We start from the raw sequence: 106,685 nt of genomic DNA on the forward strand, positions 1-106,685 counted from the left end.
GGTGTTGGTGTGTTGTGTTGTATTCTGGGTGTGTTGCAGTGTGTTGTGTTGTGTAGTTCAGGGTGTTGGTGTGTTGTGTTGTGTTGTTATGGGTGTTGGTGTGTTGTGTTGTGTTGTGTTGTTCAGGGTGTTGGTGTGTTGTTTGTATTCTGGGTGTGTTGTGATGTGTTGTTCAGGGTGTTGGTGTTTTGTTTGTATTCTGGGTGTGTTGTGTTGTGTTGTTCAGGGTGTTGGTGTGTTGTGTTGTATTCTGGGTGTGTTGTGTTGTTCAGGGTGTTGGTGTGTTGAGTTGTATTCTGGGTGTGTTGCAGTGTGTTGTGTTGTGTTGTTCAGGGTGTTGGTGTGTTGTGTTGTATTCTGGGTGTGTTGCAGTGTGTTGTGTTATGTAGTTCAGGGTGTTGGTGTGTTGTGTTGTATTCTGGGTGTGTTGCAGTGTGTTGTGTTATGTAGTTCAGGGTGTTGGTGTGTTGTGTTGTATTCTGGGTGTGTTGCAGTGTGTTATGTAGTTCAGGGTGTTGGTGTGTTGCGTTGTATTATGAGTGTGTTGCAGTGTGTTGTGTTGTGTAGTTCAGGGTGTTGGTGTGTTGAGTTGTATTCTGGGTGTGTTGCAGTGTGTTGTGTTGTGTTGTTCAGGGTGTTGGTGTGTTGTATTCTGGGTGTGTTGCAGTGTGTTGTGTTGTGTAGTTTAGGGTGTTGGTGTTGCGTTGTATTCTGGGTGTGTAGCAGTGTGTTGTGTTGTGTAGTTTAGGGTGATGGTGTGTTGTGTTGTATTCTGGGTGTGTTGCAGTGTGTTGTGTTGTGTAGTTTAGGGTGTTGGTGTGTTGTGTTGTATTCTGGGTGTGTTGCAGTGTGTTGTGTTGTGTTGTTCAGGGTGTTGGTGCGTTGTGTTGTATTCTGGGAGTGTTGCATTGTGTTGTGTTGTGTAGTTCAGGGTGTTGGTGTGTTGTGCTGTATTCCGGGTGTGTTGTGTTGTTATGGGTGTGTTGTGTTGTGTTGTGTTGTGTTGTTATGGGTGTTGCTGTGTTGTGTTGTATTGTTATAGTAGGATATCAATGTATTATTATTATTATTTAATATCCTACTATAACAATAGTGACGAGTTACAGTATTCTGGGTGTGTTGTGTTGTGTTGTGTTGTATTCTGGGAGTGTTGCAGTGTGTTGTGTTGTGTAGTTCAGGGTGTTGGTGTGTTGTGTTGTATTCTGGGTGTGTTGTGTTGTGTTGTTATGGGTGTGGTGTGTTGTGTTGTGTAGTTCAGGGTGTTGGTGTTGTGTTGTATTCTGGGTATGTTGCAGTGTGTTATATTGTGTTGTTCTGAGTGTTGGGAGGCAGTGGTGTCGGTGTTGCAGGCTCGTGATAAAAGAGTCATACATGTGTGAGGCAATTCTTTACACGTCAGACAGAGGCAACACTGAAAACAAAATAAACCAAATAACGAAAACGCAATATAATAACGCATTGGGAAATCAAGTTTGGACGGTGTCGGGGGTCTAAACGCCACAAAAAAAAAATATATATAGCACACACACACACACACACACACACGCACGAAATTCTTCCTTTTTCATTGGAATACTAAAACAGGCAATCGACGTGAGGGAAATTTAAATTGCTCTCTCTCTCTCTCTCTCTCTCTCTCTCTCTCTCTCTCTCTCTCTCTCTCTCCGTATGTGTGTTTGAGAGAGAGAGAGAGAGAGAGAGAGAGAGAGAGAGAGAGAGAGAGAGAGAGAGAGCGGTGCAACTATAAAAGGAAGTTTCCATCAGGATCTAACTTTGTGCCTCTCTTGGGACAACCCCCCTCTACTCCCCCCCTTCCCCTTTGATCCCCCCTCTCACCTGTGTCTCCCTTAACCTAATCAATCCACTCTCTCTCTCAGGTGATCACAAGGCGTACTAACTTGACTCATTCTCGATGGAGGTCTCTCTCTCTCTCTCTCTCTCTCTCTCTCTCTCTCTCTCTCTCTCTCTCTCTCTCTCTCTCTCTCTCCCACACCAAGTTTACCTTTCTTTTTTTTTCTTTCTGACGTTTTTTTCCCTCACCTGACTTGTTTTTTTTTCTCAGTTTCTTCCTTCCTTATCTTCTTCCTCGTTCATTCAGACATTTCCTTTCCTTTCTTTTCATTTTCTTATTCTGGTACTTTCGTTCCCACCTATTCATCTTTTTTTCATCCTTTCACACCTGCTTCTTTTTTTTCCCCCTCTTTTTTTCCTTCTCTCGCTCTCCTCCTCTTCTTCCTCCTCTTGATGTCCTTCTTCTTGCTTCCCATTTCTTCCTAGCATTTCTCTTCCTCATACATATTTCTGCTCTTCTTTCGCACTCCTCCTCCTCCTCCTCCTTCCTCTATGCAGTATCCGACTACATATTCCTCCTTTCTCTCTTATTTTTTTTTCCTCTCCTCTCTCCCGCCACTCGTGCTTTTAATTATTTTCCTCTGTCTGTCTAATATACCACAACCTCCTTTTCCTTCTCTATCTTACCTCTTATTCCTGTTCCTCTTTCGTTCCTTTTCCTCTCTTCCACAATCTGTTCATGCCCATCTTTCGTTTCCCTTTCCTGTACCTTCCTGTCCCTTTCCGTTTCTCTTCCCACTGTTTACTCATCATTATTTTTCCCTTCGTTCCTTTCAGTGCATTTCTTTTTCTCTCCTTTATTTATCGTGTTCCTCCTCCTCCCCCTCCTCCTCCTCGTTCTCGTCCTCGGCCTCAGCCACGTTCTTCTCCTCCTCCACTTTTTATGTTTTACCTTAATCAACCAACTTCGTCGATTTTTAGGAAGAGAAGCTTCATAATCTTGATGCTTCACTTTTACTAAGCGCGCGCGAACACACGCGTATACAGACCGACTACATACCTTTAAGTATAACCACACACACACACACACACACATCGCAAACTTACCAACTCATTTTTTCAATTCATATCATCTCTCTCTCTCTCTCTCTCTCTCTCTCTCTCTCTCTCTCTCTCTCTCTGAGTTATTGGTGTTCTCCCATTAACGTCAAGATCTTAATTTAGCTTTTGCGTACCCAGTGTTCCCTCCGCCTCCGAGTTGTTTGCTCCTGGTTGCTGCAGTAGTAGTAGTAGTAGTAGTAGTAGTAGTAGTAGTAGCAGCAGCAGCAGTAGTAGTAGTAGTAGTGGTAGTAGTGGTAGTAGTAGTAGTAGTAGTAGTAGTAGAAGTAGTAGTAGTTATCGTAGCATCATCCTACAATCACCATTAAGGCCACATTCATTCCACAACATCAGGTCAGACAAGCACATCAGTAGAGCACATAACGCTGGCACACTGACCCGGAGTAATGAAAACTTCCAATCTCCATTAACGTTTATTCGCTACAAACGTTTAGACTACAGGTACACATTCAGCGGGGAGGAGGTGGTGGGGGTGGGGGTTAGGGGGTGGGGATGGGATGTTGAGGGGGATGTAAGGGGTAAGGGAGATGAAGAAATGATGATAATGACTGGGGATGGAAGAGATGGGAAGGATAAGGATGAGTATGGAATGGAATGGATGGAATGGATGGAAGAGATTAAGAGAATGAAAAAGAAAGAAAGGCAAGGGATGGAGGGGACTGATGGGAAGGGAAAAAAAGGAAGAAAGAAAGAAAGGAAAGGGAGGAGAGGGAAGGGAAGGGAAAGGATTGAAGTAATGGAATGAAAAGAAAGGAAAGATAGGAAAGGAAGGGGAGGGAAGGGATAAATGGATAGAAGGAAGGGGATGGAAGGGACTGAAGGAAAGAAATGAAAGGAAAGGAAAGGAAGGGATGAGAAGGGGTGAAAGGAACGAAAGGAAAGGGATGGAGGAGACTGAAGGGAAGGAAAGAATGGAAAGGAAAGAAAGAAAACATATGGAATGTACTAATGGAATGGAAGGGTAGAAAGGAAAGGAAAGGAAGGGGATGAAAGGAAAAAAGAAAGGAAAGAAAGGAAAGGGTTGGAAGAAAATGGATGTGAAGGAAAAAAAAAGGAAAATAATGTAATGGATGTGAAGGAAATAAGGAAGGAGGAAGGAAAATGGAGAGGTTTGTAATTTGGAGGAGAAGGAAGGAAAGGGAGAGGAGGAGTTGGAGGAGGGAGTGAGGGTGACGGTGGAGTGAGGGGAGAGGAAGGGAGAGGGGGAGAGGGAGGAAAAGGGAGGGAGGGGAGGGAAAGGGAGGTCGGTATAAGAAAAGGGCATACAAATTTCTCCGTTCCACAAATAACATCATAAGAAATGGTCCGTGAATGGAAAGGTACACGACGAAAAGAAAAATAATAAAAAAACGGCCATTTGACTTGAAAACACACACATGTACGCATACAAAGAGGAACACCCAACTTAGGAACGCCGTGTGTGTGTGTGTGTGTGTGTGTGTGTGTGTGTGTGTGTGTGTGTGTGTGTGTGTGTGTGTGTGTAGGAGGTCCGCCGTGGTGTAATATATGTACATAAATATGCATGGAGTGTGTGTCTATATACTAAATTATCTGATAGAGAAAAAATATAGTTATACGATCTCTCTTTTTCTTGCTATTTTCGTTTTAGTGTTTGTGTTAGGTTATGCTTCGATGGGATGAGGGTGAGGGGCGAGGGGTGAGGGGCGAGGGGTGAGGGGTGAGGGTGAAGGTGACAGGGGTGAGGGGTGAGGGTGAAGGTGACAGGGTGAGGGTGGCAGGGGTAAGGGGTGAGGGGAAGAGCCAAAGCTGGAATTTTAATCAGAATGTTATGTTTCTGTCTGTAGGATCGCTTGTGTTTGGAATGATTTACTGAGAGCAACCGTCACCGCTGCTGCTGCCGCTACTCCTGCTGCTATAGTTTTTGCTGCTCATAAACTTGACACTACATAAAAAAAAAGAAAAAAAAAAGTAATATGAAAATGTGAAAATAATAACAATAAATATAGTAATATTAATAATAATGATCGTGATAATATAAAATAAAGATAATATCAAGTAGGCTGCAGCGGGTGACTGGAGAGCAATTACTGGCAGCGCCTCCGCCAGGCTGTCCGCGTGGCCCCGCCCCGCCCCGCCCCGGCCACCCAGCCTTTGTCCGGGCGGCTTGGTGGCGCGGGTTTGCCGGCACCAAAGGGAGTCACTCCACATCTTTCTTGCAGTGGCCTTAGGAGGCGGGAGACACGCGCTGGAGCACCACACGATAACAGGGCAGGGGCGTGCACCACTGTGTGTGTGTGTGTGTGTGTGTGTGTGTGTGTGTCAGCGACAGCCACCGGCGCGGGGGTTCTTGCTGCGGGGCGAGGGGCGGCGCGTGCCGCCAGAGGTCCTGCGAGGCTCAGGCGGCTCGGGAGGGAGCGGCGGCGGCGGTCACAGGGCGCCGCGAGGGTAGTGTGTGTGCGGCGCGGCTGATGAGGCCTCGGCGTGCGGGGCGCCGCGGCCCAGGGGGAGTGCGGAGCGTGCGGGGGTGCGTCAGACGAACACCCCCGCGGGCTGCCGCGCCCGACAGCAGCTGAGGCGCTTCAGTGTGCGGTGGAAGGCCTCGCGGAAGTCAGCACGGAAGTAAGCGTATATGAAGGGGTTGAGGGTGGAGTTGAAGTAGCCGATCCAGAAGAGGGCCGTGACGACGGCGTGCGGGCAGCGGCAGGAGGGGCCACACACGTTGATGCTGACGTACCAGGTGAAGAAGGGCAGCCAGCACAGCACGAAGGCGCCCATGATGAGACCCAGCGTGCGCGCCGCCTTGTGCTCCCGCCGCCCTGCCGCCAGAGGGCTGCTGCGCGTGCCCACCAGCGGCGTGCTGTGCAGTCGCCGCTCGCACGGCGGGTGGCGCCGCACCGAGCCGTGCCACGAGGCCGCACTGCCGTGCCGGTTGATGCGCCATCCGCCGCCGCTCCTGCCCCCGCCACCGCCCCCGTCTGTGCCTCCAGGACTGGCGGAACCCGCGCCGTTTCCCTTGCTCAGGCCGCCGCCGCTGCCGCCGCCGCCGTGGACACCCGAGGAGTTGGCGGCACCAAGAGAGGCGGACTCCGGCGTGAGGGAGTTCATGACAATCTCTTGATGGCAGGTGACGGGCGTGAAGGGCGTCCCCTGCAGTGCCACCAGCAGCTGCTGCCGTGTCACAACCTCCGTCGTGAAATCCTGCTGCTGCTGCTGCTGTTGTTGAAGCTGTAGTTGCTGTTGCTGCTGCTGCTCATGCAGTGCCGCGTTCAGTCTGAGGGAGGCGGAGTAGGCTGCAGAGTTAGCGGAGCAGGCGCGGCTGAGCAGGGCACGCTCCTGCTTCCTTGCCTCCTGGAAGATGCGGAAGTACATGACCACCATGACCGTGCACGGCACCCAGAAGGACACCGCCGAGGACACCAGCGCGAACACGGCGTTGACAACGAAGGCGCAGACGTGCGGGTGGGCGTCGCGGCTCTGCAGGTGGTCGGCGGTGGTGTACCAGCCAAGCAAGATGGGCAGGAAGGAGATGAGGACGGGCGCCAGCCAGCAGTGGGTGAGCATGAGGCCCAGCACGCGGCGGGTGATGGTCAGCGGGTACTCGAGCGGCCGCACGATGGCGTAGTAGCGGTCCACGCTGATGCAGCACAGGTGCAGGATGGACACCGTCGAGAAGTACACGTCGAAGCTGTTCCAGAGGTCACACATGAGGCGGCCGAACAGCCAGCGGCCGCCCGTCAGCTCGACGGAGGCGTTGAAGGTCATGGCGCAGAGGGCCACCAGCATGTCGGCAGTGGCGAGGGACACCAAAAGGTAGTTGGCCGGCGAGTGGAGGCGGCGGTGCAGCGCCACGCTCACGATGACCAGCACGTTGCCGAGCACCGACACCACGATGATGGAGGCCATGACGGCAGCCTTCAACACCACCACGCCCACCGCCGCCCCCGCCCACTCCTCACCCTCCTCCGCCCCGGGGAATTCCCGGGGCTCCTTGGGGTGGGGCGGGGCAGGGGCGGGGGCGCCCTCCCCGGAGTTGAGTGCGAGGCAGGAGGACACGAGCAGCAGCAAACACAGGGGCGGCGGAGGGGCGGGCATCACCCCCTGCCCTCCTCCTGCAGGAGAGACAAGAGTCAGCTGGCATACACCCCCTCCCCCTCAGGTACACGGTGTCCGCCACCACAAACACCTGCACCAGACAGGCATTAAGCGCCCATCACTCTCCCCGCCCCCTCCCGACCACACAGCTGAGTCTCGCCGCGGCAGGGAACCAAACGCGACACAAAAATACACAAAAACACCCGGCAAGGAAAAAATGTTCCCGTCCCTCAGGCAGCGCCGTCCGCTGCCCGCCGCCTGCAATACGGCGTTCTTTCCTCCCTCCTTCCCTCCAGCCTTGCCTTGCCTCGCCCTGCATCCCTCCCGCACCCACTCTGCCGGCTCCGTCCACTTGTCTTCTTGATTTTCCAACTAAGCGTGTCACTCTCCTGCCGCTCCAGCCGATGCCTGCCTCATCCTTCACCCCCCCCCCAACCTCAGCAACAGTCCCCCACTCCTCCCCTCCTACCCCCAACATACCCTTCCGACTCACCCTCGCCAACCAGCCCCCAGCTCACTTATCTTCCTCCCCTGCCCCTCCTCCAGACACCACTCGCCCCCTACCTGCCGCCCCCTAACCAAATCTTATCCCGTCCTCAGCACCAGATCCAGTCCCCTTCACCATCCCGTCCATCTTACACCCTTCACTTACTCCTAGCCCTTCATGCACTTCCTAATCCTTTCCGCCTCTCTATATCCTAATCCTACTCCCCTTCTTCCTCATCTTATTTCCTTTCTTCCCCTTCAAACTCTCTTCCTTTAGTATTATATTCCTTTTCTTCCTCCACTTCCTTCCCTTCCCTCCTTCCTTTCTCTCCCTTCCTACATATCTTTCTCCAACACACTACCTTCCTTTCAATCCAGACATATCTCCTTCCCTTTCTTTCCCTACCCCCTTCCTATCTCTCCCTTCCTAAACCTCTACTTCCCCATCATATTTCCCTTCCTTTCCATCCACACACCTCTTCTTCCCCTTCCTTTCCCCCTATTCCTCTTCTACATACTTTCTCCCTCATCCTTCTCCCATTCATCCCCATCCTGCCCCCTCCCTATCATCTCCCCCTCTCTCAGCCGCCTTTTCTCTTGTTGTCGTCATCCTCACCTTCATCACAAGCAGGAAAGAGGAAGACGGGTGGGGGTGGGGTGGGGTGACAAGGAGGGGATTGATGGGGTGGGTGGGTGGGGGGGGGATCAGGGCTGCTGGTGGAAGGAAAATCAGGTCACGTCGGAAGGTGCCTCCAAGACCTGACTCCTTCCCAGAGAGAGAGAGAGAGAGAGAGAGAGAGAGAGAGAGAGAGAGAGAGAGAGAGAGAGAGAGAGAGAGAGAGAGAGAGAGAGAGAGAGAGAGAGAGAGAGAGAGAGAGAGAGAGAGAGAGAGAGAGAGAGAGAGAGAGAGAGAGAGAAATATGTGTGACTGCTGAAAATTATTACTACAACTATATACCCTCATTACCACCACCACCACCACCACCTCAACCACCACCACCTCCACCACCACCACCACCCATCATGCAGTGAATTAATATGCAAAATAATGTGCCAAGCATGACGGACAGAGTGGAGAAGAAGGAGGACGAGGACGAGGAAGAGGAGGAGAAGGAGGAGGTGGAGAGCATGTTAAATTCAAAAGCACTTAGCGATGCGAGGGAGAGAGAAAGGAGGAAGGAGGAAGAAGGAAGGTGAAGGAGGGAAGAAAAAGGGGAGGGAATAAATGGAGAAATGAAGGTGAGGAAGGAGAGAAGGTGTGATGCAAGAGGGGAGGAAGAAGGAATGGAGGAAATGATGGAGGATGGAGAGAAAATGAAGGAGAAAAAGAGGAAGGGAGACTATAATAGAGTGGAGGGGAGGGGAGGGGGGAGAGGAGGAAAGGGGAAGTTACGTAATGAGTGAAGGGAAGGGTGGGGAGAGAAGGGGTGGGAGAGGAAGGGGGAAGAAATGTGGAGGAAGACTAAACGGGGAGGAGATGGTAATGAGAGTAGAAGAAGGAAAGAGAAAGGGAGAGAAGGGGAAGTAGCGGAAGGGAGGATGAGGGGAAAAGGGAGTCATGTTAAGTATAAAGGTGAGGGCCGAATGAGTGTAGAGAAGGGAGGGGAGAATAGGAAAGGGAGAGGAAGGGAGAGAAGGGGAAGGGAGGGAAGGAGAGGAAGGGAGGATGAGGGGTAATGAAGGGAGTCAATGTTTAGTATAAGGGGAGGGGAGAAATGAGTGTAGAGAAGGGAGGGGAGGAGGATAGGAAGGGGCAAGGAAGGGAGAGAAGAGGAAGGAAGGGAAGGAGAGGAAGGGAGGAGGAGGAGTAATGAAGGGAGTCAATGTTTAGTATAATGGGAGAGGAGAAATATGTGTAGAGAAGGGAGGAGAGGAAAGGAAGGGGAGACGAAGGGAGACAAGAAGGAGGGGGAAGGAGAGAAAGGGAGTAGGAGATGAAGAGAAGCGAGTAAAGATTTAGTATAAGACCAGGAGCGAAATGAGTGTAGGGACGGGAGGGGAGAGAAGGGGAAGGGAGAGGAAGAGAGGAGAAGGGTAAACCGTAACGAGGGGAGAGAAGTGAGGGGAGAATGTGCCTCTACTGGCTTTTCCTTTCCCCTCGATTGCTACTGTTGTTGTTGTTGTATTTTGGTACTTTGGGAGGTAACAATAGAACCTGTGGCACTAGAAATTATTGTAGTAGTAGTGGTAGTAATAGAAGTTGTAGTAAATTATTATTATTAGTGGTGGTAATGGTAGTAGAATTAGTAGTAAAATTAATAGTAGTAGTGGAAGTAGAAGAAAAAGTAGTAGTAGTAGTAGTAGTAGAAGAGAGAGAGAGAGAGAGAGAGAGAGAGAGAGAGAGAGAGAGAAAGGAAATTCGAAAATCCCACCAGACAGCCATCGCACGGACCCTATATATAATACAAACATTATTATCAACCATTATGTCTAAAGTTAGCGCAATCAGACACGGACCTGGAAATTATACCAAGGATATTCGGGAGGAGGAGGAGGAGGAGGAGGAGGAGGAGAAACATGGACGAGCAGGCAGCTGAAACCGAGATGGCTGATAACGAGGCTGCCTGGTTTAATGATGTAAACTATTCGTCGGCCGTTTCAGTGACCTGCGGATTTGATTAAACCCTTTCTGTACGTGCGTGAGGGACCGTTCAGCTCATTCCTAACTCAGCACAGTAAAGGTTGATGCGATTGTTAAAGGTGGTTTGTCTTTCTCGCACTGACTGCTTCTGCAAGGGTTGTACCAGTGTCAGGTGACTTGGTTTGAGCCAAAAAAAAATAAATAAATAAATAAATAAATAAATAAATAAATAAATAAATAAAAAATAAATAAATAAATAAATAAATAAATAAATATATATATATATATATATATATATATATATATATATATATATATATATATATATATATATATATATATATATATATATATATATATATAAAATCTACTACAGATGTTTAAACTGCATCGCCTCGCTTGAATGGATTGATCGGTATTTCTTCTCGGGTTAGTCACGAACTATAAAAACAAACAACATGCGATCATCGATGATACTCAATTTGTTCAGGTACTTAAAAACCTGTATTAAATCCCTCAGCAGTCGCCTCTTTTTGACGTAGACTGTTGATTTGTTTCAGTCGTTCTTCAAATGGCTGTGCCCTCAACTATATATGGTAGCATCGCCGTAGCGCGTCGCAATTCAATGTCCATGTTCTCAAGGGAACTGCACTGCGTATCCCAGGCGAGGCCTAACAAACGAATCTTACAAAGATAACGTTATTTTCGGCGTCTGTCTTACACGAACAGGAACAAAGTTTTAGCTATATTAACAAGCAGACTTAGTTAAGCGCTCTGTACGTTAACTCTTTACAGACCACTGAATAATCCGGCCAAGGTCCTTTTTAGAACATTTTGCAATCGGCTGCTGTAAGGGCCTTTCCATCCACTATGACTTTATCAGCAAATTTCAAATTTCTAAGTCGTTCGTGTATATATTATAGGCAATGGTTCCCGGCACTAACCCTTGCGGTACTGCACTGGTGATTACAAGCCACTCCGAAACTAATCCATTTCAGGTAGATCGTCATTTTCTCACGATAAGCTAATATTTTACCCACGCAGTTATTTTTTTCTATTCTCACTAACTGAAGTTTCTTAAGGAATCGTTCGCGAGTTGACTTATCAAACACTTTCTAGTGATATGATTAGCCCACCTTGAATATATATATATATATATATATATATATATATATATATATATATATATATATATATATATATATATATATATATATATATATATATATATATATATATATATATATATTTAGCGAAAGAAGACCAGTAAATTGGTTCAGTAGGAAAACCTGTTCCTGAAATATAAGGTGCGTTACGGAAATTAAAGTTGTTAAAAATTTTTATAAAAACTTGGTAATAATTTTCTAGACGATTTTCTGTGCCGTCGATGTCAAACCCAAAGTGAGCCAACTTGCAGGGGCGTGAACCCGCTCGGCGGAATAGGCCCCTCGGGGACGGGGTCAGTGTTCTCGACTTTGAACACAGATATGAATTTCCGGACGTAATTCTGGCCGTGTCAGGGGTTTGAACGACGACCTCTTCTGTCCGGGGACCAAAGTTTTTTTTTTTTTATGAGAAAAAATGTTTTGAGTTAGTCTTGTCGTCGCGTGCTATTCGTTATCCATAGTCACATTTACTATTTAGGATGAAAGCTGGACAACTTCTAAGGCTGTTCTGGAACCGTTCGCGACCTTCGGCCGTCTCGTCTTCCTCCCCTCAACTATAATTCATCCTCTTAAGGTCCAGTGTTCTTAAGTCCTCTGTGGCCATCCACGGCTGATCCACGGCGCCATTTGCTCCCGTAAGTTTCATGGGAACTGTTGGTTGGTTTATCCCGAGAGGTGTTCCACGCGTTGTCGATTGTCGTGACATTTAGTTGGTCCCAAGCTGGCACGGCTAGCGGTTCACGTGCTAAGTTAAAATAAGCTTTCCTATAGTCTGGTATCACGGACATGTTAAATTATCAATAAGTCTGCTGCACTCAATACCGATACTGAAATTAAAGAAGTGGCGATCGGAATCATGGTCATGGTCAGCCGCCAGCACTACCTCCAGGATAGTGTTTTCTCGCGTCGGTTGGATAATACTTAAGACTGAAAAATAAATACTCCGTCACGTCAATGGGTTTGCTGCAATCTTGGCCCCCATTCATCAAACCGAGTCATTGTTAGGAGAGCTGAAGAAATTATTCTTGAAATTTTGTTTTCTACTTCGAACTCATTCTTTTGGAGCAGTGAGAAGAGAGGGGGAGGAGGGGGGGGGGGGACGAGGAGGAGGAGGAGGAAACACGGAGGAGCAGGCAGCAGAAAACCTGTTGACTCATAACAAGGCTGCCTGCTTTCAGTAATTTAATCAATCCGTCAGCCACAGGAATAGCTTGCGGGAAGGATTAAAACACTTGTGTACCTACTCTTGGATACATTCAGTTCACTCCCGATGCAGCAAAGTGTCGATCAATGCGTTTCTTGAAGGAGTTGATTGTCTCTGCGCCAACTACTTCTGCAGGAATGATGTTCCAGTGGCGAGGAGGAGGAGGAGGAAACATGGAAACATGGACTAGCAGGCAGCAGAAAGCCTGTTGGCTCATTACTAGGCTGCCTGCTTTCAGTGATTTAATCAATCCGTTTGCCATAGGAGTGGCTTGCAGGGAAGGATTAAAGCACTTGTGTACCTACTCTTGGATACGTTCAGTTCACTCCCGATGCAGCAAAGTGGCGATCAATGCGATTCTTGAATGAGTTGATGCTCTCTGCGCTAACCACTTCTGAAAGGAGGCTGTTCCAGTGGCGAACCACTCTATTCGAGAAATAACTCCTGCCAATGTCGGTATTGCATCGCTTTGCTTGAATTGTTTTTCCGTTGTTTCTTGTTCTAAGGTTAGTTTGTAGCGTGAAGAGCTTGGAGTGATCAACGTTGCTGAGCTTGTTCAGGTACTTAAAGACTTGTATCATGTCTCCCCGCAGTCGTCTCTTTGCCAACGTGAAGAGGTTGAGTCGCTCGAGTCGCTCTTCATAGGGCTTCGTCCTCAGTGATGGTATCATCTTCGTGGCGCGGCGCTGTACTCTCTCAAGTAATTCAATGTCTTTCCTGTAATTTGGAGACCAGAATTGCACGGCGTATTCCAGGTGGGGCCTTACCAGCGAATTATACAAGGATAACATAACTCCCGGCGTCTTGTATTCGAAGTTCCTCGCCATGAACCCAAGCATTGTATTGGCTTTCTTACAGGCGGACTTGCAGTGTTTTGTTTGTTTCAAGTCACTGCTGATGGTGACCCCGAGGTCTCTTTCCTCTTGCACAACATGTAGTGGTCCGCCACCCATGTGGTATGTGTGATTGCTGTTTCTGGATCCGATATGCATTACTTTACATTTGGTAGTGTTGAAGGACATCTGCCATTTTTTCGACCACCGAGTGATCTGGTCCAGGTCTCTGGATAATTTCGCAGTCTGCCGTCGTGAGGGCCTTCCCACCGACCTTTGTGTCGTCGGCAAAGTTTGAGAGATTGGATTTTAATCCTACTTCTAGGTCGTTGATATATATGATGAAGAGTATAGGTCCCAGCACTGACCCCTGTGGCACTCCACTTGTGACCGGGAGCCACTCGGAGGCCTGTCCGTTGAGTACAACTCTTTGTTTTCTTCCAGTGAGCCAGTCTTTGATCCACGCTGTCAGATTGCCGCCTAACCCCGTCGACTTGAGTTTCTTGAGGAGTCTTTCGTGTGGCACTTTGTCAAAGGCTTTTTGAAAGTCTAGATATATAACATCACTGGGGATATGATTATCCCAGTTTTCATAGATACCTTGCAAGAAGTCCAGTAAATTGGTTAAGCATGAGCGCTTATTTCTGAAACCGTGCTGAGCATCGGAAATGATGTTGTTGTCTTCAAGGAACCTAACGAGTTTGTCTCTGATGATCTTCTCGAGGATTTTTCCCGCCACTGAGGTCAAGCTGATTGGTCTGTAGTTTAGGGCCACGGTTTTGTCTCCCTTTTTGAAGATCGGTGTTACGTTCGCTTGTTTCCAGTCTTTCGGGAATTTGTTTTGTTGTAGTGACAGATTGTAGATGGCGGTGAGTGGCTTGAGGATTTGTTGCTTGAGTTCCTTGAGCAGCCTGGGTGACAAGTCGTCGGGTCCGGTGGACTTGTTTGTCTCGAGTTTGTCAAGGTACTTTTTCACATCCCGTTCGTCGATTGTGCCAATTTCTAGGGGAGTGATTCCCATCGGTGGGGTAGGGCTCTCGGGTACGGACTAGGTGTTCTCGACCGTGAACACAGACGCGAAGTTTCTGTTTAGGATTTCGACCATTTGTCTAATGTCCTGTGTTAGTACGTCACTTTCATCCTTTAGGGGACCGATATTGCTTTTTGTCTTCTTTTTGGTTCTTATATACGTGACGAACTTTTTCGGGTTGGACTTGGCTTCGCGCTCAATCTGCTTTTCATAGACGCGTTTACGCTGGCGAGTGAGAGTTCTGCAAGCTCTGAGGCTTTGATGGTACTGTTCGCGAGCCTCGTCAGTGCTGTTTTCCTTTAGCAAGTTGTATTTTCTCTTCTTTAAATTAATCGCCTGTCGAGCTTGGGTAGTCATCCATGGTGGGCTTGTGGCGTTATTTGTTCTCCTAGTTTTCATGGGAACAGTTGTTCTCTCTACCTCTAGGAGTTTGTTCTTGAAACCGTTCCACGCGCCGTCCACATGAGTAGGGTTCATGGGTTCACAAACTGTCTGGGTTAGCAGCTCATGAGCAAGATTAAAACTGGCTCTTTTGTAGTCTTGAATCCTGGACGTGTTTTCGGTGAGTTCTTGGTCTGTTCTGATCTTTAGGCGAATTAGGTGATGGTCGCAACCACTTAGTTTTTCGCTGACCTGACATTCACGTGTGAGATCGGAATCACTCACGAGTACTAGGTCTAATAAGTTATTTTCCCTTGTCGGTTGGGTAACAATCTGAGTTAAAAAAGTGTCCTCTAACATTTCGAGCAGTCTGTTACCCACTCCCGATCTCCAATCATCGTGGTCCAGTCAATGTTGGAACAGTCAAAGTCCCCGATAATGACTGACTGTTTGTTTTTTGTTATGGTGTGAGTTTCCTCGTACAGCGCTTCGTCGTCCGCTGCTTTTTATTTTATTTTTTACAACAAAGGAGACAGTTCAAGGGCACAAAAAAGAAAACAATAATAAAAAAAAAGCCCGCTTCTCGCTGCTCCCCAAAAAGTATCAAAAGAGGTGGCCGAAAGAAAGGTCAATTTCGGGAGGAGAGGTGTCCTGATACCCTCCTTTTGAAAGAGTTCAAGTCGTAGGCAGGAGGAAATACAGATGAAGGAAGATTGTTCCAGAGTTTACCAGCGTGAGGGATGAAAGAGTGAAGATGCTGGTTAACTCTTGCATAAGGGGTTTGGACAGTATAGGGATGAACATGAGTAGACAGTCGTGTGTAGCGGGGCCGCGGGAGGGGGGGAGACATGCAGTTAGCAAGTTCAGAAGAGCAGTCAGCGTGGAAATATCGATAGAAGATAGAAAGAGAGGCAACATCGCGGCGGAATTTAAGAGGTAGAAGACTATCAGTAGGAGGAGGAGAGCTGATGAGACGAAGAGCATTAGACTCCACTCTGTCCAGAAGAGCTGTGTGAGTGGCGCCTCCCCGCACGTGAGATGCATACTCCATACGAGGGCGGACAAGGCCCCTGTATATGGATAGCGACTGCGCGGGGGAGAAGAACTGGCGGACACGATACAGAACGCCCAACCTCGAGGAAGCAGATTTAGCGAGAGAGGAGATATGAAGTTTCCAGTTGAGATTTTGAGTTAAGGATAGACCGAGGATGTTTAGTGTTGAAGACGGTGACAGCTGAGTGTTGTCGAAGAATAGGGGATGGGTGTTTGGAAGATTGTCTCGAGTTGATTGGTGGAGAAATTGAGTTTTTGAGGCATTGAAGGACACAAGGTTCCTTCTGCCCCAATCGGAAATGATAACAAGGTCTGAGGTTAAGCGTTCTGCAGCCTCCAGTCTGGAGTCGTGTACTTCCTGTTGAGAGGGTCTTCTGTTGAAAGAAGTTGAATAATGCAGAGTGGAGTCGTCCGCGTATGAGTGGACAGGACAGTTTGTTATGAAAAGAAGATCACTGATGAATAACAGGAAGAGAGTGGGTGGCAGGACAGAGCCCTGTGGAACGCCACTGTTGATAGGTTTAGGGGAAGAGCAGTGACCGTCTACCACCGCAGAGATAGAACGGCCGGAAAGGAAACTGGAGATAAAGGAACAGAGAGAGGGATAGAATCCGAAAGAGGGCAGTTTAGAAAGCAAAGACTGGTGCCAGACTCTATCGAAGACTTTCGATATGTCTAGCGCAACAGAGAAAGTTTCACCGAAACGGCTAAGAGAGGATGACCATGAGTGAGTTAAGAGAGCAAGAAGATCGCCAGTAGAACGCCCCTTGCAGAATCCATACTGGCGATCAGATAGAAGGTTAGAAGTGGAAAGGTGTTTTTGAATCTTCCGGTTAAGGATTGATTCAAAAGCTTTAGATAGACAGGAAAGTAAAGCTATAGGGCGGTAGTTTGAGGGATTGGAACGGTCACCCTTCTTAGGCACAGGCTGTACAAAGGCATACTTCCAGCAGGAAGGAAAGATAGATGTTGATAGGCAGAGACGAAAGAGTTTGACCAGGCAGGATGTCAGCACAGAAGCACAGTTTTTAAGGATAATAGGAGGCACTCCATCAGGTCCATAAGCTTTCTGAGAGTTGAGGCCAGAGAGGGCAAAAAAAAAAACATCATTTGGAAGAATCTTAATAACAGGCATAAAGGAGTCAGAGGGGGGATGAGTAGGAGGAATATGCCCAGAATCGTCCAGGGTGGAGTTCTTACAGAAAGTTTGAGCGAAGAGTTCAGCTTTAGAGACAGATGAGACGGCAGTGCTGCCATCAGGGTTAAGGAGAGGAGGGAAAGAGGAAGAACTGAAATTGGAGGAGATATTTTTGGCTAGATGCCAGAAGTCACGGGAAGAATTAGAAGAAGCAAGGTGGTGACATTTTCTATTAATGAAAGAAGTTTTGTTAAGTCGGAGAATAGATAGAAGCTTGTTGCTTTGGAGGTCTGTAAACGGTTCCAATCGTTATTTTGTTGTGCATGCTAGTCTCCAGTTCAACATATACAGTGTCATATTTCTCTGAGTCCTCTTTGGATATTTTCACGGCCGGGTATTTGTTCTTGACGTAACATATAACACCTCCTCCTTTCTTGTGAAGTCTGTTTTTGTAGAAGCTCTCGTATCCCGGAATTGAGAATTCGGTCATTAGGTGGTCAGAGGTGGCCCACGTTTCGGTGATGGCAATCACGTCCGGTCTTTCTACGTCAACGTAGGCAAGTAACTCATCCCGTTTGGGTATTAAGCTCCGCGCGTTGGTGTATAGGACAGAAATGTCCTTCTTGACTTCAACGCTTCGAGGCACAGTAGTCTGGTGTCTGCGTGTGTCTTCTGTTGGAGGTCTTGGTGTATGATGGGCGGTCTCTACTGTTCGGTTGTTTACGGTACATTGGTGCCTCTCCCGCGCTCGGAGTTTTTTGAGTACAAAAGTACCTCCTCGTTCAGCAACCTACCAAGCCGTGCTGAGCCAATCGCATTGAGGTGAAGACCGTCAGGACGGAAAAGGTCGGGGTTATCATAGAAATGATCCCACAGACTTGCGAACGAAACTTCCTCGTCCTGACAGAGGTGCTTCAATCTGTTGTTGATGTTTGACGCCTTTCTGTGGAAGCCTGTGAAGGCGTTGATTCTCGGAAGAATCCCGGAGACAATGATGTGGCGTGACTTTTCCTTGTAGCGGCGGATTACTCGTCGGTAGTCAGCTAAAATTTCCTCCGTGCGCATTGTTTGAACGTTGTTCGTTCCAGCGTGCAAAACAAAGAGTGTGTCCTGTTCCGTGCGGTCTGAGACGAAGTCTGCCGCTTCTTCTATATCTTGTAGTTTTGCACCAGGAATACAGTAGCGTCTCCTGTTCTTGATACTTCGTCCACAGAACTCAGTCAATTGTTCTCTAACAATGCTGTCACCCACCAGTTTTATGTTAACCTTGGTGTTGACCCTTGATCCGGGGAAGTGTGATCCGTCTTCACAGGAGATGGCTGGGAGGATGGTCTTGCGTCTTCGTCTGCAAGCTAAGGAGGAGAAGGAGGAGGAGGAGGAGGAGGAGGAGGAGGAGGAGGAGGAGGCGGAGGAGGAGGAGGAAGAGGAGGAGGAGGAGACGCAGGAGGAGGAGGAGGAGGAGGAGGTGTAGGAGGAGGAGGCGGAGGAGGAGGATGAAGAAGAGTACAGGAAGGAGGACGGGGAGGAGGAGGCGGAGGTGGAGGAGGAGGAAGAAGGAGGTAAAGAAGAAGAAGAAGAAGAAGAAGAAGAAGAAGAAGAAGAAGAAGAGGATGAAGATGAAGAAGGAGAAGAAGACGAAGAAGGAGAAGAAGAAGCAGAAGAGAAGGAGGAGGAGGAGGCAGAGGGGGAGGGGGAGGGGGAGGGGGACGACGAAGAGAGGGGGAGGAGGAGGAGGAGGAGGACGGGGGGGGACGAGGAGATGGATGGGCGGGCAGTGGAGGCGGTAGCACAAGAAGAAGAAGAAGAAGAAGAAGAAGAAGAAGAAGAAGAAGAAGAAGAAGAAGGGGTCGACCTAACCTTGCGGGCCATGGCTCTCGTCCGGACCCTTGGGAGGGTGGAGGAAAGGGAGGAGGAAGAAGAAAAAGAGGAGGTGGAGGCAGATGAAGTAAGAGAAGAAGAGGAGAAAGGCAAGGAAGAAGAAGAAGAAGAAGAAGAAGAAGAAGAAGCGGCGAGGGCGGGTAGAGGCGGACGTTGGTTCAAGGCTGCAAGACACTCAGATAAACCTCTCTCTAAATCTGAGATCCGCTTTTCCATATTGCAATGTCTACATGACTCCGCACCCTTGTCAAAATATTGTGGAGCAAACCGACCCTTGCACTCGTTGCATTTGTGTAGTGAAGAAGTCATACCGTTATCTTTTGTTTTGTTTTGTTACCTTTTAACTTCAGAGAGAATGAGTGGGAGTAGGTCAGGTGGGAACGATTAACTCCCTCCCGTCTGGCTCGGCCAAGTGTTCTCGTTAGACTACTCTCTAGGGAATACCTGCGGTCGGGTAGGGGAGGAGTCGGAATTTAATTGGCCCTGGCGAGGGAAAGAAAGCGACGGGCGCGGACAATGGAAAACGTTGTGGTTATTAAAGCTAAATACTAGGAAAAGTCTAGGAAAGGTCTAGGGCAAGCACTATAAGGTGTTAAAGGGCAATGATAGTGCGGTGATTATATCAGTAAGATTTAACGTTCTTGAGTTGTAGTAGTACAGATGTGGTCGAGGGAAGGAGGAGGAGGAGGAGGAGGAGGAGGAGGAGGAGGAGTTTGCTTTAGGATGAATTAATGGAGCAAATATCTCAAGTAGGTGAAGGAGGGAGAAGAGATAGAAAAGGTGGAGGAAGAAGAGAAAGAGTAAAAGGAGCATCAGTAGAAGATGGAGGAGGAGGAGGAAGAGGAGGAACGAGAGAAGACAGGAAGAGGTGTTGGTTAGGCTTGTTTTTAAATCAATTAATCGCGGAAGAGAGAGAGAGAGAGAGAGAGAGAGAGAGAGAGAGAGAGAGAGAGAGAGAGAGAGAGAGAGAGAGAGAGAGAGAGAGAGAGAGAGAGAGTCTGGTTTCATCCAGGTGCATCTTTCAACATTTCCGTTTCAACTAGTTAGTGATGCGTCATATGAGAGCGAGCGAGCGAGCAAGCGAGCGAGAGAGAGAGAGAGAGAGAGAGAGAGAGAGAGAGAGAGAGAGAGAGAGAGAGAGAAAATCGTTACGTGACATTTCAATACTTTATTCCTTGCATGGACAATATTTCATGTCATTATCTGCCCTGTTGCTGTTGTTGTTGTTGTTGATATTTATGTTACTGTTTGTGTGGGTGGTGATGGTGGTGGTAGTGGTGATGGTTATTGTGGTAATAATACTAATGGTAAGTAAGAAAAATAGTGGTGGTGGTGGTGGTGAAGAGGTGGTAGTAGTAGTAGTAGTAGTAGTAGTAGTAGTAGTAGTAGTAGCAATAGTAGTAGTAGTAGTAGTAGTAGTAGCAATAGTAGTAGTAATAGTAGTAGTAGTAGTAGCAGTAGTAGTAGTAGTAGTAGTAGTAGTAGTAGTAGTAGTAGTAGTAGTAATAGTAGTAGTAGTAGTGGTGGTGATGGTGGTGAAGAGGTGGTAGTAGTAGCAGTAGTAGTAGTAGTAGTAGTGGTAGTAGAAGTAGTAGTAGTAATAGTGGTGGTGGTGGTGGTGGTGGTAGTGAGGTGGTGGTGATGGTGGTGGTGGTAGTAGTAGTAGTAGTAGTAGCGGTGGTGGTGGTGCAGGTGATATAAGAGCCCGGGTGGTGGCGGTGGTGAAAAACGGCGTGTAATTCCGGCGTGTGTTTGTGTTGTGCCGGTGTTGTGAGGCCGGACGCGCAACACAAATAGATACGGGGCTAAAAATGTCCACTGCCGCCGCGTCCAAGGCAAAACAGCGCCAGGCCAACCCGACACCCCATGCCGCCTGGGTTACTGTCATTATTATTATTATTATTATTATTATTATTATTATTATTTGTGGTGGTGGTGGTGGTAGCAGTTGTTTTTGTGGTTGTTACTGTTTTGGTTGTTGGTGGTATTGTGGAGGTGGTGTCTGTTTTTGTTTTTTGTTGTTGAAGATGATGATGACGATGGTTGTGGTGGTGATGGTTTTGTGTTTGCTATTTTTTTTTTCTATTGTGTGGAGGTGATCGCAGTGGTCGAACGAACAACAGCAACAACAACAACAACGACTACTACTACTACTATTACTATTACTTAACCCTGGCCTCAAACTCTAATCTAGTCTACCATTTTTCATCTCTTCCGCCCTCAAAATAAAGTCTGCGGGCTTCACCACCCCGTTTAACTATGTCCGCGCCGCGCAGCCCTCCTCATCGATACTCCTCAGATCGATTCCGTTCAATTATTTTCTTCTCCAACATTCTCTTTGTAGCATCAAGGTATGGGAGTTTTCTTTAGAGGCGGTGGTGGTAGTAGGGTAAAATAGTAGTAGTGGTAATGGAAGTAGTAGCAGTAGTAGGAGTAGTAGAAAGTAGTTGTTGTTGTTGCTGGTGTTATTATTGTAGTGGTAGCAGCAGCAACAAAAGTAGTAGGAATAGTAGTAGAAGTAGGATTATTATTATTATTATTAGTAGTAGTAGTAATAGTAGTAGTAGTAGTAGTAGTAGTAGTAGTAATTGTAGTAGTAGTGGTGGTGGTAGTGGTTGTGGTGGTAGTGGTAGTAATAAAGCAATACTACTTTCATATACTTCCAACTCGTCTTCTTTATGCTACAATACTCAAGCTAACTTTCTCTCTTTCTCTCTCTCTCTCTCTCTCTCTCTGACGGGCACTCCACAGACGTCAGTGACACACGCACACACACACACACACACACACACACACACACACACACTCCTCTCACCCTTGACTGTCCTCTCGCTGATACGTTTGAGCTTCGGTTACACACGAGACTGACTCTAAACCTCAGCTGCCTTTACTACGCTGAGGATATATAATACATTCAACTGTTATAGATTCAAGGGCTCTCCTATCTCTGCCTGTTATAAATTTAAGTGCTCTCCTACCTCCTCCTGTTATTTTTCGTCCACATCTTTGTTACAGTTTCAAATGCTTTTCCACTTCTCGATGTTATAATTTTCTTCCACCTCTTTCTGTTATAGATTCCAATGCTTTCCTACCTCTTCCCGATACAGATTCAAGTGCTTTCCTACCTTGTTATATTTTTCGTCTAAAATTTCTACCTCTTTTCTAAATGATGTTATTGATGAAGCTTCAGTCTTATCGTTTTCATCGTGACCAATATGAGTATACAAACAAGTGTTCACGGCCGAGGACTGGCGACTGCATTCCTCTATCTCCCTGATTCGGAAATGTCACTTATTACCAGCTCGCTACCAACTACATGATACAGTACTCAAACTAACTCCTCTCTCTCTCTCTCTCTCTCTCTCTGCTAAACTGATTCTTGCCTTCGTAAAATCCCACATTACATCACTTTTACTACATTTTTTATTTGCCTATTTCCACCATACCAATACTAACAGAGGAAGTTAATACCTAGGTTGTAGCCACTAACCCGTAGAAGTGGTTAAGAGAAAGCTCAAAGGGAAAGGCTTCTGGCAGACTGATATTACGGGAACTGGTGTCAAGAGACCGTCGAGGAAGGGAGGGAGAGCTTGTAACATGGACGTGAATCTGAACACAAGGAAAAAGCTATAGATAAAGGAGAGGGACTGATAGGCAAGTGAAATGGGCCAAAGTACACACACACACACACACACACACACACACACATCACCACCACCACGAGGGAAGGAGAGATTGTAACAAGGGCGTGAATCTGAACCTAAGGAAAACGCTATAGATAAAGGAGAGGGACTGATACCGGGTAGGTGAAACAGGCCAAAGTACAAACACACACACACACACACACACACACACACACACACACACACACACACACACATCACCACCACTACGAGGGAGAGAGAGCTTGTAACATCGGCGTGAAATTCAAACTTAAGGAAAACGATAAAGTAGAGGGAATGATGGACAAGTGTATGGGCCGAAGTATACACACACACACACACACACACACACACACACACACACACACACACATCACCACCACCCCCACCACCACCATCACCACCTTGAGCACCTGGCACTGATAGACCTGCAGACGTGTGTACCTTTGTATCTTCCCTCCGCCTCTCCACCTGACAATACCTGGCCGCCGGGAGGGGAGAAGAGGGAAGAGAGAGAAGAGAGGAGAAATAACTGAGACACGTGGAGAGGGGGACGGAGGAAAGGTAAAGAGGGAAGAGAGAGAGAGAGAGAGAGAGAGAGAGAGAGAGAGAGAGAGAGAGAGAGAGAGAGAGAGAGAGAGAGAGAGAGAGAGAGAGAGAGAGAAATATGAAAAGATGAAAGAGAAGTAAAATATATGAGGAGGGAATGGGAGGAGGAGGAGGAAGAAAAAGGAAGGGGAATTGAGAAAAGAATAACGTCTTTTGAGGATAAACTCCTAAAATTAGCTCATCCATTTTTCCTACTCTCCTCCTCCTCTTCTTGCCGTCTTCACCACCCCTTCCTCACAATCCATCACAACTGCAAACACCACCACCACCACCACCACCACTACTACTACTACTACTTTCCTCTTTCCCTCGCAACTGTCTCCCTCATAACGCCAAAAGAAACCGCCAAATATTTCTTAATTAAAACCACAACACAAGTTTACTATGGAGAGTCCTGCCGCCATTCTCTCTCTCTCTCTCTCTGAAATTGCGGCAAAGCTGAAAGAAAACGATAAAAGTCAAAGAATATAAAGAAAAAGGAGAGAACGAGAGAGAGAGAGAGAGAGAGAGAGAGAGAGAGAGAGAGAGAGAGAGAGAGAGAGAGAGAGAGAGAATTCAATTTTGACAATATTCCACAACCTCAAGAGACAGAGATAGGAGGAGGAGGAGGAGGAGGAGGAGGAGGAGGAGGAGGAGGGGTTGGAGTAGGAGGAGGAAGAGGACGTGAACAAAAGTGGAAGGACCTGAGAATGGAGAAAGTAAGAAAGAAGGAGGAAGAACGATTGATATAAAAGGAAATGTGGAAGGAAGGAAGAAAGGAAGGTAGGAAGGAACGAAGGAATAGAGGCAACAAACGAGAGAAGGAAAGAAGAGAGGGAGAGGAGAGAAGGAATGATGGAGGAAAGCGAGAAAGTGGAGAAAACTTTTGATGGATTCAGAGACAAAAAAAGTAACAGGGCAGCGGAAGACAGAAGGAGAAGAAGGAGGAGGAAGAGGAAGAAGAGACAGAGGAGGTGAAAAAGGTAGAAGAGGAGGAATAAGAAACATGGAAACTAGTAAGAGCAGGCAACATAAAGTAAGTGATTTAATAGATTCAACAAAACCTTCACCAACCTAAGAAACATGTAAAACAATTCTTGCTGTACGTGTGCTCGGGAACGTTCACTTCACTCCGGACGCAACGAAGTACTGGGCAATACGATTCTTAGAGGAGGTGATAATTTCCGCAATGACGACTGTTGCAGGATGCTTGCTTCAGTGGCGGAGGAAAATATCAAGACCACTCCCCATCTGGAACTGAACTCTTTTTTGGCCGCTCATTTCTACCCCGAACTGAACTCTTTTTTGGCCGCTCATTTCAATCCAAAACTGAACTCATTTTTGGCCGCTCATTTCTATCTGGAACTGAACTCATTTTTGGCCGCTCATTTCTATCTGGAACTGAACTCATTTTTGGCCGCTCATTTCTATCTGGAACTGAACTCTTTTTTGGCCGCTCATTTCAATCCAAAACTGAACTCATTTTTGGCCGCTCATTTCTATCTGGAACTGAACTCATTTTTGGCCGCTCATTTCTATCTGGAACTGAACTCATTTTTGGCCGCTCATTTCTATCTGGAACTGAACTCATTTTTGGCCGCTCATTTCTATCTGGAACTGAACTCATTTTTGGCCGCTCATTTCTATCTGGAACTGAACTCATTTTTGGCCGCTCATTTCTATCCGGAACTGAACTCTCTTTTGGCCGCTCATTTCAATCCGGAACTGAACTCATTTTTGGCGCTCATTTCAATCCGGAACTGAACTCTCTTTTGGCCGCTCATTTCAATCCGGAACTGAACTCATTTTTGGCCGCTCATTTCAATCCGGAACTGAACTCATTTTTGGCCGTTCATTTCAATCCGGAACTGAACTCATTTTTGGCCGTTCATTTCAATCCGGAACTGAACTCATTTTTGGCCGTTCATTTCAATCCGGAACTGAACTCATTTTTGGCCGTTCATTTCAATCCGGAACTGAACTCATTTTTGGCCGTTCATTTCAATCCGGAACTGAACTCATTTTTGGCCGTTCATTTCAATCCGGAACTGAACTCATTTTTGGCGCTCATTTCAATCCGGAACTGAACTCTCTTTTGGCCGCTCATTTCAATCCGGAACTGAACTCATTTTTGGCGCTCATTTCAATCCGGAACTGAACTCTTTTTTGGCCGCTCATTTCTATCCGGAACTGAACTCTTTTTTGGCCGCTCATTTCAATCCGGAACTGAACTCTTTTTTGGCCGCTCATTTCTATCCGGAACTGAACTCTTTTTTGGCCGCTCATTTCTATCCGGAACTGAACTCTTTTTTGGCCGCTCATTTCTATCCGGAACTGAACTCTTTTTTGGCCGCTCATTTCAATCCGGAACTGAACTCTTTTTTGGCCGCTCATTTCAATCTGGAACTGAACTCTCTTTTGGCCGCTCATTTCAATCTGGAACTGAACTCTCTTTTGGCCGCTCATTTCAATCCGGAACTGAACTCTTTTTTGGCCGCTCATTTCAATCTGGAACTGAACTCTCTTTTGGCCGCTCATTTCAATCCGGAACTGAACTCATTTTTGGCCGTTCATTTCAATCCGGAACTGAACTCTTTTTTGGCCGCTCATTTCAATCCGGAACTGAACTCTTTTTTGGCCGCTCATTTCAATCCGGAACTGAACTCTTTTTTGGCCGCTCATTTCAATCCGGAACTGAACTCTTTTTTGGCCGCTCATTTCAATCCGGAACTGAACTCTTTTTTGGCCGCTCATTTCAATCCGGAACTGAACTCTTTTTTGGCCGCTCATTTCAATCTGGAACTGAACTCTTTTTTGGCCGCTCATTTCGATCCGGAACTGAACTCTCTTTTGGCCGCTCATTTCTATAATTGTTTTTGTAGGGGCAGTGTTAACCCTTTTTTTTTTTGTTTTTTTTTTCTATTGATGCCCTTGAGCTGTTTACTGTAAAAAAGTCTCGAATAGAAAAATAGCTCCTGCCGCTTGATGATGATGATGATGATAAGGAGGAGGAAGAGGAGGAGGAGGAGGAATAGGAAAGTCAAGTCGTATAGAGAAGAAAGAGCACCCACTTCACAAACTGGGAAAGAAAAAAAAAGTTAACAAGATACCGTGAGTGGAATGGATCTCTCTCTCTCTCTCTCTCTCTCTCTCTCTCTCTCTCCGTCCATAATTAATGAGGCTCAGGGAGAGTTGCTGCCAGTCAGGTTTTTCCCGTTTTAATTAGCGCGTATTGTGATAATTAAGGGTGTCTAATTGACCTAACGTGAGAGAGAGAGAGAGAGAGAGAGAGAGAGAGAGAGAGAGAGAGAGAGAGAGAGAGAGAGAGAGAGAGAGAGAGAGTCCATTCCTCTTAGTGATTCTTGGGGACCTGATTGGCTTCTATTTTCATTTATTCTCTCTCTGTCTTTGTCTGACACGGGCGCGCGCGCACACACACACACACACACACACACACACTAAGAATTTCGAAACAAAACAAAGCTGAACATTACCTGAAAACAAACATTGCTCTTTCCCTCCCTCCCTTTTCCCCCTCCCCCCCTCTCTCCCCCCCTTTCTCTTTCTCCTCTCCCCCCTCTCTCCCTCCTCTCCCATGAAATACGCCCACCTCCAGCCGTGCATTATATTTCACGTTCATTAAATTTTTCTCTGGGTTTCTTTAGACAGTGACTCTCTCTCTCTCTCTCTCTCTCTCTCTCTCTCTCTCTCTCTCTCTCTCTCTCTCTCTCTCTCTCTCTCTCTCTTCCTTTTCCTCTCCAACCTCTTTCTACTCTTTCATTTTGCCTCCTCCTCCTCCTCCTCCTCCACGTCTTTTTATTTCTCTCCTCTGAACGCCAGTATTTTTTTCTTTTGTTCTTTTCTTATTTCCTGTAATAGTCTTTTTCTTACTTTCCTTTTTTTATAATTTCATCTCTAAATTATGATTCTTGCTAATATCACCTTTTTCACTTTACTATTCTCATTCTGTGTCTTCCTCCTCTTCCTCTTTCTTGTCTTCTTTTCTTTTTCTTTTTTTTTCTCCTTGTCTTCTTCCTTTTTCTCCTTCAAGCTATTCTCCTGGCTCGCATGTCGTTAAACTTTCTTCTTCTTTTTCTTTTTCTTTTTCTTCTTCTTCTTCTTCCTCCTCCTCTTCCAGCTTGGGGGTCTTTTTACCTTTCCCCATTCATCTTCCTCCTTTTTTCCTCCTCTCCAACACTTCTCTTAGTCCTCCTCCTCCTCCTCCTCCTCCTCCTCCATGCCAGGTCAGAAGAAACTTTCCACTCCTGATTCAGCTCTAACTCTTCTCCCGCCTTTTGCTGCTACCAACATTCCTGCCTACCAATATTACCCAGCTACCACAATTCCTGCCTACCAATATTACCCACCAACCAACATTCCTGCCTATTAATATTACCCACCTACCATCATTCCTGCCTACCACCATTCCTGCCTACAAATATTACCCACCTACCACCATTCCTGACTAACAATATTCCTGCCTACATACCTTACCTACCTACTTACCTACATTAGCAACCTACCAACATCCCTTCCAAACACCACAACCCCCTACCAATATCGCAACCACCACCTCTACAACAACCACATCAACCAATATTGTTACCTACTATCATCCCCCCCAACGCCTACTACCAACATTCCTCCTCAAACCATCACCACAGCTACTACCACCATTGACACACTATCACCACCTACTTACCACCAACCAACACTGCCTATACTTGTTATTACCAATATTTCTGCTTGTCAATATACCTACCTACCAACATCGCTACCGCCATCTTTATCTACCCATATTCCTACCACTACCACCATCTAGGCAACTACCACTATTGTTATAACCATTCTTTTCTACAACAACAACAACTACTACTACCTCTATTACTACTACTATTACTATTACAACCATGAAAGTACAATATTGTCTTAAAAATCAAGAAGAGTGTACAGCATGCTCTCTCTCTCTCTCTCTCTCTCTCTCTCAGCGGACATTAGCATGCAACACAAACAAAACTTTGAGAGAAAACAGACGCAATAAAAACAACCCCATTGGCCGAACACAAACATACAAACAAACAATCACTCCCCTTTCCTCCCCTCCCCCCGCACACACACAAGATGCGAGAAAGAAAAACAGAGAGGAAAGAAAGGAAGACAGAGAGAGAATACAACAACAACAATAATAATAATAATAATAATAATAATAATAATAACAATAATAATAATAATAATAATAATAATAATAATAATAATAACAATAATAATAATAATAATAATAATGACAATTCAGAAGTTTAACAGAGTAATGATAAATAATAAAATAATACCAACATCCCTAACAACAACAACAACAACAACAACAATACTAATTACGACAAGTGAAGGGACGAGAGAGAAGGGCAGGTATGAAGGGTCGAGAGAGAGAGAGAGAGAGAGAGAGAGAGAGAGAGAGAGAGAGAGAGAGAGAGAGAGAGAGAGAGAGAGAGAGAGTCAAAATCACAACTCCCTAACCGAACGACTCCGCGGTAGTTTCCAAAGTTTGAAGAGGGCCCACTGTTTGTTCCTCCTCCTCCTCCTCCTCTTCCACCTCCTCCTATTCGTCCTTCCTCTTCTGCCTCGATTTCCAGCTTCAGCTCCTTCTCCTCCTCCTCCTCCATTGCATATTCCTGTTTTCTTTTTCTCAACTCTCTTTTTCCTCCTCCTCCTCCTCCTCCTCCTCTTCCTTCGTTACCTTCTCCGTGTCTTCTTTTTTCTTCCTCCAGCACCAGCAGCACCACCTCCTCCTCCTCCTCCTCCTCCTCTTACTTCTCCGATTGTTTCCCCTCCCCGTCTTCTGAATGCTCCTCCTCCTCATCCTCCATTCTACACTCTTCTCTTGTCCTTTCTTCACCTTTCCATCCTTTAAGTATTTCGCTTCTTCTTCTTCTTCTTCTTCTTCTTCTTCTTCTTCTTCTTCTTCTTCTTCTCCTCACGTTATGTCTTATCAATCTTCTTCCACAGTTCTTTTCCTTCAAATATTTGCTGTTACCTCCTCCTCCTCCTCCTCCTCCTCCTCCTCCTCCAAATCATTCTCTTCCTCCTTCCTCTTCCCTTTGTTCTTCCTTTTGTCTTCTATCACATTATTATATTTTTTTCCTGTTATTTTACTTTTTCTCATTTTTTCTTCCTTCTTTTTCTTCTTCCCTCTCTTCCTTCCTTCTTCCTCTTTCTTTCTTTCTTTCTTTTCTTCCTTCCTTCCTTCCTTCCTGCCTGCCTTCCTTCCTTATATCCTTTCTCCTTTCCTTTCTCCCTTCTTTTCCATTTTCCTTCCCTTTCCTTCCCATCTCCTTGCTTTCTTCCTTCCTCTCAACCTGTCTTCTTTCACTTCCGTTCTCTTCCTCCTCCTGCACCTCTTTCTTTACAACAGTCCATCCCTTCTTTCCTCTCTTCCTTAATCCTCTTCTTCATCTCCGCCTCTTACCCTTACTTTTCCTCCTAATATCTCTACAACCATTTACTTCCCTCCGTCTCACCGTTCGCCTCCACCTCCTATTTCTTTCGTCTTTTTTCTTTATTCCCGGTGCTGTTTTGCATTTCCTTCAGTCTCCCTTAATATCTTTTCCTTCACTGTTGTTAGGTTCGAGTCAAGGCCTTCTAGGAGTGAGAGAGGAGACAGAGCACTTATTTTTCCAGTTGACGGCCACCCAAACTTTTTTATATAGCATAATGTTATTGATTTATTCATGTATTCATCTCAAACGTATTGCTTTTCCACTTCCAAACTTTTCATTATTTAAATTACTTCCGCCACTGCAGGAGTTAACTTTCCATATATTCATATTTTATTGGTTTATTCATTTGTTTATCGATCTTGCTATTTCTCCACCTCCAGACATATCACTATCATTTCCTACACTACAGGAGTTTAACTTTCTCTATACTCTTATTTTACTGATTTATTCATGTTCATATCTATTTGACTTTTTTCCACCTTCAAACTTTTATTTTTTCTCGTTACTCACTCCACGGTATGAGTTAAGCTTTCTATATATTCTTATTTCTTTGGTTTATTCCTCTAGTCATCTGTTTCTTTGTTTCTCCTCTTACTAAGTTGTCATAATACTTGTTACTGAGTCCGCTGCAAGAGTTAAAATCAACATAATTGCCAATCTAGGCCTTGCTGCCACCATCACCGCCAACACCATCACTCTCACCATCGCAATCACCACCATTACCACTATCTTTATACGATGACCTCTATGTACTAGTTATCCTCACCACTATTGCCACCACCACCACCACCACCACCTCAGACATATGTTCGTACCGCTACCGCTAATTACATACACACCATAACTTAAAACAAATAACCGGTGATAGCTCAAGTAGTAATTGTAGTAGTAGTAGTAGTAGTAGTAGTAGTAGTTGTAGTAGTAGTAGTAGAAGTAGTAGTGGTGGTGGTGGTGGAGCAGCGTCACATGGCTTCAGGGGAACACCAAAAAGGAGGATGAAAGGACAGGCTTGCGGGCTTCACATACGATTCTAAGTCTGTTTGCTCGCCGTGTGTGTGTGTGTGTGTGTGTGTGTGTGTGTGTGTGTGTGTGTGTGTGTGTGTGTGTGTGTGTGTGTGTGTGTGTGTGTGTGTGTGTGTGTGTTCTGTGAAAAGAGAACAGAAAATAGGAGTTTAGCTTTTCTCTTGTACCCTGACTGACTGACTTGACTGACTGACCAACTGACTAAAAACTGATTAACAGACTGACTGACTGATCGACAAATAAACTGATTGATGATAACTAGATGAACACTAATAAACTGACTGGTGACTAGACTGACTAACTAACTGATAATTGACTGAACTGACAGACAGGCGGACATAATGACACATACACTCATTAATAAACTTCCTGAGTGACAAACTGACAAACGGCACGAGGGCTCAACTGTGGAAGCATAAATCAGTCATTCACCTGAGAGAGAGAGAGAGAGAGAGAGAGAGAGAGAGAGAGAGAGAGAGAGAGAGAGAGAGAGAGAGAGAGAGAGAGAGAGAGAGAGAGAGAGAGAGAGAGAGAGAGAGAGAGAGAGAGAGAGAGAGAGAGAGAGAGAGAGAGAGAGAGAGAGAGAGAGAGAGAGAGAGAGAGAGAGAGAGAGAGAGAGAGAGAGAGAGAGAGAGAGAGAGAGAGAGAGAGAGAGAGAGAGAGAGAGAGAGAGAGAGAGAGAGAGAGAGAGAGAGAGAGAGAGAGAGAGAGAGAGAGAGAGAGAGAGAGAGAGAGAGAGAGAGAGAGAGAAAGGCAGACAGAGAATGGATTTGCTCTCTTGTACTCTGGCTTCCCACTCCGTCACTCTCTCAATCCATTACTTTCTGGCACGAAACAAGAGCTCCCGGACGACCCCGCGAGAGAGGAGGAAAAGAAGGAGAAACGGAAACCCAGACACCCACAAGAGGGGCATAAAAACGGTAAGAAGAGAGGGAGAAAAAGAAGACAAAGGAAGACTCTGCCACTTCTGTTCTTCCTCAACCGCTGTAACAAGACGCTACACGGATAAAGAAAAAAAGAAGATACCCACACCAGCATCTCAGGAAGCAAAATATAACAAAAGGATGAAAATAGATGAAGAAAAATGACACTAATATTATATGTTTTAACTTTTGAAACAGGACACAAGATGAATACTTAAATGAAATAAAAAAAAGAAAAAAAACTAAGTGGAGGAGAAAGAAAAGGAAGACGGTGGGAAGGAAAAAGAAGAGAGAAGGGCAAAAAAAACAAGGGTAGAGAAAGAGGGAAGAAAGGAAGATGGAGGAAAAGGGAACATAAAGAAAAATAAAAGGATGGGCAGAGAAATGTAAGTTACAAAAACGAAAGAGAAAAAAACAGAAGTAGAGAAAGAGAGGAAAGAAAAGTAAGGTGGAGGGGAAGGAAAAGAAGGAAAAAGAAAGGGAAGGGCAGAGAAAGGAAAGGTACAGAAACGAGGAAAAAAAAAAACGAAAAAAAAAAACGAAAAAAAAAACAGGGGTACATAGAGAAAGAGAAGGTGGAAAGGAAGGGAAAATAAGAAAAAGGAAGGGAAGGGCAGAGAAAGGTAAGGTAAAGGGGTAGATGAATGGAAAAGTAAATGGATGTAAAAGATGGAAGGGAAGGTGGAAGGGAAGGGAAAAGAGAGAGTAAAAGATGGAAGGGGAGGTGGAAGGGAAGGGAAAAGAGAGTAAAAGATGGAAGGGGAGGTGGAAGGGAAGGGAAAAGAGAGTAAAAGATGGAAGGGGAGGTGGAAGGGAAGGGAAAAGAGAGTAAAAGATGGAAGGGGAGGTGGAAGGGAAGGGAAAAGAAAGAGTAAGGGAGGGGCAGAGAGAGGTAAGGTAAAAGTGGAAGAATACTCAGAAAACACAACTAGAGAATGAAAAGAGATGGAGAAAGGACACAGCACTCAATGCACACCTCGCCCTTTCGAAAATGATACCGAGTAAATAAGTGAGAGAACACCTACACGAGAAACACAGAAAACAAAACTAAATAATGAAAATGAACGACGGAGAAAATGACAAATAATTCCATACTTTGCCCATTCGAACATGACACCAAGTAAAAAAAAAATAAGAGAACACCCACACGAGAAACTTAAAAGCAAATAGGTAATGAAAATGGATGATGGAGAATGACACAAATCCAATCCCTTTCGAACATGACACTACGTAGAAAAAAAAAAGAGAGAGAACACACGAGAAACGAAAAACCAAATAATGAAAGTGAATGACGGAGATTGAGAGACAAATCCATACTCTGACCTTTGAAACATCAGACCAGGCAGATTAACGTAACGAGCTCACCCACACGCCAAACAAACAAACAAACAACTACACTAAAGAATGAAAAGGAGTGGAGAGAAATGACACGAATCCGTATACTCTGCCCTTTGAAACATGGAAGAAAATAAATAAATAAATAAATAAATAAAATAAAATAAAATAAAGAGGAATGAGGTCACCCACACGAGAAACTAAACTACACTAAAGGATAAAAAGGAGTGGAGAAATGACAAAAATCCGTACTCTGCCCTTTAAAACATGGTATAAAAAGAAGAAAAAAAATTAGAGGAATGAGGTCACCCAAACGAGAAACTAAACTACACTAAAATAATGAGAACGAATGACGAGGAATGACACGAAAATCAATCCCTTGCCCTTTGAAACGTGGTAGATGAAGAAACCAAATATATCAAGAACAGAAGACACCCACAGAAGAAACTAAAACTGGACTAAACTAAATAATGACAAAGCTAACTGAGATTGAGACACAAATCCATCCCTTGCCCTTTGAAACGTGGCAGATCACGAAACCAAATATATCAAGTACAGAACACCCACAGAAGAAGCTAAAAATGGACTAAACTAAATAATGACAAAGTTAATGAGAATGAGACACAAATCCATCCCTTGCCCTTTGAATGACACCAGGTAGATAAAGAAATGTCACTCCAATTAACTATTTAAGAAGAGAAAACGAAGCTAAGGTACGTAGACACTGAAACCCAAAACCCCCAATCTCAGTAAACATGGCACCAGCTTGAAAAAATGGGAAGATAAAGGAGAAGAAAACACGATAACCACACACACACACACACACACAAAAAAAAAAAAAAAAAAAATACAAGACACCGAATGAGACCGTGCAACAAACAAACAAACAAACAAAGAGGAAAATAAAAGAAAATAGCCGCTGACATACATTTACAACTTAAACAATATAGGATACCCTGAAAAAAAAAATGGTAAACAACATAAAACGCCTAAAATACAAAAGATACAAAACAAACATGAAAAAAAAACTTCGAATGCAAAGCTGAAACAAAAAAGGGAAAGGAAGGGAAGGGAAATAAAAAGGAAGGAAGTGAAGGGGAAGGAAGAAAGGAAAGGAAGTGAAGGAAACAGAAGGAAAGGTAGACAAAATTAAAGCAATATAAATAAAAGGAAAAGGTAGGAATGAGAAGGAAGGGAAGGTGAGGAAAGGAAAGGGAAAATATAAAGGAACGGAAACGAAAGAAGAGTTGAGGAAGGAAACTGATGAGAAGAGAAAGAAAAGTAAGTGAAAAAAAGGAAAAAGAGTGGGAGTGGTACAGAAAGAGAAGAAAGGAAAGAGAAGGTAATGGAGTTGAAGGAGTGACTGAAGGAAACAGCAAAAAAAGGGAAAAGGAAAATGGAAAGAAAGGGAACTGAAGGAAAGAAAAGGGAAGGGAAGGGTAGATAGCGGGAAGAAAAGGATGTTGAAAGAAAAGGGAAAACAAAAAATAAAAGGACGGAGTGGAGAAAGAAAGAAAAGGGAAGGGAAAAGAAAGAAGACGAAAGGGAAAAGTAAAGAAAAAAAGGAGACGGAAAGACATACGAAAGGAAAGAAAAGGGAGTGAATGGGCAGAGAAAGAAGGATAAGGAAAGATACAAGGAGGGGAGGGAAAGGAAGTAAAGGGAGGAAAGGGAGAGAGAGGAAAAGAGGAGCTGAGTGAATGCAAGGGCGGAAGAGAAAAAGGGAACTGAACTAAAGGTTAAAGTTGGGGAGGGAGAGATAAAAGGGGAGTGACGGGAAATTGCAAAAGGAAGGGAGTGAGGGTAAAATTGACGGGAAGAATTGGTTTATATATATGGTTGAAGGACAAGCGCAGGAATGACTGAATTGTGTGTGTGTGTGTGTGTGTGTGTGTGTTTCCGGTATCTAAATTTAGGTGTTTGGATCATGTTTGTATGTTTTCGTGTATTGTTGTTTTCTTTTTCTTTCTTTTTACTTTTCTTTCAGTGTCTTGTTAGTGCATTCCGTGAGGCTGTTGTGTTTTATTTCTTTATTTCTGTCTCACGGTTTTTCTCTTTTGCTATCTTTTTCCTTTTTGTTTATTTTTCTACTTGCTGTCATGTATTGGGGATTAACGTATGGTGTGTGTGTGTGTGTGTGTGTGTGTGTGTGAACTAGACAAAAAAATCGCTTACAACGGCCCAGAATACAGATTTTTCCCTTTTCCTCTTTTCCTTTTCCTATTTTGCCTTTCCCATCGACAATTCTGGACTCTACAAGCAATACCTCTCCGTACCTTCACCACTACTACTCCCATTGCTAAAAGTGGAAGGTTCTGATAATCTCAGCTATACACAAAGGGGAAAGTTTTCTACAGATACCAAAGACCAGGCGAATTCTTGTGTATATTATTATCGAAGTTCTGTTTGTTTTGATTTATTAACCTAACAATAAGGAAATATATACACAACTTTTTCTTTGCGGCGTGTTCCTTGTGTTTATTTTTCTGGGGTGGGGGAGGGGGGACAAAGGGGGGGAGGGGGCCTAAGGGGGGAGTGGGGCTAAGGGGGGAAGGGAGTTACGATTCCTCTTCTTCCTATTCCCTTGATGAAGAAAATTATATACACCAATTTTTTCGTTGCGTTGTGTTTCTTGAGTTTTTTCTGGGGTGGGGGCGGGGGGGCTAAGGGGAGGGGGTTACGATTCTCTTCTTCCTATTCCCCTGATGAAGAAAATTATATACACCACTTTTTTCGTTGCGGTGTGTTTCTTGAGTTTTTTTCTGGGGTGGGGGAGGGGGGGCTAAGGGGGAGGGGGGTTAAGGGGGAGAAGGGAGTTACGATTCCTCTTCTTCCTATTCCCTTGATGAAGAAAATTATATACACCACTTTTTTCGTTGCGGTGTGTTCCTTGAGTTTTTTCTGGGGTGGGGGAGGGGGACGTAAGGGGGGGAGGGGTGCTAAGGGGGAAGGGAGTTACGATTCCTCTTCTTCCTATTCCCCTGATGAAGAAAAATAAATGCCCTTTCTAACGTCGAGGGTCGGCAGTGGGGATCGAACCGCCTCAGCCCGGCTCATCACCAGCGTTGCCAAACTATCGTACTCATCGCATTGCATTTTCGTTGTTTCTGGGCGATAACTCTCGCAAAAAAGAACGAAAACCATCAACATTTAACCGTTTTAGCGATAACTATTATTTTCTATCGTTATTTGTGTGGTTACGACAGTCTTGGAGCCTAAAAGTGAGAAATGCAATGTTCAGAGTACGATAATTTGGCAACGTTGCTCACCACCCCCTACGCCTAACGCTCTGACCCATTCCGCCACACACACACACACACACACACACACACACACACACACACACAAGAAAGAATAAAAGCAACTGAGGACGTGTCAATAATAACTATCTTCTATTTATTTTATTTTTCTGATTTTACTTCTTTTATCTACTATTTTATTATTGTTGTTATCATCAGTTAGTATTATTTCATTGTAAGATATAGGCCTTTCCTGGACGCTATCATTAAGTTTGTTTGTCTGTTAATTCGTTTGTTTGAGGCTGTAGTTTACCGTCTCTCTCTCTCTCTCTCTCTCTCTCTCTCTCTCTCTCTCTCTTCTCTCTCTCTCTCTCTCTCTCTCTCTCTCTCTCTCTCACACACACACACACACAAAAGAAAGAATAAAAGCAACTGAGGACGTGTCAATAATAACTATCTTCTACTTATTTTCTTTTTCTACTCTTACTTTTTTATCTGCTACTTTTATTATTGTTGTTGTTATCATGTTTGTATTATTTCATTGGAAGAATATAGCCCTTTCCTGGACGCCATCATTAGGTTTTTGTTTGTCTGTTTGTTACTCGTTTGTCTGTGGCTGTAGTTTATCGTCTCCAATGCAAATGTTATGTAAACTTAAATTCCTCGCGCAATGATTTTTTATTTTTTATACCAGTTATTTTCATGTCTGTTTCTCTTTCCCTCCATCTGTTGTCCTTTCGCCTACATATGCGTCCTGACCACCACCATTTCACCATTTTAACTGCCTATATCATGTTTACTTTTGTGTGTTGTGTTATCCCTTCCCAGTGTTTCCCATCCCCCTTGTAGCGCCTCCCAGCATCGATCCTCCACCGCTCTCTGGGCACACCTCAGCTTCCTCTCCGGAGACTGATACGCGATTATGTCACCACAGAGTAAACCTGCCAGCACGGGGGGGGGGGGGGGCACTGACTGTCACCCTCCCAACTTCCCCAAAATGGCCAGAAGTGACAATCTATTATTGTACTATCTATGTTATCATTCTATTAACTATTTTTATTACGACAGCAATGATTACCTTTCCTTCTTTTACATTTTTTTTATATCAATTATTTCATTTACTTATCTTTTTTCATTTCGTGATCTATCACTGGATTACCTTCTGTCAAACATTTTTTTATTACATTATCAATAATTTCATTAGCTTCTTTTATATATTTTTAATCATATTAATTATTCAAAAATATTTCACACATCCACATTGGTTTATAATTCCCACTCATTTCTGTCGATAGAATATGTAGAACATACGCTACAGTGCCGCGTAGCCTCGGTGTTCATCTACGTCTCTTCGGCCCTTGAACTTGTGCAACATCCGTGTTACCACAGTTAACCTTCCCCAGGTTTCCCCAGGCACCCATTTATCTACCCGCACCAAAGGGAGGAAGAACAGCTGGGTGGGCTACACGCCAGCTGCCAGGGCTATGATTTGATCCCAGACCCTTCAGAGGTGCCTGTAATAACTGTCAGAGAAACAACGCGGAAAACTTTGTAACATATTTTGTTTGTATTGGTCATAAATATTCATACACGTTGGCCCCTAAACCTGAGACCAAGTGGGAAGAAAGGCCAAGAACAGGAAAAAACGTGAAATCAACAAAATAAAGGCTAAAATAACCAAAAGAAATAAAATTAAGGCTGAATAAATAAGTCACAGAATATAAACGAATAAAGTAAGAGAATATGCAAACCAATTTTACTTCCTATTTATAACTTATACTAAAACTTTCTCCGCGGTGATCGACAGTTTTCGCCATGACCGTCACCGTCACAACAATCAAGAGCGACCGCAGAGGACTCATCACATTTTCAGTCACTCATTTGCATTTATATTATTTCTTTCTCATAACTTAATAAATTAAAAAACACTTCCTCGACGGTCTTTAGGTAAGTTTCACCATTAACATTCCCGTCATACCAACCCGAGACAATATGGGAATAGGATAAATAGGATATTAAATACTCTCTTAAAGGTCGTTCTCAATATTGGTAAAAGCTGTCAAGAAAAGAAAGTCGTTAATATTTTTCTTAACATATGTATACCCACATTATAATTATTACTGTTATACATTTTCATTAAAACTTGGTGTCCTTTAATGCCTCAAAAATCTCAGTTTCTCCATCTGACAACTCGACACAATCTTTCCAACACCTGTCCCCGATTTTTCGATAACTCCCAGCTAAACACTTAACATCCCCTGTCTATCCCGTACTCAAAATCTTAACTGGAAACTTCCTATCTCATCTCTTGCTAAATCAGCTTCCTCGAGGTTAGACGTTCTGTATCGCCCCCAGCATTTTTTTCGTCCTCCCAAATGCTTACCATACGCAAGAATATTGCCCGGCCCTGTCTGGAGAATGAATCTCGTGTGTGTGTGTGTGGGGGGGGGGGTTACACACACACACACACACACACACACACACACACGTTCGCGTACTGACAGGTATAAGAACAGTGCAATACCAACAATAGTGAAAATCCTGAACACATATACTCTTTCCTCCTAAGTTACTTTTAAGTTTGTAGTTTTAATGATCTCCCCATATAATATGTATATTTTCAGCTCTCGAGCTGCTTCTCCCTAAATAAACCGTATATTATTATTATTATTATTATTATTATTATTATTATTATTATTACGCACACACACACACACAGCCCATTTGGACAGTCAAAGGCTTTACGTCTCATCAACTCTCCTCCTCTTACCGACAGACTTCTATCTCTTAAATTCCGCCGCAGTGTTGCCTCTCTCTTCAATCGATATTTTTATGCTGATTCCTTTTCCGAATTTGCTAACTAACTGCATGCCTCCATCCCTCCCGCGGCCCCGCTGTAGAAGGCTTTCTATTCTAGCTCACCCTTTGATATCCAAAGCCCTTTTGCAAGGAATAACCATCATTCTTTCATCCCTTTCGCTGGTAAACTCTGAAAAATAATTCATTCGCCTGTGCTTCCACCTTCCCATGACTTGAACACTTTCTAGCGGGGAGTAGCAAGACCGTTATTTAATTATCAATATATTTTCTTCCACTTTCCCCTATGGAGAGCTGCGCTTCTGCGGCCTTTTTTCTCACAATTTTGAGTTACTTGCAATATAAATGTTTCATATATTTATTTCTAACACAATTATATTAAATCATATTTATATTATAATATTATATTATTATAATTGATATATTTTCATAACCACTCATTATATTTATAAATTTACTCTTCCCCTCAATAATTTTCCATTATCACTCATTAAAAGCCACCCTTGAACCTTTGTATTTTGAAGCCATTAATCAATTCACATGTGCCAACCAATATAATATATATTATTCATTAACAATTTATTTGTGTGTCATTTTGTAGTATTAGCTGACTGATATATATATTTATTCAATCATTCAATATCAATATTTTCCCCTAACGTGCGCTAAAAGCTCTTGATGAAAAGTGAGCCGCCTGACGGGACGCGGCACGACACCTGTCACGAGACAGCGGCGACAGGTGCGTCCAGCTCGCACCTGGCCACCCGGCGGCTGTGACGGCGCGTGGACAGGTACGAGTAAGAGATAATGACAGGACTGGGAGCGAGGCAGGTAGACAGACAGTTGGGCAAACACAAACAGGCAGGCAGTTAAGTAGGCAAGAAGGCAGAAAGATACAGAGAGATAGGCTGACAGGCAAAGAAATAAACGGAGGGGCAGACCCAGATGTGCGCGAGTGCAACACACACACACACACACACACACACACACACACACACACACACACACACACACACACACACACACACACACACACACACGTACTAAACTCTTGAATATGAGTAAATCCTTCGATAAGGTCCCATACAAGAGACTTCTGGAGATTGGAGAGTATTGGAGGCTGGCTGAAGGGTCGTCCTTGAAATGGATGAAAAATTTCCTGTAAGGTTAACCAGTCCGGCCAACTCAGGCAAGGGAGGACATTCTGAATGTAGGGAAATAACACGCGAAGCCCGGCCAGGGTCAGAGTTGCCCCTGCTACTGTTACGTAAAGGATATGACGGATGGACAAAGAAGCTGTCCGGTTATTTCCAGACGTGGAAGACTGTGATGAGTCGCGAGGGGACTTTAAGATCAACGAATGGAGTCAGAAAAATGGAAATGGCGTTCAAGGTAAAGAAATGCCATGTGTTGGAAATGTGTTAGAGCAAGAAAACTCCCGCATAGAACTTCAAACAAGGAGTACCACCCCCCCCAAAAAAAAAAAAAATAAATAAATAAATAAATAAATAAATAAATAAATACTCGTGACGAAAGACTTTATACGAGAGGTAATACCCTATTCCGGACTACATAGTTAATGTAAACAAATATATCGGTTGCTTTTCATTATAAGGATGAGGACATGATGATGAAGAGTAGAACAACGATAAGACCAAAACTGGAATACTAAGCAGCAACTATGCGATCCCTTCACAAAAAGAATCACATACATACACTAGAAAGAATCCAAAGAGCAGCAAAACATTACAAGAATCTCGCTTCTCAGGCTTAAAGTATGAAGACAGGTAGAGAAATTGATCTACCAACACTCGATGAGAGGAGAGGAAGAGGAGACTTGGTAACGATGTATAAGCTTATAAATAAAATGAAGGAGGTAGACACAAGAGACAGAATCGTGCAGTCAGAAAAAGAGATCAGAAAACTTAAGAGCACACAAGACCAAACTGAGGAAGACTAGATGCAAGAGTGATACCAAGAAATACAGTTTACATCACATAAAGATGGACCCTTAGAGTGGAATAGAGGAAGCGGTTGCAGGAAAGTGAAGACAAATAAAAAAAGAAAAGCTGAACAAATATGGATATGGAGACGGGACAGTATCAACATAGCAAAGGCCCTACGACTACAATTCCTTACCTCTACTTTCCCTTCTCTTTCCTTTCCTTCCCTTCCTTTCTTTCCCATCCATTCCGCTGAAGCATTACTCCTATCTATTCCTTCTTTCCTTTTCTCTTTCTCTTCCCTCTTCTCCCTTTTCATATTCCCTTCTCCATTACTCTATTTAAATACTCTCAACAGGTAAAGGTAAAGGAACACCTGGATGCGAAAACACACCTTAAACACCTGACTTAAGCAAGGAAAAGACAGAGAAAATGCGAGAGGAAATACTGAAGAAATTAAAGCGAAGGCGAAAACGAAGGTGGCAAAGAGAAAGTAAGGAGAATGGAGAGAGAGGAAAGGGTAACTGAGGTGGAAAAGAAAAGGAAAGAAGAGAGGAATTAGGGAGCAAGGGAAAAAAGGAGGAAAGGAAAAAAGAAAGAAATTAAGGCTAAGTAGGAATGAATGGTGACAAGAAGGGGAATAAAGAGAGGAGGAAGAGGAAAGAGTAAATGAGGCGAGAAGGAAGAGGGAAGAAGAGAGGAAAACAGAGGAAGGGAGAAAAAGACAAAGGAGAGAGAGAAAAGAGGTGGGAATAAAGAGACGAATGAAGGAGAAAAAAGAGGAGGGAGGGGAAAAGGAGAGGGAAGGAGAGAAAGAAGTGAATGGGAGGGGGAAGGAGGGAAGACGAAGGGGGTGAGGGGAGGAGGTGAAGAGAAGGGGGTGGAAGAAGGGATGTATGACCTTTACTACCAATTTCAAGGTCTCTCTCTCTCTCTCTCTCTGATCAATACACCTATATCCGAAAGTACATTTGGCCATCTCTCTCTCTCTCTCTCTCAGATCAATATGGGTTATGTTCAAAAAATAAGTTAAAGCATGATTGCTGAGAGAGAGAGAGAGAGAGAGAGAGAGAGAGAGAGAGAGAGAGAGAGAGAGAGAGAGAGAGAGAGAGAGAGAGAGAGAGAGAGAGAGAGAGAGAGAGAGAGAGAGAGAGAGAGAGAGTACTACCAGGTGTGTGTGTGTGTGTGGAGGGGGGGGGGGGAGCTAATGACACGTGTATCTTTAGTATACTTAAGCGCCTTTCCAGGTACATAAAACGGGGAAGAAGAGGGGAGGATAGTATGGAAAGGGGAGGGAGGAGGAGGGGAGAGAAGAGGGAAGAGGGGAGGATTTTATGGAAAGGGGACGGAGGAGGAGGGAAGAGGGAGGAGGGAAGAGGGAGGGAATGCAAGGGGAAGGAAGGAAGACAAGGTGAGGGGGAAGGGGAGTCACGGGGAGGAAGGCATGGCAAGGGGAGGAAAAGGAAGGGGAGGGAGGGATGGATGGGAGGGGGAGGAAAGGAAAGGCAACGTGGTGCAGGGAAGGGTGCGAGGAAGGAAGGATTATGGGAAGGTAAGGGTGAGGGAGGGACGGTCACGGAAATGAAAGGAAAGGAAAGGAAAAGGAATAAAAAAATAGGAAAGGAAGAGAAGGGAAGGGAAGGGAAGGGAAAAAGGTATAGAAGAGTGGGAACGAAGGGAAGGGAAGGGAAAGAAATGCGAAGGGTGCGTGGAGACATGATCGAGGGTTATAAATGGATGAAGGGCTTTAATAAGGGGGATATTCATAAGGTTTTGTTGGTAAGAGAACCGGGTAGGACACGAAGTAATGGGTTTGAACTGGATAAATTCAGATTCAACAGGGACATAGACAAAAACTGGTTTACTAACAGAGTGGTGGATGAGTGGAATGGGCTTAGCAGTCATGTGGTGAGTGCCAATACAATTGTCACATTCAAAAATAGATTAGTTAATTCATGGACAGCGATATTAGGTGGGGTTAGATACACGGGAGCTTAGGTTTAAAGGAGCTGCCTTGTACAGGCCTACCGGCCTGAATAAGGCAGTTGAGGCAGTTGAGGCGATTGAGAGGAATGGAAGTGAAAGAGAGGGAGAATAGGAAAGGAAAGGAAAGGGAAAGAGGAAAAGGGAAGGGAAAGCAAGGAAAATATAAGCGAGTAACGGTTTAGGGAAACTGGAGGGGATATATAGGAAGGAAAGGAAAAGAAAGAGGAAACAAAATTAAGGGAAAGGAAAGGAAAGAGTGCGAAATAGAAGAGGAAAAAGTGGAAAGTGAAGAGAGAATGGGGAGGAACATAAGAAAGGAAAAGAAGGGAAAGGGAGAGAAAGATCAGAGTAACGGTTTTGCAGAATGGAAGGTAAAAAGAAGGATAACAGGGAAGGGATAGAAGGAAGGAAGGGAAGGGAAAGGAAGAAAAAATATTAGAATAACGGTTTAGCGATATGAATGGGAAATATAGGAAGAATAGAAAAGGAAAATAAAAGGAAAGAGAGGGAAAAGGGAGGGGAAAGGAGGAAAAATATTAAAGGGTAACAGTTCAGAGGAATGGACGGGTAATAAAGGGAGATTAGGGAAAGAAAGGGAAGGAAAGGAAGGAAAAGATAGGAGAGGAAGGGAAGGGAAAGCAGAAAACAGGGAAGTGATCAAGGAAAGGAAGGGAAGAAAAAGGAAGGAAAAGGAAAGGAAGGAAAAGATGAGAGAGGAAGGGAAGGGAAAGGAAGGAAAAGATGAAAGAGGAAGGGAAGGGAAAGGAAGGAAAAGATAAAAAAGAGGAAGGGAAGGGAAAGGAAGGAAAAGATGAGAGAGGAAGGGAAGGGAAAGGAAGGAAAAGATGAAAGAGGAAGGGAAGGGAAAGGAAGGAAAAGATGAAAGAGGAAGGGAAGGGAAAGGAAGGAAAAGATGAAAGAGGAAGGGAAGGGAAAGAAAAGATGAGAGGAAGGGAAGGGAAAGGAAGAAAAAGATGAGAGGAAGGGAAGGGAAAGCAAGGAAAATATGAAAGAGGAAGGGAAGGAAAAGAGAAGATGAAAAAGGAAGGGAAAGGAAAGGAATGAAAAGATGAGAGGAAGGGAAGGGAAAGAAAAGATGAGAGAGGAAGGGAAGGGAAAGGAAGGAAAAGATGAGAGGAAGGGAAGGGAAAGCAAGGAAAATATGAAAGAGGAAGGGAAGGAAAAGAAAAGATGAAAAAGGAAGGGAAAGGAAAGGAATGAAAAGATGAGAGGAAGGGAAGGGAAAGAAAAGATGAGAGAGGAAGGGAAGGGAAAGAAAATATGAAAGAGGAAGGGAAGGAAAAGAAAAGATGAAAGACGAAGGGAAGGGAAAGGAATGAAAAGATGAGAGGAAGGGAAGGGTAAGAAAAGATGAAAGACGAAGGGAAGGGATCAAGGGGAAGATACATAATGAAACGGCATATTCCGGAGAAAACGTATCGCCCGCTATATTGGCAAGTTTTTATTGGATTTGACCGTAAAGGGGCCGGACAAGCCTCGGGGGGCAAGGAACTGGAAGCGCTCGTGGCCGGGGCCGGACCACAGGGGATGCAATAATGGTCAGGGCCGGGCCATGTTCCAAAGCCTTATGTCGGTTTTCTCACACGCTACCGCCACTCACATCAACCATTGCCGAGTACAAAAAGGAGATTAATCGGGTTCAAATGTGTATCTTCTCACGTTCAGGATGCAGAAAAGTCAGTAAAGGAGATTAATCGGATTCAAATGTGTATCTTCTCACGTTCATGATACAGAAAAGTCAGTAAAGGAGATTAATCGGGTTCAAATGTGTATCTTTTCACGTTCATGATACAGAAGAAGTACAAAAAGGGAGATTAATCGGGTTCAAATGTGTATCTTTTCACGTTCATGATACAGAGGAAGTGCAAAAAGGGAGATTAATCGGGTTCAAATGTGTATTTTCTTCATGTTCATGGTACAGAGGTCGAAAACTGAGATTAATCGGGTTCAAACGAATATTTTTTCATGTTCATGGTAAAAAAGTCCTCAAAGCGAATTTATCGGGTTCAAACCAGTAGCTTTTCACCTTCATGATACAGAAGAAGGTCGAAAAGAAGATTAACCGGGTTCAAATGAGTATATTTTTACGTTCGTGGTACAGAGGAAGGGTCAAACTACCACCAAGGTCATACATTACCCCATAACATTACCCCTGGAAAAGCCCACAACTCCAACGAAAGTCTTGCCAAATGTGTGTGTATGCGTGCTTGAAAGTCGAAATGTTTGAGAATATGACCCTTGATGCCCTCTGGAAGTATGCGCGGTCATGGGGAGGCAGAGACGAGGGAATAAAGAGAGAGGGGAAGGATGGAGGAGACAAGGAGAAGCACGGGCCGGGTTTTTAACAAGTTATTGACCGGTATTCTCAGACGCTTTCTTCTCCCACAACAAAATGCTTCCAAAGGTCACGAAAGAGATCAGTCTGGTTCTCAAGAGTGCCTTCCACGTTCATGGTGCAGAAGCATTGTCGAACCATCACTAGGCTCGTAAAACTAACACCTAGGGAATTACTAACACAACCCCCACGAAAGACTTATCATATGTAGGTGTGTGAGGTCAGAAATGTTTGAGAATAAGAGCCAACTACTCAGTCAATTCTTTTCAAGTCTTGTCGAACTATCACTAGGCTCATAAAACTAACACCCATGGAATTACTAACACAACCTCCACGAAAGACTTATCAAATGTGAGCCCAGAAATGTTTGAAAGTATGGCCCATCTACTCAATCAATTCTTTTCAAGCCTTGTCAAACTATCACAAGGCTCATAAAACTAACACCTATGGAATTACTAACACAACCCCCACGAAAGACTTATCATATGTAGGTGTGTGAGGTCAGAAATGTTTGAGAATAAGAGCCATCTACTCAATCAATTCTTTTAATTTATTCGCAATCATTCATTAAGTTTTTTATCGAAGTGTTACCAAAAGACTAAGGTTGGTATTGTAAGACACTTTAGCTTCCCATATCAGCTATTTATAAAGGTCATAGAGGGGGTAAGTCGGGTTCTAATGAGTGTTTCTTCAGGTTCATGGTACAGTAGAAGGGTCAAACTACCACCAGGGTCATAAAACTACCCCTGGAAATGCCCACAACTCCTACGTAAGCCTTGTCAAATATGTGTTCTTGGGTGCCGAAATGTCTGATAATGCGACCCTAAGTTTGAGATATTTACCTAAGGATGTTTTGGTGTGTATTTAGTGATTATGTTACGTCAATCTTTTTTCGAGATATTCTAGTGTCGGACAAACAGATGAAGACAGACGGACAGACAGACGGATGATGGTGGAAGGATTATCGCTCTCCTGGGAGGCGGGGGATAACGAGGTGACTGAGGCAACAACACCACCCACACGAAAAAAAAAAAATAGTGAAAAAAAAGGAAGAAACGAAAAAGAAATACAGCAAAACACAACAGAGTGGAAGAATAGGATTACAGGACTGACACGTGGGGGGAGGGAGGGAGGGAAAGGCGGAAGAGGAGATGGAGGAGGAGGAGGAGGAGGAGGAGGAGGTAAAGGGAAAGAGGTTATGGCGAGATAATGACACAAAGAGGATGAGGAAAAGAAGAGAAAGTGAGAAAAAAACAACAAACAAAAAAATATTCATAACAAAAACTGGAGAAAAGGAGAGAGACAAGGACGAGAAATAAAAACAGGATAAATAAATAAAAAAAAATAAACATGTATAACTGATGGAGACAAGGAGGAGAGAGAAAGGAAGCACAAATGAGATAATGAGAAGAAAGGAAAGAAGGGAGATCGTTCAAGAGGAAAGAGACAATACTGCAGACACAAAGGAGACAGAGAAAGGGAAGGAAACGAAGAGGGAGCAAGGGGACGAAGGAGGGAAGGAGTTTGATGGAAGAGGAAATACTTGAAAAAAGAGGACGAGGAGAAAGGGGAGGAAAAGAGGGAGCATAAGAGAAGGGGATAAAGAAGAAACGAAGGAAAGGGGAGAGGAAATATCATTGATGAGGGAAGAGAGGGAAAAGGATAAGAAAAAGAAGTTTGAAGAAAAAGAAGAAAGAAAAGTGGTAAGAGAGAGGAAAGAGGAAGGAGAGGGAAGACAAGTGTAAAGAAGATGGGGGAGAGGATGAAAAGGGAAGGAGAGAGGACATAAGGGTAAAGGAGAAGTGAATTAAAAGAGGAAAGAAGGAGAAAGAGGAAATAGGAAGAATGAAGGAAGAGGCGAGAGGAAGGGAATGGGAAGGTAATTAAGTGGCAAGAAAGAGGAAAGACAGGAAGAAAGAAGACAAGGGTGAAAAAGAAGAAAGAGAGGAGGGAAGGGAGAGATGGAAAATAGTTAGGATGAAGGAAGAGAAGAGAAGGGTGGATAGGGAAGGAAATGTAGTGGGAATAGGGAGGGGAAGGAAAGAGAAAAGACAATGAAGAGAGGAAGAGACAAAAGATTAAAAAAAAGCAAATAAACATGATGGTGACGACGAGAGAGAGAGAGAGAGAGAGAGAGAGAGAGAGAGAGAGAGAGAGAGAGAGAGAGAGCACAAATAAGATAATGAAACGAAAGAAGAGATCATTCAAGAGGAAAGAGGAAATACCGCAGACACAATGAAAAAGATAAAAGGGAAGAAAACGAAGAAACAAGGGTAAAGGAGAGGTGCGTTGAGGGTAGGAAAGAGGGAGAGAGGAAATAAGGAAGATGGACAAAGAGGTGCAAGGAAGATAATGGGAAGGAGCAAGAGAATGAAGGGGAAGAATAAAGATGAGACGAGGAATGAAGGGGAAGGGTGAGAGTTTATGGGCTGGCGTGATTCTCCTTCTACCCCCCCCCCCTCCCCCTTGCTTCTTTAATACAGGTGTGGTAGCCCCTTAAGGTACCTTCCCACACCTGTCTAATCAAAGGGCAGGTGAGTCAGGTAACACACACACACACACACACACACACACACACACACACACACACACACACACACACACACACACACACACACACAAATACATACCTACATGCATGGTACCATACAGACATGCGTATCTACATACACACAAACAAACACACGTTCACCATACGCACAAATTACATTCTGGTTGCGTACATAAATTCCGACGAGCATAAAGATCGAGAGCTACACACACACACACACACACACACACACACACACATTCATAAACACCCACCTACTCTCATATTCACCCCTCTCTCTCTCTCTCTCTCTCTCTCTCTTGCACAACCACACACACACACACACACACACACACACACACACACACGAAAGCAATTACCAGATAATAAACAGAAAACATAAACTTATTAATAAATATACAATAATAATAATAATGTATTACAACAGTAAATACCATTCACTCATTTTCAGTGGGGAAAGGTGGTAATGATGGCGGTGGTGATGATGGTGGTGATGATGGTGGTGGTGGTGAAGATAGTAGTGATGGTGGTTGTGGTGGGGGTGGGGGTGGTGGTGGGGGTTGTGATAGTGGTGATGGTTGTGATGGTGGTATGATGATGGTGGTGGTGGTGAAGATAGTGGTGATGGTGGTACAGGTGGTAGGGGTGGTGGTGATGATAGTGGTGATGGTGGTATAATGATGGTTTCTGTTGGTGTTGGTGGTGGTGATGATACGCAAAGTTTTTAACGAATACATAATGTTGTTTGCATACTTGTCTGCGTCGGTGTGTGTGTGTGTGTGTGTGTGTGTGTGTGTGTGTGTGTGTGTGTGTGTGTGTGTCAAGGTCATTCTGTACTCAGGACACGCACACCCACGCATACTAATAATATATCACTCCATTCATTCATTCGTTCAACACACACACACACACACACACACACACACACACACACACACACACACACACACACCTACGCACACTCAGACGGCATTTGAGTTACCATATACTACATACTTATTGAGAATTTAAGCTGGTACCCCACTACCCATCCCGCCTCCGTATAAAAAAAAAAAAAAAAAAAAATGGAGCAAAAAAATAAATCCCGTTAATATTAAGCGACATAAACTTAATCACGTGTCCCCCAACTTAAGAAAACGGGAAGACAAGTTGGGCGACAAACAAAGTGAAAGACAGGACAAAAACAGAAAAAAATAGAAACAACACAAACGAGGCGAATCAACCAAATCAAAACAAACAAACAGCTGCGAGGATGCAAACAAAACGAGACCAAATAAACTAAAAGAGACAAACACAAACAGAGCAAGTAACTCGGTAAGGCACGGAAAAACAAACAAACAAAAAAAGGAAAACAAAAAGAACAAGAAAACACAGCAATCAAATCGAGGATGCAAACAAAACGAACTAAAACAAAAAGACAAACATAAACAAAGCAAGTAAATCGGTAATGCACGAAAAAAAGAGAAAAAAAAGACAGCAATCAAATCGAGAATGCAAACAAAAAACAAACAAAAAACTAAAACAGAAAAAAAACATGATCCACAAAACGAGAATACACAAAACATAATGAAACAACGAAACAAGGAAAACAAATGACAAACAAAGCAATCCAAACAAGTCCCAACAGTGAAGTAAACAGCGAAACAACTAAAACAAAGACAAAAAAAGCAATCCAAACAAGTCCCAACAGTGAAGTAAATAGAAAAACAACTAAGACAAACAAAGCAATGCAAACAAGTCCCAACAGTGAAGTAAACAGCAAACTAACTAAAACAAAACAAACAAACGAAGCAATCCAAACAAGTCCCAACAGTGAAGTAAACAGCAAACTAAAACAAAACAAACAAACGAAGCAATCCAAACAAGTCCCAAAAGTAAAGTAAACAGCAAAACTAAAACAAAATACACAAACAAAGCAATCCAAACAAGCCCCAACAGCGAAGTAAACAGCAAACTAAAACAAAACAAACAAACAAAGCAATCCAAACAAGTCCCAACAGTGAAGTAAACAGCAAACTAAAACAAAACAAACAAACGAAGCAATCCAAACAAGTCCCAAAAGTAAAGTAAACAGCAAAACTAAAACAAAACAAACAAACAAAGCAATCCAAACAAGTCCCAAAAGTAAAGTAAACAGCAAAACTAAAACAAAACACACAAACAAAGCAATCCAAACAAGTACCAACAGTGAAGTAAACAGCAAACCAACTAAAACAAAACAAACAAACGAAGCAATCCAAACAAGTACCGACAGTGAAGTAAACAGCGAAACAACTAAAACAAAACAAACAAACAAAGCAATCCAAACAAGTACCAACAGTGAAGTAAACAGCGAAACAACTAAAACAAAACAAACAAACAAAGCAATCCAAACAAGTCCCAACAGTGAAGTAAACAGCAAAACAACTAAAACAAAACAAACAAACAAAGCAATCCAAACAAGTCCCAAAAGTGAAGTAAACAGCAAAACAACTAAAACAATACAAACAAACAAAGCAATCCAAACAAGTCCCAAAAGTAAAGTAAACAGCAAAACTAAAACAAAACACACAAACAAAGCAATCCAAACAAGCCCCAACAGTGAAGTAAACAACAAACAAACGGACATGAAAAACATACAAGACCCAATCACACTTTCTCCCCCTCGTTTGAGTCGACAATGAGGTCTCAAACAAAACAGGAAAAGGCAATCAAACAAAAGTTAAGCAGAATAATAAAATGCACACAAACAAACAATAAAACAAAACAAACAATCCCGGAAATCAATGGAAGCAACATAATACCGCAAATAAGAAATGTCAAACTGAACAGGCAAACACTCCAGCAAAACAAACAAACAAAACAGAATCAAACATAAGAACAATCAAACCAAACAATAAAAAAAGAACATTCCTGTAAAAATAAAACGAAACAGGATAATCAAACATAAAAAAAACAAGGAAAACAAACAAACGAAACTAAAATAAACAACAACAATCAATAAAAACAAAACAAAAAACGTGAAACCGTAATCAAACAAAACAAACAAGTCAAGACAACAGAAAAGAAAAAAAATGCAAACAACTATCTTCATCAAAACAAGCACGAAATCTTAAAATAATTTCCCCTTAAGTACACAAGCAAACAACGAGTGGCAACCATCAACAAACAAACAAGAGACTGAAAAACGAAAGCAAAACCAAACAAAGAAACAAAACAACTGAAACAAACACAACTATAATTGAGAACACTTAACAGGCAATTTTCCCCGCCTTAAGAAACTTCACAGGAAAACAAGTGCAAATTATCAAGAGAAGGAAGCAAAGAGGAAAGAAAAAAAAAGGAAAAATAGTAATAAAGAAAGTTATGAGCAAGTAATAAAGGAAGACAAAGGAATACAGCAAAATATATAAAGAAATAAAGTAATAAAACACAAATAATCGGGATATGGATCACTTCAATGCTAAGGCAAGAAAATTAAGATGTATTAAGATTTACATCTAAAAAATTATGAAAAAAAAAATCAATACGAACTCTTAACACTAATAACACTAATAATAATAATAATAATAATAATAATAATAATAATAATAATAATAATAACAACAACAACAACAAAAAACAATAACAATAGAACAGTAAATCAATTTAAAATCATGAAAGAAAAACAAGCCATGAATATATATGAATGCTTTTTGGTGATGTATAATTGACACCAAACTAAAAATACATCAGATTTTCAGCCGTATTGGTAGCAGCAGCAGCAGCAGTAGTAGTAGTAGTAGTAGTAGTAGTAGTAGTAGTAGTAGTAATAGAAGTAGTAGTAGCAAAAATAATAACAACACTAGGGGTAGTAATAATAGAAGTACTATAGTGGTGGTGATAGTAGTAGTAGTAGTAGTAGTAGTAGTAGTAGCAGCTGCAGTAGTAGTAGCAGTAGTGGTAGAAGTAGTAATAGTATTAGAAATAATCGGAGTAGTAGTAGTAGTAGTAGTAGTAGTAGTAGTAGTAGTAAAGGTAGTAGTAGTGATATTAGTAGAAGTAATATTAATAATAATAGTAGCAGCAGCAGCAGCAGCAGCAGCAGCAGCAGTAGTAGTAGTAGTAGTAGTAGTGGCAGTAGCAGTAGTAGTGGTAGTAGTAACGAATTGCATAAACGGCAAACCACAAACTGTAGCAACTGAAATGAAATTTTCCAGTGCAATAGTTGTAATAGAACTAGTAATACCGTAATAGTAGTAGTAATAGTAGTAGTAGTAGTAGTAGTAGTAGTAGTAGTAGTAGTAGAAGTAGTAGTAGTAGTGGTAGTAGTAGTAGTAGTAGTAGTAGTAGTAGTAGTAGTAGTAGTGGTGGTGGTGGTGGTGGTGGTAGTAGTAGTAGTAGTAGTAGTAGTAGTGGTGGTGGTGGTGGTAGTAGTAGTAGTAGTAGTAGTAGTTGCAGTAGTAGTAGTGGTAGTAGTAGTAATAGTAGTAGCCCTGCCGTTTCTGGTGGTGGTGGTGGCTAACAACCTCCAACAACAACAATAACAGTAACAGCACCACTAACAGTATTTTACAAGTCAACGCTTCACGACAGCACCACGAAGCCTGAACCACCGTGGCTGTGTGTGTGTGTGTGTGTGTGTGTGTGTGTGTTGTGTGTGTGTGTGTGGTGTGTGTGTGTGTGTGTGTGTGTGTGTGTTGTATATGTGTGTGTGTGTGTGTGTGTGTGTGTGTGTGTGTCTGAGGGTGACCGTGAATGAGTGAGTAGGTAAAGTGTGTTTTATAAGGGTGATCGTGAATGAGTGTGTGTGTGTGTGTGTGTGTGTGTGTGTGTGTGGGTGGGTGGGTGTGTGTGTGTCCTCTCACCGCTGCCTTCACCCGGGCCGAGGGCAGGGCGGCGCTGGGAGGGAGGGCGAGCGGCGGCTGAGAGGGAAGGAGAGGGCCAGCGGGGTATAGTCCACCGAGCGCCACAGTCTGTCCTACACTGAACTCTCTCTCGCTGGCTGCCTCCCTGCTCTCTCTCTCTCTCTCTCTCTCTCTCTCTCTCTCTCTCTCTCTCTCTCTCTCTCTGTGTTCTCTCTCTCTCTCTCTCTCTCTCTCTCTCTCTCTCTCTCTCTCTCTCTCTCTCTCTCTCAGTATCATCCTGACACCTGTCTTCCTCCAGTGTCACCGTCTGTCTTCCTCCCCTCCCCCCTCCTCTCCCTTCTCTCACCTTCCTCTCCTCTCCCTCCATTTTCTCACCCTCCCTCTCCCTATCTATCAATGCTCCATTCCTCTTCGCTCCCTTCCAAATTTCAGTCACTCCTCTCCCTCCTCCTCCTCCTCTCACTTTTCTTCAATTTTTTCTATTATTTCTATCATCTTTCTTAACTTCCTTTTCCTCCCTTCATCCATCTTCCCATCTTTGTCTTCCTCTCTTCATCAATTCCAAATCTCCCTTCTGATCTAACCTGTTTCTTTTCTTCCCTTTCTCTACCTTCCTTGTCTATCCATCTTCCTCTTCCTCTCCCTTCATTATTTCTTTTCTCGTTTCCTTCTCATTGTCTTCGTTTCCATTTTCCCCTCCCTATACCTCGGTCTGTCTGCCCTTTATCCACTATCTTTCTTTTTCCCTCATTCATCATTGTTCTTTCACTCCCTCCCTCTACTCTTCATCTCCTTTTTATTTTCCTTTCCTTCTTCCCCCTTCCTGCTGTCCGCCCTTTTCTTACCATCTTTTGTATTTCCCTTTTCCCCCCATCTATCAACCCTTATCTCCCTCTCTTCCATTCTTGCTTCTCTATTTTCGTCTTGTCTCTCCTCCATCGTTTATATTCCTCTCCACCTGCAACCACATCTTTCCATCTCTTCTTGAGCTAGTGGATTCCTCCTCCTCCTCTTCCTCCTCCTCCTCCTTCTCCTGCAACACCTTTCCCTTCCTCTTTCACACTCGATCCCTTCTCAATCCCCCCACTCGTCCCTATGAGGAAAATATTCTCCTACTCATTCTCCTTTCCTCCTCCACCTCCGCCTTCCTTCATCCTCCTCCTGCCCTTGCTTCCTTCCTCCTTCTTCTCTCCTTGCATCCTTCCTTCTTTACTCTTTCTGCCTTCTTTCCTCCCCTCCTCCTCCTGCTCTTGCTTTCATGCTTCTTATTCTCTCCTTGCTTGCTTCCTTCTTTCCTCCTCCTCCTCCTTCATCTATTCTATCCTGTCCTACCACACGTAAATTATTAGTAGTAGCGGTAGTAAACAGACACCCTCGCCATAGACCGCCAGGTCTTCTGGTGTATGTTCTTCCTATGTATTCCTAAATGTTCCTATGTATTCCTCCTCCTCCACTCGTTTCCTGACCCTCCTAGGCTAAGGTCACGACCCCCGCTCGCTCCGGCTAGAGTGTTAACCGTGATACAGTGATTCAGTGTTAACCGTGATCCCTTGATTTAGTGTTAACCGTGATACAGTGTTAACCGCTATTCCGTGTTTCAGTGTTAACCGTGATTCAGTGATTCAGTGTTGACCGCTATTCCGTGTTTCAGTGTTAACCGTGATACAGTGATTCAGTGTTAACCGCTATTCCGTGTTTCAGTGTTAACCGTGATACAGTGATTTAGTGTTAACCGCTATTCCGTGTTTCAGTGTTAACCGTGATTCAGTGATTTAGTGTTAACCGCTATTCCGTGTTTCAGTGTTAACCGTGATTCAGTGATTTAGTGTTAACCGCTATTCCGTGTTTCAGTGTTAACCGTGATTCAGTGATTCAGTGTTAACCGCTATTCCGTGTTTCAGTGTTAACCGTGATTCAGTGATTCAGTGTTGACCGCTATTCCGTGTTTCAGTGTTAACCGTGATTCAGTGATTCAGTGTTAACCGCTATTCCGCGTTTCAGTGTTAACCGTGATACAGTGATTCAGTGTTAACCGCTATTCCGTGTTTCAGTGTTAACCGTGATACAGTGATTCAGTGTTGACCGCTATTCCGTGTTTCAGTGTTAACCGATTTCAGTGATTTAGTAGTAACCGTGATTCCTTGATTTTGGTGTTAACCGCGATACCGTGATTCAGTGTTAACCGTGATTCCGTAATTCAGTGCTCATCGTGATTCCTCAATTTACTGTTAACCGCGATTCCGTGAATTAGTGTTCACCAAATGTGTTGTGCAATCTTTATACGCCATCGAGGACTTTAACTGTAGTTGATATTACTTGAAGAGGTTGGACATCGCTCATCGGTAACTTCATCGTCGCTTCACTGCCTAAGCAGACATCACAGACGCTGTGGAACGCTAAGTGTCATAATTCTACTGCTTCCCGTACCTGTCACAGGGTAACAAAGTAAAGTATTTCAACAACAGCACACACATTGTTTAAACATAAACCCGAGTGATACATTTACACACTTATTATAGCGAGTATTTTATTTATTTTATTACTATAGTAAACGGTCAGATCACAACTCACTGTATTTTCTTGTTCATTACCAATCGTTCCTGAACCCGCCCTATTTATTTCCAGGGTATAATTACTCCAGTACCGCCCGTTAAGTCTGAAATTTTCCGGGATTAGTGAGGTCGGCTAATCTTTTCACCGGCACTCCCTCACCAAGACAGTCAGGTGTTCACACCAAGACCCAGGTGTTCACACACCCCCATATCCCACAGCCACCGAGGGCTTAACGAAGGAAACCACCCGGCACTCCTTAAATAATCCTAATCAACACAGGTATTTCTAATTCTATTTTAATCACCTTCCCTACTCCTCCTTCTCCGCCCAAACCCATATTTCCTCCTCCGCCTCCTCCTTTAACCATTTCCTCCTCCTCTAACTATTTCCTCCTCCTCCTCCTCCTTTGTGCTCCTTTGTGTTCCTTTAACTAAATAAGCCTCTCTACCGTCCAACTAATCACCCCCGCGGGACTCGACCCGACCCCTACCTAACTCCTTCCAGGTGTTCAGTTGAGCTCCTTCCTGGTATTCAGCAAGCCACCCACGCGGTTTCTAAATATATCATAACTAAAGTTTCTTGCTACAGAAAAAAAGAAAAGAAAAAAGGAATTGTAACCATGCCCAAATATTTCACTTGCGGTAATTGTTCGCAGAAATTTGCCACGATCCACTTTCAACTCAGCGAGTCTAAATGTAAATATTGTGTCTTGGACTCGCGTATCCAAGCACTTAGCTCGATTAACGATGAGTTGAAACGCTCAAACGTTCTGATATGGGAAGTTGTGACGTCATTCCCCGCCCTTCCTACTCCAGCTTCCTCCACCTCAAACTCATATTCTGACGTTCTGACCCAATTACATACCTCCTCCTCCTCCTCTGCCTCGCCTGAACCCGCCTCCATCCTTACTATTCCTTCCGCCCCATCCACCTCCTTGCTACCTCATCCACTCCCTCCCTCTTCTCCCTCCACTACCCTTGACTCCTCCCTATCCTCATCACCACTCCATCTTCCCTTCCACCTCCAACACGATCTCCTCTGCCTCGCCTCAACCACCTCCTCTGCAACGCTGGAACCCGCCGCCACCCTTACGATTCCTTCTTTGCCATCCAACTCCATTGCTAAATCATCAACTACGTCTCCCTCTTCTCCCTCCAACACCCTTGACTCCTCCCCTATCCTCATCACCACTCCATCTTCCCCTTCCACCTTCAACACGATCTCCTCTGCCACGCCTGAGCCCGCCGCCACCCTTACCATTCATTCTACTCCATCCACCTCCCTTCCTACCCCATCCACCTCCATCCACAGTACCACTCCCCTTTCTCCCGCTCTCCTTCCTCTCCTCCAACACCCTTGACTCCTCCCTATCCTCATCACCACTCCATCCTCCACTTCCATCTCCAACACGAACTCAACCTCCGCCTCCTCCTCCACTTCTGATACCATCTCCTCCACCCACACCTCACCCTCCACCTTCCCCAATCACCCACTACTATCACCACCACCACTTCCAAACCCACCTTAGCTCCCTCTTGTACCTCGCGCCCTTCCAGAAGAAATCACAAGAGCTGTCACTTGTACAGACCAGACGCTGTTTCCTGGTATGGGCAAACTAACTACTAGAGTCAATTTAGTTGGAGACAGTGTGGTGAGAGGCCAACTTACGGAGTTTTGCGGACGGAATACGTTGACACGGCAGCGTTTCTGTATCCCCTGAGCCAAACTGGACGATATTGAATCAGCTGTCGATGCAGTTTCAGTAAATGCGAAGGACGACACAGTGTATCTGATCCATGCGGGAACCAACGACCTTCAGTCAACTCAAATTCAGGACCTGTTAGCAAAATACCGTCAAGTCATTCGGAAATACAAGACCAAGTCCCCTCACATCATCGTCTCTGGAATTCTACCGAGAGTCAATACGTTCGCCGGATACAACAACAGTAAAGCGTACGGCGTCAACACTAGTCTAAAGCAGTTATGTAACGATGAAGGCGTAGGGTTCATGAACGCATGGCATCACTTCAACCAGCGCCCAGATTTGTTTTGGGAGGACGGACTCCACTTGAACGAGGTTGGTTCGGCGCGGCTAGGAAGGCTCCTGAACGATGCAGTTGAAAGCTTCTCGAAAAGCTATTCAAAAAACTGGAGGCGAGGGCAAGGCAAAGGCAACCCTTGATCAACCGAACCGTAGCGTCGATGCGGCTTGCAAGAAACTGTGTAACCAACGACGCCTCCGACAAGCGAACTCATTCAACACGACGCGGCCAAACCAGTAGTCACATTTCCATTTTGTACACAAATGCACGCAGTCTATTACCCAAAAAGGACGAAATTAGGGCGTATATTGCAACTGAGAAACCAGATGTGGTAGCCATCACAGAGACTTGGGCCAACTCTGCACATCTAGTATCTGAACTGTCATTTCCCGGGTACGAAAACTTCCAAAAAAATCGAATGCACAAGAAAGGAGGAGGAGTAATTTGCTACGTAAAAAGTACGCTCCCTGCCATAAAAATAGACAAACAGGACGCAGAGAATTACGACTCCGTCTATGTGGAAATAACTGCGAATAATAAGAAACTAACACTTGCGACCGTATACAGGCCTCCAAAACAACAGGCAGCCGATGACACTGCCCTGTACGAAGAGCTTCACTCTTTAACACAAAGTAAAGAAGCAATAATAATTGGGGACTTTAATTGCCCTAACATTGACTGGGGACAATTGACTGGAGATCAAGAGGGTAACAGGCTTATAGAAATGGTGGAGGATTCGTTCCTCACTCAAGTTGTAACTCAACCAACAAGAGAAAACAATCTGCTGGATCTGGTATTAGTAAGCGACCCCGACCTCATTCGCGACTGTGAAGTTGGTGAAAAAATTAACGGTTGCGATCACCACTTAATCCGTTTCAATGTCAACATAAGTCACAAACTCGTAGACAATCCGTCAGTGATACCCGACTACAAAAAAGCAAATTTCAACCTAGCCCGTGAGCTGCTTCCCTCTGCGACCTGGGACCAACTTCACCTAACCGACAATACAATCGACAACGTGTGGAACAACTTCAAAGATAAGCTTTTGGGAGTAGAAAAGGCTACAGTGCCGACGAAACCCAGGCGTAAATGGTGCCGTAGATCCACCGTGGATGACCAGAGAAATAAAAAGGGCGGTAAACTTAAAAAAAAGGAATTATAACCTAATGAAAGAGAATGACACGGCCGAAGCCCGTTCTCAGTACCACAACAGCCTCAGAGCTTGTCGCACCCTTATTCGGAGTAGTAAACGCAACTACGAAAACAAATAGCGCGTGACATCAAGACAAACTCAAAAAATTCTTCACATACATCAGATCGAAAAAGAAAGTAAAATCCAATATTGGTCCCCTGACAGACGAGACTGGAGCTGCAACTCAGGACAGTAAACAGATGGCCAGAATCCTCAACAGTAACTTCGCATCCGTATTCACAGTCGAAAACATCGAAACCATGCCCGAGAACCCTGACCCGCCGAGGGAATCACGCCCTGAAAATTGACTCAATATGCGACCAAGAAGTGAAAGAGTATTTGGATAAACTCGACACGAACAAGTCAACAGGACCTGACGGTTTGTCCCCGCGGTTATTAAAAGAGCTTAAACAACAAATACTTCAGCCACTCACTAACATATTCAACCAGTCTGTTCAATTGAAAAAGGTCCCGGAGGACTGGAAGATGGCGAACGTAACACCAATTTTAAAAAAAAGGAGACAAAAGCATTGCATTAAACTACAGGCCCATAAGTTTGACATCAGTGGCAGGAAAAATACTCGAAAAGATTATTAGAGACAAACTTGTTAAGTTTCTAGAAGACAATAATGTAATCTCCGACACCCAGCATGGCTTCAGAAACAAGCGCTCCTGCCTAACGAATTTATTAGACTTCTTCCAAGGTATATATAAGAACTGGGATGCCCACATCCCCAGTGATGTTATATACCTGGACTTTCAGAAAGCCTTCGACAAAGTACCGCACGAGACTCCTTAAACTGCACTCGGCGGGCATTGGAGCCAATCTGATCGCGTGGATAAGAGATTGGCTCACCGACAGAAAACAACGAGTACTACTCAACGGACAGCCTTCCGATTGGCTTCCAGTCACTAGTGGAGTGCCTCAAGGGTCAGTGCTGGGACCCATTCTCTTCATCATATATATCAACGACCTCGAAGCAGGACTGAAATCCACAATATCGAAATTTGCTGATGACACTAAGGTGGGGGGAAAGGCCCTCACAAAGACCGACTGCGAAATCATTCAGAAAGACCTCAATCACATTATCGAATGGTCGGAAAAATGGCAAATGTCTTTAATGTTGACAAATGCAAAGTCATGCACATTGGGTCCAGAAATAGTAACCACACATACATCATGAATGGGAGACCTCTGCAAGCGATGCAGGAGGAAAAGGATCTTGGAGTCACTATCAGCAGTGACCTGAAACACGCGAATCACTGTAAAAAAGCATACAACAAAGCCAACACTATGCTCGGGTTCATAGCGAGGAACTTCGAGTGTAAAACGCCAGACGTGATGCTATCCTTGTATAATTCCATGGTAAGACCGCACCTCGAGTATGCAGTACAGTTCTGGTCTCCTAATTACAGAAAGGACATTGATTTACTGGAAAGGATTCAGCGACGCGCCACGAAAATGATACCAACCTTAAGGGCTCAACCGTACGAGGAACGACTCAAGCGACTCAATCTCTTTACATTAGAGAAAAGACGCCTACGAGGAGATATGATTCAAGTCTTCAAGTATCTGAAAAAATTCAATAACGTCGATTACTCCAATTTCTTTGAATTGCAAACCAACCTAAGAACTAGAAATAACGGTTTACCCATTCAGTCTAAGCGATGTAACACAGACATCGGAAGGAGTTTCTTTTCAAACCGAGTCATCCGTCACTGGAACAATCTTTCTTCAGAAGTAGTAAATGCGAATACTATCAACTCCTTCAAATATAGAATCGACCGTCACTTCGCTGCGTCGGGAGTAAACTGAATATTGAGTTGCTTTCATCTGCTCCTCAATATCGAGGTGCTTTCATCTACTCCTCAATGTCGAGGTGCTTTCATCTGCTCCCCAGGCCCCAGGCTGTCGAGCAGATTAAATCACCAAAGCGGGCAACCTCGTAATGAGCCAATAGGCTTTCTGTTGCCTGCGTTTCCATGTTTCCTCCTCTACTTGCTTTCTTCCCATTTCTCTCCTTGCTTCCTTCTTTTTTACTCATTCCCTTGCTTCCTTTCTATTTTCCTTTTTTTTTTTTTTTACAGCAAAGGAGGCAGCTCAAGGGAAAAAAAAAAAAAAAAAAAAAGCCTGCTATTCGCTGCTCCTACTTTTTTAAAAAGCTCAGCGGAGTGGCCGAAAGTTAGGTCAATTTCGGGAGGAGAGGTGTCCTGATACCCTCCTCTTGAAAGAGTTCAAGTCGTAGGCAGGAGGAAATACAGATGAAGGAAGATTGTTCCAGAGTTTACCATCGTGAGGGACGAAAGAGTGAAGATGCTGGTTAACTCTTGCATAAGGGATTTGGACAGTAAAGGGATGAGCATGAGTAGAAAGTCGTATGCGGCGAGGCCGCGGGAGAGGGGGAGGCATGCAGTTAGCAAGTTCAGAAGAGCAGTCAGCGTGAAAATATCGATAGAAGATAGAAAGAGGCAACATGGCGGCGGAATTTAAGAGGTAGAAGACTATCAGTAAGAGGAGGAGAGCTGGTGAGATGAAGAGCCTTAGACTCCACTCAGTCCAGGAGAGCTGTGTGAGTGGAGCCCCCCAACACGTGAGATGCATACTCAATATGAGGGCGGACAAGGCCCCTGTATATGGATAGCAACTGTGCGGGGGAGAAGAACTGGCAGAGACGATACAGAACGCCCAACCTCGAGGAAGCTGATTTAGTGAGAGAAGAGATGTGAAGTTTCCAGTCAAGATTTTGGATTAAGGATAGACCGAGGATGTTTAGTGTTGAAGAAGGTGACAGCTGAGTGTTGTTGAAGGATAGGGGATAGATGTTTGGAAGATTGTGTCGAGTTGATAAGTGGAGAAATTGGGTTTTTGAGGCATTGAAGGACACAAGGTTCCTTTTACCACAATCGGATATGATAGTAAGGTCTGAGGTTAAGAGTTCTGCAGCCTCCAGTCTATAGTCTTGTAATTCCTGTTGAGAGGGTCTTCTGTTGAAAGAAGTTGAATAATGCAATAATGAGTCGTCAGCGTATGAGTGGATAGGAATACATAGGAAAAATACATAGGAAGAACAGACACCAGAAGACCTATCGGTCTATGGCGAGGGTCAGTTTGTTATGGAAAGAAGATCATTGATGAATAATAGGAAGAGAGTGGGTGATAGGACAGAGCCCTGTTGAACACCACTGTTGATAGGTTTAGGGGAAGAACAGTGACCGTCTACCTCAGCTAAAATAGTACGGCCGGAAAGGAAACTGGAGATAAAGGAATAGAGAGAGGGATAGAATCCGAAAGAGGGCAGTTTAGAAAGCAAAGACTTGTGCCAGACTCTATCGAAGCCTTTCGATATAACTAGCGCAGCTGAGAAAGTATCACCGAAACGGATGAGAGAGGATGACCAAGAGTCAGTTAAGAGAGCAAGAAGATCGCCAGTAGAACGCCCCTTATTTTCTCCCGCCTTCTCTAGTTGCTTCTTCCTTCATTTTCCTTATCCTCCCCTTGCTTCCTTCCTTTTTTTCCTTCTCTCCTTGCTTCCTTCCTTCCCTTCGTACTTACTTCTTCCCTTCTTCTCCTCTTCTTGCTTCTTTCCTTCCTCCTCCTCTTCCTGCTACTTTACCCCCTTCCTCTTTCTCTGCTTCCTCCTTCCTCCTCTTTTTTCCTACCCTTCTCCACCTGACCCAATGAGAGAAACATTGTCGTCTTTTACTTCTTCGCCATCTCTTCTTCTTCCTTCCTTCCTCCTCCTCTTCTTTCCTTCCTCCTCATCTCCTCCTTTCCTCTTCTTCCTTCACTCTTTCACCTGTCTCCTTGTGCAAAATAGTATCCTCTCTTACTTTCCTCTTCCCTCCACTCCTTTCTTCCTTCCTCCTCCTCTCCTTCCCTCCCTCCCTCCTTCCCTCGCGTTCCAGGGCCTGACTAAAACACATTCTCTTTGCAAACTTGTGAATGCCCCCGAAGGAAGAGTGAAGGAGATTGAAGGAAATGAAGGAGCGAGAGACTGAAGAGAAGAGAAAGAGCAAGAGGCTGAAAGTAATGAAATAGGGAAGGAAACAGAAAGAAATAAGACTGAAGGAACTGAGAAAGGAAGAAGAAATGAGGGGGAATGAGGGAAATGAAGGAGAAGGAAGGGAGAATGAAGGAAATGAAGGGGAATGAAGGAAGGGAGACTGAAGGGAGACTGAAGGAAATGAAGGAGGGAGACTAAGGGAAATGAAGAAGGAATGAGGGAAATGAAGGAGAATGAAGGGAGAATGAAGGAAATGAAGGAGGGAGACTAAGGGAAATGAAGGAAGGGAGAATGAAGGAAATGAAGAAGGGAGAGTAAGGAAAATGAAGAAGGAATGAGGGGAAATGAGGGAAATGAAGGAGAGTGAATGAAGGGAGAATGAAGGAAATGAAGGAGGGAGAATAAGGGAAATGAAGGAAGGGAGAATGAAGGAAATGTTGTAGGGAGAATATGGGAAATGAAGGAAAGGAAAATGAAGGAAATGGAGGAAGGAGAATAAGGGATATGAAGGAAATGAAGGAGAATAAGGTAAATGAAGGAGGGAGAATGAGGGAATGAAGGAAGGGAGAATGAAGGATATAAAGGAGGGAGAATGAAGATGAAGGAGGGAGAGATTGAAGGAAATGGTGAGGGAGAATGAAGGAAATGAAGGAAAAAGATAGCATAAAAGGAGAGTTAGTGAGGCAGGCAAAGGAGAGGAAAGAAACGTTGAGGAAGAGAAAGAAAGAAGAAGACAAGCAAATGAGGAGAAAGGAAGAGGAGGAGGAGGAGGAGGAAGAAGGGGCAACATAAAGAGCAAGAAAAGAAATGTAAAAGAAGAGAAGGAAAGAGAAGAAAAAGATAAAGAAAATGAGGAAGGGATAGGAGAAGGAGGAGGAGGAGGTGGAGGAATAAATATGGAAGTGAGAAAGAAGGATAAAACTAAGGAGGAAAATAAATAAGAAGGAAAAAACAAGGAAAATTAAAGGGAAAATAAGAGAACAGAGAAGAGAAGCAGGAGAAAAAAACGTAAAAGGAGGAAAAGTAGAAGAGCAAGAGGAAAGATGGAGGAAAGAAATGGGTGAGAGAGAGAGAGAGAGAGAGAGAGAGAGAGAGAGAGAGAGAGAGAGAGAGAGAGAGAGAGAGAGAGAGAGAGAGAGAGAGAGAGAGAGAGAGAGAGAGAGAGAATAAAAGGAGAGAAAATATTGTGGAAGGAAGAGAAGAAAAGGAGGAATATAGAAGAAAACAGAGGAAGATAGTGGAGGGGGAGGAGGAGGAGGACGAATGCATATGTAAGTAGAGGTGAAAAGGAGAGAAGAGAGGGAAAAGGAGGAAGAAAATTGTGACTGGAGGAGGAGCAAAAATAGATAAGAAAATATCGGAGGGAGAGAATGAAAAAATAAGAAAAAGAAGGAGAAAACACAAAAAATGGAGGGAAACTATAATGAAAGGAGGATGAGAGAAAAAAAGGAGAAAACAATAAAAACAAGGAAAATATGATATGTCTGAATGTCTGATGAAGGAAGGAAAAAGAAGGTAAGAGAAGGAAAACAAAAAGAAGAAAAAGACTAGAAATAAAAGGAGAAGAAAACAGGCAAAAGAACATAGAGATTGGAGGAAAAAAAGGAAGAAAGAGAAAGGAAAGAAGTAAAGAATGTTAGAGAAATAAAAATAAAAAGGGATTAGGTATATGAAGGTAGCTAGCGGAAGAAACAAGAATAAGGAAAACGAAAGAAAAGAGGGAAGAATAAAGAGAAAGAAAACGATGAAAGAAAAGCAGAAGTGGGAAAAGACTCGAGATAATGAAGAAAAGGTGTAAGTAATCAAGAACGAATGAAGAAGGAGAAGGAAAGGATAGAGAAGAGCAAAAAGGAAGAAAAACAACAGGAAGGAAAAAACGGGAGATGGGGAAAAAAGGGAGCAACATGAGATAGAGAAGAAAATGAAGACATGAAAAATCGAGCGGAAAGGAAGAAAAACACAAGAGCGGAGGAAGGAAGAAAAAGGAGAAGATAAAAAAATGGAGACGAAGAAATAATGAAAACAAAACACAGAGGAGGAAAAATCAAAATGGAAGAAAACAGTTGAAGAAGAAAGGAAGAAAAACAAGTGCAACAAGAATGGAAGAAAGGAGGAAAACAAAGAAATGAAGAGAGGAGAAATAAACAAAAACTAGAGAAAAGGAGGAAAGAAGAAAAGCAAGAAAGACGGAAGAAGAAAAACAAGAGAAGAGGAGGAAGGAAGGAGGAAAAAATGAGAACAAAAGAAAGAAAGGAAAACAAGTGCAAAGGGAGGATTAAAGGGAAAAAAGAATGAGGAAACGAGAAAAGAATAAGAAAAGAAAATAGAAAGAAACATAGAAAGAAGAAAAGGGGAGGAGAAAGAAACGAAAGAAAAAACATCTGGAGGAAGAAAGGAAGAAAACATGAGAAAGGACAGGTGTGTGAATCCTGCATCGGCCATCTGTTGGTTATGGAGATGTGTGTGTGTGTGTGTGTGTGTGTGTGTGTGTGTGTGTGTGTGTGTGTGTGTGTGTGTGTGTGTGATTTTTGGCTTTTTTTTTCCTCTAAGATCGTCCCTTTGAGTTAGTGACTGTTTCTGTTTGCCTGTTTGTTTCTTTGTCTGAGTTCTGTCTTTCTCCTTAATCTGTCTGTCTGTTTGGTTCTATTATTATTATTATTATTATTATTATTATTAAACTATCAATTTAAGTTTAATTCCTCCAACTTTTCTTCTCGCAGGCAATTTTAGAGGAAACATAAATTCTGCCTGACGTTCATCATTCTTCTTACCTTTGGTCGCCACACACACACACACACACACACACACACACTTTCATGGACAAGATGCGAGAGAAAACGACTATATTGCATGATTTTTCTTTTTACCGGTAACTCTTGCATACATATTTTTCTTTACTCGTTATTGAATCTTCTTTCTTTCTTTTCTCTCCCTGTTTACTTATCTCCGTCTTATCCTAATCAGCGCCTCCCTCTCCCCCCTTCATTAAGTCTAAAGAAAACGTAAGCGAGAGAAAACGGAGAGGGTGTCTGGGATCTTTTTGCATCGGTAACTTGTATATTATTTCAAACTTTTTTTTTCCTTGTTATGAACTTTCTTACATTTTCTTTTCTTTCTCTTGACTCGAGCGCTTGCCTTCCTTCCCTTCCTTCCCTCTCTTCCCCCTTTTTTTCATATTCCTCTTGCTCTGCGTTCCTCTCTTTTTCCCTCTTCCTCCCAGCCTCCTTCCCTTTCCATTTTTTTTTTCATTTCTTTCTTCCTCCCTCCTTTTCTTCTCCTACCCTCCTCCATTCCTCTTCCTCCCCCTATCTTCCTGTCTCCCTCCCACCCTTTTCCTCTCTCCTTCCCTACTTCTTCCTCTCTTCCTGTCTGTCTCTCTTCCCCTTCTTCTTATTTTCATGCCTCCCTTCTTCCCTTCCTGTGTTTTTACCTCAATCCTTCTCTTCCAACCTCCTCCACTCCCTCTTTCTTCTTCCTCTCTTCCTCTTCTTCCTCCTCTCTTACTACCCCCTTCCTCTCTCTCTGTTTTCCTACTTCCCTCCCTTCCTCCTTTTCTTCTTCCTTTCTTCCTACATCCCTCCCTTTTTAATTTTCTTTCTCTCTTCCTATTCCACTCCCTCTCTTTCCTACCCCCTCCCTCTCTTTCCTACCCCCTCCCTCTCTTTCCTACCCCACCCACTCTTTCCTACCCCCTCCCATCCTCTTCTTCCTCCTCTCTTTCTGTCTCACCGCCCCCTCAGTTCCTTTCCCCTTTTCTTTTTCCTCTTTCCCTCCTTTTTCTCTCCATTCCTCCCTCCCCTCCAGCCAGTCAGCCGTGCCAAACCTGATTAAGAAGTTGTGCTAATTAATTACCTTTGAAAAGCCAATTAAGGAAGGCAGGTGACATTATGAGTTATGAAAGGCGACAGATTATTGCTTGAGGCGGTGCTGTTGTGGCGCTGTGGTGGTGATGGTGGTGGTGGTGGTGATGATGATGATGTGGTGGTGTTGGTGGTGTGGGATCCTGCTAATAGGCGGTGCTGATGGTGTTGTTGGTGGTAAGGATGGTGTGTGGTGGGGATAGTAGAAGGTGTTGTGAGTAGTAGTGGTGGTGGCGGTGGTGGTGGTGGTGGTGATAAAAAGGGTAATGCTGTGTGGAAATGGGTAATATAATGGGTAATGGAGGCAGTGATAGTGGTATTGAATGTGGTGGTGGTATGGTTGTGGTGGTGGGTGATGGTATGGTAGTGGTGGTATGGTGGAGGTTAGGGCGACGGGTCACCTTTAAACAGGTAACGCAACTCCTTTCTCTCTCTCTCTCTCTCTCTCTCTCTCTCTAAATGCGAGAAATCACAGCAGACCAGAGTAACAACAACAACAACAACACCAACAAAATCAAAGTAGTATTAAAACCAACTTTCAGAAGGGAAGGAAGGAAGTCCGATTAGCGGGCAATTAGAGAGCCCGAGGGAGGGAGGGAGGGAGGAAAGAAGGAAAAAGGAAGGAAGGAAGGATGGACGGAAGGAAGGAAGGAAGTAAGGAGGAGGGAGGAGGGAGGAAGGAAGGAAGGAAGGAAGGAAGGAAGGAAGGAAAGAAAGAAAGAAAGAAAGAAAGAAAGAAAGAAAGAAAGAAAGAAAGAAAGGAGGAAGAAAGGGAGGGAGGGAGGGAGGGAGGGAGGGAAGGAAGGAAGGAAGGAAGGAGGGAAGGAAAATAAGAAAGTCAACCTAGGAAATGATAAGGGAGGAAGAAAGGAGGGAAGGAAGGAAGGAAAGAAGGAAGGAAGGAAGGAAGGAAGAAAGAAAGAAAGAAAGAAAGGAAGGAAGGAAGGATGGAAGGAAGGAAGGAAGGAAGGAAAGCGATCTAGCAAGGCATCAAGACACTAACGGAAAAAGAAAAAAAAAAAGGAAAGAAAACATGAATGAATGAAGGAAGTCTACCTAGCAGGCTATAAGGAAGAGCGCGAGGAATCGAATGAATGAATGAATGAATGAATGAGTATATGAAGGAAGGAAGGAAAACAATCTAGCAGGGAATTAGGGCAAGAATGAAAACGCAAAAATGGAAGGAAGGTAGAAAGGAATGAAGGAGGTCCATCTGGCAGGCAATAAGGAAGGAAGGAAGGAAGGAAGGAAGGAAGGAAGGAGTGAGGGAGGGAGGGAGGGAGGGAAGGAAGGAAGGAAGGAAGGAAGGAAGGAAGGAAAGCAAGTTATAAGGAAGGGAGCGAGGGAAGGACGGTAGAAAGGAAGGAAGGAAGGAAGGAAAGAGGAAGAAAGGAAGGACAATTAAGCAAGGAAAACGAAAAAAAAAAAAGGTGAACAAGGAAGGAAGGAAGGAGGACCATCTAGCAAGCTGTAAGGGAGGGAGGGAGGGAGGCAGGAAGGAAGGAAGGTAGAAAGGCAGGCAATCTAGCACGCTATTATTAGGGCAGGAGCCACCAACTTGTCTAATCTAATCCCGGAATAAAGTTGGCTCTAATTAAGGAGGAGAATAGAGTCTTAATGCACGGCCAGGAGATAGCGTCCAGGTGGGGGTGGGGGGTGGGGGGGGGAGTGAATATGAAGGTGATTGAAATGACAAGTAGTAGTGGTGGAGGCAATAAGTAGTAATAGTAGTTGTAGTTGTAGTAGTAGTAGTAGTAGTAGTAGTACGTAAAAACAGTAGCAGTGGTGGTAGTAGTAGTAGTAGTAGTAGTAGTGTAAGAAGAAGGAGGAGGAGGAGAAGGAAGAGGAAGAGGATAGAGAGGAGGAGGAGAAGGAGGAGGAGGAGGAGAAGGAGGAGACTAAAATCACATTACTATTCAGATCGGTTTCGTTCTTCATGAGAGAGAGAGAGAGAGAGAGAGAGAGAGAGAGAGAGAGAGAGAGAGAGAGAGAGAGAGAGAGAGAGAGAGAGAGAGAGAGAGAGAGAGAGAGAGAGAGAGAGAGAGAGAGAGAGAGAGAGAGAGAGAGAGAGAGAGAGAGAGAGAGAGAGAGAGAATTACTAACCTTTATACCCACACTATGTAGTTACTCGTGTGGCATACAAAACGGATTACTTAGGATGAAAACTTGCACGGAAAGCACATAATATAGGCTCTGATCTCCATAACAGCTGACATTGCCCACGAAATATAAACCAAAAAGAGTATTGGGAAGGGAAGAAGTGCTTTTGGTAAACTCTGGAATGTCATGAAAACAAAACCTGCAACTCTTCCTAAACTAAGAAATAAGATGAAAAAAATTGAGAAAGCGTTAAGAGCTAGAGGGTTACAGAGCGGGACAAGTGCAAGAAAGAGGGAATATAAAAATTAAATAAAAACATAAGAGAAAAACTGGTAAGGTAGGAAGATAAGAAAAGATAAAGATAAGAAACGAAGACAGAGGGAAGTTATACGCCTGTGTCTAGTCTTATTTCCGGGCCTAAAGGGAAAGGTGAGTCAACTATGCACACTGCCACTCATAACGTGCACTTCAGGAACTTATCGATGTATTTTTAAGATGTATTTTTAGAACATGTATTTTTTTAAAGATGTATTTTTAAGATGTATTTTTAGAAGATGTATTTTTTTAAAGATGTATTTTTAAGATGTATTTTTAGAAGATGTATTTTTTTAAAGATGTATTTTTAAGATGTATTTTTAGAAGATGTATTTTTTTAAAGATGTATTTTTAAGATGTATTTTTAGAAGATGTATTTTTTTAAACATGTATTTTTTTTAAAGATGTATTTTTAAGATGTATTTTTAGAAGATGTATTTTTTTAAAGATGTATTTTTTAAGATGTATTTTTAGAAGATGTATTTTTTTAAAGATGTATTTTTAGAGGCACACAAAAAGATAAATAGCGAGTAAAAAGCTGTTATATTGATTGACTGGTTGAATATTTAGTATGTTAGTTCATCAAATTAGTATATCTCAGGTACATCACATTGATATAGCTGCTGAGGTAAAACAGTGGTGAGCATGCTAATCCTCAAAAGTAGTAGTAGTAGTATTAGTAGTAGTAGTTTCCTATATTATTTCCAGTAACATAGTCAGTAGGCGAGTATCATTGATTAGAGAACAGACAAGGGTTGAAGATGTAGTAATGACGATCAAAAAGAGATGTGGACTTAGGCCGGTCATATCATGCGTGGAAATGACAACAAATCGACAGCCAAAGTAATAGAGCGCCAACCCAAGACTTACATGTGAGGGCAGACATGACCAGGCGGAGAGGAGTAATGACAACCTTTGCTGGGGCAGGATGGCGTACACAACATGAGAGTGCAGGTCGTTGGGTAAGGCTTGTGTCAGGCCATGGACTAGAAATGACTAATGATGATGATGATGACGATGATGATGGTGGTGGTAATGATAAATGTCGAGATGAAAGTTGTCATGCCGCTCTTTCCTGAATAAGTAAATAAATATATGAATAAACAAACAATAAATGGATAAACAAAGGCAAGACTATCAGTAATTCATGGATGATGGCGATGATGGTGGTGGTGGTAATGATAAATGTCGCGATGAAAGTTGGCATGCCGCTCTTTCCTGAATAAGTAAATAAATATATGAATAAACTAACAAAAAATAGATAAACAAAGGCAGGTATATCAGTAATTCATGGATGCTAATGACGATGATAATGGTGGTGGTAATAATAAATGTCGAAATGAAAGTTGGCATGCGCTCTTTCCTGAATAAGCAAATAAATATATGAATAAACAAACAATAAATAAATAAACAAAGGCAAGTATATCAGTAATTCATGGACATTATCATTTTCCGATTCAGAACATAAGCTCGTAAAATACCGAATTGCTGCTGGTCTTTGTCATGTACTAATTACAAACACACAATTTTTTCCACCGGGAGTTTCAATCAGCACGCGCGCCAGCCGGAAGCCGCCGCCGCACGAGCAATGTTGTGGTGATCTTCCGGTAATTGTGTGGAGCCCCTCCGCGCCCCTTCCCTTGCCTGGCGATGGTATTGACCTTACTAAAGTGTTACATGTACTTTAACAGTTTTACCAGCATATTGTACTGACTGACCTTTCTAAAGAGTTCCATGTTACTTCACTTTCCTAGTCTTAGGGGCGCCTTGTACGTATTAACCTTACTTAAGAGTTCCATGTTACTTTACTTACCTAGTCTTAGGGGCGCCTTGTACGTATTAACCTTACTTAAGAGTTCCATGTTACTTTACTTACCTAGTCTTAGGGGCGCCTTGTACGTATTAACCTTACTTAAGAGTTCCATGTTACTTTACTTACCTAGTCTTAGGGGCGCCTTGTACGTATTAACCTTACTTAAGAGTTCCATGTTACTTTACTTTCCTAGTCTTAGGGGCGCCTTGTACGTATTTACCTTACTTAAGAGTTCCATGTTACTTTACTTTCCTAGTCTTAGGGGCGCCTTGTACGTATTAACCTTACTTAAGTGTTCCATGTTATTTCGCTTTTCTGGTTTTAGCGGCGCCTAACGCGTACTGCGAAAAATATGAAATTAATAAAGTAAGAATAAAATCATCGTGAGACATTGGAAAGAAACCAAAGGATAGACACCCAGACAGAAGGAAAAGAGTGCAAAAGTCTGTGCTCATGCCAATCAATCAATAAATACGGGCATACACCGGTGGCGCGCCGCCTCACTCACCCTATGTTGCCAGACTCGGGGGTTTCTCAGGGCAAGTCTCTATGTGGACCCTCTCCCCACCCGAAGTACCTCACAGCATGATCTATCGACTTGCTCAGGCCTCGAACTCTGTGGGAGTCCCCTCGTCCTCCTCCACTCGGGGTGTCTCATACAGAGACAACCCGGTGAGCAGGGTTGGCTTCTGGGTAGCGTGCCAAATGCTCGTATAAACGGCCTCGAATCAGTCTCACGGAGTAATTGCCGGCTTGACACAGTCATTCCAGTGATATCTCATGATTCTGCATGGGTACTTATTACACGTGTTCATGTGAAAGTCAAAATAATTGGACAGTCTTTAAACTTTACATTTTGCCGCACAATCACTGAGGACGCATCTCAAAAGGGCGTGAGTAAAATCATACGAAAGAAAAATTGTCAAGCTAATAATAAGCACGTTCATTCTCTACATTACAGCAAGAGCCTTCTAAAGCTGCCTCTTTGTTGAGGGCAACACTGTACTAGTCACTCCCTCTGTCTGGCGATAGCAAGCGACTTGACATCGGAGTTCAGACCAAAGGACCACTTAGTAAATACAGTGTTGCCCTCTAGTATTACTCCCTCAACCCTCCACATCATTCAGACTGCTGTTACTACTCTGAGAACGCTCCGCCTGCCGGCCACTTTATTACTGCTACCTGCTGGCACTATTAATCCTCGCCTGGCGACATCATTAATAAAGCGACATTTTGCTGCCCCGGAATCAGGCCTGTCTGTTTGTTAATTATTGCTGCTCATTATTGAGAGAGAGAGAGAGAGAGAGAGAGAGAGAGAGAGAGAGAGAGAGAGAGAGAGAGAGAGAGAGAGAGAGAGAGAGATGGAGGAGTGAATGATGGAGTGGAGGAGTGAGTGAGTGAGTGAGTGAGTGAATGATGGTGTGAGTGAATGATGAAGTGAGTGAATGATGGAGTGAGTGAATGATGGAGTGAGTGAATGATGGAATGAGTGAATGATGAAGTGAGTGAATGATGGAGTGAGTGAATGATGGAGTGAGTGGGTGAGTGAGTGAGTGAGTGAGTGAGTAATTGACTGATGGAGTAAGTGAGTGAGTGAATGATGGAGTGAGTGAGTGAGTGAGTGAGTGAGTGAATGATGGTGTGAGTGAGTGAATGATGAAGTGAGTGAATGATGGAGTGAGTGAATGATGGAGTGAGTGAATGATGGAGTGAGTGAATGATGGAGTGAGTGGGTGAGTGAGTGAGTGAGTGAGTGAGTGAGTAACTGACTGACTGAATGATGGAGTGAGTGAGTGAGTGAGTGAGTGATGGAGTGAGTGAGTGAGTGAGTGAGTGATGGAGTGAGTGAGTGAATGATGGAGTGAGTGAGTGAGTGAGTGAGTGAATGATGGAGTGAGTGAGTGAGTGAGTGAGTGAATGAGTGAATGATGGAGTGAGTGAGTGAGTGAATGATGGAGTGAGTGAGTGAATGATGGAGTGATTGCGTGGGTGAGTGAGTGAGTGAATGATGGAGTGAGTGCGTGGGTGAGTGAGTGAATGATGGAGTGAGTGAGTGAGTGAATGATGGAGTGAGTGAGTGATTGACTGACTGAATGAATGATGAAGTGAATGAGTGAGTGACTCACTGACTGACTGAATGAATGATGAAGTGAGTGAGTGAGTGAATGAGTGAATGATGGAGTGAGTGAGTGAGTGAGTAAGAGACTGAATGATGGAGTGAGTGAGTGAGTGAGTGAGTGAGTGAGTGAGTGACTGACTGACTGACTGAATGAATGATGAAGTGAGTGAGTGAGTGAGTGAGTGAGTGACTGAATGATGGAGTGAGCGAGGGAGTGGGTGAATGATGGAGTGAGTGAGTGACTGACTGACTGAATGATGGAGTGAGTAAGTGAATGAGTGAGTGATTGAATGATGGAGTGAGTGAGTGAATGAGTGAGTGACTGAATGATGGAGTGAATGAGTGAGTGACTGAATGATGGAGTGAGTGAGTGACTGACTGACTGAATGATGGAGTGAGTGAGTGAGTGAGTGAGTGACTGAATGATGGAGTGAGTGAGTGAGTGAGTGACTGAATGATGGAGTGAGTGAGTGAGTGAGTGAGTGACTGACTGACTGAATGATGGAGTGAGTGAGTGACTGACTGACTGACTGAATGATGGAGTGAGTGAGTGAGTGACTGACTGACTGACTGAATGATGGAGTGAGTGAGTGAGTGACTGACTGACTGAATGATGGAGTGAGTGAGTGAGTGAGTGACTGAATGATGGAGTGAGTGAGTGAGTGAATGATGGAGTGAGTGAGTGAATGATGGAGTGAATGATGGAGTGAGTGAGTGAGTGACTGACTGACTGAATGACATTGTGAGTGAGTGAGTGAGTGAGTGAGTGAGTGATGGGGTGAGTTGAGTGAGTGACTGAATGATGGAGTGAGTGAATGATGAAGTGAGTGAGTGAGTGAATGATGGAGTGAGTGAGTGAGTGACTGAATGATGGAGTGAGTGAGTGAGTGAGTGAGTGAGTGAGTGAGTGACTGAATGATGGAGTGAGTGAGTGAGTGAATGATGGAGTGAGTGAGTGAGTGAGTGAGTGAGTGACTGAATGATGGAGTGAGTGAGTGACTGACTGAATGATGGAGTAAGTGAGTGAGTGAATGATGGAGTGAGTGACTGAATGATGGAGTGAGTGACTGAATGATGGAGTGAATGAGTGAGTGACTGAATGATGGAGTGAATGAGTGAGTGACTGAATGATGGAGTGAGTGAGTGAGTGACTGAATGATGGAGTGAGTGAGTGAGTGACTGAATGATGGAGTGAGTGAGTGAGTGACTGAATGATGGAGTGAATGAGTGAGTGACTGAATGATGGAGTGAGTGAGTGAGTGACTGAATGATGGAGTGAGTGACTGAATGATGGAGTGAATGAGTGAGTGACTGAATGATGGAGTGAGTGACTGAATGATGGAGTGAGTGACTGAATGATGGAGTGAGTGAGTGAGTGACTGAATGATGGAGTGAGTGACTGAATGATGGAGTGAGTGAGTGAGTGACTGAATGATGGAGTGAGTGAGTGAGTGACTGAATGATGGATTGAGTTACTGATTGATGGAGTGAATGAGTGAGTGACTGAATGATGGAGTGAATGAGTGAGTGACTGAATGATGGAGTGAATGAGTGAGTGACTGAATGATGGAGTGAGTGACTGAATGATGGAGTGAGTGACTGAATGATGGAGTGAGTGAGTGAGTGACTGAATGATGGAGTGAATGAGTGAGTGACTGAGTGATGGAGTGAATGAGTGAGTGACTGAGTGATGGAGTGAATGAGTGAGTGACTGAGTGATGGAGTGAATGAGTGAGTGACTGAATGATGGAGTGAGTGACTGAATGATGGAGTGAGTGACTGAATGATGGAGTGAGTGAGTGAGTGACTGAGTGATGGAGTGAGTGAGTGAGTGACTGAGTGATGGAGTGAATGAGTGAGTGACTGAGTGATGGAGTGAATGAGTGAGTGACTGAGTGATGGAGTGAATGAGTGAGTGACTGAATGATGGAGTGAGTGAATGATGGAGGAGGACTGAATGATGGAGTGAGTGACTGAATGATGGAGTGAATGAGTGAGTGACTGAATGATGGAGTGAATGAGTGAGTGACTGAATGATGGAGTGAGTGACTGAATGATGGAGTGAATGAGTGAGTGACTGAATGATGGAGTGAGTGAGTGAGTGACTGAATGATGGAGTGAATGAGTGAGTGACTGAATGATGGAGTGAGTGAGTGAGTGACTGAATGATGGAGTGAATGAGTGAGTGACTGAATGATGGAGTGAGTGAGTGAGTGACTGAATGATGGAGTGAGTGAGTGAGTGACTGAATGATGGAGTGAATGAGTGAGTGACTGAATGATGGAGTGAGAGAGTGAATGATGAAGTGAGTGACTGAATGATGGAGTGAGTGACTGAATGATGGAGTGAGAGAGTGAATGATGGAGTGAGTGAGTGAATGATAGAGTGAGTGACTGAATGATGAAGTGAGTGACTGAATGATGGAGTAAGTGAGTGAATGATGAAGTGAGTGACTGAATGATGGAGTGAGTGACTGAATGATGGAGTGAGTAAGTGAATGATGGAGTGAGTGACTGAATGATGGAGTGAATGACTGAATGATGGAGTGAGTGACTGAATGATGGAGTGAGAGAGTGAATGATGGAGTGAGTGAGTGAATGATAGAGTGAGTGACTGAATGATGAAGTGAGTTAGTGAATGATTGAGTGAGTGAATGATGTAGTGAGTGACTGAATGATGGAGTGAGTGACTGAATGATGGAGTGAGTAAGTGAATGATGGAGTGAGTGACTGAATGATGGAGTGAGTGACTGAATGATGGAGTGAGTGACTGAATGATGGAGTGAGTAAGTGAATGATGAAGTGAGTGACTGAATGATGGAGTGAGTGAGTGAATGATGAAGTGAGTGACTGAATGATGGAGTGAGTGAGTGAATGATGAAGTGAGTGACTGAATGATGGAGTGAGTGAGTGAGTGAGTGAATGATGGAGTGAGTAAGTGAATGATGAAGTGAGTGAGTGAGTGAGTGAGTGAGTGAGTGAGTGAATGATGGAGTGAGTGAGTGAATGATGGAGTGAGTGAGTGAATGATGGAGTGAGTGAGTGAATGATGGAGTGAGTGAGTGAATGATGAAGTGAGTGAGTGAATGAGTGAGTGAGTGACTGAATGATGGAGTGAGTGAGTGAATGGTGAAGTGAGTGACTGAATGATGGAGTGAGTGAGTGAGTGAGTGACTGAATGATAGAGTGAGTGTGTGTGTGTGTGTGTGTGTGTGTGTGTGTGTGTGTGTGTGTGTGTGTGTGTGTGTGTGTGTGTGTGTGTGTGTGTGTGTGTGTGTGTGTGTGTGAGGGACGGAGGCTGTGAAGCAGGAAGATAGTGTCAATGAAAGAAAAATGGCAATGACAAAGAAAAAGGGAGAAATAAATAAAAGAAAGAAAGAAAAACAGAAAGAAACAAACTAAACAAGGACACTCAGGGTGAGATAAATATATAAAAAAAAAGAAATTAAAAAACTATTTCGAGATAATAGATGGAGACATAAGGAGATGCAAAGACAAACACAGAATCAACAGGTTTTCAGGTATTTCACGTTCACACCTTTAAACTTCACCTGTCCGATTTCCATTCTTAATAACACACTGCCCTGCTCTGCCCTGCCCTACCCTACCCTACCTTACCCTGCCCTAGCCCTGCCCTGCCCTGCACTGCACTGCCCTGCTCTGCCCTCTTCTGCCCTACCCTACCTTACCCTGCCCTTCCCTGCCTTGCCCTACCTGCCCTGTCCTACTCAACCCTACCCTATCCTACCCTGCCCTCACTTGCCCTGCCCTGCCCTGCCCTGCCCTGCCCTGTCCTACTCTACCCTACCCTATTCTACCCTACACTCACTTGCTCTGCCCTGCCCTGCCCCACCTCGCCACAAGACAACTCACACAACAACCCAGCAACAACAAACCATCATCTAAGGCAGGGATGATGCTGATGATGATAGTCCCAACCAAAGAAGATAAAAACTGATGATGTGATGAGTGGTAATCGATGACGGTGATTATCTGGCGAACTCATAACAACCTAATGACACACTATGAGACGCGGGGATGGCGGGCTATCAGGGCTTATAGATCTTCCTTCATTACCTCCACAATCTGGCCCATTATGCTGAGGAAAAGGTGTGCTGCTGCGGCCCAGGTGGAGGAGTGGAGGGCTTCCGGGTTGGAAAAGAGGACGAAGGGATTGTTTGTTTGTTTACTTGTGAGTGGGAAGGATAAGGGTTAGGGGACAGTATTTTAAAGAGGTTTGTGTCTTTTCTTCTCTCTCTCTCTCTCTCTCTCTCTCTCTCTCTCTCTCTCTCTCTCTCTCTCTCTCTCTCTCTCTCTCTCTCTCTCTCTCTCTCTCTCTCTCTCTCTCTCTCCCTCTCTCTCTCTCTCTCTCTCTCTCTCTCTCTCTCTCTCTCTCTCTCTCTCTCTCTCTCTCTCTCTCTCTCTCTCTCTCTCTCTCTCTCTCTCTCTCTCTCCTCTCTCTCTCTCTCTCTCTCTCTCTCTCTCTCTCTCCTCTCTCTCTCCTCTCCTTCTCTCCTCTCTCTCTCTCTCTCCTCTCTCTCTCTCTCTCTCTCCTCTCTCTCTCTCTCTCCTCTCTCTCTCTCTCTCTCCTCTCTCTCTCTCTCTCCTCTCCTCTCTCTCTCTCCTCTCTCCTCTCTCCTCTCTCCTCTCTTCTCTCTCTCTCTCTCTCTCTCTCCCTCTCTCTCTCTCTCCCTCTCTCTCTCTCTCCCTCTCTCTCTCTCTCCCTCTCTCCCTCTCTCCCTCTCTCTCTCTGTGTGTGTGTGTGTGTGTGTGTGTGTGTGTGTGTGTGTGTGTGTGTGTGTGTGTGTGTGTGTGTGTGTGTGTGTGTGTGTGTGTGTGTGTGTGTGTGTTACTTTCGGCCTTTAAGTATTAAGTATAAACATCCTTTTTTTCACTATTTCTTTGTGCACGCCATCAAGTTGGGGCAATTTTTATTTCTTTTCCATTTTTCTTTTTTACCTGTTTTAGTCTTTGAAGTGCTGCTCCCCACTTAACAGGAGCCTGGAGAGAACCTGTTGCTGGAAGGAGTTTAAGGGGAGGCAGAGAGTACGGGGAAGAGATGGATTTGAGGCGGCGGTGCAGAGAATGGGAGCACCAGAGGACGACGTAATGGACAGGAGCGACTGATGAAAACTTGTAAATGGCGTAACCAGGGATTTGACCTTAGCAAAAACAACAACAACGAAAGAGGAAGAAGAAAAAAGAAGAGAAAAAAGAGGAAGAAGAAAAAGGTGTGAAAAAAATGGTGAGAAAAATGAATGTGGAGAAATAGGAAGTGAAGTATTACGGAAGAAAAATAACAGGAACAGTAACAAGAAAAAGAAGAGAACTGTACATCGATCATGCCTGTGTCATAGAGCCAGGATCCACGGTCAAATCCAGAGGTCCCTTTCAATCACCATCTTAATAATGAACACGGTAAACACACCGACTCGTTGAGCAATAATGAATGAAGGTCATTTTAGCAAGCTGTAAGGAAGGGAAGGAGGGAGGGAAGGAAGGTAGGCAGGAAGGAAAAAAGGAAGGGAGGAAGTTGGTCTAGCAGTTATAAGGAAGGGAGCGAGGGTAGAAAGGTACTTGCTATAACGTTATTGATCCATGGCCATATCCACGAGTGAAGTCCAATCATCGTGTATGGATGACTTCATTTTACGCAGCGGAGTTCCTTACGTTGGAGTGAATGGTTTGTTTACCGAGCTTGATGGAGTATTGCACGGTCAACCACTGCGTTTCAAACTTCATGCGACCGGAGGTTCTTTCGAAAGGAGAATATCGAGGCAATTATGAAACTAGTCTGATATTTGTTACTTTGTCCAGGTGGCTGGGATGTGTGGACTGAGCCTGTTGGGTGTGTTTAAAGGTCAAACACAGCATTTCAAACTTCCTGTAACTTGGCATTCTTTCGACAAGCAAGTATTAAGACAATATTCGAATTTTCTAACTTTGCGCAGCTGGATGTGTTGCGAGTGTTGACTGTGCATTTGGGTGTGTTTCAAGGTCAGCGAACTTCACAATTTCTGGAACTCGATTCTTTCGGCGGGCGAGTATCAGGGAATTATGACACTAGTTTTATATTTTTAACTTTGCCCCGGTGGATGTGCTCCGTGTGTTGAGCGTGTGTGTTTCAAGGTCAGACACGCAACTTCCTGCGACTTACGACTTACTGCATGGTAGTACCGAGACAATACTTTTAAATAATTTTGAACTTAAAACTTTGCCCAGCTATTGTCCCATGTAGAGGAGCATGTTGTAGGCCGTATACCCCGTAGCCTAGTATTGCCTCCTGCCGCAAAACAAAATACTGACATTGTTTGTGGTCACCTTCACACCTTGCCTGACATTTTCTGAAAACAAAGGAGGCAGCCAAAGGAAAGAAAACGCATATCAGTGCTCCTGCAAAGGGCTGATAGAAGAAACCAGAAGCATTATCACATCAGGTTGTTGAGATGTCTTGGTATTTCTTGAAATCATAGGGACGAGGAAATACAGACGAATGAAGGATATTCCAGTTTTTTTTTTTTTTTTTTTTTTTTTAACGTCGCAGTCTATTGCGCCGGTTGGCTTGTTCCCGGTGGGGCCTGATGGTTTGCCCAGCCCGTTCTGGCGCAGACGAGTTTTTATAGTGGCGCCATCTTGTGTCGGCTCATGCTGCCCCCCCGGAACTCATCTTTGAGCCTCTCTTTGGAGAGGTTATCTAGAGCCCGGGTTGATGGGTGGTCTTCAGGGCAGCATGTGGGTAGCCTTAGGCCACTCGGCGGCGACTGAAAAACCTCAGCTGTGCGGAGGCCAGGATTCGAACCCACGTCCCTCCTGGAGCTCCTCAACGCGGGGCCGTCACGCTAACCACTCAGCCACCGCCTTCCCGCCTCCCCGGTGAAAGGGATGAAAGAAGGAAAATACTGGTTAACTCTTGTATCAGGAAGTTGGACGGCACAAGGACAAAGTTGTAAGCAGCGAGGCCGCGTGTGGGGTGGAGACATCAAGTTAGCAGGTTCAGAAGAGAAGTTCAATTTAATATAGTAATATAGGATAGCAAGGGAGAAAACATTGCGGCGGAGACTAAGAGCTAGATGACGATCTGTGAGAGGAGAGGAAGTGATCAGTTTATTAATGTGCTCATCACTCTCATTGACTGAATACTTCCAGGTAAGCTGTTAATAATTGTGAATGGTGTGACGCTCCACATATTCTGCTTAGATTCTGATTTTTTTTTTCGTTTATCCAGTGGAGTTTAATGGGTGCAATGCTCCCCCCCCCCCCCTCCTGTCTGTCTGTCTGTCTCTGTCTGTCTGCCTGTGTGTTTGCCTATACGTCTGCCTGTCTGTCCCCCTCTCTGTCTGTCTGTGTCTGTCTATGTTTACCTATCTGCCTGCCTGTCTGTCCCCTCCCTCTTTTTTTTCCGTCTATGTCTGTCTGTATGTTTGCCTATATGTCTGTATCTGTCTGTTTGTCTGTCCCCTTCCTCTTTTTCTTTCGTTTATGTCTGCCTGCTTGTCTATCTGTCCCCTCCCTCTCTTTTTTCAGTCTATGTCTGTCAGTCTGTTTGCCTCTCTCTCTCTCTCTCTCTCTCTCTCTCTCTCTCTCTCTCTCTCTCTCTCTCTCTCTCTCTCTCTCTCTCTCTCTCTCTCTCTCTCTCTCTCTCTCTCTCTCTCACACACACACAGCTAGTCTATTACCACTTGAACAATACGTGTGAAAGCGTTTCGTAATGGAGCGGCAGGCGGCACTTATATTTACGTCGCAGGCAGGAGAGCGCCCACGCCAAACTCGCACTCGCCTACACCACCTGCTCTATTTCAGGCTTTTCCATGTAGTGAGACGGGAAAGAAAAAAAAAAAAAAAAAAAAAAAAAAAAAAAAAACCTCCATGCTATGCTCAAATGATCCTTGCAGTCACGGGGATGTTTTGTGTGCGGTTAGTATCTACGTTCAGTTAATGAGAAAGTTTCATGTTCAGTTATTATTTACGTTCAGTTTTTGAGGAAGTTTTTATGTTTAGTTATTATTTACGTTCAGTTTTTGAGGAAGTTTTTTTTTATTTTCAGTTATTATTTACGTTCAGTTTTTCAGGAAGTTTCACGTTCAGTTATTATTTACGTTCAGTTTTTGAGGAAGTTTTTTTTCTTCAGTTATTATTCACGTTCAGTTTTTGAGGAAGTTCTTTTTTATATTCAGTTATTATTTACGTTCAGTTTTTTAGGAAGTATCATGTTCAGTTATTGAGGAAGATTTTATTTTTCAGTTATTATCTACGTTCAGTTATTGAGGATTTTTTTTATTTTTGTTATTATTTACGTTCAGTTATTGAGGAAGTTTTTATTTTTCAGTTATTATTTACGTTCAGTTATTGACGAAGTTTTCATCTTTCAGTTATTATTTACGTTCAGTTTTTTAGGAAGTTTTTATTTCAGTTATTTACGTTCAGTTTTTTAGGAAGTTTCATGTTCAATAATTATCATTTACGTTCAGTTATTGAGGAAGTTTTATGTTCAGTTTTTGAAGAAGTTTTATGTTGTTATTATTTACGTTCATTTACTGATGACGTTTTATGTTCAGTTATTGAGGAAGTTTTTATGTTATTATTTAGGTTCAGTTACTGAGGAAGTTTTATGTCCAGTTATTATTTACGTTCAGTTATTGAGGAAGTTTTTATGTTCAGTTATTATTTAGATTCAGTTATTGAGGAAGTTTTATGTCCAGTTATTATTTACGTTCAGTTATTGAGGAAGTTTTTATGTTCAGTTATTATTTAGGTCCAGTTATTGAGGAAGTTTTATGTCCAGTTATTATTTACGTTCAGTTATTGAGGAAGTTTTTATGTTCAGTTATTATTTACGTTCAGTTACTGAGGAAGTTTTATGTCCAGTTATTATTTAAGTTCAGTTATTGAGGAAGTTTTTATGTTCAGTTATTATTTACGTTCAGTTATTGAGGAAGTTTTATGTCCAGTTATTATTTACGTTCAGTTATTGGGGAAGTTTTTATGTTCAGTTATTATTTACGTTCAGTTATTGAGGAAGCTTTATGTCCAGTTATTATTTACGTTCAGTTATTGAGGAAGTTTTTATGTTCAGTTATTATTTAGGTTCAGTTACTGAGGAAGTTTTATGTCCAGTTATTATTTACGTTCAGTTATCGAAGAAGTTTCAAGTTCAGTTGTTATTTATGTTCTGTTATTATTAATTTCCAGTTACTATTCATGTTCAGCTATTATTATTTGAGAGAAAAACAAAAACACTTGCAACCTCTTACTTTACCCGAAACCCTTATAGCAGTTGTATTTGTAGTAATTCATTAGTAGTGCGCCTGAGGACGACAACAGCGAATTCAAATGATCTCTGCAGTCAGTCATGAGGATTTCTTTTTTATTACGTTCTGTTATTAGCGGAAAAAAACACCTAGAGTTCTATATTCGGTTCTGGCATCAACGAAAATAAAAAACATCAACAAGCTGTAATATTTTCCCTAGTCAAATAAGGCAGTTTTATCATCAGCTATTCTCCGCCATCAGCGAAAACACGCCAAAAACTCTAATATTTTACTTGCAATCACGAGAAATTACTTTATTTTATTTTTGCCACCAACGGAAACATACGCCCACAACAAGCTCTTATTTTACCCTCAATTACTATATAAGCTGTTTCATTTTTACATTTTCTGCCATTATCTAAAAAAAAAAAAAAAAAACTACACGCTATTTTTTTTTCTTTTTTTACAATCACGAGGAGCAGGTCTATTTTCGATTATTTTCTGCCATCATCTTAAAAATAACGCCTACAATGAGCTCCTATTTTACCCACAATCACAAAAAGCAGTTCCATTTTCAGACAACTCGATGTAGAGAACAGGAGAAAAACGAACGTTATAAGTGACCTCGAATGACCCTCACAGTTTTACATGAAGACTTTCCCACTGTCCGCGTCATTCTGGCCTAAGTAAACACCTTTCTGGCTCACTTGAACACGAAGCGAAGTCTGAATTACCCACACCATTATGTCCATTCCGCCCTATTCTAAGCCCTCCCTACCAAGAGATGTCAGTTATACCCTACTCAAATCCCAAAGGCAGCTTCGACAATGCTTTTTTTTCTCTTTTTTTTTTCTCCGTTGAACTCACATGCTTCACTTCCACAGACACTCCTTTTTTGCAGCAAGGGAGATAGCTCAGGAAAAATAAAAGCCCGCTCAACGCTACTCCAGCAAATGAAGATCAAAATAAGAAGCCAGGAGAGTTCACTGTCAGATGGGGAGGTGTCTTGATACCCTCCTCTAGGCTTATTTGTGTCATACTATTACTAATGTAGAGAAAATAACAATGTTGGACGTAGCCAGCAATCCGTAGACGAACTAAATTTCACAAACACTTCAAGTAATTTCTACACTGCATTTCTATCTTCGTGTCATCCAAAACTAAACAATTCTCTTAAAACCGGAACTCACCAACACTTCCAAGTAACTTCTGAATAGCATTAGAATCCATGTCACAGAAAGCTTGATAACTATGCTGACTGATACTTTTGGAACTGATCATATCTTGAATACTCCATCCGAAATTGATCTTTCTTTTGGCCACTCATTTCTTTCTTTATTGGAGCAGTGATTAGCGAGCTTTTTTATTTATCTATTTTTGCCCTCGCGCTGCTTGCTTTACTGTAAAAAGAACTTGTATTACCTTTACTGGAAGAAGAGGCAGATCAGGAGCTACACAATCCAATCATATGAGTGACAGGATACCGGCGTTTAAAAGTGGGTGATGACACGTTCAGAACAGGCTCGGCACTCAATCCTGGACAACTACAAACAGCTCACACTTTTTTTGGTTCTCTCGCTGACGTTCGTGTACAGGTTCAAAGTGATTGGCAGGAAGGACGCCGAGGTGCTGCAGGGCAAAGTGTGCCAGGCTGGCGGTGGTGATGGTGATGGTGGATATAAAAGGAGGGAGAGGCGGTGGAGGTAGTGTTGATGGAAGTGGTTATAATGAAAATGATGATGGTGGTGATGATCGTGGTGGTGGTGGAGGTGGAAGTAGATGTGATGGTGTTGATGGCGTTGGTGATGATGATGATGATGATGATGATGATGGTGGTGGTTGTGGTGGAGAAGGTCTTTTGTCATGATTTGATCTCGTTACACATGACCGCACATGGATACACAGGGATGTCAGGAGACAGCAAGAGGCAAGGCGGCCTACACGTGGCAGCTCCTGGAGATGAGTACTTTAACAAAATCTCTTCCAGTCCAGAAATACATCTAACCTCCATTTAAAGCTTTCAGTTGTGTTTGCTTCAACAACATACTAGGTCAGTTTGTTCCACTAATCCATTAGACTCGTGTTGCAGAACTGGAAGAAAATATGATGTCGAGGGACTTTACAAAACTGCTGCACAGTGCATCGCCCCGTGTCTGGAGCAGGCGACAACTCCTGAAGGGGAGCGAAAAGTACTGTGGTGTGCAAGCCCCCACAACACAACTCGGTAACTTGTATTGCTACTCACTAGACGCATAAATAAGTGTTGTACTCACCCCCCCATGAGACGCTTCCAGGCTTGCATGATGAGTGTAGTCTTCTTCTCTCTTGCCCTGCAATGGGAAGCGGTACAGTTGCACTATACGACATATTAGTAGGGCATGTAGCACAAATTTATTATACCATACACGTCCTCCCCATGCTGGTATATGCCTGAGCAGCGTAACCTGCTGTATAATGGGATGCGGTACACCTGCATTACATGACACATAAGTAGAGAATGCAGCACTAAGTTTACTGTACCCACACATCCCCACGCTCTCCCCAGCATGGTGTGTGCCTGCAGAGCATACATAGCCTGCTGGAGGGAAGCACTGAACTTATCTATCTCTCTGTCAGGAGTTAAGTTACTATAGGTGCAAATAGAAGACCGGTAAGTATATAACGAGCTGCCATCTATGAAGTAGCTTTGAAAGACTCATACATAACTGCATTTGTAAATAATTTTAAACTGTTACCACTCACTGCAGACTTAAACAAGAATAAACCACCAATTAACCGACATCCACCAACACTTACTGCATACCGTATATATTTATTTATTTTCGTCCTGTTCTAATCATTAATAACGTGTCAACCAAGGAAAATAAATTAATTCAAACCAATTAAGATCAAAATATTAATTTCACGAACATTTGAAATATTTCCTGATCTGCATTTTTAATCGCCTCACCAGAAGATACACAATGACCTCGGAACGGAATCTCACCCACGCCAAATATTCCCTGACCTGCACTGTTGTCCGCGCCATCCTGAACACACTACTGCCCAGACCCATCAGCACCTCAAGACGGAGGAGGTTTAAGCCGTGCCAACTTCCCTCGCAGGACTTGTTGCGAGAGGAAAGCCCATTTTCGAGGCCAAAGCGGTGATCGGCTTACACAGACTCAATACTCTTGACGTGGTGACATAAAACTCCAGTGCCTTTCCCTGCGATGCTTGTTTTGTCTTTATTCTTTTTTCTCTTTTTCCTTGAGCTATTTCCGTTGCTGTATTGGCTGTTAAAACAAAAGACGTACAATAGCTGTGTTCCTGCAGGTAAAGACTCAGATATCAAAAGCCAATAATTCAGACTTCTTCCTTTCTTTACGGCAAGAGACAGACCAGTAGAAACACACACACACACACACACACACACACACACACACACACACACACACACCAGCCGCTCTTAGAAATAGAAGAGTAAGCAGTTTTCGTTATACTCCGTTTTTTGAAAGAGTTTAAAGACATAAGAAAAATTCGTAATTGGATTTGTAGGGAAAGGTTCTCATACTAAACTACATAAATCATAATAACTAATACAGTCAAAGGAAAGAAACTACTGATGAAAACACCAACATAACGTAACATACAGCCTACACTAGTTCTGTCTACCTGATTGTGTTCATGCAAGGGAAATGTTATGGTATACAGTAAGCTTAACACACAAATGCACTCTTGTATATAAATGAAATCGTGTTCTGTACAAATATTCATAAACGGCGAACATTCTGCCATCCTGCATTCTGTTTCCCGCTTTTAGTGCATCATCACTCTGCCCTTGCAAGCTAGTGAATTGTGCTGAAAGATAATATTACTGAAGTAGCAACATAAATAGTTTGTCTTGCTCTTTAGTTGTTGTGTTTTCTTCTCCTTCCTCTTAACTAGTTTTTTTTGTTGTTGTTTCTGTTTTTCTTCGTCGGCTGCTTTTCATCTTCTAATTTAGTTCTTTTCTTTTTCTCTAGTTTTTCTTCGTGTGCTTCTTCTTTTTCTTCTTTTTCTTATCTAGCTCTTTTTATCTCTTATTTTTCTATCATCTTTTTATCTAGTTCTTTTTTTCCCTTGTTTTTCTTCGTCTGCTTCTTCTTCATCTTCTTATCCAGTTCTTTTTTTTCTCTAGTTTTTCTTCGTCTGGTTCTTCATCTTCTTATCTAGTTCTCTTTTACTAGTTTTCTTCGTCTGCTTCTTCTTCATCTTCTTATCCAGTTCTTTTTTTTTCTCTAGTTTTTCTTCGTCTGCTTCTTCTTCATCTTCTTATCCAGTTCTTTTTTTCTCTAGTTTTTCTTCGTCTGGTTCTTCATCTTCTTATCCAGTTCTTTTTTTCTCTAGTTTTTCTTCGTCTGGTTCTTCATCTTCATATCTAGTTCTTTTTTTTCAAGTTTTCTTCGTCTGCTTCTTCTTCATCTTCTTATCTAGTTCTTTTTTTCTCTAGTTTTTCTTCGTCTGCTTCTTCTTCATCTTCTTATCCAGTTCTTTTTTTCTCTAGTTTTTCTTCGTCTGCTTCTTCTTCATCTTCTTATCTAGTTCTTTTTTCAAGTTTTCTTCGTCTGCTTCTTCTTCATCTTCTTATCTAGTTCTTTTTTTCTCTAGTTTTTCTTCGTCTGCTTCTTCTTCGTCTTCTTATCCAGTTCTTTTTTTCTCTAGTTTTTCTTCGTCTGGTTCTTCATCTTCTTATCCAGTTCTTTTTTTTCTCTAGTTTTTCTTCGTCTGGTTCTTCATCCTCTTATCCAGTTCTTTTTTTTCTCTAGTTTTTCTTCGTCTGGTTCTTCGTCTTCTTATCCAGTTTTTTTTTTCTCTAGTTTTTCTTCGTCTGGTTCTTCATCTTCTTATCCAGTTCTTTTTTTTCTCTAGTTTTTCTTCGTCTGGTTCTTCATCTTCTTATCCAGTTCTTTTTTTCTCTAGTTTTTCTTCGTCTGGTTCTTCGTCTTCTTATCCAGTTCTTTTTTTCTCTAGTTTTTCTTCGTCTGGTTCTTCATCTTCTTATCCAGTTCTTTTTTTTCTCCAGTTTTTCTTCGTCAGGTTCTTCATCTTCTTATCCAGTTCTTTTTTTCTCTAGTTTTTCTTCGTCAGGTTCTTCATCTTCTTATCCAGTTCTTTTTTTCTCTAGTTTTTCTTCGTCAGGTTCCTCATCTTCTTATCCAGTTCTTTTTTTCTCTAGTTTTCTTCGTCAGATTCTTCATCTTCTTATCCAGTTCTTTTTTTCTCTAGTTTTTTTTCGTCAGGTTCTTCATCTTCTTATCCAGTTCTTTTTTTCTCTAGTTTTTCTTCGTCTGGTTCTTCATCTTCTTATCTAGCTCTTTTTTCCTCTATTTTTTTTTCGTCTGCTTCTTCTTCTTCATCTTCTTATCTTCTTTTTTTTCTCTATTTTTTCTTCTTTTGCTTCTTTTTCATCTTCTTATCTAGTTCTTTTTTCAAGTTTTCTTCGTCTGCTTCTTCTTCCTCTTCTTATCTAGTTCTTTTTTTTCTCTAATTCTTCTTCGTCTGCTTCTTCTTCATCTTCTTATCTAGTTCTTTTTTCAAGTTTTCTTCGTCTGCTTCTTCTTCCTCTTCTTATCTAGTTCTTTTTTTTCTCTAATTCTTCTTCGTCTGCTTCTTCTTCATCTTCTTATCTAGTTATTTTTTCTCTAGTTTTTCTTCTTCTGCTTCTTCTTCATCTTCTTATCTAGTTCTTTTTCTCTAGTTTTTCTTCGTCAGCTCCTTCTTCATCTTCTTATCCAGTTCTTTTTTTCTCTAGTTTTCTTCGTCTGCTTCTTCTTCATCTTCTTATCAAGTGCTTTTTTTTTCTCTAGTTCTTCTTGTGCTTCTTCATCTTCTTATCCAATTCTTTTTTTTTCTCTAGTTAGTCATCGTCTGCTGCTTCTTCATTTCCTTATCTATTTTTTTTTCTCTAGTTTTCTTCGTCTGCTTCTTCCTAATCTTCTCCTTCCTCTTCTTTTTAGCTGGTTCTTCTTTCTCTTACTGTAGTTGTTGTTATGGTTGTTTTTGTTGTTGTTCTTCGTCTTCTCCTCTTCCTCCTTGTTTCACCATTAACAAATATTTCGTTATTCAGGTCTGGTATCCCTCACGCTCCAATGTCGCTCGAGTTCAAGCACCGCCAAAAAGAGCAGCATTCAACCAGCCTTGCCCCGCTTCCTCGCGGCCTCGCATTCCTTCCCGAGGTGCATTGTTCTCAATATCGGATTGGAAGCGATCATGCCGCCGAGCTCTCTGCTACACACACACACACACACACACACACACACACACACACACACACACACGCAATGTCATTCCTCGTTTTTTTACATTTTTGCTTGCATATCGTGGTATGTTTTGGTGTTGACGCGTTTCTTTTCTTTTCTTTCCTTTTCTTCTTTTTCTTATTGTTGTTCTTTAATATCGTGGTAGTTGTTGGTCTTGACTCGCGTTTTTGTTGTTGTTGTTGTTGTTGTGTGTGTGTGTGTGTGTGTGTGTGTGTGTGTGTGTGTGTGTGTGTGTGTGTGTGTGTGTGTGTGTGTGTTTACGCAATTCCTTAACTCAATCAAGGCAGGAATAATTAGGGTCCCGTACGGCATTCGAGAGAGAGAGAGAGAGAGAGAGAGAGAGAGAGAGAGAGAGAGAGAGAGAGAGAGAGAGAGAGAGAGAGAGAGAGAAAGAAATATAACAAAACCAAACACTGTACACAAACACAACAAACAGGAGGCAAAAACTTTCTCAAGCTGTCACCGAATAACGAAAACAAGATTTAAGAAACTCCAACGAAAATAAAGCAAATACAATAAAAAAAATCTGATTCCTCAATTGAAAAGGACTTCCCCAGATTCTTCACAAGTCAGAATCTTGTAGTAGTAGTAGTAGTAGTAGTAGTAGTAGTAGTAGTAGTAGTAGTTGAAGTAGTAGTAGTAGTAGTAGTAGTAGTAGTAGTAGTAGTAGTAGTAGTAGTAGTAGTAGTAGTAGTAGTAGTAGTAGTAGTAGTAGTAGTAGTAGTAGTAGTAGTAGTAGTAGTAGTAGTAGTAGTAGTAGTAAGACAGTAAGATTTTTTTACAGTAAAGGAAACAGCTCAAAGACAAAAAAAGTATTAAAACAAAAAGGTCCGCTAGCAATAAAAAAAAAAAAAATAAATAAATAAATAAATAAAAACGCAATCAAATAGAGCAGATGAAGCTGAACGAGTGCAAATCCTAAAAGTCCGAAAGTCTTTAAGCACAACAAACAAAAGACAGAGGATTAAGGATATAAATAACTACCACAGAGGATACAGTACAGGAGGCCTTACTAACTGGCAGGACGACGCGGCTTCAGAGGAGAGGGCCCAGCACGATCCCATCCGAGCCGTCACTCTTACAGACAGGCTGTTGGTGGCGTCGGTCTTGCTCGCTTTGAAGGGTCGGAGCCTCCAGGGACAGTTAATCGACTACTCAAGAACTCACGTCAGTCACTTTACCTTCGTCTCCACCAAGGGTACACGAGGGAGTGGCTGGCGTGATACTTGAGTGTACGACCTTTTTTTATTTTTTATCAAGGGTACAGTAAGAAGAGGAAGTGGGTTAGTGGTGAAGGTACAGGTGGGGGAGAAGGAAAGACAGGAGTGTACAGTTGTTATGGTGTAGGTTTGTTAGTTGTTCTGGTGTAGTTTACTGTTTATCGGGCACTTTACTCTCTCCCTCTCCCCTTTAAAGGTAATCCCAATGGACGACTTATCTCTAGTTTTCCCTTCTCCTCCGACAGGTACAGGTGGGGGAGAATGAAAGACAGGAGTGTACAGTTGTATGGTGAAGGGTCGTTAGTTGTTCTGGTGTAGTTTATTGTTTATCGGGCACTTTACTCCCTCCCACTCCCCTCTAAAGGTATTCCCAATGGACGATTTCTCAAGTTTTCCCCTCTCCTCCGACAGTTCCCTTCTCGTTCTCCTTTTCACCCCTCCCTACTCATTTCCCCTCGTTCTCCCCCTTACCAAAGTGTGAGGGGGTAACTACGCCCTGCCGGCCTTGTTAAGTCTGCCGGCCTTGTTAAACTGCCGGCCTTGTTAAATCTGCCGGCCTCGTTCCGCCCTGGCTCCTCCTACTTCCGAGCCGACGTCATAGCCCGGCTAGCGGGCTAAGGCAGACACCAGCTCACCACCACAGAGTGCACACCTCGCCTTCTCAACCTCACGCTGGTCCTTCGTCTCACTGGGAAAGCTACGTGTCTGGGCTCCTTGCTGCTTCTCCCCTGGCTGTACCGCCCGACCAAGTCACCACTGTTGTCCCCCACTGCACTCCAGCCTATGGACTTCACTTCCCTGGCCTTTAGCTGAGAGGATTACAACCGGTGCTCCCAACCCCGGTGACTCAGCAGGCCAACCCCTTTTGCACACTACAGTGGTTTGATTACCTTTTGGTCATTTTGTCGTCTTTGTTTGTGTTAATACACTAACCCTTATTTTGTGCTGTTTTCCTCACCAAAGGGCTATTAGGCATTCCTGGCTATTAAATCTTAATATTGAGGGCGAGAGATCGTGGCCTCCCGTTTTCCCTCACACAGAGTTACTCCCCACGAGCATATACTCCCTCCCCCTTTCCCGTTCACCCACTTTCAACTTCTTCCCGTCTCCCCTCACCCCATCCAAGTCATATCGCCTCTCGTTCTCCTCTTCCCATACTCATTCCCTCTCACTTACTCCACTTTGGACAACTCCCTTCCCGTTTCTCCTTTTCCCGTCATTCTTCCCCTCCCTCCCCCCGGTCATGCCATTCCCCCTATCGTTCTTCCCCATTTCCAAAGTTACCCTTTCCTCCTCGACTTACTCTCCCTTGGGCGATTCCCTTCCCGTTCTCCTACCTACAACTTCGTGCCCCTTCCCCTCGTCCAAGTCATTTCCTCTCTCGGTTTTCCCCTTCCGAAGTTACTCCCCACGTACAAATCCCCTTTCCCCTCCGACTTACTCCCCATTGGACGATTCCCTTCCCGTTCTCCCACCCAACAACTTCTCTCACTGTCATCCCCCACCCCTAACCCCCCCTCAAGTCATTCTCCCTCTCGTCCTTCCCTTGTCCAAGTTATTCCCAAAAGGCATATCTCGTCCGCACATTCATGAACTATAGCAGTGTTCAGCACCTGGCCCGATTTAATTTAAGAGTTCAGATTAAGTTAGGATAGGCAGAATATTAGATTAGGATAGGTCGAGTAGAGTCCGAGGAGCGTGATTACTTTTAGGGGTAAGATGTATTGATAATCAGAAGAGGATTACATAATTAGTTTGTGAGCTAGGACCCGCGCGACACCCAGGAGTCAGCGGCTTGGGGAGCGGCCAATCACGCAAACACTTCGGAAATATGCATCCCTCCACCTCTCCGACTTTACTCCCCCATGAACACTTCCTTTCTCGGCCTCCCCTCCTGAATATTTCCCCTCTCGTTTTTCCCCCGACGATATCACGCGTACACTTAAGAAATCACAATCCCTCCCCCTCTCCGACTTACTCCTTTTTGAACACTTCCCATCACCCACCCCTATTCAACTTTTTTTTTAATTTTTTTTTTTTATACAACAAAAGAGACAGCTGAATATTTCCCCTCTCGTTTTTCCCCCGACGATATCACGCATGCACTTTAGAAATTAGAATCCCTCCCCCTCTCCGACGTCCTCCTTTTTTAACACCCCACCCCCCACCCGTCTCTGCCTGTGTCTGTTTACCTAGATGTATGTTTGTCTGTCTGTCCCCTCTCTGGTTGTCTGTCTCTGCTTACCTAGCTGTCTGTGTCTGTCTGTCTGTTTGTTTTGGTCTCTGCCTGTCTGTCTCTCTGTCACTAGCCTTCTCCCCCTCCCCCCGTGTTAATATTTCCCATCTCGTTCCTTCCTCGACCAAATTAATTCCCCGGTAGATCTTCCTTCTCCCAACAAATTATCCGATGTACATTTCCCTCTCGACCTTGCCCTCTGTACAATACCCCCCCCCCCCCAACCAATGCCACCTTCCCCTCTACCGAGCTCCAGCACCACTACAGACCTCGATGAGATGCGCCATTACCTCTCAGGAATGGCGTGATTCCACCGCCTCGCAGACCCCAGTGGACGCATCAATCAACCAATTAGAGGGAGAGTGGATTAGACGACCGCCTGCTTGTGTTGGGCGGGGGAGGAGACAAGACGCTCTAATCACCTTCCTTCACTCACTCTACACCTTTTCTCTTGTTTACTCGGATTATTTTTAACTGACAAGGGGACCGAAGGAGGCAGCAAAGAAAGAAATAATAAGGGAGACAAGGCAAGACGTTCTCATTATCTTCCTCGCTCACTTTATTTTCTTATTTATTCTTATTTTTTCAACTTTTTTTTTATAAGGAAGAGGAAGAGGTAGTAAAGAAAGAAATAACAAGGGAGACAAGGCAAGACGTTCTCATTATCTTCCTTCGCTCACTTTATTTTCTTATTTATTCTTATTTTTCAACTTTCAACTTTTTTTATAAGGAACAGGAAGGAAAAGAATTAACAAGGGAGACAAGGCAAGACGTTCTCATCTTCCTTCACTCACTTTATTTTCTTATTTATTCTTATTTTTCAACTTTTTTGTTAGGAACAGGAAGAGACAGCGAAGAAAAAACAACAAAAGAGACAAGACAAGACGTTCTCATCGCCCCCCTTTATTCACTCTACACCCTTTTTCTAATTTACTCGTATTTTCTTGAGCTTTTTGAGGGACAGGAGGAAGCAGTACAGAAAAATAACAAAAGAGTGACAAAACATTCTAATTTCCTTCCTTCACTCACTCAACGACTTTTTTCTTATTTACTCGTATTGTCTTTAACTTTTTTTTTTTTAACGGGAAGGAAGAAGCAGAGAAGAAAAGTATAACAAAACAGGAAGGAGGAAGCTGAATAAACAACAGAGGATGGACGTAACTGCAATGAGAATGTTAGTGATATAAGGATGGACGTAGCAGCAATGAGAATGTTAGTGATATAAGGATGGACGTAGCAGCAATGAGAATGTTAGTGATATAAGGATGGACGTGGCTGTAATGAGAATGTTAGTGATATAAGGATGGACGTGGCTGCAATGAGAATGTTAGTGATATAAGGATGGACGTGGCTGTAATGAGAATGTTAGTGATATAAGGATGGACGTAGCAGCAATGAGAATGTTAGTGATATAAGGATGGACGTGGCTGTAATGAGAATGTTAGTGATATAAGGATGGACGTAGCAGCAATGAGAATGTTAGTGATATAAGGATGGACGTGGCTGTAATGAGAATGTTAGTGATATAAGGATGGACGTAGCAGCAACGAGAATGTTAGTGATATAAGGATGGACGTAGCAGCAATGAGAATGTTAGTGATATAAGGATGGACGTGGCTGTAATGAGAATGTTAGTGATATAAGGATGGACGTAGCAGCAATGAGAATGTTAGTGATATAAGGATGGACGTGGCTGTAATGAGAATGTTAGTGATATAAGGATGGACGTAGCAGCAGTAAGAATGTTAGTGATATAAGGATGGACGTAGCAGCAATGAGAATGTTAGTGATATAAGGATGGACGCAGCAGCAATGAGAATGTTAGTGATATAAGGATGGACGCAGCAGCAATGAGAATGTTAGTGATATAAGGATGGACGTAGCTGTAATGAGAATGTTAGTGATATAAGGATGGACGTAGCTGTAATGAGAATGTTAGTGATATAAGGATGGACGTAGCTGTAATGAGAATGTTAGTGATATAAGGATGGACGTAGCTGTAATGAGAATGTTAGTGATATAAGGATGGACGTGGCTGTAATGAGAATGTTAGTGATATAAGGATGGGCGTAGCAGCAATGAGAATGTTAGTGATATAAGGATGGACGTAGCAGCAGTAAGAATGTTAGTGATATAAGGATGGACGTAGCAGCAATGAGAATGTTAGTGATATAAGGATGGACGTAGCAGCAGTAAGAATGTTAGTGATATAAGGATGGACGTAGCAGCAGTAAGAATGTTAGTGATATAAGGATGGACGTAGCAGCAGTAAGAATGTTAGTGATATAAGGATGGACGTAGCAGCAATGAGAATGTTAGTGATATAAGGATGGACGTAGCAGCAGTAAGAATGTTAGTGATATAAGGATGGACGTAGCAGCAGTAAGAATGTTAGTGATATAAGGATGGACGTAGCAGCAATGAGAATGTTAGTGATATAAGGATGGACGTAGCAGCAGTAAGAATGTTAGTGATATAAGGATGGACGTAGCAGCAATGAGAATGTTAGTGATATAAGGATGGACGTAGGCAATGAGAATGTTAGTGATATAAGGATGGACGTAGCAGCAGTAAGAATGTTAGTGATATAAGGATGGACGTAGCAGCAGTAAGAATGTTAGTGATATAAGGATGGACGTAGCAGCAGTAAGAATGTTAGTGATATAAGGATGGACGTAGCAGCAGTAAGAATGTTAGTGATATAAGGATGGACGTAGCAGTAAGAATGTTAGTGATATAAGGATGGACGTAGCAGCAATGAGAATGTTAGTGATATAAGGATGGACGTAGCAGTAAGAATGTTAGTGATATAAGGATGGACGTAGCAGCAATGAGAATGTTAGTGATATAAGGATGGACGTAGCAGCAGTAAGAATGTTAGTGATATAAGGATGGACGTAGCAGCAATGAGAATGTTAGTGATATAAGGATGGACGTAGCAGCAGTAAGAATGTTAGTGATATAAGGATGGACGTAGCAGCAGTAAGAATGTTAGTGATATAAGGATGGACGTAGCAGCAATGAGAATGTTAGTGATATAAGGATGGACGCAGCAGCAATGAGAATGTTAGTGATATAAGGATGGACGTAGCAGCAATGAGAATGTTAGTGATATAAGGATGGACGTAGCAGCAGTAAGAATGTTAGTGATATAAGGATGGACGTAGCAGCAGTAAGAATGTTAGTGATATAAGGATGGACGCAGCAGCAATGAGAATGTTAGTGATATAAGGATGGACGTAGCAGCAATGAGAATGTTAGTGATATAAGGATGGACGTAGCTGTAATGAGAATGTTAGTGATATAAGGATGGACGTAGCTGTAATGAGAATGTTAGTGATATAAGGATGGACGCAGCAGCAATGAGAATGTTAGTGATATAAGGATGGACGTAGCAGCAATGAGAATCTTTAGTGATATAAGGATGGACGTAGCAGCAATGAGAATCTTTAGTGATATAAGGATGGACGTAGCAGCAATAAGAATCTTGAGTGATATAGTGTTAAAAGCGGAAAAGAGAATAACGCAAGACCTGAAGGGATGAGAGGCACAACAATCGTGGGAAAAGCATCAAATAAGGTGAGAAATGGTGCAAAGACGTCATGAGGAGATGAAGAGTACGTGGGAGGAAGAGTAATGGACGAGGGAGGGCTGGGAAGAGGGATGAGAGGAAGGCACAAGATGAGGAGGCTGCATTGCGTTACGAGAAACCTACTGGAGGCGAAATTCAGGACCGGGATAGATGGTGGACGACCCAGATACAACAACCTCGTGAAGATTCCTAAATTGACCAAAACTAAGGAGAGAAAAAAAGAAAAAAGAGAAAAAAAGAGATAACCTGTCCAACGATGATAAGGGATAAGGCAAACAAAGGACATATTCCGACTAAACAAGATAGAAATTTAAATGAATAATATTAAGTAAAGCGCAACATGCAACTCTTTAAAGAAAACGAAGGAAGGTGCCGAGTAACGGGGAACTTTGATAACACTGCTTCTCTACTGGGGACAGAGGGAAGGTCCGATTATTACAGTGCTGCCCACTACATAAAAGCACACACACACACACACACACACACACACACACACACACACACACACACACACACACACACACACACACACACACACACACACACAAAAAAAAAAAAATCCTTATCCCATTTCTTCCACGCGTCTCTTTGTGTCTTCTTTCTCATTTCACACACACACACACACACACACAGCAAGAAGGCTTAACTTCAAGAAAACAAACGACAAAACAAAGATAAAAACAAACAGCCGTGATTAAACTTGAGCTTTGTAACATATAACCGAAGATGCAGTGTGTGTGTGTGTGTGTGTGTGTGTGTGTGTGTGTGTGTGTGTGTGTGTGTGTGTGTGTGTGAGAGAGAGAGAGAGAGAGAGAGAGAGAGAGAGAGAGTAATTCCGAGTAATGTTGAAATACTTAATCAGAACAATCAAGATTATCCGCAGAAACTTTTTTGTTTGTTTAATTGGGTCGACAACTAATTTAGGAGGCCCTCATTATTCTCTCTCTCTCTCTCTCTCTCTCTCTCTCTCTCTCTCTCTCTCAATTAGTCTAGTACTCAATCTTTTTCTGGGTCCATTTTGCTGTCTGTCGTTCTGTCGGGAGGGTGCGCCACATATCCTACGACGCATTTCCTACGCGTCACATCTACAACTTCAGCAGTTTTTATAGTGACATTTCCTACAGAGGTAGAGCATAGCCCCAACATAAAAATCTATTGTCACAATTCCTACAGGGCTCCAGTCTTCCTGCATTAAGAAAGGCAGCGAGTCACAATTCCTACAGGATTTCAGTTCTACTTCTCTACACCACGAAAGGCAGCGAGTTCGAGATAAGTCGTGACTGACTCGAAAATTTGACCACGAGTCAAGACTGCATAGGGAGCAATGTCGAGTTCACCTTTAGACACGAGTGAGTCGACCCAAGGTAAGGCTCGACCCTGCACTATACTTTTCTTCATTCGTGGAGCAAGGAAGGATCTCAGCTTTTTCCCCAACTAAGGAGAGATGGCATTTTGGGGGCCTTGTTCTCCACTATGGTCATCCTGGCCAGGACAGTGGTTCCTCAGCCATGCCGACACGCTGCCTCCTGAGCAGACTGCATGGCTACCTTTGTGGCAACAGATTATAACTTTGCAATATGTCCCACTTGTCGTAGCCATTCACGACAGGCTTGAGATATTTAAAAATTTATTTTGAAATGAGTCCTCATGAAATCCAATTTTAACTTGTTTTACAGTTTCACGTACGTTGTTAAAAATAAAATAATCCCAAAATATCCTCCTGCGTTTTGTACTTTCTTGCATAATCCAACTGCTTCCTCTGCGATAACTTCACATTCGTTTGCACTTAACTTTTATACATTCAACGTCATAGCAGAATTGTAGGAGATATGGCAGTATAACCGTGGGAGGTACACCGGGAGCACCGATTGTGTAGGAGTTATTTATAGTGGATACTGAGTGTGTGTGTAGGAAATTTGATGCATACTTGTTTCTGTGTAGGGAGTATGACGGACAACGTGTAGGAAATGTGGCAGTTCTCCAACTTTTTAAGAGACATGATTACGCTCTCTCTCTCTCTCTCTCTCTCTCTCTCTCTCTCTCTCTCTCTCTCTCTCCGACAAAGAAGAGAGCAAGGGCGAACAATGCACCGTCATAATGAAACGCGACGCTTTCAAATAAGGGTAGTAACTCCCGGAAGATTGCTAACACACACACACACACACACACACACACACACACACACACACACACACACACACACACACACACACAGACACGGACGGATAAAGCAATATATTCGTAGTTAGTCTGTTAAAAAAAAAGAAAAAAAAAAAAAGAAAGACGGATAGATCGATGGCTATTAAGGTCGGTATTTTCAGACGCTTCCGCCTCTCACATCAACTATTTCCAAAGACCGAAAAAGAGATTAATCGAGTTTTCATGAGTGTTTTTTTTAACGTTCATGGTTACTGAAGAAGGGTCAAATTACCACCGGGGTCATTAGGCTACCCATGGAAATGCCCCGAACGCCTATGAAAGCCTTGTCAAATATGTGAGCTTGGACGACGAAATGTTTAAGAATTCGGCCCTAAATCCCTTCATCCATATATAAACTTCGATAAAGTCTCATTGCACCGTTTGCCTCTCTAGAAAACACAAATTTAAATCAACAATCAACATATCTATTATAATCTAGGTATATAGTTGTCAGCTTTATCTACCGACTTTATCCCCAGCCTGCCTCACAGGCTAACATAACCCCCAGCCTGCTTCACAGGCTAACTCCCAGCCTGCCTCACAGGACAACTTCCAGCCTGCCCCACTTAACGCTTCTCTTCCTGCTTCACAGGATGTCGGGTTCCAACCTGTAAGGAATGGAGCCAAACCGAAGCAGGTAACCAAGGATTTACTGACCCCCACTACCTTCAATAGGTTCCAGGTGCTGGCAGACACCATGGAGGATGAGTTCGAGACTTGCCTAGTTGGGGACTCCATGGTGCGTGGTCAGCTGGTTGAGTTCTGTGGTCGTTCATCAAACGGCCGCAGAAAACGTTACTGCTATCCAGGTGCCAGACTGGACGACATCACCGCAGCGTGCGATGACGTCACGAGAAATGCCGACCGAAACACCCTCTTTGTCATTCACACGGGGACAAATGACTTAAAGACAATCCTTTCTGAGGAACTGCTTGAGAAATACCGCCGCATGATCAAGCAGTATAAACGTAAAACGGATGCCAGTAACATCATAATCTCAGGAATCCTCCCGAGGGTCGGTGCCGAATCTAGCTTTTACAATAAGGCCTTCAGCACAAACAACAGACTTCAGTCCCTTTGCTCAGAAGAAAACGTAAAGTTCGCTAACTTGTGGAACAATTTTTACTACGATTCAGACTTGTTCCTTCCTGATGGCATTCACTTAAACCCTGTTGGAGCAGCCCGTTTCGGGAGGCTGCTCTGTGACCAAGTGGCTCTTCGAAAGCCAAAAAACGCGGAGGCAAGAACACCAGCAGCTCCACCGTAAGGGTGCACTCAACCCGCAAAACTCCCGACTCGAATCACATTAAAGCTTGCTATGTAAACGCTCGTAGCCTACGTAACAAATTTGAGGACTTAGAAGTCCTCGCAGCTACAAATCATTATCACATCATCGGAGTCACAGAATCTTGGATACACACTTCAAATAGAGATTTCATTGCGGAATATAGATTACCGGGTTATACCATTTTTAGTCATGAAAGAGAGAACAGACAGGGTGGAGGCGTTATCTTTTATATCCACAACTCTCTCCATCCAGTATCCGTGAAAACAGATATTATAACCAATGTAGACACGGTCTTCATTGAAATTAAAAATAAATCTCGTAAAATAGTAATTGGACTTATCTACAGACCGCCAAGGCAGACTCTTGATATCGACCACGCATTAAGTGAATTATTATTAGAAACAAGTAGCAGTTGCGAGGCAGTAATTGTTGGGGACTTTAACTTGCCAGTGAAAAGATGGGGTGAACCGTTGAACTGTCATACAGGGCTCGACCTGTACACAAATTTACTAGAAAGTGATTTGCATCAACACGTTCAAGAACCGACTCGGGAAAATAATATACTTGACCTTATCTTTTCAACGACAGCTGATCTAGTTAACGAAGTAAATGTTGGTCCAATTTTTAGTTCTAGCGATCACCGAACAATCACATTCAGCATCAATATGAAAGAAAGTAAAGTAACTCCTAGTAAAGAAAAGGTGCCTGATTATCAGAGAGCGAATTTCGTAAGACTCCGATCAATTCTAAATAAGTCTGACTGGACTGCAATCACGGCGGAAACAGATATTGATAAATCTTGGGGGGCCTTCACCACAATATTGAACAATGCCATAAGCATATGCGTACCCTATCGTAACAGACGTTCAGCTTCTAAGAAGAAACCCAAATGGTGGAATAACGAAATTCAAAATAGCCTATCTCTTAAAAAACGCGTATACAGTAGATACATATCATCTCAGAGCGAGGCTGACGAACTAGAGTTGGACAGAATTCGCCGCGAAACCAAGAAATTAATAAAACGAAGCAAGAAAAATCTTGAAGAATATATAGCGGAAACAAGTAAATCTAATCCTAAAGAATTTTTTAGCTATGTAAATAATAAAAAGTCACTCACTTGTGGTATCGGACCGCTTGCTAATGAAAATGATAACCACACGAACGATGAAAATGAAATGGCTACAATCCTAAGTAACTTTTTCGCATCCATATTTACCGACGAAGATTGTTTATCACCTCAACCGCCGGAGGTTAGAAGGACCGAAAAGATGTTAAGTGGCGTGTTCATCGTAGAAAGTGACATTTTACGCACAATTGAAAAGATTAAAGTAAGCAAAGCTCCTGGTCCAGACAAAATTACCCCTAGGGTCTTAAAAGAAATCAAACATCAAATTTGTAAACCGCTCTCCATCATATTCAACAAATCTTTAACAGCTGGAAAAGTTCCGTCGGATTGGAAACTTGCAAATGTCACACCAATTTTCAAAAAGGGGGACAAGTCTCATCCAGGAAACTATCGACCAATTAGCCTGACATCTATTGTTTGTAAGTTAATGGAGACTATCATTCGCGACAATATGGTGAAATTCTTCGAAGAAAATAATAATAAATAATTCGCAACATGGCTTCCGTAGTAAACGTTCGTGTTTAACTAACTTACCTGATTTTTTTCACTATATTTTTGAGGTGTTCGATGAAAGCAGATCAGTAGATATCATATATCTGGATTTTCAAAAGGCATTTGATAAGGTCCCCCACCAACGATTGCTCAGCAAACTACTGGCGCACGGTATCTCGGGTAACATTCACAATTGTCTTGCGGACTGGCTCTCTGAGCGGATACAGAGAGTAGTTCTAAACGGTGTTACATCTAACTGGCTCGATGTCAAAAGCGGCGTACCTCAAGGATCAGTGCTTGGCCCCATGCTCTTCTTAATTTATGTTAATGATATCGATGATGGGCTCACTTGCAAAGTATCAAAATTTGCTGATGACACAAAAATTGCTAGTAAAGTAACTGCGACACTCGACGAAGAAGCTTTACAATCAGATATAGATCGACTTGCACGTTGGGCCAATCAATGGCAAATGAAATTTAACGTTGACAAATGTAAAGTGTTGCACATCGGAAAAAATAACAATCGCGTTCGGTACGTAATGAATGGCAAACAACTTTCTGCAGTAAGTAAAGAAAAGGATCTTGGAATCACTATATCAAGCGATTTAAAGCCCGGTCAGCATTGTTCAGAGGTAGTTAAAACTGCAAACAAATTGGTTGGCTTCATCGGACGAGTCTTTAATAATAAATCGGAAAAAGTAATATTAAAACTGTATAATTCGTTGGTTCGACCCCGTCTAGAGTACTGTGTACAGTTTTGGTCTCCCTACTACAGATAAGACATAGAAAAGTTGGAACGGGTTCAACGAAGAGTAACAAAGATGATTCCTAGGTTGAGAAATTTGTCATATGAACAAAGGCTTAAAGAAGTAAATTTATTCAGCCTATCAAAATGAAGAATGCGAGGCGATCTAATAGAAGTGTTTAAAATGTTCAAAGGATTCAGTGATATTAATGCGGAAGATTACTTTACAATTGATCGATCAAATAGAACAAGAAGAAATCACAATTTGAAGATAAGTGGTAAAAGATTCTCGTCGCACGAAGCTAAACACTTCTTCTTCAATCGAGTTGTTAATGTTTGGAACTCTCTACCTCGTGATGTCGTTGATAGTACAACAGTTACGGCCTTCAAGAATAGATTAGACAAGTGTTTTGAATCCAACCAGCAACTAAGATATTACTCATTGTCGTAATAACGTTAGATTAGACAAGTGTTTTGAATCCAACCAGCAACTAAGATATTACTCATTGTCGTAATAACGTTAAGTTCTTTCGAATACTGGTGTCCTTGTCCGCTTTTATCGCCCGGTTAGTGGTAGCAGTAATGGTAGTTCTTTCCTCTTTCCAACATAAATTCCATGCAGTTTTTCCATGCTGCATGGTTCTTTTTCCTTTCCTGCCAGCTGCATGGTTCTTTTTCCTTTCCTGCCAGCTTTGGCTGGAGGGATGGGGGGGTGGGGAGGAGCCTTCGCCTTTGCTGTCCTTCATCTTCCACCTTTGATTAGATAGTTAGTGTAGCTTGTCACAAACAACCTCGTAAGGACCAGCAGGTCTGCTGTTGTTTGTTCTTCCTTTGTGTTTCTTTGTGTTGACTCAATTACTATATTATAAAGGAAAATATTTGAAAGTACGGCCCTAAATCCTTTCATCCATATATAACTTCGATAAAGTCTCATTGCACCGTTTGCCTCTCTAGAGAACACAAATTTAAATCAACTATCAACATATCTATTATAATCTAGGTATATAGTTTTTAGCTTTATCTACTGACTCAATTACTATATTATAAAAGGAAAAAGATCAGTAAGGCATGACCCACTATTCGTAAACCCATGCTGCGGGCCATTAATTAATCCATGAGTCTCCAGATAATCCCGCATGCTCCTGGCTATTACCGACCCTGACATTTTGCCCACAGCTGATGTTGAGCTGATTGGACGCTAATTACAAGTGGCTGATCTGTCCCTTTTGAAAATCAGCGGCACGTTACCAACTTACCACAAACTAAACGCAAAACCAGAATTCACTGACATCCAAAGCATTTCGGTTAGTGGGCCACTGAGGACATTCTTGCATTCCTTCAGGACCCTTGGAAATATTTCGTCCGGACCTGGCGATTTATTCTTTTTTAACGTATCAATCTCACCCTGAACGACCTGCCTTGTGATGATCAAAACCCTCAGCTCGTCGTTATCTTCGCCTTCATACAAAGACAAAAGAAGAAGAATTAAGACGAAGACGAAAAAGAAGAAGAAGAAGAAGAAGAAGAAGAAAAAGAAGAAGAACAAGAAGAAGAAGAAGAAGAAGAAGAGAGAGAGAGAGAGAGAGAGAGAGAGAGAGAGAGAGAGAGAGAGAGAGAAACCCGAAAATCCTATAAACGTATCGTGAAACTGAGAACGATTTGAAGCACCATCTCTCCTCCTCCTCCTCCTCCTCCTCTTCTTCTTCCTCCTCCTCCTCCTCCTCCTCCTCCTCCTCCTCCTCCTCCTCCTCCCCCTCCATACTTATCTGTTTTTTCTTTGGTGGGTTTCGTCATTATACTAAAAGAAAAAATATATCAGAAGTGAAGCCAATTTTCCTATTTAGTCAAGCGAAAAAAATAAAAGGGAAGGAGTGAAGTAGAGGAAGGGAGAAGGAGGAGAGACGGGAAGGAAGGAAGATGGGAAGAAGGGTGGACGGGAGGGAAGGTCTGAGGGAAAGAAGAGAAAAGAAGGATGAAGATAAGGAAAAGGGAGAATGAAGAGGAAACGGTAGGAAGGATGGAGGAAAGAAGGGAAATAGGGAGGAAGGGAGAGGAGGGAAGGAAGGCGGTAGAGAAAGAGAAAGCGAGAGGAGGGAAGGAAGGTGGGAAGCGAGAGAAAGTGAGAGGAGGGAAGCAAGGAGGAAGGAAGGAAGGGAGAGGGAGAGAGAAGAAAAGAGAGAGAGAGAGAGAGAGGAACAAAAATGAGGTTAGTTGGTTTTCTTCCTTTTACTCTCCTCCTCCTCCTCTTCCTCCTCCTTTTTCTCTCCGTGACTTCAGTGTTACCACCAAATCTCTCTCTCTCTCTCTCTCTCTCTCTCTCTCTCTCTCTCTCTCTTTCCGCCGATTCACGAAAAATGCTCACAAATTGGCAATCGGAGTGATGATGAGCGTGTGAAAGGAAGTGCATGGGGAGGAAGGGATTAGGAATGGGTGAGGAGGAGGAGGAGGAGGAGGAGGAGGAGCGAGTGGGTCAGCGAGGAAAACAAATACCAATACTTTCAGTCCCTTTGTCTAGTGTTATCTATCTGTCGGTAATTCTATCTATCTGTCTGTTTGTCTGTTTGCTTACTATCTATCTCATACAGTCTTATCTGTTAACCTCCTGGTTCTCTTATCATCACTTTAGTCTCTTGTTAGCTTCCCTCCTTACCTGTCTATCTACCTGTCTTACCCTTTCACTATTTATCTTTCAAAACAGTCTTATCTATTCACTTCTGCTTTTCCTTATCAACACTTTAATCCCTCGCTACCTCCCCTCCTTACCTGTCTTCCTATCTACCTGTTTACATGTTCAACCCTTAATAACTATCTCTTTTACAAGTTTCTCATTTATTTCTAGGAGCAGTAAGTAGCGGGCTTTTTTTTCATATTTTGTTTTCTTTTTCTTTAAGCCCTTGCACTGTCTCCTCTGCTGTAAAAAGAAGAAAAAAAACATCATTACCATATCAATATAGCGTTGGTTCCCTTCTTTTCCTGCCTCCCCATTTATCTCTGTACTTATCCTACCCTTCATTACAATTATCTTCAGCTATCACTGATCCACTCCAAGACAAAGGGACATTCTCAATCATTTCGGCGCCCAAGCACACGTATACGACAAGGCTCTCGTGGAAATTTTGGGCATTTCAGGAGGTAGTTTTATAACCCTTCTGGAAGTCTGACCATTCTTCTGTACCATGAACCTAAAAAAAATCACTCACAGAACCCGATTTATCTCCTTTTTTGGCCTTTGGAAATAATTGATGTGAGAAGCGGAAGAGTCTGAAAATACACAAAAGCCTTTTCAAATGTCATCAACCTCTCTCTCTCTCTCTCTCTCTCTCTCTCTCTCTCTCTCTCTCTCTCTCTCTCTCTCTCTCTCTCTCTCTCTCTCTCTCTCTCTCTCTGATGTTAGTGTACTCCATCCTGCCCCAGCAAATGTTCTACTTTCTCCACCTGGTACCCCGTCTGCCCTGACATACAATTTCTGGGTTCATTCTATTGCTTTAGTTGTCTATCTGTTATCAGTCCTACGCATAAAGTGCCACCAAATCTCTCTCTCTCTCTCTCTCTCTCTCTCTCTCTCTCTCTCTCTCTCTCTCTCTCTCTCTCTCTCTCTCTCTCTCTCTCGATTTTCTTCCCTTTACTTTCCTTCTTTCCTCTTTTATTTCCTACACTCAATCATCAAAATATCTTCAACAACTGTCTGTTCCCTATTCCATGAGGCTCGCTTCTAGTCTCTTTATGGCATCCCCAACATTTGCCTCTCCATCCTCTTTGTACGCTTATGCAATTAGTAAGTTCAGAAAAAAGCCACTAGTATGACAATGACTAAAAGAGAGATGCATCACTGCGACGAAATTCAAGAGGAAGGGAACTGATGAGACGAATATACTTCAGCTCTGCTCATTCGGCTCGATAACGATTCTGTTACTCTTACGCCGACACTGAAAACTCTTATCCATTCCCCGTTTCTTATCACTTGACTGTCTATCTATCTATCACAGCCTTCGTCTCTTTCTTATCCATTCTCTGGTTCTTATTATTTAACTCTCTCTATATATATCTTTCACAACCTTCCTCTCTTTCTTATCCATTCTCTGCTTTTTATGCTTTAACTCTATATATATCTATCACACCCTTCCTCTCTTTCTTCTTCATTCTCTTATTATTCTTCAATTGTCTATCTATCCTTTCATCAGTAAGTCTCTCGTTGACCTCCCTTCTCCCTTCTTTCCTATCCAATCTACCTACCTACCTACCTGCCTCCTTACTTACCTGTGTACCTGCCTAACTCATTATCTACCTTTCTCTCGCAGCCTTCATATATATGCAGCTTTACATCCCAATATCATCACTTCCTTGCCTTTTTACCCACCTATCTATCTACTTCTATGTCTACTCTTACCTATGCAGCCAACGAAAAATACAACAGCCCCCCCTTTGGAGTCCGCCGCTTTCCGTTTTCTGTTATCTGTTACTTCACCGGTTCCTTCAGGCCATTTGCTATGCGTACGTGGAGCCATTTCTCTGTCTTCCCTTCCCGCCAACATCTTCCCTGAATCCAATGGTCATCCCCTCCCTCCCTGCCCGCCTCCCTCCCCTGCTATCTGCTACCTGTCTATCTAGGTGATAAACTGACCAATTAAACCACCTGTCTATCTATCCCTAATACGCCCCTTATCTATGTCTAGTTCACCTGACCTCTATAATTAGTCGAATCCATTTTCCTTTCTATCTACCTACTAGCTTATCTACTTAACTACCTATTACATGCATATCTATCTACTACTTACCTACTTTCCTTCTTTCCTTGCTTCCTTCCTTCAAACTCACATACCTACTTATCTACCTACCTATCTACCTGCTTACCTTCCCTTTTTCCTTCCTTCCTTCCTTCGTTAAAACTTACCTACCTAGCTAATCATCAATGTCTATCAATCCACCTCTATCTATCTATCAATTCATTTATCAACTTTTCATGTAAACTAACTCAACTATCTGTCTGTCTAACACTAGTCGTTCCCTAATCTCTATCAAATATCCCTTTACTATTTCTATTATTGGTCCTCTCTTCCTCCCTTTACTATTTCTATATCAATGGTCCTCTCTTCCTCCCTTTACTATTTCTATATTATTGGTCCTCTCTTCCTCCCTTTACTATTTCTATATCAATGGTCCTCTCTTCCTCCCTTTACTATTTCTATATTATTGGTTCTCTCTTCCTTTACTATTTCTATATTATTGGTCCTCTCTTCCTCCCTTTACTATTTCTATATCAATGGTCCTCTCTTCCTCCCTTTACTATTTCTATATTATTGGTTCTCTCTTCCTTTACTATTTCTATATTATTGGTTCTCTCTTCCTTTACTATTTCTATATTATTGGTTCTCTCTTCCTTTACTATTTCTATATTATTGGTTCTCTCTTCCTTTACTATTTCTATATTATTGGTTCTCTCTTCCTCCCTTTACTATTTCTATATCAATGGTCCTCTCTTCCTCCCTTTACTATTTCTATATTATTGGTTCTCTCTTCTTCCCTTTACTATTTCTATATTATTGGTTCTCTCTTCCTTTACTATTTCTATATTATTGGTTCTCTCTTCCTTTACTATTTCTATATTATTGGTTCTCTCTTCCTCCCTTTACTATTTCTATATCAATGGTCCTCTCTTCTTCCCTTTACTATTTCTATATCAATGGTTCTCTCTTCTTCCCTTTACTATTTCTATATTATTGGTTCTCTCTTCTTCCCTTTACTATTTCTATATTATTGGTTCTCTCTTCTTCCCTTTACTATTTCTATATTATTGGTTCTCTCTTC

General features: G+C 43.1%; 1 protein-coding gene across 2 annotated transcripts; it reads right to left on the reverse strand.

Annotated features, from left to right (window-relative positions):
• Positions 1-3,310: 3,310 nt before the first annotated feature.
• LOC127003235 (octopamine receptor beta-1R-like) lies at positions 3,311-84,028 on the reverse strand. 2 transcript variants are annotated; one of them, XM_050869630.1, is made up of 2 exons: positions 83,975-84,028; positions 3,311-6,980 (listed from the first exon to the last, which is right to left on the reverse strand). In XM_050869630.1, exon 2 carries the CDS (start codon positions 6,961-6,963, stop codon positions 5,401-5,403), a length of 1,563 nt encoding a protein of 520 aa, XP_050725587.1. In that variant the 5' UTR covers positions 6,964-6,980; positions 83,975-84,028; the 3' UTR covers positions 3,311-5,400. The 2 variants fall into 2 exon arrangements, with proteins under 2 accessions (XP_050725587.1, XP_050725586.1); XM_050869629.1 differs by lacking the exon at positions 83,975-84,028 and adding an exon at positions 52,457-52,561.
• Positions 84,029-106,685: the final 22,657 nt, after the last annotated feature.

The sequence above is a fragment of the Eriocheir sinensis genome, chromosome 25 (assembly GCF_024679095.1).
Source record: "Eriocheir sinensis breed Jianghai 21 chromosome 25, ASM2467909v1, whole genome shotgun sequence".
In the NCBI taxonomy this organism is placed as follows: Eukaryota; Metazoa; Arthropoda; class Malacostraca; order Decapoda; family Varunidae; genus Eriocheir; species Eriocheir sinensis.

What these genes read in the sequence shown, in the direction of transcription:
- LOC127003235 (XM_050869630.1), bottom strand. Translation starts at nt 6,963, where the DNA reads ATGCCCGCCCCTCCGCCGCCCCTGTGTTTGCTGCTGCTCGTGTCCTCC.